Consider the following 144,179-nt stretch of genomic DNA (forward strand, 5'->3'; position numbering starts at 1 on the left):
ATGTTCAGTGTCAGGTAAACAGGTTACAGTGTGTAAAAAGTTAACAAAGCTATTTGTTGCAATATTTATATGACACTAATAAAAATGCCATCATGAGAATATTTCTGGCTCACAGAAATAAATACGGCATTTGCCCCTTAATGTACTGCAAATTTGTGTTGGTAAACATCAATAGCTCTTGATGTATCACATCTCCACTTATCTGTGTGATCAATGAAAGTGCATGACTTTTTGTGTGTTTGAGGCTCCAGAGAGGACACATGTGTTTGAGACTTTGATTTTGAGTTTCCTTCTCGAGCCACAATGCCTTGACAGAAACAGAAAGTACAGAAAATATTTGCCTTTCTTTTTCAATTTGCTGTTAAAAGACATAGACATGATATTAGATATTGGTCACTGATATTGCTACAGGAAAATAAGATTTATGACTAATGATTTTATAACATGTCTACAGTGTGAGGAGTTTTTCTATAGAAACTTTGCACACAAAAAATAAGGCTAATATCTATATCTACATATTTGGGGCTCAATGTGAACTATGAGTTGGAGGGCAATGATTTACCATTAACAATGTGGCAATAATGCTTAATTAATTTTTAAGAAAAATATATGAAATATTTTTTTGTTATATTGCAATAACAGTGAATACAAGACAAGCTATTTTTACAGTTTCTATTTGTGGATTCTCCTGGTACCTGCCCAGTATGTTTTAAAATGTAAACCATATTTAAATATTCACAAAAACATTAGGAATATTATTTTTATTTTACATGATTTGGGGCCCTTTTAAAACATTTACCAGTTATTTGTCATTCTTTTGAGCTCTACATTACTTTATAGACCGTAGTTGATTTAAATTAGAAACTATAATTACATAGAACGCCATTCCCGAGTATCTAGAAAAGCAGCATATCTTCAGTGTACAGCCTACACAACCCGCAAGAACAAGAACAAGTTTGTTCCCTTCACATGACACGTCACACATTGCGTCATGTTACAAGGCATCAGAACAGAAGCCTCAACTTTCCTTTGCTCTCAGACACACATCTGTTACACAATACTGAATTAAATGTAGCACTAGCATAAACAGCAAAGTATAACTATAACAACATAATAAAAAGATTATACAAACATAGCACCACAAAGTAAAAAAAATTAGTATAAATTGAACCTAGAATAAAATCTTTAAACAGGGACATAAGTAAATAACATGATGGCTGAAAGGTAAGACATTACAACATGGGGTTTTGCAAAAGATAATATTAGAAGTCAAAAAAAAACCAAAAAACAAAAAAAAAACTAGCAAGTAGCAAGTGTTCATTTGTTCAGAAACATCTCTAATATTAACTACAAATATAATCAGTATATTAAATAGTATTTTATGTGTGAGTATGTTAACCCTTTTTTAAACCCATCCTTTGGTAACCCAGCATCCATTTTACTAATCATCCAATAATGTAATGTGTAATAAATGCTTCATTACATCAAATGTGCTGTAACAATACATTTATGTGAGTGCCAGTGGCATTGACGAGAAATCTAGGACCAAGTGTTCTAGGACCCTCAGACAATCTCAGAAGATGGCCTCAGACCTCATGGAACTGGAACTCATTCATACTCACTCAGTCATGTTTAACAGAATGCTACACAATGGATGCTTTGCATCAGTGAAATTGTGTGCTCCTTTTTCCCAAAAATAACCTTTTCCTATTTTGGTAATTGTACTTATTCTTATTAGTATTATTTTAATTATATATTTTGTGTTGTTAAGGGAAAAATATATACTTATTGCTAAGAAAAATGTTTTTAAACCCTGGATACCTAAGTCCTTTGAATATTGTATATCTAGAAACATACTAGGCACACAATTTTCTGAGATCCTTGTGAAGATTGTTTTCAAAAAGCGAAATCTACAGCATATTTTCTGGTGATAGTCCGTAATGAATGTGTAGATGTGACGTAAACAGGGGGCGGGGCCGTAGTGTATTTATATGAGGGGCATGCGCTCCCGCCCCCCCCGCCAGTGGAGTTTGACTACCAGCTTCTGCACCACATAGGGCAGACAGGAATACAAACACAAGTAAGTCCAGAACTGTTTCATAGTCATCGTTGGTTTTAAACTGAGGTCTCTGTCGTTGTGACCGTGCTCGGGTGCTGTTCTCTTTGTAAAAGTAAAGGTTTAAAGCGCTGATAGAGATAGATAGAGAGTATGGCTCGGCTCCATGTCCGCTTCACCCTCCGGTCTGAATGCATACGTGGACTTCACTGAGAACTGAGACCGTCAACGGGCTTCGACCATCAAACTCAGAGGCCATAGTAGGCTCGCATTGCCTACGTTTAAAAATATCGAAGGGACTCTGTCGGTAAGGAGGCCGTAGGTGACCAATACTCGCCGATTAAAAGTTTCTCGTTAATCCCGGCTGTGAATAGCGAGGTCGCTAGCAGTGCGGCTAACATTGCTGGACCTACGTGTCAGCACCGCGCATGCGCAAGTCAAAGTTTCGAGGTAGCTCGCTAGCGTGCTGCTCACAGAAAATCGACTTTTGTTCTAATAGCAGCTCTAATTTCACATTGTGTTGGGTCCCCTCTCTACCACGCTTCGCCATAATTTGTAAATTAACGTGGACTCCTTCCTCCGAGGAGCTGGAGTATGAATGTCGTGGTTGGCTAGCGGTAGTCAGCGCTAGCTCGTTAGGAGTTGACGTAGCACTCGGACATTCGGCCACGTCCCAATCGGCTCCGTGCCCCCTATATGGTGCACGAAAACTGGATCTTTTTCACGATGATACTAATTAAATGTTGTTTATTTGTCATATAGTTTATGAAAAAGCATTCGATTGTCGTGTAGTTAGACTTAAATAGCAGCATTTTAGGAGCACAACCGTTTGTTCGCCACTCTCTCAGTGCACTATGAAGGGGTCAGGGAGGTATTTGAGGCCCGTTCTCAGGCAGTAGGGAAACTTTTTTTTATATAGTTTTCTTTCGGTGCCGCTTCTTGTACCATATGTTTGTCTTTGTGAAAGAGTTTCACATTTTTGAAAATATATTTATTTTTACTTTTAAGGCCCAAACTCCTATTTGACGTTAAACCAATCCCTGTTTTATCACCTCCCTTCTGCGCATTTACAGGTCGGCCACGTTAGCTCGGGGAGGGCCAACTCACCACTAACAGCACACAAACATAACTCTCTATTTGAATACTCTTACCCTAGAAATGGAGGGTATTATATTCTATACTTGCGTGATTGTGTTTTGTGGCCGTTTACCTCACAGCTTTCTTTTCAGTGGCACTACAGAGCGCCACGTAAGCCAACAAATCTGCTTAGTATTACAGTTCTGTGCATAACTCAGAGACCATCCTCAGTTGTTTATTTTCCACACAAAGACTTGAAAATTTTCGTTTGTTTGCATTTGTTACGTTTGTTTTCAGGAGAAATGTTGGATAGGCGGTTGAATAACTAATTTATAAAAGGGTGTGAAATTTAAAAGAAAATATTTTGGACTGGGCAAAGTGTAGAGGAAATTGAACTCTTTTAACCACGCAAGACCTGGTGGACCACCAAAATTACCTTTGTCAAAAAATATTAATTATGATTTATTAATAAATGAAACATTTACGCTACAGACTTGGTTTAAACAGATGCACAGGGTTTTGTACATCCTTCAAATGAAGATTGCCAACAGATTCTATAGAGAAAAGGCAGTTAAAACAGTGGAGAGAAAAAAAAAACTGAAACTGAGTTTGTTTCCATGCAAAAGTCTTTACTGCTTTCAGATCAACTGAAAGCATGTTTTGCATAAAGAATGGGAACACTAATTATATGTGTATTTCAATTATTTTACTGATTGTATATGTTATATATTTCACAGCCTGAGGATTTATCTTATCTGTGTAGGATGTGCCATGTTGGTTTAGAGCCATAACTGTGACTGTACTACATTTTGAGATGGTAATTATTCTAACAACTGTGGACCATAAACATGTCCTTTGTCAGATTACATGGTTGTCAAATGAGGTTGTTATTTTCAAGTTAAAATGACATGCTATTTTTTATCAACTAATATTTTGTTCTTACCTTGTCTGTAAAGGTCATTATGTGTTCTTGACAAAGCTGATTAAGCCAGGCCCTTCCAAAGATAAATATGATCACAACAGGGTGATGATTAACATACAAGGGTAATTTGGTTCAGAACTTGATCACCTGTCTATGGCCTTTTCAACATTAGTCCCTTATTGGACCTGCTGAAAAACTACATGCTGGATGTTTAAAAGAAAAAAGTCCTTTAAAGTACATTTAGTTGAAATATAATGGACAGATGAATAGTCCCTGAATAACATTTTGCCCTGTAAATGTTTTGCCAATGACTATTTTTTTTTCTTTCCAGGCAAAAGCTGGCAGGCTGACAAGAACGAGCAGCTTTACAGGACGGATTATCTGGTAACTGACCATTTAGCTGGTAAGTATAGTGCTTGACGTACTGTCAGCATTTAAATTTGCTTTGTGAAAGCTTGCATATTTCTCAGTTTGCAATTAGAAAAGCAAGCTGTGAACAGACTGAATTTTTTTGTATTTAATAGATTTTGGTTTTAAGGACTACCATGGGTTCACACATTTGCACACAGCATGTTCTGTGGCTTCTTGCAGCTGGAGTTCTTAACTGAATACGGTCTTTCATCGCTTACATTTAGCACCACAACAAGGGATTGGTTTCCAGGAGCTTCACATGGACGCACCGGATATTAAAAACAAATTTGTAGCCATTCCTGACTGTGTTCCGAATGGCACAGTACAGGTTACACTATTTGTATATGGGGTGAAACAACTCGCCCAGGTCTGTGGTGCTTGAAAGTCTAGCTTTAAGAGAGAACAGAGGGAATAAGAGCTAGTGAAAGGGGAACAAAGTAATATTTTTACATTATTTAGCAAATTCATATACTTGAAGAATTATCAACTTTTGATAAGTTGATTTTGTGAGAAAAGCCTGAAAGGCTTGATGTGGCTCTGTGTGAGTGTTCAGAGTATCCTACTTGTGGGTTTGAGACTTCAGGAGGCCTGCAGAGGAAGAGGCCCCTGCAAGGGCGTTCTGAAAAGCAAGTTAAAACGACCCTGTTTCTTGACACGAATCTAAGCTTCAGCACCAGGACTGGCAGAGTGCACGAGAGCATATTTGTTGAAGGTTTTTTTTTTTTTCATGGCAAATGCCCTGCTTTGTGAACCTCGAGTCTGATGAGCTCCAGGGTTTTGAAGTCATGCGACTTATTACACAAGTTTCATATCTTTGCTGTCAATTTTCATAACCATTTAAATGGGGTGTGCTGTGTTAGATTTTTAAGCCAGTGCACCACGTTGTAGTTTGTACCCTTGTTTAAGTTACTACAGCCAAGAATATGCAACCTGATCCTATAACTCAATGTGCCAACAGGACATTTTGCAGAAGAGGCGTGTCTGTTTCTCATTATACAAACATGCTTTTAGAACAGCCTGGCCTGCTTACTTACGGTGTTCTAAGATGTTTGTTTAAACATGACATAGTAAAGGTGCTGCAGACATTCATTTGCTGCTCTTCCACCTACATTTACTGCAACAAATAAGGGTTAAGGGGAAAATCCTCTTAGCTTTAGAGCTAATTCAGCTAGCTCCTGGGCTTAGAATGAGCCCTTCCCAGTAGTGACAGACGGCCAGCCTTGTCCTTCATGTCAGGAGGGATTTGCACTCAGAACAGTTCTATTCTGTAATAATTAATATATATGTATATGTCTGTGTGTTTATTTTATATATTATTATATATATAATAAATATTATTATATATATTATAATTATTAGTGACATGATGGTTCAAGTTCCTACCCCTTCAGAAATAACATAGCTTTTGTTGTTTCTGATTAAACAGACTGTTTTAAAGCCTACCCCAACAGATTTTCAAATTTATGTTTATGTTTAGATTTATGTTTAATATCTCTAATCAGTGGAACCTATTATTCTTGTAGTGGCACACTCGGACTCCGTGTAAACGTGGGATTTCGGCCATGAGCTCAGTCGCTGTACTTACGCAAGAAAGCTTTAATGAGCACCGCAGTGGCCTTCTGCCAGAGCAGGTTGGAGGTGAGAAAAAGGACTGACTAAAATTCGACAGCTACATGATTTGTTTAAATACAATATGATTTATTAAATATATATTTTTTTAACTTGCAGCTGCTGTGGCAGGGTCCAGCGATGCAGTAGATGAGGACAACCTCCCCACCTATAAGGATGCCTTCCCCCCTCTGCCTGAGAAGGCTGTGTCACCTGAGGGGCCTCAGGAGACTGGAAATGCCTGGACATCCAAAATCAGGCCACTTAAATCCTCCATCATCACCCAGGTATGAGTGTGTTTGGCTTCAATCATTTCACTCATTTGTGAAAAGAGTTGAACAATGTATTAGTTACTAATGGCACATGCAGTGAATATGTTAAAGATAAAGAATATTGTTTTGACAGAGTTGCCTCAAATCAGTATAATTGAATTTTCCCATGTACATGAGAATGTATATATGAAGAATGTGTGTATATGGAAGATCATAAGTAAGTCAACATTTTTGAAGTGTTGACTCCACAGCAAAGCAGCATAGTGTTTCAAAAAGGGCATATTTCACAATGTTGCTTTCACAAGGTTGACACCTAACTGTATTTCTGCTTTGTGTGGAACTGAATGTATAAATGGTTGAAAACGTAATTAGATATTGAGACAGCCCGAGACCGTAATTAGTTTTCTTCTATTTTTCTCATTCGCAGAGTTTTTATTCAATATTTTAAGTACACACAAGATACATTTCCACGTATTGTGCGATGGTCTGCCTACTTTATGCCTCCAGCATCTTGCCATGAAAATGTTTCCCTTTTGACTTTCCTGTTTGCTATATCAACAACTAACCTCACAATACTACATTATTCTGCCAGGTTTTCCATGTGCCTCTGGAGGAGCGTAAGTACAAGGACATGAACCAGTTTGGAGAAGGAGATCAGGCTAAAGTCTGTGTTGACATCATGCATAAGACTGGAGCCCACCTGGAACTCTCCATGGCTAAGGACCAGGGCCTGTCCATTATGGTGTCTGGGAAACTGGATGCTGTAATGAAGGCCCGTAAGGAGATTGTGTCCCGACTGCAGACTCAGGTGAGGGTCTTTTATTTCTTTTGAAATGACATTGCAAGATTTGTCATCAAGTCTTACAGTACTGAATGCTTGGCATGTGCAGTTTAAGCTGAGGGGGCAGTTTGGGTAGTTTACCTGTAATTAGGCTCTAACCAAATATTTTATGTAAATCAGAGCAGGGTGTTGCCTCTGGAGATAAAGCGTTCTTATGAAATTTTAAAAAAGTACCTGCATCGTTGCCAACAGGGTCTTGCAAGGTCAGTGGTGTGAAAAATGTATTTTAACTGGCCTTCAACAAAGCTTTTGAAAAATGTGTTAATTCCGAAGCAACGTTGCAAATTCAGTCAGTAAGACTTTAAACTCACAAACTTGAAATGCACAATAATGTCAGGAATATCAGGTTTTAAGTTCTGGTTTGAAAGACATGGGGGAAGGGTGAAAAATGGTTGTAACTAGTTCAGATTGTGAGGAATGCACCATATTTACTATATGTGCACTGTTAATGTCTCTAGCTTTCCTTTTTTAAGATTTAAAATTTTTATTCATTATTGCTCGTGTCTTCCCAGGCTTCAGCTACTGTGGCTATCCCCAAGGAACATCATCGCTTTGTCATCGGCAAAAATGGGGAAAAGCTGCAGGAGCTTGAGCTCAAGACTGCCACAAAGATCCAGATCCCAAGACCCGATGACCCCAGCAATCACATCAAGATCTCCGGCACTAAGGAGGGCCTGGAGAAGGCCAAGCATGAGATCCTGCTCATCTCTGCTGAGCAGGTAGAGAACTGTTTGAGTATTATTATTATTGTTATTATTATTTTTATTATTTTTGTACGTGTTAAATGTTTATAATTAGAGAAGCCTGTAGATTGTGTGTATTTATGTTGAAACAGTAAAAATATAACACATTGATCTTTGTTTCAGAAACTGTTCTTTGGTTTGGGTTTGGCTGTCTTTTGATTTGAACACTAATAACAAATTCATTGTAGGATAAACGTGCAGTGGAGAGAGTGAACATCGATAAAGTGTATCACCCCTTCATCACCGGAGCTTTCAACAAGCTGGTGGCGGACATGATGCAGGAGACAGGAGCCCGCATCAACGTCCCACCACCCAGTGTCAATAAAACAGAGATTGTTATCACTGGGGAGAAAGAGCAGGTTGCCCTGGCCGTGGCCAGGATCAAAAAGATTTTTGAAGAGAAGGTTGGTAGTGCTCAGATGTTTATAAATGAGCTCCCTGTCTGGGAATTCAGAACTGAGGTTAAAGTGAGCCCTCACTGTTAATTGTAATGCTAAAGTGTATGTCATTTGCTGTTAAAATATGCTGTCTAAATAAATGTGAAATATTTTATATATTAGTTGACCTGATTTTAATGGTAGGTCACAATTCTTGCATTGTCAGTTGGAGGAATTTAACTTTTGAAATCTGTTAAATTATTAGAAAATATTTTTGTGGGTTGTGACATGCTCTGTATAAAATTTTTGTTAGTGATACAAACAAAAGATCCTGACTTGGGACTTCTAAAATTGTTTATTTTTTTCTTTTTCAGAAGAGAAATGCCACCACTATTGCAGTGGAGGTAAAGAAATCTCAGCACAAGTATGTGATTGGGCCTAAGGGCAACACCCTGCAGGAGATTCTGGACAGGACTGGCGTCTCGGTCGAGATCCCACCCCCTGACAGCAGCTCAGAGACAGTCATTCTGCGCGGGGAGCCAGACCGGCTTGGCCAGGCGCTCACTGAAGTGTACGCCAAGGTAAACCACCCTTCCTCTGTACTGCTGACTTGGAGGGCTGAATTGAATTAAATTATCCTGTCTTATTCTCCATTTGAAAATCTGTTTAGTCAGGGTCAAGGCTCCACATTTTTCAGACAATGGATTTGTTTTGAATGTTTTTCTGTTCTGCTTTTACTGCCCTCAACTTTCAAAAGGCTCCTTGTAATTTTCAGCACCAAGTTTCTTTTGATTTGAGACTTTGGGTCTGCATTATAAACTTTTACTTGCGCACAAACTCTTGTTGATTATGTAAATTGCTTGCTTAAATTTAAGAGCTTACTGTAAGATTAAGCTCAGTGCATGCATCAGCCATAACATTATGACCACCTCCTTGATTCTACAATCCCTGTCTGTTTTATGTGCTCCACTGATCACTACAAACTGTGACCACTCTACATACAGTGCACCTTTATGATCAGTGGAGCTGACAATGGACAGTGTGTGTGGAAACGGGTCATAATGTTATGGCTGATTTGGTCATACCAGACATACTACTTCAGGCTTTTTTATCTCCATGTATGAATGAAAGTGCTCATCATATTATTAAAAGAATATTGTTGTAGATTGATTTTGTCATTTGCCCTGATGTTCCAGATGGCCTTTTATTCTTGCTTGTAATCTGTTTTATGAACGTTACTCCTGTTCATGACTATTTCTTTATTTACTAGGCTAATAGCTACACTGTGTCCTCGGTCTCAGCTCCTTCTTGGCTTCATCGCTTTATTATTGGCAAGAAGGGACAAAACCTGGCTAAGATCACTCAGCAAATGCCCAAGGTAAGCCAGACACATACTACTTATTTTAAGTGCTTTGCTTACTTTGATTTTATTTATTTTTACAAGAGAATGAATGATTGTGTATTCTTAGTTTCAAACACACTTGTGCAATTTGCTTCATGTACAGGTACACATCGAGTTTACTGAGGGAGAGGATAAGATAACTCTTGAAGGACCTACCAAAGATGTGCAGATGGTGCAGAGTCAGATTGAAGCCATTGTCACTGACCTGGTAAACATTGATATTAGTGGCTTGGTGCTTTGGGAGAAAATGGATTACATGTTTGTCTATTTTTCTGTGAATGCTGTTTTAATTACTCAGCCTTCACCTCTAAAACGAATTTTTCTTTTTGTAGGTTAGCCGTATGGATTATGCAGAAATCAGTGTGGATCCCAAGTTTCACAGGCATTTGATTGGAAAAGGCGGTGCCAACAGTTAGTATCATATATTTGAACAGTCACTGTTAAAGACTTTTATTAACTTGCTTTACTTGGTGGTTAAAATCTTGGTCATTGTCTATTCCAGTCAATCGTATTAAGGACCAGTACAAAGTCTCTGTTCGCATTCCACCTGACAATGAAAAAAGCAACCTAATCCGTATTGAGGGCGATCCCCAGGGAGTGCAGGAAGCCAAGAAGGAGCTGCTGGAGCTGGCGTCACGCATGGTAAGGAGAGGCAACATGTGGGTGTTTTTTTTCCCTCCCCACCCTCCGATTAATTTATGGAGCCTTCATTTTCTTAAGTCATATGTTTATTAATACTTGCTAAATTTAATTTATATTTCTACAAATTTTCAATCATGTCTTGCTTGGATTCAGAGGGTATTTTACCCACTATACAATAAGCTCAAGAGGACCACAATGAAATCTTCGGGGCTCTGAAATGAGGTTGCTTGGCAACAGGTGACTCAGGTCCTTTTATAATGCTTACTGTGTTCTGCAGGAGAATGAGCGTACAAAGGACATGATCATCGAACAACGTTTTCACAGAGCCATCATTGGGCAAAAAGGGGAGAAAATTAAGGAGATTCGGGATAAGTTTCCTGAAGTAAGTCCCAGTAATAATTGATCTGCATGTGATTGTGAGGTGGTATATTTGTGTAAATAAGTTATATCCAAAACCTTCACCTTTTGATTATAGGTCATCATTAATTTTCCTGACCCTGCACAAAAGAGCGACATTGTACAACTGCGTGGACCCCGGACAGAAGTGGAAAAATGCACAAAATTCATGCAGAAGATGGTGGCTGAAATGGTAATCAAATAATATCAATTTTAGCTAGTGGTTTGTATTCATTGTATGACCAGTGTGTTTTCTGAATATTTGTAATCTGCCCTCATTAAAAACATTTTTTGCCATTTTCTTAGGTGGAAAACAGTTTTTCTGTTTCAGTTCCCATCTTCAAGCAATTCCACAAGAACATTATTGGTAAAGGAGGAGCAAATATTAAGAAAGTGAGTGTAGAGGTTTTCAGAGACAGTCAACACGTTAAAATGACCTTCCTTGTTGATAACAACATCGCAACAATAACATGTTTCGCTTTGTTAGGGAGTTTGAAAAACATTTTTTCTTAAATCCTTTTGTTTATTTATTTTTATTTAAGATTCGTGAAGAGACTAACACTAAGATTGACTTGCCTGCCGAGAACAGCAACTCTGAGATGATCATCATTACTGGGAAGAAGGCAAACTGTGAGGCAGCAAGAAACAGGATTTTGGCTATTCAGAAAGAGCTTGTATGTAGTTCCTATAACCTGTCTGCTTTTAATTAATCCTATAGACATTGACAATCTGTAGCATGAGTGATAATTGGTTACATTATTATTAAAGAAATATTTTCTCTTCTTTCTCTTTAGGCAAACATTACAGAGGTGGAAGTTTCTATCCCCTCAAAACTGCACAACTCTCTGATTGGCTCCAAAGGGCGCTTTGTGCGTTCCATCATGGAGGAGTGCGGTGGGGTGCACATTCATTTCCCCACTGAGGGATCTGGGATTGATGCTGTGACAATCAGAGGCCCAGCTGAGGAGGTGGAAAAGGCCAAGAAGCAGCTGCTCTCATTGGCTGAAGAGAAGGTAGGTCACTACAATTTTCATTCTCTCTTGCTTACGGTCACAAATTTCTGATATTTGTTAAGATTAGTCACCAATGCTTTCTTCATTTTACTTTCATCTTCCAGATGATGCTTCTAACACCATTCAACTTGCTTTTTGGTTATATTATTAAACGTTCTTTGGTATATCATTTTGTTTTTTGTAGCAAACTAAAAGCCACACAGCTGAACTCCGTGCTAAGCCTGAGTATCACAAATTCCTCATTGGAAAAGGAGGTGGAAACATCCGGAAGGTGCGTGACAGCACTGGTGCCAGGATCATTTTCCCCACAGCTGAGGATAAGGACCAGGAGCTGATCACAGTCATTGGTACAGAGGAGGCTGTGGCGGAAGCACAAAAAGAGCTGGAAGCGCTCATAAAGAGCTTGGTAAGATCTTACTAAAGTATCTACAGGAGTACAGCATGCTTGTTTTATAGCTTACATGTTTTTGCTAGGTTGTTTGCTTTGTTTTTGCATTGTTAAACCCAGGCGTACACTGCATTTTAAATCTTATTGAGTGAAAATGGTGATTTGAATCACATTGTGTACTTTTAATTAATCATACCCTGTACAGAAAACACCTGAAATGCAATCATCTAGTTCTATTGGAACTTGTTTGGGACCATTAATTGAGCATAGATTAATCCTTCTGCTGCAATTGGAAAAAATACATTGAAAATACATTATTATTGAAAATTCATTATTGATTCTGAAGGGGATTGATGGTAGAATAAATAAGTGGCTTTGTTTTCTAGCTCTGAAAGAGTAGTCTGTTGTATTCATTCTGTTTAGACTTTAGCTAGCTATAGTACAGAGCTGATGAAAGTATCTGAGTATGAAAACAGATATTTGGATCCTGTTTCACTTGTTAGCTCAGATGCAGTCACAGCATTAGTAGATATTCACACTGTTTGCTGCAATTCTTAAGTGCAGAGTTGCCATGGTGAGTGTGTCAAAGCTCACCATGAGGTTTTTTTTTTGTGTGTGATCTTGGTGTCAATTGAAATTTGTAATTATAAAACATACATAAGATCTTTGTTTTCTGACATTTCAGGATAACATTGTGGAGGATTTCATGAATGTAGATCCCAAACACCACCGTTACTTTGTGGCACGGCGTGGCCAGGTTTTGAGGGACATAGCTGATGAATATGGAGGTGTCATGGTTAGCTTTCCCCGCACTGGCTCTCAGAGTGATAAGGTCACACTCAAAGGAGCTAAGGACTGTGTGGAAGCGGCCAAAAAACGCATGCTGGAGATTATTGAAGACTTGGTAAGCTACATTCAATTACCCTGTTCCCCTCTGCATCATTCCTTTGTTTCTTTACAATTACTTTTTTTAAATGTGCCCTTTCTAACAGCTGTATTTCTGTTAAATAAGTACAATTGATTAATCTACGAAGGACTGGCACCCCCTCCAGGGTGTGTTCCCACCTTGCGCTCAGTGGTTCCAGGCAGGCTCCAGACCCACCGTGACTCTGAACTGGATAAGTGGTTACAGACGAATGAATGAATTAATGTATGTTTACATCTTTTCCTACAGGATGCACAGGTGACTATGGAGTGTGTGATTCCCCAGAAATTCCACCGTTCCATTATGGGACCGAAAGGAGCACGCATTCAGCAAATCACCAGAGATCACAATGTGCAGATAAAGTTCCCAGAGAGAGAGGACCAGCAAGGTAATTGCCTTAAAGCACACACCGCTGTGCATATCATACGTGTTTGTATAAATATATAAAATAAAATAAAATTTTACGGTGCTTGAAATAATGACAGCTTGCATGTGCAGTTCAGTTTAATGTTTTAGTGCACATGACATTGCTGTATTAGTGTTCATCACATTTAAGCTTAAGTTGTCTACACAATTGTGAAAGTTTGTTGTGGAATACAGGTGACCTTTACGCAATCCAAGAGATACTTCATGACCTGCATGACTTTAAATTTTAAATATATCTGTTTTAGCTCCTCCAGCTGAAGCCCAAGTTCAGGAGAATGGGGAAGCTAATGGTGAGGTAAAGGAGATAGCTGATCCTGCAGTTCCAAAGAAATCTGATGTGATTGTGCTTTCTGGGCGCAAGGAGAGATGTGAGGCTGCTGTGGAAGCGCTGAAGGTACCACTAAACTTTTGGTTCTCCATTAAAACACTTAACAACAGTTAATTTAGGCAGAAGATCATGTATTTTTGCTTTGTTTAGGCTTTGGTTCCAGTAACTATTGAAGTGGAAGTGCCTTTTGAGCTTCATCGCTACATCATTGGGCAAAAAGGAAGTGGTATCCGCAAAATGATGGATGAATTTGAGGTCAGTCCTGAGCTGCATAAATAAGTCACTAGGGCTCTTCTCTTTCCCCCAGAAACTGAGGCGGAATCTTGGAGAAGAGATGTAAATAATGAGCTGTATCAAACAGCAGACATGTGAATCTTAAACCTTACCCTACAATAGACATTTAAAGCAGTAAAAATGTAATATACATTTCTGAACAATTTTTAATTTTTAAATTTTTCATGGTAAACCTCATTTCATTTGGCTGTAGGGGTGGTACCAAAATGTTAATTTAAAAAAAATGGAATGGAAGCAGGCATCTTTGTTGAAGTGTGTTTCTGTTTTGGCCTTCTTTACATTCAAAATTAACTATATGTTATCTTGGACTTGACAAATGTGGTCTTAACTTTAGACATAGTCACTGATTTTTAACCAAATGAGAATATGGATTGTGTGAATGACATTTAAGGGTTTTTCTTTTCTAGGTCAATATTCAAGTGCCTGCTCCTGAGCTCCAGTCCGACATAATTTCCATTACAGGCCTTGCTACTCATCTGGACCGTGCTAAAGGAGGTCTTCTTGACCGCGTCAAAGAGCTGCAGGCTGAACAGGAAGATCGGGTATGTGTAACAGCTCAAATGTGTAATGGTCCTACACACTCACCCCACAACTCCCAATTCAGTTATATACCTAAATTCTCAACAGGCTCTCAGGAGCTTCAAGCTGACCATCACTGTGGATCCCAAGTATCACCCCAAGATCATCGGTCGCAAGGGTGCTATAATCACCCAGATCCGTACAGAACATGACGTCAACATCCAGTTCCCAGAAAAGACTGATGAGAATCAGGTGATTTGTCTGTTAGGGTGGGAATTTTGAAGTGCTTGGGTAATTGTAAACCCTCAAGTTCCTTTCTGATTCTTGTGTTTTTTTAATATTTATGATGATTGTGTTCAGGACCAGATCACCATAATGGGCTATGAGCAAAATGCTCTGGCAGCACGTAGTGCTATTCAAGCTATTGTGAATGAACTGGAGGAGATGATTTCGGAAGACATTACTCTGGACAGCAGAGTTCATGCTCGCATCATTGGTGCTCGAGGCAAGGGTATCCGCAAGATCATGGAGGAGTTTCAAGTAAGTACAAGTTCAGCATCCACCCCCCCCTCTTTATATCTGTATACCCTTTTATCTGTGGGTCTGTGGTTGATGCTTTTTAATTCAGGGAAATCAATGGAAGGCCAACTATTTATTTATTTATTTGAAAATGATATATGTGCGCACTCATTCATGCTACTTTATTTTAAGGTTGATCTGAGGTTCCCTCCAAGTGGAGCTGCAGATCCCAACTTGGTGACTGTGACTGGCCGTCCAGAGATGGTGGATGAAGCTATCGATCACCTCCTCAACTTGGAAGAGGAATACGTAAGTGACATATGTTGTTTATATGCTGCTTAAAATACATATTAGCCAAGATGCGTTAACCCTTTTCCCACCCTGGACTCATTCTTTCCAGATGTCAGATGTGGTGGAAAATGACTCAAAGATGGCATATATTAAACCCTCTGGTACTGCTGCAGCCGGCACGGATGAGCACCGTGGCCCATCCAAAGGCTTTGTGGTGAGGGAGGCGCCATGGACTACCAGCAATGAGAAGGTGAGTCCAATCTAGACCCAATGCACAGAATATTGATCTTGACTTGAAGTTGTGTGCTAAGACTGCTATGCACATAAATTTTCCTCACATTTTATCTATGCCTAATTTTTGTAGGCCCCAGATATGAGTAGCTCTGAGGACTTCCCTAGCTTTGGTGCACCTGTGGCTGCTGCAAAGGCTTCACCGTGGGGACCCAAGCGTTTCTGAATTTGGTCTGTGTTTAATGGTTGTTTAATCCTCTCAATCCCCTGCTCTCCTTCACTAAATCAATTGGATGTGAACTGAAGTTTGACACCCCCACCCCCAACAAAACAATTTCCCAACACAATAAAAAAACCCTCAACAAATGGGTATGAAGGCCTATGTTTCCTCTTCCAGTTCCAGAAAACAGTCAGTGGTTTTGAGCATGAACGCAGACATTTTGTTTTCTACTTGGTTTGGTGTCTTTAACCTGGTCTGCCTTTGACGTTTCACCCATCTGTTTGAAAACATTGTCTGATTCAACATGTTTGCTTTCAGGCAATCACATAAAATAGAAACACTTGGTAGAGTTTCAGGTCTGTAACCACACAGGTTCAGTAACTCAATACAAAACCATTGACTGAACACAAGTGTTCTCGGTTGATCAAGCTGCTCTGTTTCTTAGTTGCCTTTGCAGTGGGGTGGAGAAAAAAATATATACTGTATACCTCTAAAAGATACTTCTGATGGAAGTCACTTGCCCAAAGGAAATGGGTAACCTTTTTTATTTTAAATTACATGTCTTCTTCCCTAAAGGTAACTGTGTGTGATCATGTTGCAATCATTTCAGTGGTCTTCCCATGTCCTGTCTCTTCTCTCTGTAACTTGTGGCACTGGGCAAGAAATCAGTGTTGAGCACAGCCTTAGAAACTTTGAAGTTATTAAGGAAGGGACTTGTTCACTACAAAAAAGTAACCAAACTGCCAGTTTACTTTGGAAGTCCCAAGGATATATGTAGATTCCCCCCTGTTAAATCAATAGTCCAAAAGTCTTCAGCCCACACTAAAAGGCTTATAACTTGCGTTCTCTTCCATTTTTGATCTAGGAAATTCATTTATTGAAAAACTTGATCATGTTTGTAAGGGAAAGAGCATACCGTTGTGCCAATTAAATGTCAAATGTCGTGTTGCTCATCCTTGCTACTGGGTCAGTGTTTTAGCCCCCTTTTTTTGTCTTCCAGTTGCTATGCAGGTTGGTCTGAAACCATAGCAATGGCCCTAATGATAGCCTTATTAAAATTATGCAAACGTACAAGAGAAAATATGGATAACACTGGAAATTATTGTCCAAAAAAAGTCAATAAAAATGGAAAACCTGTTTCTTGCCTTGTTTATCTTTTAATTTATTTAAATCCATATTCTTTTGGTTGTGGTCCTGGTGAGTTAGAAAATATTCCCAAACCTGTGAATTAAGAGATTAACTTAAATTTAGGTCAGCAGTCAGGCCCTGGCCCTCCTGAATGAAAGAATGCTACTTGGGATCAGCTTATATACTGTTAATTGTAAATGCTAATGTGACACTTGTGGACTGCAAATGAAAGAACTAGAGGCTGACGAACACAAACAGAAGCAACAGATGAGCTACTGCCTCAGACTTTATACAAAGTCTACTAGCAATGTGGGTGTCTTTTGTTGACACTGTTTAAAAACTACAGTAGTACTGCTCTGATTCGCTTATACCAACACACAAACTAACTTATGTACTGACAATTATCCATTACCCAAATAATGCATGCCCTGAAGTGGTCCTGGCCACTGCAGAACAGGGTGAAAGGTGGAAAATTTAGGCTATGTATGGACTACAATGTAATTGTAGAAATACAAAGTGCTCCTGTAAGGGCAGTGGCACTAAGAATAGTGTAGAAACAAGCAGAGATGTCATTCTCTCATACACTGTTATCAGAAGTATTGGGATGCCTTCATGTTTAGCCTACAGGAGTATTTGACACCATTTATAAATCCATAGGCATTAATAGGTAGTTCAACCTTTTGGAGCAATAATGGCTTCCATTCTTCTGGTAAGGTGTTTTATATAAGATGGTGGAGTGTGTATGTGGGGAATTTAAGTGTTTGTCCACACTCTTTAAAGTCAAGTTGTATTTCCCTAAAGGTACATATTCTTCCCCAGAATGAGGTGAATATTTGTTTTCATTACTGATGTGTAAAATGAAACAACAGGGTCCTTGAAATTAAATGGGTTGTATGAAATCAACATTTCAAGTAGAGTATGGTACAATTTTTTTTTTTTCCCTAAATGAAGGCACTGTCACAGTAACAGTTTTTACCAGAGGGCCTAGCTTTCAAATTCCATTTTAGATCATTTCAAAGGTGTGTGATGGAGTTAAGGGCTCTGTAGAGGCCAGTCAAGTTCTTTCTGCATGACACTGATTAGGGGTCATGAACATTCAAGGTTTATTGATGTCCAAACACTACTGTAGCACTTCTGAGGGATTGGACCAGATGAGCTAACCTCAATTGCTCTCAAATATCATTGTGGGCCCATGAACCTAAAAAAAGAAAAAAAACAAAATAATCAGTGTGGCCTTTGTAAACTTTTGACACCTGTTGTGCAAAGGCTTATTGTTCAGATGAATTCAGATGAATTAAGTTACTGTGCTTTATAAATACTCTGATGTTCCAAATCTTGTGTTAGACATGGGCATCTACAGACTCCACTAAGCAACTATCTAAAGATCACAAACCAAAACTGATACCCACTATAGGCAGGAGAAGACTATAAGAAGATGGCCTGTAGAACTGTGAGAACTGAATGTATAACTGAAAGATGGTGGTGCATTGATCATTGCCTTGGTGCTGAACGGCTGCCAGTGGAATGGAATTGACCTGCAAAAAAAATCAATCACAGTGAAAGGTGTAAGCTTTCCTGCAACAGTGCCGTTCTCTAATATTGATCAGTTATTTTTTTAAGTTCACATTTTAATTATTTATTTATAACATTATATGTCATATATAACGCAACGCAGGAGTAAAAGCTTGTTGGCCCGTACGGGGATCGAACCCGCGACCTTGGCGTTATTAGCACCACGCTCTAACCAACTGAGCTAACCGGCCATACGAGTAAGCGGTATCCATAGGTTTAACACTGCACTCCCTCTCAGAGACACATATACTGTACTTACATTATATTGCCAATATACGCGCGTCCCACCATTGTGAACTTGTTGGATCCTCTTTCAAAACCACGAGCAAATACGTACTCGCCCGCAAACGCCTCCACTGACCTGGAAAACTGCGTAAGGTCTCTATGGAAACCTCCGTTAATTTGGTCAAGAACCGCGGCAGACTCTGAAAGTATTCCTGCGAAATGTGTACGCGCAGAGGTAAATCCGCTTTCGGTGTCCATTCCACCTTAAACACTGATCACAAACAGAGTAACTACCCAGTCTTGTGATTGGGCAAATCAGTGAGGCCTTTTGACTGGACCAGGTCTAGATTTCGTATTGGTCGATAGATTTGCCGTCAAATCAAAGCCATAAAATAAATCCAGATATAAACTCGTTTAAATTCGTTAACAGTCAACTAAATGGCTGAATATTTCTTCTTTGAAATTACAATGTTCCAAAGACAGCCTTAAATATGCAAATCTGTCTCATCAGACTTTGAAATATTACCACCTTTGAATTTGTAGAACTGAATTTATTTGCACTGAAATTATGCATCTGAATATTTTGCTTTGCAAAAATGCCTCTGAATATAAGTGCTATTGAATTGAACTCGTGAATTGTGGTTTTATTCAAGGTTAAACAATATAGATAAAATAATTAAGTTTAAAAAATCAAACAATATATTTCGAAGTTGCTCGAATTCGATAGGTCAAATTCAGATTCAGAAAATACGAGTTAAAAAGTTAAAATTCAGATACACATCCGGGATACAAAGGATGAGCAATCGATTCATTAGGATTTTCTCTTTCACCTTAAATGGTGCAGTAGTAGCATTCTGCCGCTAGATGGCGAAATACGAACACAACTTCCATACCGTGTATAAACTACACGTTTAGCTTCCTTCCGCGGATATTATCTCTTTATTTTCAAAGTGTATCAAAAATCTGAAAGACTTACTGAGGACACAATGTAACAGACCACTGATATCCTGAAGATGAAGAAATGTTACTGTGGAATTTTTTTTGTAATTGCCCTGTGAACATGTGATATGACAGAATGTGGAAACATGAACTGTGGGTGTACAGACGTGTGAAAATTAGGACACCACATGAAAGCCTTTGTCTTTTTGAACACATTTAAACATATGGGCATTTGACTTTCATTTGAACACCACTGAGAGATGGCGCTTATACAAATAAAACTGAAGAAATTACTTATAAACAAAGGTTGTACAATGTAATTGGCTTTGGCAGAGAGGATTTGGCAAATTTTTCACATACTCAGCCCCACTACTCATCCCACAAATGCATGCAAATTCACAAGTTCAATTCAAGAGCAGTTATATTCAGATGCATAATTGCGAAGCAAAATATTCAGAGGTGGAAATCTGAAGACTTAAATTCAAAAGCAACAATATTCAGATGCATAATTTCAATGAAAAAGAAAATCAGTTCTACAAATTAAAAAGGTGGTAATCATTCAAAGTCTGATGAGACAGATTTGCTTCCATAATTCCATTACAAATTGATTTGAGACAAATCCTGAGATTAGATTAGGTTGTCTTTATGGTTCATATCATCAATGCAATTTGATCTCTGTCTGTCTGTAACATGTACAAATCTGTCGCTGATATCGCTGTCTGATGATTATAGCAAATGCACATGTTCAGGTGAAAAGATGTGTAAAATATGATCTTTTCAAATTAGAGTCTGTGGTCCTAGATTGAAACTATAGATCGGGGTGTTTTTCGAACGGTTGCCACATAGTTGGGGTCATACGTTTGTGTGGAGTGTGTTAACATTAACACAATTTTTCAGAGGCCCATCCTAATCTCCGGGAAAGATAAAAAATATTCGCAGAGGACCACAGTGCCAACGCTTACCACCTGCTGTTGAAGGTAAGCTTATGTAGCGCTCTGCTGCAGCGCGCGCAGTTAACGCACAAATTCAAATTTAAAAACTAACAGAAACCCAACGGTTCAGCGCCGTTCAAGTTTATTTAAACAGGGAGCTGAAGAAAACAGTATTGTACTAGTTTTTACTTGGAAAATAACCTACCTGGCTGTCAACATATCAGTAAATTATCAAGGTATATATTATAACATTTTTCAGCTAATATGTAACAACACAGTTAGCTAAATGTGGACTAAAAAGTTTAGCGTCAGTTATTTCATTGTCTAGTACAAATTAACTGTACATAAATGTAGCGATAACATTCTGTCAAACTACACTCTACTGTAAACCACACTAAATCACTGTTATTTTCGTTCGTATGCTTGACTCTTGGATGTTGCCTTTATTAGATAACTGCTCCAGTGTGTTGGTCATGATTCAGGATGCCCAACCTCTAGGCCACAAAATTACACCAGTTGGCGTGATGGTGGCGCTGTGGAGAAAGCGGGAAACTTTGAGGTCCCTGTTTCATACCTCGTATGATGCAGAGATAAAAACAAAATTCTTCTGATTCATTGTTTGGTTTATTATTCATAACTGGAGCAATGACATCTCTAGTCATGAAACACACAGTGAGGGACCTGGAAGTTTCAGTAGCAGACCGTTACAGTGATTGTGGCTAAATCAGCGTGATTTTTCACACTGATTTAGCGTGATTTTTCTCTATGACGCACAGGGACAGTAACGCAATGGTAGAGGAAAACTGATCTGAATGCAGATTTACAGATATCGAATATAAATTATATCTGCTAGAGATAATGAGCCTTGTGCTCATGAGTCTTAAAGAATTGGCGTTAGTGTCAGTGTATGGCTCGTTGGTCTAGGGGTATGATTCTCGCTTTGGGTGCGAGAGGTCCCGGGTTCAAATCCCGGACGAGCCCGTAGCTTTTAAATCTCTTTTCAAGAGAAAGTACCCTAGGCAAAAGGGCGCAGTGGTCTTTTACTTTTTATGACGAAATTCATCGTATTATAGGTTCATTTGTATTATAGGTTCCACAGCGAAATACGTTCAGCTCTGCGGATGTATATTTCTGAAATATCACGACATGAGGTACAACAACGACTTGTCTGAAAAATTAAATGTTAAAAATAGACAAGGGTAATACACAGAGGTGTAATTTAAATGGGTACTCTACTTATAACAGCTTGATAACAGTCAGAATATAGAGTTGTTTTCGCTCGTCTTCAGCAGTCCGCTCAGAGCTGAAAACATGCGTTGGTGGTATAGTGGTTAGCATAGCTGCCTTCCAAGCAGTTGACCCGGGTTCGATTCCCGGCCAACGCAGTTTCGTTTTTCAGTTAAAATAAGCACGGACAAACTAACTTTACAAACTCTGTTTCTATTTGGAAAATGTGCAAATTTAAACCAACATACAGTTTTTTAAATGTCCAAAAATCTCCAGACATATGATTAATCCCTGAAAAGTAGTAGAGGGAACAGCAGTATATTTAACTTCTTGTACATATTGAATGTTTTAAACATATATAGATTTTTGACAAAAAAAAGCAGGAATGTGTAGCCCAAATTTTCTTATTAATGTGAAATATTAGAAGGATAATATATAAAGGATATGAAGAAAAAAAACCCTTTATCATATCAGTGCATTTGAATATGAATTTAGCAATCTGGAGCACATACCAACCCACAACCTAAAACAAGGCAACCCTTTTCATTTTGTTATAGGGTGTCAAAAAACGTGGGATGAAATTAGATATTTTGATTTTGGTAAGCTTCTAAAATCATATGCTGAGAATCTGGAATTGTACTTCCAATCAGAGTGCTGGATCCATGCAAATGAGAGAATGCAAATACATAGTTAAACGTAGTAATACAGATGATGAGTGTAGACAAATAACCATAGCACATTGTTTTTAAAGGAACTGGTGCTCAAACTGGTTCTGAAAAGGGTTGTGGATGTGAATAGAGCTTTGGTGCTTGATTCTTGTGGTAATTTGATCAAAGCATGCCACAGATGTTTCAGTAAGGTTCCTGAGAACTGTGATAACTTATGGAAAGTTAAGTTAAAGTTGGGTACATTAAAATTAAAAGAAGTGGCATTTCCGAGTTCAGATTTGGCTGGACATCTTTGGTGTTAAAATTTTGACGCACTTGCTCAAAAAAGAAGTTCTGGTGTGTTGGTCTGTTTACCTGAATCATTTTCTTTCTGTACATCGCTGAAAGTTAGTGAATGGAAAGAGAGTGATATTGCTCCATATAAGTATGGAGTGATATGAGTTTGCAAGGCATAAGATTACTCACAAGGTAGATATCTCGCTAGGCACTGAGCTTATGTGCAAGTTTACAGAGACACTTTTTTGTGAAATGAACAAACATACATTTTATGTTATTTTTACAGTTTCTAAAATATTTTATTTTTTTTTCAAACTGACATTTGAATACTAACTTTCAAAACTTTTGACACAAAACTAATTTCATAAGTTAAAATATATAAATCCTTCAATGGGTATATGGCGCACAGTTAAAGGCAATGTTTATGATTTTAATTAAAAAAAAAAACACTTATATAAAATTCAGAAGGTGTTTCCTAATCATTTTTGTTTGCATGCTGAACACAGGCCTGATGTGTTTACAAAGCCCAAGTGTCAGGGGAAAAAAAAACACCCACAAAGGCTCACTCTACTCACGACAGGGAAATGGTGTCTAAAGTTGTTTAGATGGTTGGGAGGCCTTGAAACCATCAAAACATGAAAAAGGATGATGATTGCTCTGTTCGTGCTCCATAGGTGGGTAATACTGAATTATTTTTGCTGTTTCAGCATACTTAAAATGGATCGGGTGCCAAATTTGGGAGACTACTATCTACATTAAAGTAAACACAGACTGAAACTGTTACAAATCCAAACATTTCAAGTTACAAATGAGTTTCTGTAATTCAAATAGTGAATAAACGGTTACAGACAATTTAAACTTAAGCCATGCATGAACAATAGTCGTTTCTTTTCCTGAAACATATTGTTCCACCTTCTGAACGTAAACAACGAGAGAACAGCAGTACCCCAGAATTGTTAATTGTTGCTTTTAATTCTGCATGGGAAAATGTAACATTGTGGAATGTTCTTTCACGTGTTTCTTGTAATTACATATTTCTACCAGGAAGTTCGCCAAAATTCCCCAAACCGGCAAAACATCCTTAGTGCAATTGAGTTTATAATATGTTTCTTTAACCCCTGATGCTGGAAATTCACTAATCTAAATTTACATCTAAATTGTCCTTAGTTCAATCACTACTGCTTGCTTCTATTAGTGTTGAGTTACACATGCAGTGAGTCATAAATATTGTAGTTTTTCCTTGATGGTGAAATTAATGTCTTTTATAGTGCAGTCTTGTAAATCTGTGCTAAAAACAAATGAATTCTAAAACTCTGAGCCATCTAATGCAACAGCTATTTCAACAGGAATGTTATGCATAATATATTATATACTGTAATACACAATATATTACAGTATATATTGTTTATCTAGGGCATTGTGACGTGGAAGATGCCATTTAGCTGTAGTGTTTATGTAGGAAGAATACCACAACAGTGTGTCGAAGAAAAAAAAAATAAAACAACACAAAAAAAGCAAACAAACTCTGGACAGCAAGCTCCAGTGCAGTCTTGAAGGTGTTCAGTGTTCACGTACACCTACAAAGTCTTCATATTTCTTTCTTTCACTCTCTCTCTCTCTCTCTCTCTCTCTCTCTCTCTCTCTCTCACAGGAGCTTAGAGGCATAATCATGGTACAATTAAGATAATTTCAGAACGACAGCTGGTGGGTAGAGAAGTAATTTTCACGCCTCCTAATCGAGGAGGCCTGTCAGATTAAGATAGAGAGATGATTTGAGGGAAATTGTCTTGGCCAGCTCTTTGGAGTGAGGCCCAGGTGGCCGCAGGTATCTGCTCGTCCGTGTCTTCTGCCGCCCTGGAGGAAATTTGGTTTTGATTTGCCACACTGGAGAGATGACTGGAATGCCAGACTTCCTCTTTACTTGTCTCTTGAGGGGGGATTTTTCAATTTATTATCAACTTTTACTTGCCTGCTACAGCTGCTGCACTGGACGAAAACTCTAGGGTTATCCCCACACTCACATCTCTTTTTCTCCCCCTTTCTTTCATCCTGAGACTCATTCATTTATTTGCCCAATGCATACATAATATACAATTGCGTATTCAAAGTTTTTAGGTGAAAAATTCACATTCTGCTATGTTATGGTGTCCAGTCAGCTGGAAGGCGATAGATAAAATATTTCAAACCTAAATAAGTCACAGAAACTTGGAGGCCAGTTATTTTTGCTGGAAAGAAATCCTTAAGAGGGTTTTGAGACTTAACGTATGCAAACGATCTGTACCTTTTACTCATCAGCTTGGTGATCTTACTTTGTGAGCTAATTCTAATTAGAGCATTCAAATCCTAGCAGTTTTATGTCTGCAATAATCATGTGCAAATAAAAACAAATAAATGATGCATAATTTTACTGTAAATGTGAGTGTGTGTGTGTTGCCCTGTGAAGGACTGGCGCCCCCTCCAGGGTGTATTCCTTGCGCCCAATGATTCCAGGTAGACTCTGGACCCACCGCGACCCTGAACTGGATAAGCACTTACAGATAATGAATGAATGAATATTTTTACTATACACATTTAGTTATTTCATAATTGGTATGAGACACTCTTTAGTTATATCTCAAGAAAAAAAAAAAAAAAAAAAAAAAAAAAAAAAAAAATATATATATATATATATATATATATATATATATATATATATATATATATATATATATATATATATATATATATTACTGTCCTACGCTCACATATAATGTAGGTTTAATATGACGTGTCTGACCAAAATATTTCTGCAGTATCAACTTTTGTCCACTAGATGGCACTAGACCACCAGTATGCTTTGTTTCTTCACGTTAATCATTTAGAAAAATGACACTCAGAGTCTTTCTTTTCTAATATTCTTTTATGTGAGCTATGTAAATTATGCGAGTGTGTGGGGACTCAGAGGAGAATATCATATTATGGGCGTGTATGTGTTATTTACGTCTGTAAATGTTAATTTAAAATTTAAATGTAAAGGTCCAAAGCAGTAAATGAGATGACAGCTGGGCAGCATGACGCAACACAAACCACAAGTAAGCAACACAAAGACTTGTATCAAAATGAACACCTGATAATTAATGACCAAGCTAGTGTATGTTTGGCACTAATTAAAGCTTATACCATAAAATGAATCTGTCCAAATCATCCTTACTGTGGCTTTCAAAAAGCATCACTGACCTCAAACATATTTTAAAATGTCCCAGTTTTCATATTTATATCAGATGCATTTTCCATGTAATGTGCTTTGAATTTAGGATGTGAAGGCAGGGTGGTCATGCGCTTAAGATTGGCATTACCAGTCAGTGTCGAGCATAACTGTCATATTTCTTACAGGTGTATGGACAAAGCTCAATCATACAAGAGAGACGAGCTATTCAAGAAATGATTCACTCTTGAGGGTATGAATTTGAAAATACAAAGTGCTCTGACTGAGCCTAGGAAGAAGGCTTAATCATTTTAAATGCCACTGAAATTAAAAGGCCCTGAACAATAATTATCCTGCTTGCCGTTGCCCAACCACGCTCAACATGACTTAACCTTCGGTTACAGAGGGCAGATGGATGGGTGCAGCCAATCATAGTGGCTGATGCTCCTACTCTGTTCTCTCCTTCCACCTTAATTGATACTCTGCGTTGCTTTCATTTCAGTCCTCCTGGGTCTAAACTTTCAGAATGCAAAACCTGACAGTGATATTTCAATCTCAGTAGTGCCAGCACGTTAAACCTCTCACTTTCATACATTCTGTTCTTGTTATTTGCTTATGAGAATGTGAGTCACAATGAAAGTTTATTTTCCCAAGAGGGGCATTATCATTAAAAGGACTGTTCCATGCTAATCACAGCATGTTTGTCTTTGGTTTGTAATGTTCTTTAAGACCCGCTATCTGCATTTCGATGTGTTTACCATGCTGATGCCTGTAGATACATTTTATGCAGCACACAAGTCTCAAACAACCTTTGAGCATTATGTATACACGTTTGTGTGTAAAAAGATGGCAGGTTTTGTCTGTTAGTAGGTGTTTTCTGTCTGTGTTTTGGACTGGTGGGCTCTGCTCCACTGAGCTGTGACACAAGAACATGATTCAGATCCAAGGGGTGCAATGACACTGAAACACTCTTGTGTTCTCACATGTATCTTGTCCTTCTACCTGTTTCTGAGAAAACACATTCAAACTAACCAGATACAATATAAATAAAGAAAACCTGACATGCATCATGAATCTTATTTGCCATTTTGTTATTGGAATTCTCTATTCCAGCATAAATCATACATTAATTAGCTGTAAACTCCTTCATTTTTCAAACAAAATTAACGTATAAATAATAAAAATGAAACTGAAATAAACTGAAAGCATGTGTACTGTGACACATTATATATTTAAACTTCCAAGCTAATGTGCAAAACAAATCAGTACAAAAGTTATGTTTTACCTTTTAGTGGATGAAATAAATGGAAAAATAGAATAAAAACAGCATTAAAATGTAAGTGTTTTGGTGTTAGGGCAGCACAGTTGTATAACAGGTGTTCCTGTCACACAGCGTTAGGATCCTGGGGTTGTGGGTTAAGTTCCTAATTTGCTCTCTGTCTATGAGTGGTCTCCCCATGTCTGCGTGGGTTTCCTCAAACACATGGTGATATGTGAACTGGCTGTGCAAAAGTGTCCATAGGTGTGAGCGACTGTGTAAATATGACTTGTGCCTAGGGGTTCCAGGTACACTCTGTTCCCTCTGCAACACTGAATAGGATGAAGTGGTCACAGAAAAGAAATGAATGAATTCATGATTGATATTCATATCTGGAGGCTTTAAACTTAACGGTCCGTTCTGAACTGTCCCTTGCCTGTATCTCAAGGAATCAGGGTAGTAGGCCTCTGCTGAACTCACATCTTTGCAGCCCTCACTAAAGGCTTGAGTAAGGGTACAACGAAGGTTCTTGTGAACACTATTTTGTTTAGCAATATGAGAACAACTTACCCAGTCAAAAACATGTGCTTTTTTTGCAGTGTAAATGCCAAAACCTTGACACATTTGACCCTAAATAAAAAAATGTAAATAAAAATGACAAAAGATCAGTATCAGATATTAACCAAGTATATATTACAGTTGACAAAAACTTGTTTGCTCAGTTTAAATGATCGATTAGCGTGGGACAATGATTCTGATTACAAACAAAAGGTCCAAGGTGTACTGTATTGACCCAATACAACCAGGTATTGACAATGGGCACCTACTGTGTAGAAACAGGCTGTACAGTGGCCAAAGTCATGCCCTTTACTCATGCCTTTCAGCTTGAATGACAAGTGAAAGAGTGGCCATTTTAGTTGTGTTCACTCGCTTGCTCGGAGATAGCGCATATAACTTGCAACGCTCCACAGTTCTGCTCTAAGATCCATGGTAAACGGATGTGAAATGGTTGGAGAAAAGGGGATTTGGTGAGATGGACCAGCACAATGACGTTGTCTAGAATACAGCCCCTCAAGTCGCCTGACTTTGGTGAAAAGCCCCTTCAGTATTTCCTGTCAAACAGAGCAATTTTTTCTTTACTTCTCCTTAAGTGTCTAGACAGTGCTTTTCTTGCTTCGTTGGTTCTCTTGGACAGAGACCAAATCTCCACTCTTGGAGGTGATAAGAGCTGTTTTATCAGGGCGTCAGAGGGGAGAACCAAGCCCTGGCGAGTGTCACTCAGGTGGGATCTGTGGGGATGCGAGGGGCCCCTCCCCTCCCTCTTCAATGGGAGAGTAACCTTGGCCAATGCTCACAAAGACTACGCCGCAGCGAGTACAATACGCATTACTGAAGTAACCTATGTGAAGCCATCCTTCAACATTTTAACATCCTAGGTTACACATGACCAGATGATTTTTTTTATTCTCTTGCCATTTATTATATTTTAGTATATGCTATATATACACTAAACCTTAAACATTATTAGACATCCACCTCCGCCTTACTTTATAAACTGTAGCCAGTGATGTATGTTTAAATCCACCAGCTTATGGGTTGCTACCTAACATTTAAATAATACAGAGAATAATGCTAATATGAATACAAGTGTTGTTATTAGTGTTGCTCAGTAAGATGCTGAAGTCAGGTTTTTGTACTAGAGACTATGCTTTTCATTTGTATTATCTAGACATTGCCTTTATGTATCTTTTATTTCTTGTTTGAGAGTTGTTCTCACTGTTACCAGTTCACGTCATAGAGTGCGTGTTTGTTCTGATACATGCTTTGTTTTATTCATCAAGTTACGATTGTTTATTGTGTGGAAATTACTCCTGAGCACAGTCTGACAGTAAAAGTGAAAAAAGGTAACTACACAAAATAGAAAACTTAGAAAGTTTTTGTATTTTGTAAAGCAGTTCTACAAACAATGGCTGGCAGTGACAAAGCAGCTCTCTCCTCTTAGCCATTACAATGAAGTACATCAGAGATTGAGGTCATCCTTTGAGGTCCGGCAGCACCTATATTCCCTTGGTACAGGGCACTAGGGTGATACATCACGCATTCAGGCAATTCACGGCTTTATGTCCATCTTCACGGGATATTGTCCGTCTTGAAAAAGTCTCTGGTCCCTGAAGTAAAAATCAATCCACGAATTGTGCAGTGTCCCTTGTTTGAAGTCTATTGTGGCTTTATTCCCAAGCCAGGTAACACAAGAATGGCCCCTTTCTTCTGGGCATAGTTGATCCACAATATTGGCTACTGGGTCCTTAATTCCTTTCTGTACTAGGTAGCTCTCCAGCTCCAAGTAATTCAGGCTCCTTTCTCTTCATTTTGAATGGAGAGCTTGGCGTCATGAAACGAAAAGGATTCAATAGATGGGGATGATTTATTCAAGGGAAAGCAACAAGAGTTTAGTATGAGATGCATAGCGTTATTCTGTCTTGAAGGACACACGTTCGCGTTCTGCTGCACAATAGGAACAGATTCTATAGCAGCTTCAATATATTCAATTTGTTTTTTTTTCACTCTTGTCTGTCTTTCATTCACAAATGATTTGATAAGAGACATTGCTGAAAGAGCAAAGTTTACTAAAGGAATTTTATGCAAGAAGCAAAACGGGGCATGTCATTAATATTGCACAATAGTGTCCCGTTATTTATTTATTTATTTATATATGTATTTTGTGCTTTGAGTTTTCTAGAATTTAGAAATGGTTGTTTTTCTGGCTTGAAGTCTCAGTGGAAACTGTCAGACTTGGATTAGGGGTTGCATCTGGCAGACATGTGTCCTTTTTGCTCTTGTATTGGTAGGTTTTTTTTATCAGGATGAAATATATTTTTTATCTCAGTTCATTCAGAATGACAGTTCTTCAAAATCACTGCACACCAAGGGATATTCATTACTTTTTGTAGACCCGCCTGGGTAACCCGTCAAGTTTTCATCTCCTCTCATCTCTCATCTATTTCACTCTCCCAGAAAGCCCATTTTTCCTGCCACTTTTCCCTGCTTTACTTTGCTATGACCTTCTGGCGTAAATTGCTTGGCTTGTGTTATTCACAGTTTGAGATTTAACTGGAACAATATTTCTTCGTTGGATTTCCTACACTCTTAGGTACCCAATAACTCGTACTGATAAAACCCAGCACATACAGTCTGGCTCCGTTCCGTGCTTTCTGCTGGCCAACATTTTTGGCTGAATCATGATTCGGTTGGGTTTATTTTAAACAACTGAATTTAGAGTTGGTATCAATTAGATAAGGTTGAAAATACTTTAAGGTTCGCTAGACTAATCCATGAGATGACAACGACAATAGTGTAGCTATCTGTGATTAGTCGTAAAGATTTATTTAACATGCGCATAGAAGTGCAGTGTGACTGTGCTTAAAATGTTCATGAATCCATGATTTTCTGAGCACAGTTTAAATTTTGTGGTGACATGAATGCTGTCAACAGATGTAATAATTTGTTTGGATACGTGCATTAAGTCCTCAAGAATACTTATCATTAGTTCTCTTCTCCCTTTGCCTTTAACACCATGCACACTCTTTGTTGCTGTGACACGTATAGGTCTCTCTGTAGTTAAGCTTTAAGAGCTCTCTAAAAATCCTTATTTGAGTCTCCATTGAAAAGAATGAGCGCACCTGCAAGCATTAAGCTAATTCGCGATATGAAATTGTGGGTTCTACTGAACCTCCTACCTCACCTCAGATCACTCAGGAAACGGAGCCCATTCTCCTGTTTTTACCAAAGCACAAGGGAGACAAAAGACGCTGCTCTTAATTTGCAGGTAAGTCTTTCTCCAGTGTTACTATAGCCCACATTTAACTGACAGAGTGACTCGTAGCTTTTGCCAGGGCTCATTTTGGGATATAATGGCGTCTGGAGCTCTCTCCGAGTCCATTGTGGAGAACAGGGAGACATTGTGATCATTTAGAGAAAACCCCGAAAATGTCCCAGAGGGCTTTAATCTTTCTTCATTATTTCTCCATTATGGATAAATGCTCTCTGAAGGCCTCTCTCCGGTTATAAATGAAACACTTTGACTCTTTCTCCATTCCTCATTCTCCTGCCTCTGCACCTTTCGCCCCCTGCTTTCATCTTTTACACTGCCACGACTGCATAAGAGGGCTGGCCGTGTGTATTCCACTTGCAGATAAAAGGATAATTGAGTTGATAAACACAGAGGTCGCAGCGAGTTAAGTGTTAAGGGAGTAAAGAGTAGCTTTGTCTTGCTACAAGGATGTACTATACCACATTACATTGGACCAGTTTTGTTGGTTACTTAATGCTGCTAGCTGATGTATACCTGACAGGAAATACAACCATTTGGATCAATAGGATCACAAGACTATTCCTCCACTGACCTTGCCTTTCTAGATTCTATCTGCACCGCTTTTGATCGTTTAGAGAAGTTTGCTGGCTACTTTTATGTATAAGGAACAGTTTGTTCGTATGGGTTTTGTTTGTAACTTATTACTTTAATCTTAATTGTGATTTGGCAGGGTAATATGTAAAACAGAAATATAAAAAAGAAGAAAAAACTAAATATCTTGTGATTTGTCCTGCATTCTCTACATGTTAACACTCTTAGCACAACCTACATGATTGAGATGTATGATGCTTCTTACTCTCTTTGACACTTCTATTAATCTGTGAAAATCTCTGACTTCTTTTACTGGGTAATAATATTAAGCCCTTGAATTTTATGAGACCTGATCATGTAGTGCTTATATTCTTAAAATTTTTTCCAGTTTATTTTTAACATCAGAAATAATAATAAATAAGCAGTAGGCATCATTTAGTAATTCACAAAACTGCACAATATAGGTTCACATTTGCAATAAAAGATGTTGTATAACCCCAGTAAATCTCATTGCAAATGCAGCAGGTGTCAGAATAGTAGAACCCGATAACCCTCACCTCCCCTGGCCCAGAAGTAGTGTGTAGGTGGAAGCAAGCATTCATGCATTGTTGTTACAGTTCCAGATGTGCGAACATTCAGCGAAGACCATAGTTATTTTTTAAATCCACAAGCGGCAAAGAAAGAATTCATCTTTTAATGTCACAGCCAAACTCACCAACTGCGAAGAAACCCTTTCTGTTAGCTTATGGTTAAAGGAATAATCAGGTCCTTTTTGATGTCCTCTGACTCATGCTCTCTATATTCTAATCCTGATTTCTCTCATTCTCTGCTTGGGTAGATGAGGACAGGGCAGGAACACTGCGAGAGCATTCTGTCCATTCCTCCGCTTCCTTTGCGACTGATTATGGTGGGGTATGAGGAGCAGAATAGAACCTGTTCGTGCTTAGTACTCTGCCCACAGAGACCAGGAGAGCTGAAGGAGGGGGAGAAAAGGGAGGAAAATGTAAGTGTATTTCAAATATCTTGATGGAACTCCCTCTTTTTTTCTTCTTTGCACCAGCATGTATTTGTCCATGAGGGTGGCCAGCTGCTCTGGTTCGATAAATCCACAATGGGGGCTATTTGAATTAACGGGAGGTCTGTTCACTCAAGAGCAGCGCTTGCTGCTAGACCTGAGTGCATTTCATACACTGATTTAATAGAGTTTCCCCCTTTCCACTGCCTTTAGGAACACATTGCGGGCCAGTCATGGGGGGCAGATTCCAATAACAAAACACCATTTTGAATTTTTATGTTCTGCTTAGTTAAATGTTTACTGTCACTACACCATGTCAGATTATTAGCAGACTGGACAACTCAGGACAAAGAAGTATCCTAGTTAAGAAAAATGAGCTTGCTAATATTTATTACAAATGGGCAAGGGTAGCAAGTAACTCTGCTTCTCCATATGGTCCAGTTTAGTGAGCTAGCTAAGAACATATGAACATTTTTCATGTACTTTCAGGAGAAGTTGTGCAGAATTGGCCTACAGGACCAGTTGTGCAGAAGTCTTTTCAAGTATTTAAGCCATTCCTAACAGTTAAATAAGATAGAGTTTAGAGGCTAGAGTGTCTCTTTGTGTCATATCAGAATTCATCTGGGTATGAGAATTATGCCTCGCTCAGCAGTATTATCTCACTTAGCCCAACAATGTTGGATTGACTGTTTATTTATCTGTCAGGAATTTGAAGATACAAACCAGTCACAAGGAACCAGAATGAAAGTCTGTGTAACATAATAGCAAATCAAGCTCTCCTCGTCTGTAAAGAGAAAGAATGTGTATAACATGGGAGATAAAAATGAATAAAGGAAAAAAAAATAAACCAGAATGAAATGTGAAGATATGAGGCAAGAAGGGAGGGTGCATGGAAGGGAAGAGAAAGATGGAAAGAGAGAGAGAGCGAGAGAGAGAGAGAGAGGAAGGCAGAAAAAAGAAACAGTTTTTTGGATTAAGCATGCATTGAAAAAAGAGAAGAATCTAAATTCTCGGGTCCTAATCTCTCGCTCGGAGCGGCGCACCGCTAAGCCCTGGTTTGGATGACAGGTCCCCCACCTGGACAAGCTTGGACAATGTCTCTGCAATGTCTCGTTTCTGTGGGAACAGTGCGCCACAGACGGCTAATCACGTCCGGAACCAAAGGCACCTGCCCTATCTGCCTCTACATTTGGTGGGGAATCTTTAAAGAGGCTAAACCTCACTTTCATGCTTGTCTTTTATTCACGGTAAGTGCTTATCGAAAGCGAGCTGTTGCCACTGCCCCGTGTTCCCTCCCACAAGCTTGGAGAATGCTTGACGTAAGTACCAGCCAATCTGGGTAAATACGAATCTCTCCTTACTGTCACTGTTGGCATATTATGTCCCCGAGGGAACATTCTTTTCATAATATCATAAGCTGCTTAGCGGTGTGCTTCTATTTAAGGCATACATATTAATAGCTATAAGGAAATCATATTTGAACTGTTCCTTGCAATCAGTGTCTTTAGGATTGCTGTTATACTTTGTATAAGAAGGTGCTAATAACTTACAGGCACTTAGACTGGGCAGTCTAATCCATTTGTACGATAAAGACTTTCCTCAGCGTGAGTGGATGCCAGATCACAGGACAAGGTGCTTCTGAGGGTTAGTCCTGCACATCATCTACCAGCTCTGTGCTCCTTTCTGCCGTTTTTCCCCTCCTCCTCTTTTTGCCTCCCAGAATTCTGGCAACATGCTGAAGAATAAGACATTAATCTACTTAGACACCCAGTGAGTGTTTGACCATTGAGTGGTCACAAAGTGTTGTAACCAGCAGAATGACCCACTCCCCCATTCACCTTTTTATTTTGATACTGAATACGAAATGTGACCGTTGAACACTTCTGCTGTTGGCTTGGACACCCATTGAGTGCTTCACCAGCAGCCACTAACTCTTATGATTAGCAAATTTCCCACCCCCTACATATCTCAGGAAACAAATCCCTCAGTCCTAAATCGTCATTTTCCTCTAATAGGCTACATATTTTACCCAGCGTTATTCAGTCTTTTCAGATTTTCTTTCGGTATATATGGAAATGCTTTACTGCGTATGGTATGTTTTTGCTCACTTAATATTTTTTATGTCTGCACTTTGTACTTAGAACATCTACAAAATGAAATGTTTTGATATATCATGGGTGCAAATATTCTATTTAACATCAAAAACATGGTTTAGAGCAGATGCAAATATTCTGTGAGATTCAACAATTAGAGAACCTTCATGAGCAATTATGCCACATCAAGTTAATTAACACATTTTCAGATTTTTCTTTTTACCCAGCTCCATAATCCAAAAATGACATACACAAATATTATAGCAACCATTGCCAAAGCAAAGAGACTGACTCAGAACAAAAGAAGTAGTAAGGCACATGTTTGTCTTGTTTTTGATTATAATGACATAATTATTGCGGTAATTCACCCACAGCAATTAAAGCTAGAGGGATGGTTCCTGATGTTGTGTGGAGTACAAGCCTTTGGTTCCTTCACAGAAGGGATTTGTGGCACCTACTATCACCTAGTCTGTTGCTTAAATATTAACATTCAATTTAATGTATGGAGAAATCTTATCACTGAGATGTTGCAGTATACTTGTCTGTCAGTCTAAGTGAGTCATCAGCCAAGTCTTTTTCTATGGTTAGGTTTTGAGGACTCTGTTGAGGGATGTGGAACACTGCTAAACCTTTTTAAAAATGTAAACATATAAAAAAAATATTAAAACCTGCTCTTAAAATTTACAATATCCTGTCATCTTCATTCTCTCTTTTAAAATTTTTTTATTCATCTTTTTCAAGTCCGCAAAGTTTGCAGTCCTTAATTACAACATCCAGGAGTGGGATACTTGCATCACTACAATGTTGATGTTGTGAGTATAAGTCACAATTGATCACGTTTCAAAATCTATGCAGTTTTTGCATTCATTCTGCTTGTCTGAAAACACACCATTGTTACTTGTTTAATGTAAAATGCACTTCCCATAGCAATTGGTCAAGAAAAAGTCTAAGTGATGAATGTGTGAATGCCGATTTGCAAAAAGTTGTAAAAGATTAAGATTTAGGATTCACAAAATTATGATTGCACATACAGGAATCATTTTCTCTTGATAGAAAATCAGTATGTTTGGTCCCCTATTTAACAGCTACATATGCTACATGAACACAGTAATGCATCATTACATGTCAGAGCTGTCCTTTTTTTGTTGTTATACTACAGTCATGTCAGGGGGGAAATTTAGAAGTGTGTTTTGCTGTTTTTGGGATGTAGCTGTTAGCTAACAAAGAAGGTACATTCTGTTTAATATAGAACCAGAAAGTATACTTGAGCACAAAACCATGGATTATCTTTTATGTTTTCCAACTAGGTCAGCTACCTTGTTTCCCTTTGTGGGTGTTTCAGACAAAAGTCTGCAAAAGGCTAGTTAAAATCTTCCAATAGTATTTAACTACGCTTCTATGGAGTGGTAACTGTCTTTTTTTAGTATCTGCAGTATTCATCGGTCAATGTTTGATTAAAGAACCAAGGACCCTGCTAAGCTCACACAGATATAAGCATATATATTCTACATTGGCTCAAGAGCAACATGTGTTTGTACATTGGTCGCATGTAGTAAATTACCTTAACTTAAAAATTTTTAAAAGCTTGCTTATACTTGTTGCTGTAGTTGTACTTTTTAAAGAAGCTTTTCAATAATTCTTCCTTCAATCTTCCATTTTGTGGCTTATAATGCTGTGAAATGCTTGTGATTGGAAACCTATCTATTATCAAGGGAATTTTCTGTACATGCTTTACATTTGATAAAATTGAACCTCTTCTCACAGTTTTAGGCTACATTATATTTACTTTAATGAAAGCTGACTTACATAATGTGGTAGCTTCATGTTTATGCCCTCTAGTGTTGTGTTTGTGTATATTCCCCATTCGCTCAATCTGTAAGTGTATATACATGTAAGAGACATGTTACCAGGCAAAGTAGCACACAATTTTTAGGTAGTATACCACCATCTAAAATCTCCAAAATCTCCATTTAAATTTTTTTCCATACAAAGATGTCGTTTAAAATAAATGATGCTGACAGAGCTAAATTTTATTTTCCAAAAACAATACTTTGTAACTTGCTTTCTTTTTTATTTTTATGTTTTTGTAAATATATGTCCCTTCAAAACATGTGCCTTTTTGTTTATTTGTTAAATTATATTAAGTAAATAAAAAAAATGAATACAATTTTGGACACTCCCCCCCAATAAAGAAGTCGTTTAATTTTAAATTAAATTCCTGTGCCTTTATAAGCAAGATTGTTTATTATCTATTCCTTGAATTCATTTTAAAATTATTTAGAACTATTTTATTTATTGCTTTTTAAGAAATGGACATTTTGGTACTTTAGCTAATATCACTGGCCCGAAGTCACTTTGAGATCACCACATACTTCAGATGATTTAAGTAATCAGTACATTGTCTACAATATTTTATTTATTTAGTAATTTAACACACAGGTGCTCAATGTAACAGATTATTATGGAAATTCTAATTTCAAGTCATTTTTGTAGCCTTTTTACAATTTTTATTTCTATTATTATGGTGACTGAAATTGAAAGCTTTTGCTGCTGCAGTTGTGTGGTGGCTCTGCCCTGGTCTCCACCAGGGGGCGCTGAATCACAGTGTTAGGAGTCCATGAGCAGGCAGGAGAAAGTGCAGCCGGAGCAGGGCCACGGTTCTCTGAGCCTAGATGAGTGCCTCAATTGTGAGGATATGTTCCTCTAAGCCTCTGGTTGACAGCAACACAGTACTCTTATTTAAAGCAATTTCAAACATGTCTTGTCTGACAAGTTTTAAATCCTACTTAACACCCCGTAACAGCCACGAGTTTACTGTCAGAATTAAAGAGGAGAATTCTCAGAGGGGGAGAAATTATCACTTTCATTTTGTTCGCCTCTGTTCTGCAGAAGGGACATGGCAGGGATGTTTACCTAGGGATGAATACATTATTACCAATTTGCAACACAATGCCTTTCAGCTCTGTAAAAGGGCCGCTGAAAAGTTTACCTTATATTTTAATTGCTGACATTACGGAGGAGGGAATAAAAGGGGTGCTGGGGTTTGCTGTGGATGACTGGATGGTGGGTCTTATGGGGCAAAGCAGACGTCTCCAGAGATCAAACCCTTCAGCTGGCTTTAACAGAGGACTACACGAACACCATTGGTAATGGATGTAAACCTGCATGCGTATTATCATGCCCTATTTCTCCCTGCTTTGTGGATGTAACAAAAGTACGGAGGAACTGTGGGGTTCCTTTGTGCACTTGTGCAGTCTTGCATATACTAGACTTTATTTTGTCTTCTTTAAAAGAAGACACACAATTCGGCGAATTCAAACTGAGGCTGTAGCTCGGAAATGGTTTTATGGAGATGCAGAAAAATTGCAAAGAAATATTAAATTCTGTTTTTAAACTCTTTCCATTCACGTTAAACACTTTTTAACTAAGTACTAACTTTTTAAAACTGCAATCTCAAGCAGTTAATAGGTAAAATACTATTTTTAAAAAAAGTTTATGTAATAGCTATACATGTTGAAACATCTTTTGCCCCAGCTGAGTATGATTGTCTGCTTCCTCCATTCCGTGGGGCTGCACACTGATTCCTTCCTCGCCCTCTTTTTTATCTACCCCAAGAAGCAAAAACAAATCACCAAATGTAACAATCTTCCCCCTGTCCTGGTCGCTCTGGCATGTGAGGAGGTGCACAGATAAGAAGCCTGGTACGTGTCAGTGCTGTGTGAAAGACACTCGTTATCAGCTCATACCCCTGACTCCTGCTTAGTCTAGTCAGCCACAGAAATATGTCGGGAAATCTGATAGGGAGAAATCGGCCCATCTCAACATCAGTGTGAGCGCATGCCTTGCTGGCTGATGTTTACTCTGCCCTGGCCCTCTGTTCTGGGTGGAAATATGTCAATAGCCGTTGCTCGGGCCAGATCGTGCACACAGGCGGGACCTCTTCTGGTGACCTCACATCACTCAGACAACTCATCAGTGCTCTGAGAGGACCAATAATGGGCACAGCTCTGGAACGTAAACTGTTTTCCAGCAAACGTCAAACAACTACCGTGCTGTGTGTGAACATGTGCATGTTTTCCATCATTTTTAGAGTTTGTTATGTTGGTAAAACTTTACAAAAAGCGAATATTAATTTATGGCAATAAAGACATATCAACATCAACATTCATCATTAAACAAAGGTTAACTTGTTGTTGATGCCTCCGATTTTTTGTTTAAAATGATATTACGTAAAATAAAACCTTAATTAACAGTGTGAAATATTTTAAATCTATACAGTACTTAAGTTAATGATGCTTAATACTTTCTAAACTACCATTAATAAATCTTATTAAAATAGTTGTCAGTGTCATTACCAAATAATTACTTAACAGTAAGTAATGCATAATACTGCTTTAAATAAAATTAATATATTCTTACTGTAAATTAACATTTCCTTGTTATATACATATGGTATAGGTGCTGTAACATATGATAATATTTTATAATATTTTTATATTTGCTACAGATTCAACAGCTCCAGCATGAAATATTTTTACCAACTCAGGTGAAAACGGTGTGTGTGTGTGCAGTTTTGCAGTGTGCCCGATATGCAGATTTTATTGTAACAGACCAAGTGTCTAGTTCTAACAGATGCTGAACCATACAAGCTTTCTGACCTATATACAGCAAATATTCATCCAAAGATTATCACTAGTTAAATGAAAGTATGTCAAACATAGTATTATTTTTTTAAATGGATGAAGTAAAATCAGAATTATATATTTGAAATGTATTTTATATATATGTCACTCATGGTCCAAATTATGTCTGTGCAAAAATGTCCATATACTTCCAGATGGTATAGTGTTCTGCGATTGTATTTATCTGAGGGCTTAGTTTTTGGGCTGATACTACTTTACAGGTGAGGGTGAGTAGAGTAACTTAAATCTATCTGAATTAAAAGGACCGTTACTTAAAATAAAGTAATTACTCAAGTGACAATATTGTCCCAATAAAAGTATGAGTGTAAATGACTCAGCTCAAAAAGTACTTAAGGGCTGAGTAACATATAGAAGTGTATTTCTGCATAAGAGGTGAAGCCACTAATATGAACTTTTTGCATACTTTTGGTACAAATACAATTATTACTTTTAATATGCAAAACGTTATCCATCCTCATATTTCACTTATGCTGCCGCTATGGCAACATGTGAACATGAACAGTAATAACTTTCACTTGTTTAGCTTCATGAATTCTTCTTACATTTTCATCTGCATTAATCTGTGCCTCACTGTTTTTTTTATAGAGTCGGTTAATTTTGTCTAAACACTTAAAGATACATTAGATGGTGAAAGTGCAATGTGTTGGACTTTTTGTTCGATGGCTAGACAGCGACAGGTTTACTTTTCTGCATTTCTGTGAGTGTATTTGATAAAAGGTTGATTATTGGTTAGCAGCTGTCTAAGTGGACTGGGAGGCTGGCTCACGCAGCAGGGTGGCGGTAGCTCTGTAATTAGTCCTGTGGGGAGCAACGCTGCCTATAGACTTCTCACACAGAGAGCCATGGCCTTGCTGCTTCGCCCTGTTCCTCCACATCAGCACTCAGTCTGTGTACACAGAGAGCGGCAGAGAGCTCCTGCGAAGGGTCAAACACACAGCACACATGCAGAGTGCTGCTTTACACAGCAGTACACTTCCAGGGGATGAATGGACCTGTTAACTATATGCTGAAAGAACCGTGTGGTTCGTAGGTGAAGTGACGTGTTGCTTAAAGATGACCCAGATCCTGTCCTTTTGTACTCTTTTGAGATCCTGAAAAGACACATTCAGTGTCAGAATGGCCTTACTCAGAAATGGGAATTTTTAGTGAATAGTACAAAGACTTTGACTTACTTGACCTAAGCCACAGGCTTTTGAGTGGTGCATAGGCCATCAGAAAATGTCCTCCTTCTTGATCTTGGGACTTTCAAAGCTGTTAAAAGTGTTGTGAGTTGCAGGCTTGCTACTTGGTGTACAGTGAGATCTTTTTCATTCCTTCATTTGCTTCTAGAAAAATACACTGAAATGCTCTAACATAAGTAATTTAAAAGTTTATGCCATCACAACTTTCAGGAATATTTCAGGTATGTTTTTTAAATTCTGGTAAAAATGAACAATAATTATTATTTCAAGAGGCTTTTTGGATAATATACTAAAATGATATACTGTTGTTGCACTAATATAAATGCAAACGCCTCATTCAAACTAAAAGGTGAACTAAATGGTTGAGTCTGTAATGCACTGCAGTACAGTTTGGTGTATGTAAATGTGTCAACCAATATTTGACACATAATCAAAGGGACTGCTCAAGGCAACCAGAGCTTTTGGATTAATAGCATTATTTACAAAGCTATAGCTGCATACTGCAAATGTGTTTTAGTTAACGGCTACGTTCACTATTTGTTCCCTTTGCGGTAATTGCCTTTTGAAGTGAGGTGCTTTCACTCATTTGGCCTGAAACAGAAAACTGATCAGAGAACATATAATAGACTTAAGTTAAATGTGCCTCTGTGCCTTAAGTCTACCCTGAACATTATATGACTTTGGAGTCAGTGATGTTCCTAGGCTTTGATGAGCTTTAATTCAGCATGTTTTCAAATCCATATTGGTATAGTGCACAAAATATAGTCTGTCTCTCTCTCTCTCTCTCTCTCTCTCTCTCTCTCTCTCTCTCTCTCTCTCTGTGTGTGTGTGTGATAAACAAGGTTTTTGGTTGTATTTTTCTTGATATTTTTCTTTCACACAACTTAAAGGGTATTACTTTCTATTTGTTTATGTTTATTGTTTATTGTAATGTAAAGAAATGTTAAGATTGTAAAGACACAATATTAATATGGCTCATATCAGTATAGACAGGAAGCAGATGTCCTATTTATTTAATAGCTCTAAATCTAATTCACAGAAATGTATTACATGAAATGGTAAAAAATGTAACCTATAGGTTTTTATTTTTTTATTTATTCACAGTGACCATCCAAAACATGACCTCCTTGTTTCTACAAAAACTGTCAATTTTATCAGTTCTACTCAACATATATGTGCATTTTGTACTTTAACAGACAATAGAGCATTGCTGTGTTTGATCCAGCTGTACCTGTGCAATACACACTGACTCGCCAGCATCAGTGTGACTACAGTTCCACCACCCAAAAAAATTCACCTACACTATGTTGGTTTTGTGATCTTTTTTTCCAGAAACAAAAAACGCACATATATGATAAATAGGGCTCTGTGAAGGACTGGCGCCCCCTCCAGGATATATTCTTTCCTTGCGCCCAATTATTCTGGTTAGGCCCCGAAGACCCTGAATTGGATAAGCGGTTACAGACAATGAATGAATGAATGTTAAGTTGGGCTGTTAGAATGGACAGTTAATGTAAGAACAATTAGGTCATTTTAATGTTAAGGCTGATATTAATTTTATAAGACAAAAAGAACACAAAGAAAGCCTACTTTATCTGAATTAACCTCATAGTTATTACATTTAAAACTAACTGGAACACTAAGCAGTATGGGTTCACTGACCAGCTTGAAATAAAATGAAATTAAATAAAATGTCAGAATTAAAACAAATATTTAACCAATGTGACACCCAGGTTACTATTACCATCATTGTTACAGGCACAATAAATCCACATAATTTACCTAAAATCCGCATTTTTAAAAATTTGTTTCCTAAACATTCAGCTAGATGGTGTTATGCAGTTTAACCTCTCTCTGTCCTTCATTCCTTTGCCTCAGCAGTGCGTTTGATTTTGCAACTGTGGGAGGTCTCTCACCAGGCTCGACAAGGCCGGACATTTGTTGCTACCCATTTTCACCATCAACAGCAACTTTGTCTCGTTTGTCAGGCGAACATTGCCTCGTGGCGTGTAGATGGGGGTATTTGTAGGTGAAATAAAGCCGATGGTATCCTGGCCAAATGAGGGAAGATTCACGCGGAATAATGAAGGCTGAACCCATTTCTTTATGTCTGATGCGCATCTGAAAGCCTGTGTAAATACTTTTTCTGAACTGGAGGCCTTATCTGTAGATATACATATCCCCCTGCAACCACTGGCCCCACATGAGGGCCAACCTTATCTGCTACATCGCTTTTAGTCTTTACAAGTCTCCTTTTCCTGTTCTCAAGAAAGATAGAAACATGTCCCACCTCATCTAACGCTTTACCTTTTTTCCCTGTCTGACCCTGTGGTTGATGGGGATAGTTACATTTGTCAGCATTTTTAAAAATTTCCATGTACATTTCTGAAATTTCAGTGAACAGATGAATCAGGTGCGGTGCTAATTGTTTGCCTCAAAGCCATCAGCTTTGGCAATAAATATGTTTTGCTTGTGTGAGTCTCAGTTAAAGTTTGTGTGTACATCTATTGATGGACTGGACTCTTAAGTTCAATTCAATGTTATTTTAGAACTAGTGAGTGTAGCAAGCTTTGATAGTGAGTTTGAATCTGACAGCGTTTTCACATATTGAAAGTGATTAAATTAAATATCTTTAAACATCATTTTATATGTTCGTCCACATGTCCATTCACTGTGTTTAAAACCCTTTCTTCTTTTTCAAGTTACATTACAGAGTTTATCAGCTAGATGTTGTTTAATACTTTGTAATGCTCTTTCATTGTTTTCTAAAAGGCTATTATGTGCTTAACACTTTAGTAGTATATTTCAGATGTAGACTGAAGAGTTGAGTTAAACACTCTTAATAAAATCTAATTAATAGGTATGTGACCTTAGTGAAAACTGTAGATAATTATGAATATTCATTTACATATTTAAAAGGATCAGAAGAGGAATGAATGCAACACATTTGTCTAAGGTTTAATACCAGATGGGTCTACTGGTCATACAGGGGGGTGGTCTCATGTGGCATGGGCCTAGCCAGTGGGTAATCAGCAGATCCTTCACATAGGTTACTTGTTGTTTTATTGCCTTTTATATTCCAATTTTATCTCACATAATGTTGATTGGGGGCGGCACGGTAGTGGTAGTGTCGCAGTCACAAGCTCCAGGGGCCTGGAGGTTGTGGGTTCGCTCCGGGTGACTGTCTGTGAGGAGTTGGTGTGTTCTCCTCGTGTCCGCGTGGGTTTCCTCCGGGTGCTCCGGTTTCCTCCCACAGTCCAAAAACACACGTTGCAGGTGGATTGGCGACTCGAAAGTGTCCGTAGGTGTGAGTGAATGTGTGTGTGTCTGTGTTGCCCTGTGAAGGACTGGCGCCCCCTCCAGGGTGTATTCCCGCCTTGCTCCCAATGATTCCAGGTAGGCTCTGGTCCCACCGTGACCCTGAACTGGATAAGCGGTTACAGATAATTGATGAATGATAATGTTGATTGGACATTGGTGACAATGCCAGGTTTGAGTTGTCATTGGTACGAAAGCCTGTATATAAAGCGTGTAGTTTGTTGTTTTATAAAATGCTGTCATTTTGTGCCGTCACAGTGAAGTTAAGATTGTTTTTACGTGTACCTGTTGTTGTCTTGGGTGTTTGTCCAGTTGTTATTGGCCCAGCGTACCTAGAGAAGTATTTAAACTGACTTATGTATTCTCCTGAACCATAAATATCATGTGTTGAACTTTGTAACTTGTATTGTGTAAAACTTCTCTATGACACTAGTCTTTTGTTTAAGTCAGGTAGGGATGAAGTAGATGATAAAAAATTGTGATCATAGGATATGCATATAGTAATTTTAATAGGATGATGGAGTGGTTTTAAAATATATTAAAATTATGAGAAGTATTGAAATAATTTTGAGGATATCAATATAATTGTGAATATCATCATATCGCCCACTTTTAGCATCAGCCCTAACCTTTTATATCACAGTGTGTTTTGCTAAGGTATACAGTAGGCCCTTCCACACCATGTGTTTTATTCCACAGGCCCTAAGCTGACACACTTTCCAGGAACAATGTCTCCTCAGGCTGGCTTATTTAATGATAAACTGTGTTTCTGTCTCAGCCCCGCTTGTTGTGATGTATGCTGGGAACACAGGGAGCAGAGCAGCAGGGACTGGCTTGTGTTTATTAGCGGGGCTTTGCGGCCCATTCACCAGCTTTGCCCCGCTGTTACAGGAGCCTGGGGCAGCGGAATAGAGACAGGGTCAAGGCTTTGGTGAAATGGTGATCTAGTAGGTGAGTGACCTTGACTCTCTTTGGCACACTCACAGCTCTGTGTGTGTGTGTGTGTGTGTGTGTGTGTGTGTGTGTGAGTATGTGTGGCCCTTTGGCCCACAGTCGGCGCCTGCACAGACAATCACCTTGGCAGGAGGAGAGAAATATCATTTGTAAGCATCGTAGTGGAATCCGTCAGCCACTGGCTTGTTGCCACGGAAACTGCTGTAGTTTTGAGTGGACGTTTTTTTAAAAAAAATTTTTTATTCACTTTAGGCCTTGGCTGCCAAGTTGAATCATCTCAGTGTTTCAAACAGTTCAGCGATTCAGCTGAAAATACACTGATTCCATGGTTTAGGAGCAGTCCAATCCTTTTTTGTGGGCTGTGTACAGCAGTCGCCTATTGTGGTTTTCTTGTCACTGTGGATGAACTATATCCTCCAGTTCATGTCGAGGAATCTTATGGGAGAGCATTCAGTAATATCTTTTTTCATTTTCTTGCGTACGTCCAACACGAAATTTGGCCTTCGTTTGGAAGCACAAGTTTTGTATCTTCTCCCAAATAATCTATTTTTCTTTCCTGCTGTCAGAGAAATCGAGGAATGGTTGCAGAAATAAAAAAAGAAGGGAAGAAAAGAGCAGAAGAAAGGTCAACAGGATGTGAAGCTTCTATTATCAGTAATCTTCTCCTGGCTTCCACAAGCAGCTTGTTTCTAAGCTGCTACCTAGCCAAGCATGAAGGGAGTATAATTTTAGCCAATCTCCTGGTAGCTTGGGTGTACAGAAAGCCATTGTAGGCCAGCAAAATGGCCACAATAGACTCACTGCCCCCCCTGATAAAGATCTGCATAGGTAATGCCAGGACAGCAATAAATGCAGTTTTTGCTTCCTCGCATTCAGCGTGCACTCACTTACAGCCCTGACCACTGTTTGTCCCCTTGGCTTTGAAAGTGATGGATAGCATTTTTGTGGCTTATAATTGCAAGGGCCAGGGCATGTGCGGAAATTGATTAATTTCCTGGGCGAATAATGCATTACCCCGGACACTTCTTTACTGTTTATCAGGCCATGCAGCCAAAGGCTTTGTTTGCTCTCTTCAACTTTCCCCAACTCTTCCCTATCTGTGGCTTTTTAAGGGGTTTCTTGCCTGAAAAGGCTTCAGTCATTTTGTTACCATCAGTTGTGCTGTAACTTTGGTATCAAAGCCAGAGGGGAGGGCAACTAGCAAAGATGAGTACTGGTCATTGTATCTGAACACATAAAATAACACAGATAAAAATTCACTTTACAAAATCATCTTGTGCAAGGGCCTGTGTGTTTTTCTTTACAAGTGCTTTTGAAACATTTAAGTTGCCTAATGGCACTTTTCCTGCAGTTATTTATACTTTTTTTTTTCGACTCTGTAGCTCATAATCCTCCTGTTTGGTGCATCCTCTCCTCCTTTACATTGTTTTCTGGGGCTTACACTGTGTCCCTCTCTACCAGACTAATGTGTCACAGTCAGTGTTTTTGCCTCCAACCTATTGTTTTGATACACATTTAATCCCCCCTTTGTAACCAAGGACTTAAACATCTGCTTTTTGCGTGCATCTTTTTTCAGGCATGTTTACTGTTCATGGCTAGGTTTGGATTTCTCACACTAATGCATGTCACAGACCCATTAACATAATAGAACTGTACAGCATTTGAGCAGCATCTTTTTCAAAGAAACAAAGACATCTGACAATTGCCTTTGCTGTTTGTGAACAGGCTAGTAATGTCTGGAACGAAATCTGTGTATTGTCTGATTTAAGGTGCTGCGCTTTCAGGACCTTTGAATGTAGCCACAATACACATTCCCATCTCCTGTCCAATCTTCCACAGAGCAGATGCCTCAACTTGAAGTGGCAAAGCTGATGAGGGACTGTGAGCAAGAGATCAAAACAAGTTTTGAACGGGGAAAAAATGTGTCATAATTTTCACAAAGGAGAAATGAGACCATGGCAGACAAACATCTGGTGTGTTCATCAGCAGCCATTTGTCAACAGTGTGATAAGTGACTAAGGGGAGTGACACGTGCTTGTCTTTTGATTTTAGGTAGGTGATGTAGGTACTGTGTTTATGCATTATGAGCCATGAATGGGGAAAGATATGGTAGTTCATCCTCGTGTAAACGTTTATGTCCTCCAGTCTGCGTCTTTCTTCGACTGAAGTATATATTTCTCATCAGTAAAAGAAGCCTCAATAGCCAAATGCATTTTTTTCTTGCTTGAATGTATCCTGCTGAGAACAGTTGCATATTATCTGTTGTACTGTGTACAAACAGCAACCTAGTGCATAAAGATTGAGATCAAGACATGCATAAATAATAAAATGCACATTTCAGTCATTTCAACAACAACACAAAAAAAACTATTTTTGGAATTCTAGGATTAATTCATCTGTCATTGCAGTATAATGGTGAATGCAAAGGGAGAGAAAAGAAATGAATGAAAGACATTTGAGCTGGAGAGACAGTGGTATTGCACCTGTGTAATTTTTGTTTAACTTTTCCACAGCGAGTGCTCACATTTTTGTGCGAGAATGCCCCCGCAGGTTGTCTGAGACGGAAGAATGTGGTGGTAGCTCGGAGTAAGAAACAGCAATTGCCACTTAATTAACCTCTCACCACCTCCTGCTCACAACAATTTTCCCTGTGACTCATCTTAATAGTTTTATGACCTTGCCGTCAATAAGACTGAGACGGACTGAATTGAGGTATGATTTAATTAAAGGAGTGCATATGTTTAAGAAATGTAACCACACTGCTATGAAAACAGAGGGGTGTGGAGAGCAAAGCGTGACCTCACCATTAAATATGGAACATGAAAGTGTGAAAGCAAGCATAAGTAACTCATACTTCAGGGCTATTGGGCTGGGTTGCATCGGAGTGGAGTTGTGGCTTCGTCTTTAAGTCTGCAATTTCTGTGTTGCAAAAGTAGTGCTTGTTTCATCCACCATATGGTGCTAGTGTCCCTCCACCACCTTTATCTTACCAGTTTTCACTTTCACACACTCTGCAGTTTGTTCTTCCAATTTGCAAGCAGGTTTAATGACTGGGATAACTTGTGCTTGTGCAGAATATGTAAAATATGTAGTCTGAATGGGGTTACTTGACATATTTACCTAGAGCCGGTCCAGTCTTCCCTGGGGCCCTCAGCAAAATGTTAAGGGGCACTCCTACCTGAACTCTGTGAGCCAAAATTGGAACTTTTTTGACAGTTGCTCCTGACACTCCACTAGTATTCTCCCTCCATTTTTGGCTTAAGAATAAACAGCCATATACAGAACAAAATGAGGTGTAAACAAACAATATTTATTAATATATATATATATACACATATATATACAGCTGCAGCACTTAAGGCTTAAGGTGGAATAGCATGGCTGTTTATTTTACCTTTTGCAGCTTTGTGTCACCTTAAATGATGCAGTAGTTGTTGTTTTTTTTTTTTCTTTCCTCAGTGACTTTTAACTACTTCACTGTTTGTGTAATGAAAACATCAAATATGTCGGTATTAGTGTGATTGTCTGAATTTCAGCAGCATTTAAGGTGGAACTGAAACTTCGAAGGGCTCATCAAAGTTCTTGTAAATAACTAGGTCATTTTTTTAATGTGGAATGGAAGAGTAAGGAACTTTTAGAGTGTACTGGATTGGGGAAGTTTAAATGAGTTCTAGAGAGTATAAAAACAATAAATTTTCACTTTTCTGCTTCAAAGTTGATACTGTGATAGTTGATACTGTGGAGGTCGTGGAGAGCAGGTGCGCAGTGCAAGCCACCTCTAAATATATTCCCATGGCTATGTTCATAGACTATTATTTATTAACAGTCCAACCTCAAGAAGAACAGTCACAGGTTTACCTGACTGCTGCTCCCACTGCTCAGTTTTGTGGAGTCTTTTTTTTCTCTCTGTTTTATATCCTGAAGAATATTTTCGCTTCTGATGATAACGCTCCCTAACATGACGCGAGTAGGAGACGAGGGGGCCTTCATTAATTTGCGGGGCCCTACGCAGATTGTGTAGTTAGTGTATTGGGCGGTCCGGCTCTGTATTTACCTTAAAAATTGAATGCTTGCTCTTGATTGATGAAATAGAGGCAGACCTTGGTTATATTAAATTCAAATCAGTACAGTTCAATTTAACATTGTCATTATACTCAGTATATAGGTGCACAGCAAACACTCAATAAACTCTCAGGCCACTTCTCTGGCGCAGTGACTGAGACAATAGTGCGAATACATTGCATAGGTAGGTGCATATGTACAGAACGTGTGCATGAACGTGTAATGAACAGTTCAGGTTACAGCTGTAATATAATGTTGTCATAGAAGATTAAAATTGAAGTTAATAATTTCTGATCAATATAGGTAAAATCACCCACACTTTTTAAACTGTTATGGCTTTACACGTTTATATAATATAACGATGTTGGAAATCACAGCTTGGCCATAGTCAGCACTTCAATATATGAACATCCAGTCATGGCAAACAAAGCTTTTTCCTGACTCTCTTTCATCGCTGTATGAATGTGCCCCTGCACTTTAAGACTTAATTTTCTTCAGATCAAATATGTAAGATCAACAATGAGAGAGCATATGCATCTTAAGTATGTCAGACTCTTTGCACAGAACCTCAAACAATAGCGAAGAGAATATGCAGTCACCTGCGATGGCCTTGGCCACTGCTAAGCACTCCTACCATTTTCAAACCACTACTCGGTGTGAATGAAATGACTTCATAATAGTAGGGGTGTTCCTGGGTTTGTACACTGATATGATAATCCGTTTTTCATACAATGGTGATAATGATCATTATTATTGCTGCCGGTTGGGGGGGCAAGGAAGTAGTTTGGAATAGAGTCTTTACTCTATAATCCCCCTGCCTTGAAAGGTTAAAGACGGATTTGAATATTATGATCTACCCTTCTCTGTTGCAAGGAAATAATAGAGCCAGGACTAAATATGTATTTCACTTTGCTGTAAAATGTTTTATGTTAAAATACCAGTCAATCTCTGACCACATTTTCTGAAACATCTGACCATGACAGTTGTGGAAAGAGGTAGCTGCTATTTTTCAGTCAAACTGCTTATGCTTCTTAAGTGTACTCAGCAATAGAGATGATCTCAGATAGGTCTAATGATTAAGTGATCCCTGGATTAGCCAGAGTGGCTGGACTTAATAACATAATGGATGCTTCATGAAAACAAACACATGCACAAACCATATGTTTGGCTAGTGGGGCATTTGTAGCTGCAAGGATAGCAACTGCAAGCTGTCATTTCATCCCTTTAGTCAGATCATGTGACTCAGGTGACCCCGTTCTTGAATGCAGACACTAGGGCACATGGATATATGTTAATAATGTTCTAGAAAGCTGTAAATAAACCTTTGGTCATTGTTGTAGCTGTCTGGTTCAGCTGTAAGTCAGATTCAGATTCTGCTCTTGTTCTAAACTTATAAATCTAGTACTTGTGAGATTACAAGGCGGAACAGGTTTCCTTCCAAGAGCTGGAACACTGGCCAAGTTACCAGTGGACAGAGGCTTATTAATGGCTTCATATGGCTGTTTAATACTCTAAATCCTGCCGAATGGAGTTTGGATGGATTTGGAGGGGTGTCAGGCCAATCTTCAGGTTCATAAACACTGCTGCGATCACTGTGCAGTGGATGTAGTAGAGAGAAGGAGAGATGGCACAATGAAATAGGCCTACCTGTGACAGTTCAAGTGAGCCATTCTGCAGCCGAGAGGGGTTTAAGTGGACTTAAGTGAGATTAAATCCTTGTATGATTCACACTTTGTGAACACTGCGGCAAATTGGAAGCAGAGCTCAGTGACCCAGTTCCACTCACCTGTCCTACATGAAACACTCTCTTCAGATAACGACGTGGAAAAGACTAACAAAGATGATATTTTCAGTACATACGGGCACCAGCTTGTCACGGCTCTGATGTTAAATGATTGGAATTTCTGCTCTTTAAAATAAACTCACCTTATACAGATAAACAAGCAAACACAAAAGATATGAAAGTTTTGTTATGACACATTGGTGTAATTCCATTGAGACAGGAATGTGCAGATATTTGTCAATAAATCACAAGGAATTTTCCACATGGAGCTTTTTAAATGAGAAGAATAAAGCAACAGAACAATGAACAAAACAGTATATTGTGAAGAAATAGTCAAGGTCCTTTAACTTGTTCAGCATACATTCGAAACTCACAGTTGATCTGAAAGAGTGTTAAGATTAATAACAAAGTATTAAACTGAATATTCTAAATTCTAAACTGCATATAATGGCTAGGGCCTGATATATTGCAGGGACTTGCTCTTATGTGTCCTTACTTCAGTTCCCCGCTTTATTAACATAAGTTTGAGACATATTAGTAGATTAAAACATTGGCAAATAGTTGATAATAATTTTTGACCGATAATGTTTTTTAACAATCAAAAGATAAACCAGCAGTTTGAGGTTAAACAGCTTGTTCAAGCTAAACAGCAAAGGCCAGCGATGGCAATGCCCTGTCCACCATGTCTTTCAGAAGCATCACCATCAGAGGGCCATGAGCTCCAGAAAGGCTGGCGGGGATGGAGATGAAGGAAGCAGAGGAGTTTTTTTTTTTTTTTTTTTCACTGCTCCCCTCTCGTCACCTTGAGATTACTTTTTCGTTACACATGAGGCCCGTAGTGAAACAGCCTCCTGAAGCATTAAATAAAGTTGAGCTGTGTAGCGGCGCTCACCACACCTCACCAGTCAGCCAGCTAATGACTCCTGTGGAGAGACAGGTTGAGTGTACTTGCATTCAGTCCTCGTCAGGTCACTGAGAGAGCAGGCTTACACACATCTTAATGGAGTCACACAATTACACTCAAAAACACATTTACATAAACATATATACATATACAAGTTTACATTGTTACACTGTCAGACCTATGTCCCATATTTAATGTACATTAATGTAATAGTATTATAACCAACATGTATTCCATTTGGATGAATGTATGTATATATATTACATTTTAATCCTAAATATAAACTTAACCCGAAACTTTATCTTGTAACGTATTTTTAAAGTAAAAATCCTCTGTTGTTGGTTAACCCTGTTTGTTTTTGATTGTCTTACAAAGTTAAGATATTTTTCCTCGAAAATATACTAAAGCAAACACTAACAGACATGCCCTGGTCTTACTCGAGACACACTATTACATTGTTTTAATATTAAGGGTATACAAATGTGTTCTCTGAGCAATGCCATAGAATAACCATTTTGGTTCCTTAAAGAACCATGAATGTTTGAAAACATAAGTATGAAGAACCCATACACATACTCACACACACATATACCTCAATAAAGGAAGGAAGAAATAAATAAAGAATTACTACAATATTACACTTAATATCTGCAGGAGTTGATGTGTGGCAATTAAGAACAAGATTATCAAAGATTAAATGCACTGTAAGCAAGGCAATGAGTTGAACTGGTTTCATAATGGTGGGCTGTTATGCTAAAACGTGTAATATTGAACCCCTGACAAGCCCATGGTCCAGTGATTGATATGAAATGCATCATTTCAAACATGATTAAGAGGGGTGGCCATTTTCTTGTCTAAAAACTCATGTCGGATTTCCTAAATCTTCCTCCTCATATTCGGCAGCTCATTCAAGCAGAGATTATAACACTTATACATATTAATAGCAGATTTACTCACAGATTTTTGACACCGTATGCAGACGTGCCGTGGCTGAATGGGGTTATGACTGCTGCAAGGTTGTCAATTATTTTCCATTTTTTCCCTTCAGGTAGAAATTTCCAGCCTTGCTATACACCCCACACTTGGCTGTGTTCTAGTGGGGGGTAAGATACGTTTTTTTCCCCTAATATGTCTCTTAAGATTAATAGAAAAGCACCTTTTAAAGAGGATGGGGATGAATATATATCTCAGCTAGAGTTTTGGGCCTCCGTACTGCCTTTGGTAATATGACTGTTGAAAACACAGTGCCTTGAGTTTTATTAAGTTCAGGGAAAATGCAGTCTAGGTTTTCTGCAGGGGAACATTTCCAGTCATTTAGTTATTTGTAATGTAGTATTTTAAAGATGGTAGTAAATAAAACATTAGTATTTCTTTAAGAAGTTATATAAATAGTGTTTGTTGTGTATATAGCTTATTATTTTTTCTATAAAAATGTATCGCTAGTAGAATAAGATGAGCTACAACAGCCATACATGAGCCTATGATAAGAGTGCTAATGCAAAGTGTGGGTTAGAGAGGTATAAAACCCTCCAGCATTGGGTTGTGGATCAACAGAACTGCTTTACATCCAATACTGCTGGGTTAAAATGGATTCAATAATGATTAGTGATACAGAGCCGTCAATCCAGTATCAGTGCTCATTATGGCTGAATACAATCTAAATTTCAGAGGAATCTTTCAACATGCACTGTAATGCCGTCTCTTAAGGGTGAAGGATAGTACTCTCTACAGATTCCCTATTTGATTTCAGAAGTTGTCGTCTACAGACTTTTGGACATATAGTGTAAGTACAGATATCTAGGCATAGGTACTCAGAATTAAAACCTGTGTCTACAGCCGGAGCTAAACTCTGCCTGGTGTGGATATCCAAGTGTGCAAAAGCTCTGTGCAAAAGCCTCTTCATTTGTCTGAGTTTACAGAAGGACTGTTTAATTTTTAGACAGCTTGACTGCAATATTCAGATTTAACAGGCGAGCCTGTAATGGAGCCCGCGGATGTATTCAGTCATGCGCTCCCCTAACGCAGTCCAGTATATCCACCTCCATTTGTGTGCTCCTCTTTTCCTTTGTGAGTAAGAGTGGGCGGGGAGGGGAGGAGAAGAAAAGAAACAAACTCATTTATCCCACAGAATGTGTGTTGAGGCCCACAACAACTCCAGAAATCACAAGTTAAGTGGCATAATGAGATTTAGATTTCCTTTTTTTTGTGGCAAAGCATTACCGGGCCTCAAGCAGTCTCTTCCCCAAATCTACCCAAGCACACTGGGCATTGATGGGAGTGAGTTTGTGTCAGAGAGAGTGAGAGATGGGGGAGAGAGAGAGTGGGAGATTGGAGAGAGAGAGAGAGAGAGAGAGAGAGAGAGAGAGAGAGAAATGAAAGACTGGGAGGGGGGCAGTTAATGCTAGCTTTTGCCAGCTTTTTTTAAAACATGATTTACATTCTCAATGTAATGTATTAAAACGTTGACAGGGCAAAAGGGATTCACAAGATGCTGCATTAGAAACTCAATTTCTATGATGAATTGCCTGAGGCCACTGAATCACAAACTGTTCTTTCCCCCACCTTCACGACTCCCTCCCAGAGCTTGCAAGTTTTTTTTTTTAGTCCAAATCTTCTTAAACCTCTCTCTTAATCTGATCGGCTGAATATGAGAGGGTGAAAGGATTTCTGGACTAAAAAAGCATTCATTTTTTTTTTGCCTTGTTGTGCTTCATATTTCCAAATGCTGGGTCAGTAATATTCAAAAAATGCTTAGCGCCCATGCAGGCTCGCCTCCCCATCGCTTCTGTGAAGAGCTCACTGATGGTCCATTCTTTACTGCTCCTGCTATAAGCCATTGGCTTTGAGCTACTTTTAAATGCACTAAACCCCAAGAATAGACATATTCTTCAGCAAGCAGTGTTTAGGCAGTGTGTGTAGTTAGTGATGTGTTATTTTCACATTCTAAAATTATATAGAATGTTTCAGCATCATGATTTAATTGGTCTGAATCTTATCACATTTGTTACCCAAAAGATCATTTAGTCATGCATTTTCACAATGGGAACAAAATAAATATTTTAAGTGTTTTCTTTTTTTTCTGTTTGTGTGTTTTTTTTGTTTGTTTTTATTTAATTTAATAAACAGTTTCCAAATTGCTGACAGTAGAGTGTTTTAGACAAAATACTATTACAATTGCAGACATTTGTGTGTGTGTGTGTGTGTGTGTGTGTGTGTGTGAGAGAGAGAGAGAGAGAGAGAGAGAGAGAGAGAGAGAGAGAGAGAGAGAGGAATGGCTAATTCTCTCCACCATCTCAGTGCCAGCAGTAGTAATGAGAGAGTTCTGGCAGAATGGATTTCTTCAGCCAAAAGGGCTTACTTGGCCTGCTCTGAACAGTCCAGCTTAGTTGTGTATGATTAGGAACTGAACAATTGCTTAGCAAAGCTTGCAGAGATGGATTTTTTTTTGCAGGTTGATGCAGAAGAATGCAGTATGGGCCTGACCCAAGTTCAAGGAAATTTGTGAAATCAAATATCTTTTGCTTGTTAAAATGATGAAATGTGTCATTTCAATCACATACTACTGCTTTAACTTTTTTCTTTCAACACTTCTGGGTACAACTGTCACAGTAGCTACTTTATGTTTCCAGACATATTTCTCACCACACACTGGAACTTTATGACACTCAGGTGCTCTGACACATCATTTTGAAATGCTTTTATCCTGAAGTGATTCATTATATTAGGCATTAATGAGTGTCCTCATATGACCATGTCTAGTAACAGATGATTAGTTTTATTGTAAATGCCACCTATTCTGTACAGGAACATCAAGCTATTAAAGCTTTCATAAAAATTACTTAACTTAAATATACACCACACCTTCACCTTCACTCAGGATGCACAGATCAATTAAATTCCAGTTAGTACCCACCTCTATCTGCCACACACCTGCATTTCAAGCTTACCTGGAAACCCACACCCTACAAGTTGACAGGACTGGTTGCTTAGGTTTATGAATATTAGAAATCTAGAAGTTTCTAGAAGCTTCTGCTCATTTGCAACACTACTTATTTCACTCATGATATTTCTACTAGCGTATAAACAACACCACAGGGACATGTTAAAGGAACAAAAAGCTTGATTTTCACTGGAGTGGTCTTTAAAATGATTCATTGTGATTAATCACCATTTCTATGTTGTTAATCAGGACTGAGCACATTAGTCCTAACTGCTAGAAAACTGATGAAGTAAGGTTCATCAAAAATATTTCAGGGATTCAGTCACATTTATTTTAATCACCTGTATGCAGGGGTCATTTGAAACTGGGCATGACCATTACATGTTTGCTTTACATCCAGTCAATATTTTTTAGCCTTTTTTTTCTTGTTCATCCAGCTTTTGTTTTTTTTTTGTGTGATTTATCCACAAGCACTCTCCTGTTTAGTCTGCCGAAGGCACCAAATGATATTGCTTTAAAAGCTATTTAAACAATTTAAACAAGTGGGCTACCATTGGGTGTTCTGTTATAGCAATGTACTGCGCAACATGGGCTTTAGCCTAAAATGAAACAGAGGGTTCAAATGTTCAAACAAGAAAAAATATGTTAATGGCCTTTTGGCATTAATAACTTATCACAGGAATTTATGAACTATGACAGCCCTAGAAAATAAATCAATGCATCTTCTACAACTTAAACAAAAAACTTTCTACAAAATTAGCAGCAAGGACCCTAGTGTAAACAAAAAAAGCACACAAAAATAAACAGAACAATTTTCCCCTCTTTTAGAAGAATTACTTTGCTTTTCTGTGTCATTTACAGTTGTTGTTTTTTAAATCAATCTCTTCAGTCTTTCATTAATTGATTATTTTCTGAAGCGCTTTACATTTTGTCTGCAAAGCAATGTGAGCTGCCACTTGTATAAAATGTTGTGTATAAATATTGCAGCTCCTTTTAGATCCACTGGATTCCCCTTTTCAAATGCTCTAGAAATCATGATGCACTTAATCCGTTGTGTTACATTAGGACTTTTGAAGAAATCCAAACTGCTGAAAGTTATTATTAAGGAGTGTGAATGTATATACACGCTGTAGAGTACTGCACTGCAACAACTCCTGAAGAAGCTCTGCTTACATAGCAACATATTCTGTTTTGTAGTCCAGCTTACGTCTCTGTAAAGTATTTTTAAATATAAAAAAAATCCCATTTACTTCTGACCTTTTAGTCTGTAACATACTCTAAGGTTTGGAAAAGAGAACTGAATATGTCTCATTCTAATATTCATCGCTCACTGCATCTGTCTTAAACATGAAATCATAATATTGGGGATAAGAAAAAAGAAAGAGCATCTAGACAGGAAGCATAAACAGTGAATCAATCCCTGACGATGAATACAATAAATAACAGCAGAGCAAGTGTATTCTCTCCCCCACAGAGACTCAGATCATTGTTCTTTTGGTTTGGCCTCTGCTTGATATGGATGATGACGCCATCCAGCACGATTGCTCCTCTTCCTTCATTGTTCATAGCGTACAATGCCATGATTTTACTCCTGGTTTACACTGGCTAAATGTGGTGTGAACATGTCACGAATGCTCTTAAGCAAGCTCAGCTGGGCCCTTTGTTTGAGGGCTTGATGATGAGTGGGGAAGGCTTGGAGCTGTCAGCCCAATACAGAAGCCATTTCTTTGGAGCCTCGTCACTGATGTGGATTCAAGAGGTGGGGGGGTGGGGGGATTTAGTTCACTACTGTTCCCATTTTTGCAAAAATAAAAAAAAGCCCCCGCATTAAAGGGAATCCAAATATTCTAGCATTACCAGAGGATGATAATGTAAAATCAACTTAATATTGCCACAATACGATGTGTGACAGTTTTGCCATAATGCACGTCTGCAGGATTAGGCATTCATTAAACAGGTTTGCCATGCAAAGCCACTGTCAGATATTTGTCTGCAAAAAGAGAGAGGATAAAAAGGAAACAACCCAAAGAGCCCCTTTACAATTAGCACCCCATGCCTCATTATAGTGACCAACTTAATCTTTAAGCATGTGAGTTCCTGGCTTTGGATTTCAGGCTGAGATTTTGAGCTCCCTTTTGTCTGAACCAAACAAAAAGATTGGCAAAGACAAAAGCTCAAATGAACAAACACTCAAATGTGTCTAAAAAGAAATTGGCATAGTTTGTATCAGACAGGATATTGTCCTGTATCCAATCTGTGCCTGAAACAATAATATGATGAATATTTATTCTTGGTACAGCGATGCAGATGAGATGAATCCTCACAATCCTTTGAGAATCAGGACCAGCACATCCACCTTATACAAAATCTTCTCATATTTTACCAGTTTCTCCCCTCTTCGTTTACATAGTTGTTAATTGAAGAACTGATATATTGGTTTTAGTACCTCACCCTTTCATTGTTATATAAGCCTGTGGAATGTATCAGTGTTTTAGCCACACTGTAAGAACTTCATACAACACTGGGGAATGTAATTATATAAGGAATGTTATATTACTAAAGGCCTGAATGTGATGCATTTAAAAGGTGTTTGATGATGTGGGGTCATAGAGTTGAGGGCCATTAAATGCAGGTTTATAATTCATTCCCATCTAAAGCCTTGGTGAGTGCTCTTATATGAATGTAGTGGTCTTTTTTAAAATAGAACCAGAGACATGTATAGAACCTTTCTGCAGCATTGTATTTGTGGTATTCCAAAAAGTAAGAAATGCTGAATACAAGTGTTGAAAGGTGGATAAAGTACCTCAGTTGAGTCTGTTGCTGAAGTACATTTAAAATCCAAGACCTTCTTTAAAATCCTCAGGCCTTGACACTTTTTTTTCCTAGTTCTCAAAGTTAGTGATAGAGGGTTTCTATTCTTCAGGGGGAAAAAAACCTTGCTCAGAGCCCAAATATGCACTCAGGCATTTCAGAGGTCCCTCTTGTGATACGTAGAATAATGGAGTGTAATATAATATATTTGTGTACTCTGTTTATGAACCTATGTATTTTACTCTATGTATGTAGAATGATGATTTTTAATTACCACTGAAATGTTGAACTTTTTCATATAAATTTTGTGTCAAAAATTTGCTGTTTATAATCCCATGCATGTACATTATATCTGCCTTTAAAGTGTTATGGGAACAATATTTGGGAATATGTATATGTGATAATAACTGGAAAACAGTTTGGAGGGCATATTTCCTAAATTATAGGAAATATATTATATTATATTATATTATATTATATATATATATATATATATATATATATATATATATATATATATATATATATATATATAAGAAATGTCTTTTTTTTCTCTATAAAGTAGTAGGTGTGAGTTTGAAGAACGATATTTTGTTCAGATTGTCCTTGATTGCATGAATTATTTTTAAATCAACAGCAAACATTATTTTAAATAATTATTTATTAACCGCTAAAACTAGGTATTAGATGATAACCTCAAATAATACGGACTGCCACGAGGAGAGAGTTGGAAAAAGTGAAACCAACACATTCACAAAGAATATCACACTAACTGGAATAATGTTATTTGATTTTATTCCAATGTTGGGCGTTATTTCTTGTTTGTTTGTTTATTTCTTAGCAAATAAACACTTACTGCTCAAATAAATAGCTTTTTAGATCTCATAATCTCAGATGCCTAAAACTTTTGCACAGTACTATATGTGTGTGTGTGTGTATATATATTTATATTTATTTATTTTTGAAATTCTAACAGATTTGATTTTTACATTTTGCCCTTTAACAGTACAAATTTCATCTTCATCTTAGCCATCTACCGCTTGTGATGTGAAGGCAGCATTACTTATATGTACATTTTATTTGCCATAACGTTCTCTTGCCTAAATGCCACTGTTACCTCCTACCGTTTATTTTGGTAGTGTTTTAGGACAAGGCTAGATTAATCTCATCTGTCCTGATGTTCAGTGAAAACCCTGCCACATATGGCTGCAGCCTGAGTGGTATCAGTGAAAAAAATGCTTTTGTCCAGGACCCCTCAGTCCTATAAATGTGTTTGGTTGCAGAATTCCCTGCCTTTGGAAGTGTTTTATTTGTCATTCTTTTGGGAATGATAAAAAGATTGGTCTCGGGAGAATGTTTTGTTGCTGTCATAAAGGGAAGGCCATGCTGCCATTATTATTTTTTTCCTAGTGGCAATCTGTACGTTTTGAGCCCACTTTAATCTGTTAGGCAGCTGGTCATGTGGGACTTGGCCTTGCCCTTTCGTCACCTTGTCGAGAGTCCCAGTGGTAAATATGAGACAACGTCACCGCTTCTCAAGCTAGGGGTGTCCAGCACCATTCCAGCATACTAATGGTCTTTTGATGCGCTTAAGCCTTTAGGGGAATGGACTGGATCATTGACTGATTGAGATCTGCTTTGTTTACTTACAGATTTGGCATTTGGGACAGATGTTAAGGCCTTAAATGTGCAAATCTCTGTGTCTTATGTACATTTTCACTCTGCTCCTTGAAAGTTGGTTTAGTGTCATTATGAGTTGATATTGTCGTGTGTTCTGATTTGATTTGATTTTTTTTTTTTTGCATTTATTCTACAATTCAAAGCACTTTTAATCTTGATTGTAAAGGAATTGAACACCACTTGTTTCTTTCGTTTTAGATCCAGTGTTTAAATAATCAGTGTAGTCAGCTGTCAGCCCCAATGGTCTCAGTATGAATAGCTCCTCTGGGACCCCCAGGGTCATTAGCTCTAATGCCATTTTCAGCCATGAAAGCCCTCTCTCAACTCCCTCCATCCATGCATGTCATTGCAAAATCAAAAAGCACATAAGGTTTCTTCAAAACCTAAAGCTTTCACAGGCGCTCTCCAAAATGCTAATAGATTACAAGGGTGTTTGTCAATTATCAATTGTTTCTACCTGTCTTAAACCCCCTAGTGTCATCAGGTCAGAGTCCTGTCAGTGGAAGTGTAATGATAATGACCCGATGAGTGAAAAAGGGTAGCACGTGCACACAGCGTCGGTAGGGGTGAAACACTATAGCCAGACTAAGCTATGAGACCAGTGATGAAGACAAGGGGTGGACAGGTCGTATGGCCATGCTCATCGTAAATGGTACTGTTATTGATTTTTAAGCTTCCTCAAGGGGAACGAACAAATGGTGTCGGCTTGGCAAAAGTTGTTTCTGTCAGATGACTGTGTATGTGTGGGTGTGTGTTTTGGAGACTTATTCCCTTGAATGCTATGAAAAAGGAGCTTGACAGAGTCGTTTGTGGCCTTAATTACATCTGAGCGAAAATGGCCATCTTGTGGATGTGTTAATGAGCCCTTAGGGAAAAGCCCCCCTTTACCAGGCCTTTACTAAGCTCCACAAGTACTCCCCATGTTTTTTTTTTTTTTTTATCTTTTGGAATGTTTACACGTTTGTGTATGTGATGCTTGGACAAAAGGCCAGGTTTTTAGATCAGTAAAACACTGAATTACCCCCAGTGGACTACCACAGAGCAGGTATGATTTGGGCGGTGGCTCATTGTTAACATTGCAGTGATACTGACCAGGCGGTGGTGTGATAATGTGTGTTGCACTTGTAGGTGTGGGTTAAACACAGCAGTGCCACTGTAGTTTTTAAACCCCCACTGTCACTTCTGGACTGAGAAAAGTCCACCAACCAAATATATCTAACCAACAGCGTCCTCTGTCCACTGATGAATAACAAGAGGACAACCAACAGAAACTGTGAAACAAGAGATGAGATCCTGTCTCTGGTTTTGCATCTACAAGGAGAACTAACAAGATAGGTGTGTCTGATAGTGTGCACAGTGTGTGGACACGGTGTTTAAAAGCTCCAGCAGCACACTGCTGTGTCTGATCCACTCATACCAGCAAAGCACACACTAACACACCACAACCATTTCAGTGTCACTGCAGCGCTGAGCATGATGCACCACCAAAACCATACCTATTGTTTGTGGGCCCCCCTGACAATTGAAAAACAGTGAAAGGGGGCTAAAAAGTATGCAGAGCAACAGATGGACTAGTGTCTGTAATTGTAGAGCAACAGTGTGCTCCTGTATAGTCAGTGGATGGACAAAGGGTGTAACAAATGTCATTTCAGTGTTATGGCTGACATGTGTATACTCTTTTAAAGCCTGTATTGTTGCATTCTTTGGAGATTAACTAGACAAAATTTAAGGTATCATTCTCAGAATTCTTCATTCAAAGCCTCTTCTCAACTGAGCAGCACTTAATAGATGGTGCAAAGGTTTAGTTGGAGAAATGTAGCAGCACTTACCAGTGTCAAATCTTTCTTCACACTTGCACATACTGTGACCATTTCGCATTGACCTTAAGGTTATCTTAGGGTAGGCTTACAGTGATGCCTTAACTCACTGGCTGTTCTTAACTGGCTACTGGGACCACTACTCTGCGCTAGGATCTCGGTTTCATAAAGATTTGATTTTATCAGGGAAATCTGAAAAGCTGTACTCACAATAACTGGCTTTTCATTCTATCTGTAGTTATTCCACTGTTTTTATCCTCAAGGTAGTCTAACCAATGATTTCATAGTTTCATCTGAAGCACCATAGTCATATTTTCCTCAAGGAAAATGATGATTCTATGCACATATATATAGTAGTGTGGGCGACACTATTTAAAATGATAATGGACGTTGCTTGTATTCTGGCAATGGAGGCTGGTCTTAGATGACCATTTAAGACTTGAAGAGTTACAGAAATAATCTGTATTTCTTTTTTAGACATGAAATCAGGAGCTATGCTATTGTGGACAAAGCTGTTATGCTCTTAGGCTCCTTGTAGGTTAATGCTGAATGTTTTTTTTTTTCTTTTTTTTTTTCATATTACCATCCCTCCACTTGACCATTGTGTGATGAGATTTCAATTTAGTACATTGACTCACAAAAATGTCCACATGCATGCAAATAAAAAGGGACTTGACGAACAAAAGCTCTCTTAAGAAAACGCAATTGTGTGTGGAAGTATAGGACATGTCTATGAAACATTTAAAGGAAAAAAATATTACCATTTGAAATGGTCTCAGCTGTTGACTGCTAATTAGATGTCCTTGGGAGAACGAGGGTATGTTTTTTATTGTCGACAATAGGCTCTTTCAATGTATTTCTGTGGCCTTGCTATTTAGGCCTTCTTCCCCAGACTATTCAAGGCAACCAATGGTCTCCTTTTAGACTATGGGATATTTGGCATTTTCAGTTTGTTCTTTCTTAGTCACTGTCATGTTAACCCTATGTTGGATGTTTGATTGGTGGGATCTTTTTCTATGGTTTTTATTTCACTTGTCTGCCCTCCTGTATCTGGCCAACTGCTATTGTATCTAAAGATAAAATTATAAGTTCATATATTTTATAAGATACAAATGCATTTGTTGCCTCTCAAGATTAAATCCAAGATTAGGTATTCAAGGTAGGTATGTGAGGAACTGATATTTGCTTCCATTCTGAACATCTGCTTGGCTAACATACCCATTTACTCCTGATATATACACCTTATATATATATATATATATATATATATATATATATATATATATATATATATATATATATATATATATGTATATATATAAGTCAGATTTAAGTACTAACCTCTTTGCAGACCCACATTTGAATGGATTTGTAGCATTTAATGTAAGAAAAAAAAATCTTTTGAATACTCATTTAAGACCATTCAGCAAGAGGCTGGGTATAATTCATGTCAGTGGCTTCTGGAAAAACGATGTTTTATTTGCGTGGGGGTAAAAAAAGGTTAATGAAGCTCCTATTCCAGGTGGAGTTAAGTAATTTCTGCACTATTGATGTTTCGATTACTGTGAGCAGCTGCCGTAGTCTACAAGCCATGATCAATAGTGAGGCATAATCCTGACACAGTGGAGACCTAAGTGTTAATTAAGGAATGAGGTTTGTGAAAGAAAGCATCTCATGACACCTAAGAGTGGTTAACAGTGGGTCTGCCGTCAGGTGTTTACAGTCATTGAAGCCTTAGGCCTGTACAGAATGGAATGCGTACAGAGCAGGCCAAGATGGTCATTGCCAATGTCCCGCTTCTTTGCTTCTTAAATATTACTTTACTTCAAAGAAGTATTAATATATCTGGACCTATACATGTTGATTATGAGGTTTGTGGTGTTCAGGGCATGACACTGCTCCCATCCCAAGCTTATTAACCCCTTTTAATCTATTTAGCGTGGTTATGAGGTAGACAGCCTTAGAAGGACCTAATATAACCTTGATCTTAAAGGGAAAAGGATAGGATTTACTAACTGTAATCTGAGTTTTAAAGAAAAAAGATGTACACCTGACAGATATTGCTTCATTGCATCCCTCACCTCTTGATCCAGTCAAAGGTATTTATTATATTTTTAATTGGTAAATAAATACATTAACGGCAGATAAATATTAAGTGTGTGGCTTATACAAAATTGATAAAAATCGCCTTTGAAATCTACAACAGAAAAAAAATCAGTGAGATTTGGTCATCACTGGTATGAAAAAATATTATGTGATGTGGTTTGTTTTGCATCATGTGTGTTTACTGCCCTGTTCTACTGATTTTGTTTATACCATATGTAATTTATATTTTGTTTTTAACTTTATTAGTCATTGTGTAAACCCCCTTGGTTACTGGTGCAGCGAGTGATGACAGGATGTTTTTGTATTCATAAATCTTTGTAAAAGCCAAGAAATGTATAATTTTTAAAAAATCAGCAGAATCAGATTTGTAAAATCAAAACATACAAAGCTGTGCAAAAATCAGAACCTACCCTTTATGTGTAAAATTCCCCTCCCCTTCCCAGTTAAAAAAGAGAAAACTTTTAAATACATAGAAAATTACACAGGAGCCTACCAATAAATATAATGTTTCAATATTTATTGGACGATCCCTTCTTATTGGCAGACGTGATTCCAGTACTTTTTTCTCAGTCCCAGCTTCTTGGGTGCTACACGTCCTTTCGAACCCATAGTGATGAGGTGTCTTCAGGTTGGATGGAGAAAAATCAAGAACACCTGCAAATTTTTACACATCCCAAGATGAAAACATTAAGTACTGGAGACGAATTTTGGGGTCTACATCTTAAATACTTGTTAAATGTCCTGTTTTCTCTGTATTTCTATAAATATATATTTTTTTAAAAACTGAAGTTTGGCAAAGTCCTGTTTTAAACAGTATGCCCATGAAAGCTCTTTGTTCTCTTTTAGCTAAAAGGAAAAGTACTGGGGGTTTGATGTTCCTTCCTTTTGTGTGTTCTTTTTATTTCTCTTTTTTTTTTATTATGGTTCGTATATTTACTTTTCTGTTTTGTCTTCTGCCATGCAACTTCACTTGCTAGAGTCTGTCTTAACGAGATAATAATATCAAACACTTAATACCTGCTTATTATAGAGAGGGGGGGGGGGGTGGCACAGTGCTCAACAGGTAGTGTACCCTGCCACTCAGCTCCAGGGCCCTGGGTTCTGGTTAATGTCTGTGAGGAGTTTGGTGTGTTCTCCATGTTTCTATGTGGGTTTCCTCCAAGTGTGCTGATTTCCTCCCATTGTTCAAAAACACATGCTGGTAGGGGGATTGGCTATGTAAAGTGTCCATATGTGTGAGTGTGAAAGAGATGTGATGCTGTGTAATGGACTGGTGAAGTGGTTACAGAAAATGAATGAATGAATGAAAATTTGTATAAACACACTAAATCTGTTGAACATCTGTAAGTGGCAGTATTTCTGCTTTTACCTTATTCCTCTTACTCTGTCTATAGTTGATCTTGTTCAACACAACTGCTTAATGCTGGAAACATATGGTTAGTTTATTGACATCTGTAGTGAAATGTAATAAACTATTCAGCAAGATGTCTTCATAATATATTTCATTCTGCTTTGTAAGAATGTACTTTGACAGATGTTTGCGCTTAAGATGCGACATACTTAAGTCACAGTGCAAACTTTTCATGTTCCTACATATAGGTAAATTTGGTCCAAAAGATGCTGAGAGGCAGATAGCTGAAGAAAGTGGCTGATCAGCAAGTTGTGTTCGATAGAGGAGGTTAGAGGGGGCTGACTCCCACCTCTCCATTCTAACCTAAACTGTCCGTCTGCCCTATCTCCATACCTTGTATACACATATTTATGCCAGGAAACAGCAGCCTAAGCACAAATTGGAATTTAAAAAGGCTTTAAGGCCTCAGAATCTTCCATTCCTCACATTGCCTTGAATTTCCATGCTATAGAAAGAGCATGGATGGGGAAAAAAAAGTCAAATGTTTATCTTGCTTGCGCAAATACTGGCTTTATTTCTCTGTTTATTTGAAATCTTATCATCCATTCGGACACTCCTAGGCCATTTTAAAAATAACCTCTTATTTCGTTCATATCACATGGTAAGTGAATTTCTCCAGTGCTCACCTACCAGTTTGTTCATCTGAACTAAATATCTTTCATTTCTTAATCTACTCTCACACCTGCTCGGAAGTCAAGTGACTGAACAGGGAGAAAATACCATTTCAGTTGTATAATGCTACATGCATGAGTCATTTCTTTGCAGCCAATTTGCATAATACCTATTTAAAACAGTGCACTGACCTCATGTTTTCATTGCTCCAACTTCATTTAGTTGCAATTGCCATTGTTTGCAAAAGCAGCTTCATCAAATGAATCCACCAGTGTAATGTTATGTTGTATGGGATTGGTTTACTGGACTGAGAGTAAACCTAGCCCTGGATCACATGCTATTTTAAAAGGAGATTTTCCATTGGTAGGAAATTATATTCCAAGTCTAGGCTTCAATCCTGTCCAGTAAATTAACCCTATAGTTGGACACTCCTAAAAAGAAACCAATTACAATATAAACCACAGATTTTACAATATAATTAATTTATGTAAATAGTTTTCTGTGGATTGATCCTTAGATTAGGTTCTTTTTATGACAGATTTATGGGCTAACATATTCAGAATCCATGGATCAGTCACTCCTGTTCTATTCCTACTTATATCCACACGTAAAGTTGGCCAGTATACAAAATTAAACACAGATGTTTCCTTCATTCGGGTTTTTAATATTGTATAATCGTATTTTGAATATTCATTCAGTGAAAAGCTCACGGACGTAGGTGGACGTGATAGAGGTGCTAGATTTGGGGTTTGGACAAAAGCACTTTTATTATGACCCAGTTGTTCAAAGCTTGAACACAGATGATATTGCAAATGATAGTGAATAGAAAAATCCGAAGTTGATTTATAGGCTATGGTCCCCCTACCTTGTGCTTGCAATTATATCTTAATTAAATCCCATGCTGGGTGCAGAAAGATAACTGTATTTGTTTCTCTGTGGCTCTGGTGTAAAAAGCAGGGGGTGGTGGGGGGGCCTTGACACAGCAGTTTCTCCCGTGCCCGTGTGGAGCCAGGCCCTTTCTCTGAACCCGTTAGAGCGCTGAGTGGGTTAACACACTGCCGAGGCCCCTGGGAGATGAAAAAGCATAAATTAAAGCGCTCCCTCAAGGAGGAGAGGGGGTGCAGGCTAACGGAGGCATTATCAGCGGCGGGCGAGAGGCGAGAGAGCTCAGTTTCATCCCACTTTTTCCTTTGTTAACACAAAGCGGGTCACCTCCATAGGAAGGTGAACATAATAAAGGAAGGAGGGGGGCCCCTCAGAACCTCAGACAATGGCGGACTGGCGATAAACTCTCGCCTCTGTTCCGCCCCTCTATTCATTATTTTAAACTTGTGTTGCTGTTCACACAAGGACTGGAACAACAGCAGCAGCCTCGGTGGCTGTTTCAGGAGAAACGGATCCATGTATATGTTTGTGGATAAAGAAAGGGGTGTGGGGGTGGGGGAGGCTGGGCACACGCACAAGAGTGTGCACAAACAACACACGCATGCACATGCTCACTTGAGAAATGTTTTAATTATGTACAAAAGAAAGTGCTTAATAAAAGAGGGAATTAAGGCAAACGCTCTGAGCAATCGCGGGAATTCGGCCAAAAGGAAATGAGTTGATCGCCGCACGCTCGCTCCCTTTTTCTCCCTACCGTCTCTCTTTCACACCCTCCTTCCCTTTTCCTCTCTCTCTCTCTCTCTCTCTCTCTCTCTCTCTCTCTCTCCCCCCCCCCAAAATAAAAAAAAGCGCCTGCAACTTCAAGCAGTTTTTTAATCAGCTAAAAAACATATGTGGCTTTGCAGCTAAGACAGCTTGGCCAGCCACTGATAAATGCCTATCACTAATTTGCATACGGTAAAAGCTACCCTTTAATCAGAACCTCTAATCCCTGACGGTATTAATGATTTTTTTTTTCTTTTCCTCGTATAGTATCATGTTTGCTAATTCCAAAGTGATCAGCTTCTTGTATGCGTCTCCTTTTTTGTGCTGGCATAATGGTCGAGTTGAGAACTTCTGTTATCCTACTTTGGCACATAATTAGTACTACAAAGGGGGACAAATCGCTGTGAATGGGTCTCACAAAGAGGAGTTCTGTTTTTTTTCCCTTCTCCTTCTCTTTCTTGCACAGTCCTCGTTAACAGTTGTGTCACTTTTTGTGAGAAAAAAGAGGGACTGGTGAAAACACTGGCAAGTCAGAGGCCTACTGCAGTGGCAGCGTGTTTCGGAGAGAAGCAAGGAGAGAGAGAGAGAGAGAGAGAGAGAAAGAGAACGAGAGAGTGAAAAATATCAAAATTTACCATGTAATTAAAACGTCTATCACAGAGCTCCTGGTTTAGGGGCCGCGTACGTCTTTTCGAAATGGCACTCTAGGCTATAAAACACTCCATTTAATTTGACTGCTAAGCACCTTGCAAAGTGCTTCAATTCCAGCCTTCTCTCTGTTTATGTAATATAAATACCCTTCTGCTTTCCTGTTAGGAAAAAAAGCCGGAAGGGGGAGGGTGTTCATACTTATTTATATTTGTGTGTTGGGGGAGCTTAGCAAAGAAATCAAGCATTTAAAAAAATAGGTGTCACTTCTGCTCTGATTACTTATTGTCAGGAGATATGTCTTCTTTTCAATCCTGAACTTAAAAAAAAGAGTGAAAAGCAAGAAAGAGAGAAAGGGGTGGGGATAGTGGTAAAGGGTTTGGTGCGGTGTTAGTGGTATGTGTAAGCACAAGAGGGAAGAAATAGCCATTAAAAAAATGGCGTGTCAGCTAGGTATACACACAGGCTGATTTATACAATTCATTTGGGCCATTACTTTTCATTAAAGATCAAATGAAATGGGTACTTACTTCCTAAGAGGCCTTTGGGGGGCTGAATTGCTGAGAAGAAAGAAGATTAAACTTTACATTCAGCCCCAAATTTAATTCAGAAGTAATCAATCGCATAATGGGCCAGCAACTGTAGCCTGGGTGATTGAAATGAAATTACCATATTTTTAATCTTAATTTTCCACACTGTTTATCTGACACTGTCAATATAAAATACAAACAGATAATGAAATAGCATTATATTGACACTACAATCATCTCTCGAGCAGCCCTCTGTGATTAAACCGCTGGAATGTTTGATTACATTTTGTTGGCTGACATTACAAATGACACGGATGCTTCGCCGAGACTTGCTGCTGGCTGGAAAATGAGTCTATCCATCAAGGGCTCCTGGCAGCTTCTGCCTTCCAGTCGATCGCTACTGCCAACGGTCTGGGCACCCTTCTGTCAAGCCGTTTAGCACGCTAGAGGAGGGGCTGGGGAGAGGGGGGCAGTGGAGAGAATGGGGGTGTTAGAGAAAGGAGTGATTCACGACTCCCTTGCTCTGCTAATGATACAAAGCGAAACAGTCAGGGGAGAGAGAGAGAGAGAGAGAGGGAGAAGAGAGAGAAGATGTGCTAATACTCCAGACTGCAGTCCAAAGTGATTATACAGGTGGGCCCTGAAAACATGAAGGCCCAAAGGGCTAGGGTTGAAGATGGAGATGCTGACCTACTCTTTTGCTTTTCCTGTCTATGCAAGATTGTATAACACACGTTAAAAAAGTCAGAACTGGGTAGGAACTGTATGGCACCAACAGCAAAGCTGACGTCTCTCTTAGTGTCATAAAGCACAAGGTCAGTACCGGTGGTCCTTTGAATGGGACTGCATGCTTATTCAGAGGCAAGGACAAAAGCCATCTGTAACTGTATCTTCAGAGCTGATTCATTTAGCCTTGTTTGGCCCTGTACCCTGCACATTTACTTGTTTACCATTTTGCATCTCACTGTGTGTGGCAAGGTTTCACTTATGCAGTTTTCTGAGAAATTAAAAAATAAATAAATAAAAGGAGCGGCCTTAGTGATGTGGTCGATATGGGATTTAGATGTCAGATCAGAGTCAATAACAGCACTTTGGCTTAATGAGCAAAGCCACGTTCCCTAATTTGTGTAGAAGTCCTCGCATAGTTTAGATATAATTGTAAGTATGGAAAATAGATCTGAGAGATAATAAGAATTTACTTCACATATAGTTCTGGCTAATACATAAAAGTAAACAAAAAGTTAGCTCAAATAATCTGAGAATATTTAATGCAAGACACATAAGAACACAGACCCGCACTGTTCTTATATCACAAGACTTGTTTTTACTCTTCACATTATTTACTCTTCACATTATGTGGAAATGTTGATGAATGGTCTAAAATTACATTGAATAAATTCTTGTTAATTATACACGACTGTTGTTATGATTAAGCAAATAAGTATATTAAAAAAATGTTGTTATAACAACTTAATGCATTGATCAAATTAATTGATTGATTTACAAGAACTTAAAATGAACACTGATGTTTTAAGAATATGAGAGACTGCCCTATTAATCCAGACATGCTTTGGTTTTTGTTTCTTTATTGAAACTGAAAATGGTTTGTATTAAAATAATGAAAGCTTTGTGACAAAGCCATTTTTTAGGTCTAAACGTCAAAATTTCTTAAATTATCTGCTGAAAATTGACTTGACAATTTGGTTAAAAAAACATTAGTAAAAAGTGCTCATATTTGTATAAAAATAAATATAAATATTTATATATAAATGCATTTTATTTTAATAATTATAGTGTTTAATTATACATTATTTGCAGAAAATCTTACAGAAACTGCAGCAGTTCCTACTAAGAGCTAACATTCTTCTGACTAGTTTTAGCATTAGCTCATCTTCAGAATTAGCTTCATTTGCTAAATTCTCTTCCTTATTCCTTCCTATTTCACTAAATTATTTCACATGGTTTGAAATCATGGTTTTCCAAATACATTTTTTGCACAATGTAAGTGTATATTTTGACAGTTCAAAAACACGATAACATAAGTTAATCTACACTGAGAATCTAGTAAACTAAGATTTAAATGATATTTAAAATGTCCTCCTCTAAATGTTTCTAAAATGTTCTTTATACTAGTAAAGTTTTTATATTTGAGCACTTGTGACTCAAGCATTTGAGACTTTCTGAAAGTCTTGAGTATTTGAGAATTCCTGAAAAATCTCTCTATTTTTGCTATGCCCTTACATTGCAGCATGGAGGTGTGACTTTTTCAGAACGATGCAAATGGACAATTTTCACATAAAATGTTTGATGTAAATAACTTAGATGTGTAAGATTACTCAGACGAATGAAGGGGTTTGTGTTACATTTGATCAAATAAACTGGAAATGTTGGGTCATAGATCTTCCCCTTTATATTCACAGATATCTTTTGCTGTTTTCTACAGTTCTAAATGCACTAAAGGCAGAGGAGTGGCTGAGATTTCTTGAGTTTGTACAAGAGGCTGACCAAACAAGGGCAGAGTATTGTCGTCCAAAGCATACAAAAGTGCAGTACTGGCCTTAAGTGGGTTTGCGTTAAAGAGCTCAGCTTAGGCTGAGGGCCAAACGCCACGGTCTGTATAGAATCAGAGGCATCAGCAGGCCCGAAGGTCACTCTGATAAGACCAGGGCTTTCCAACCCAAGAGGTGCTTTGTGTTATGACCTTGCTGTTCCTGAATGTCAGGGCTCAGATGGGCCAGCTTGTCCTCTGGAGCACGGAGGTGGTCAGAGAAAATCAGCATGTACAATGTTTATCATTATAAATAAATAGTGGAAGAATTATAGACACTGGATTGGTAAACACTCCATTCAAAGCAATTGAATTGGCTCAGCTTGACCAACTTGGCCCACATGCATCTCAGAATACACATTAATACTTGTTATGGATGTATCTGTAATAATTTAATGATATAGGCATACATTTAAGATTCTAGTTATATTGTAGACAAATCATATCATTGTAACGTGATGTTTTATGTTGTGAATTGTATTAGCACATTTACAGCTGATATATGGTCTGAACTTTTGAACAGCTTTATAGTTTTGAGTTCACCATTCTAATGAAGTCATCTCTGAACAGAGGTAAAAATCCTTTCCAGGAATTTAATCCAGCTGCCTCACTTTCTGATAATCTCAGAATAGCCTCTGAGGTGTCAGGGTAGTTGAAAGCTTTCTGGACCTGAATTTGCCCATCTGTGTTCCTACAGATATGTTGTTTTGATCACTGCTTACACTGAAACAGACATATATTTCATTGCACTGGCAAATGCAGATACTGACATACACTTAATATTGCAGCGGCATCTGTGCCTTCAAAGAGATCTTCACACTAACAAACCGAACACTCACCATTTTATCCTCATATTTTCTGAAATCTTGAATCCTGGTTATACAACTTATTTGGGAAAGAGTGTCAGTATTAAATATAATATAGCATTAAAATGAGAAGAAAATAATAATAATTGTTTTATGAAAATTGTCATTGCTTAATAAATTCCAAAAGCAGGCTTTGATGTGTTTGCTTCGTTTCTAAAACTACGGAAACATTAATTTTATCCGGAAATATAGTAAGGCTAGCAACAGTAGAGCATGACATCAGGAAATAGAACAACAGCAGAAAACTTGGCAAGTTTTCAGCTTAATAATACATGAATTCTTAACTTAAAATAGAGTTAAAGCTGAACACAAAATACAAAAAGAAAGACATTTTCAGTTCAGATGTGACAAAGATCAATCAGCCTCCTCAGAACAGGTTAAAAATGTCAAATACTTGAATACAAAACTCTTACTGCACTTGGCGTGCTTACAGTTAAAGCCTGCCACATAGAAACACATGTTCTGAAGGGCAAGGAAAAGACACTGGGAAACTTTTTTCATCTTCTCCTGAAGTGCACAGACAGTTATATGACAATGAATAAATGAAGGAATGAAGGGATAAAGTCTTGCGCAAAAGAATTGGAACAGAAATGCAGGGGAAAGACTTTCACAGTTTGACTTGATCTACATTTATGTCCACATGGTGGTTTAATCTCAGATCACTCCATAGTGATACTATACAAGTAAAGAAATTACTGAAGCTGGATCTTAATAGTACATTATATATTTTTAATATAGCATCATTTATATTTATTCACATGTGGGAATTTGAAATCTAGTGCTAGCTGCATGTGTATTGTAGTTTAATGACTTGTACTTCACTATATAGGAAGTGAGTAACTATTTGTGTTTCAGCCAGAGACAAGTACGCTGTGTGACGGCAGAGTTTTCCAAAAATATAGGTTAACCTTTGTCTACATGAGTAAAAAAATCGTTTTCAAAAATCTCCACATTGGAGAAAGTTATCAAAGACCTCAATTTCCAGTGACCTTAATCTAGGGTGACCAGATCTGAGATGGTGAAAAAGAGGGGGGGGGGGGCACTACTGATGTGCAGACTAACTAATGAAATGTTTACAGATTATCGACCAATAACGGTAGCTCTAAAGTCAGACCGTCCAATCAGAAGATTTCAGGCTACTTCACCACTCCCCCTTCTCACTCAAGTGAACAAACGGAGTAGGGGAGGGCAGGACTAGTTTGTGAACGAAACGCTTCTCGAAGTTCTATGTAAGCTCTAGAAAAACAAAATCCTGCCCGGACATTTTTTTAAGTCTAAAAAAGAGGACATGTCTGGGTAAAAGAGGACGTCTGGTCACCCTACTTAATCGCTGTTTTCCTCTGGACAGGAGGCCAAAACCCAGACAAAAACAGGTCTTTAATATTTCACATCACTTCTGTCATTTGAAAGCCACTGTAAGACAATTTCTTTATATTTATAAAAGCTTTGTAGATACTGGTTAGACTGCAGTTATTACTTAATACTGTATTGGAGCAAGTTAAAATACAACCAAACAATGTTGTTGAGATATACCTGCTTTAAAAAGAAACACAGGTGCAGTATTTGTTTGTCTTGGGCTACGGCTATGAGGGTTGGGCTCCAGGTTGGGGAATTCTTCAATCCTCTGGGCTTGACCTAGCATGGTCAGATGCCAGCCTCTGTTGTAGGCTCTTCAATTGTCCATTCTCTGTTGGCCATGTGCTTGCTGCCTCTCTCATGTCAGCTGTAAGGTGTTAGTGTGAGCTGTGCAGGACCTGGCCTGACTCACCCGCTTCTGATCTGCTGGACCCAAAGCAGACAAAGTGACAAACACCTCCCTCCTGCCCGCAGGGGGGGTGGATATTAGGAAACCATGAGAGGCCTGGGGTCTTAAAGGGTAAAATAAATGAAAAATAAGTCGCAAAGTCAGAGCGGCTGGGAGCCTTTTCTTCCGGAGCCTGGCTGCACAATAGGAGAGCCTGATGGGGCGATAAGAGATGCAGCAGCCCAGTAAAAATCCAATTCCTGAAGAGCAGGGAGGCTGGTGGAGACAGAGAAGCATCTTCCCTCCCGGTTGGTGTGTGGAAGATCCTATCATAATCACAGTCACATTGTGTCAACCCTGAAAACAGATCACAAACCAAAACATATTGACCTGAAGGAAAGGAAGGGAGCATTTGCAGAAGTGTTCAAAAAGCATACACAAACAGTGACCAAATGAATGCAGTCTTATAGCAATACCCTTTCTGAGCATATGGTATTAAACAAATTCACGTGTATTTAGCTTTGACTTTCATCAGTAGATTTATTTTTTATTATTTACCTCCCACAAAAAATGAAATAAATAAAATAAAATAAATAATAACTTCAGTCTGGCTCAGTTAAAAAGTTTAGATGAAAATAATATTTTCAGACCAGCAGCTACATGCTGTGTCAAGATGTGCCTTGTTTCCCTTCATCATATCTTCTGTGCAAGCTTATTTTTTGTGGCCTTGCTTATTTCCCAGAACATCTTGCATCTCGGACCATAAGTGGCAGCCTGTGTTTGGTGGAAAATTGAAAACATTGTCTGAAGTTTTAAATCAGTATTTGAGTTTTCTATTGCGACAGTGTGTACACAAGCTTTAAAGATATATATATAAAAGGGTTTAGCTTACCCTTGCCTCCCACTGAAACTATACAAAGCACCATGCTGCATGCCCTAACTTGGATGATGAAGCAGAATCTTGCTCACTCAGGATCAGGAAAGATCTTTGCCATTGCAGGGTTCCTCTTACTGTGAAAGGAAAAGAAAGATGGAATGAAAGCGAGAGATAGAGATACAGAGAGAGACTGCCACCCCTCTCCTCCTTCCTCATTGTATCGGGGCGTAACACTATTTCGCTTCAAAAAATACAGCCACTCATTCCAATTGAGTTGTTGTTGTTGCAGAGGGCTGCCATCACTATTGGCTTTCAGTGCGGCCGCGCGGGGTTATCAAAGAGTGAAGGAGAAATTGCCTGGGCTCTGCCACGGCCCTGATTGCACTATCGGAGCCGTCAGGGAGGCCCTCTATAAAGGCGGAGGGCACTGGGGAGTGCGAGGTGGCGTCTGGCACGGCCCTCCTGATAAATCAGAATGGCGTGTGTTTGGCGTGTGTTTGGCAGCGGCCCGGGCAGTGCCAGGCTGCCGCAGTTCAGGGCCCTGGCTCCTGGCAAACAGCACAGAGCCGCAAATGCACGCACACACACACACACACACACATATGACTCGACCCCCCAGACCCAGTGCACCGCCCTCACTGCCCTCCTAAAGGTTTTTTTTTTTTTTTTTTTGGGGGGGGTTTTCACCACTCTCCCCCTCTCTCTATCTCTCTCCCTCTCTCTACTCTCTCTATTCCCCTCTTACTTTCATTGCTTGCTTTCCAGCTCCCTGCCATGGCACAGGTTTTTTTTCATACCAGTCCAAATTATTCCGCCTCCCTGAATTTTATTCTGCATATTTTTCAAAACTTAATCTATTAAATTAGACAGGCAGTCTGCTGCATGAATTTGTGCTTTTGGCTGTTTTGTGAAGCCTTTTTTTTCTGGTTTTGATCATAATATTTGCCTTCCCTTTTGTTGGGCTGACTCTTTGCATATTTGACTGTTGCCAGAGATTTTTAAAATATGTTAATTCATAACAAAAATACATGTAAAATTACACAATTCTTTAGTATGAATCTTCCAGGTTTATTATCTCTAAACCACCTTTAAAAATTCGGGTATTTTGGGGGTGCTCATGTGCCTGGGTTGTCTTATACTGTATTGGATAAACAGATGTGGTAATGCAGTTCAGTTTGAAGTATTTATTTGTGTTCAGGAAGTTTATTGTACCATTATTAAATGTTTAATTAAAAGCATATATTCTAATTAAATGCAACTTTAAAACTCTAACATTTAACCAGCCTGGGGAGGAAATTATGCTGCCGTTAAAATAAGCCATAAATTTGAAAACACTCGGACACGAATTGGATGCCCAGCTTTATTAGTTCCAGTAAAAATGTTGATTTGTAGGCCTCTCAAGTGTTGGCTTGATAAAGCTGGACCAGTATCAATACCAGGCTCTGAGTGACAAACCTCTGCCTGTCTTCTGCCCTCCCTTCCCTCATCCTGTCATCTTCCCAAGTTCCCGTACTCTGCCTCACTAATATAGACATGTCCGGGTATATGTGAGAAATTCTTCACTTAAATGAAATTAAAAGATCACGCTATTCACAAAGGCACTTTGAGAGACTCGTTTTTAATGATTCTCACCGTAATCCACCTTAGGTGCTTTGAGCAGACACAGATGCTCTTTAATGCAGACAGGAGATTGCCATAAGTGTTCAATTACATGGTTAAAGCCATCAAGGCCTGGGCCATAGCCTCCCCCCAAGTTAAGTTCAAGTCCTGATTAATTTCTGATTAACACACATATTTGCTTCAACCATCTAATTCCTCCTGCCATTTGGAGTATCAAATGGAGTGTGGTTTGTCTTCTGTCAGGACCTTCTCAACTTCTTTAATTAGATTGACATTAAATGTACTGGTACATATCATTAGTGGCCTATTGACATAAAAGATGCATTGGGACCAGGATCATTTCCGGAAATCTTGTAGAGAGGTCTTCACCTCATCATTGTGCTGAATCTCAAGATATCTTTTCATTGCTTTAATTCCAATAAATGCAGATATATATATGCATTAGCTGTAAACATCTTGCCCACATAGGTCAGGGACATATTTAACACAGGGTTATTCATTTAAATATTTAATATTGACAGCATTTTGTTATAATTACAGAGATTTATTTTGAATGGTTAAAGTCATGATCATGAAGGTAGAAATAGTCCACACAAACTATGTGCTAATTGATTCAGAATTCTTATTATTTTTTGACTTACCACTAATGACTCTAGGCTAGTTCCTTCTACTGGAAGGAAGAATATCAGTATCTCCTTTGAGAAATTCTTTGAAGATCCTTTGGGACCATTCCTCAACACCTCGTACGTTATCCATGTCACTGACAATTTCATCTGTACATTTATTCCACTTTCCTTTCCCAGCGTCTGAGATTTTCACAGTGGCCGTAGAGTGCCTGTGCCACCAGAGCTTTGCTGGTTCAGTAGGTTTCTGAGCAAACGTCACCTACAAATACTCCTGGAAAAAAAAGCTGACGGGCTGCTTATAGTTACAGTATGCATTGGTGGTTTACTCATACAAAGAGGCGATGCTGGGATTCATTGTGTAGGGAGACTTACAGTTAGCTGTGGAACAAATTGCAGCGATGTTCCGTAGTCGGCTCTCCCTCGTTGCGGCACGGTTTTTATTCCCTCCATCCTGGAGTGGCAAAACGTGAAATGGAGGACGCTGGCATCCTCCCAATGAAGTGAATATTAAAGAGATTGTACTATGCTGTGTGAATGGAATTGTGCTCTTTGTCAGGTTTTTTAGCGCAGAAAGGTTTCTCTCTAATGATGCCTGATGTAATTCAGCTGGGAGATTGCTACCAGGCTCCACTTAGGCGTCAACTTCAGACCCCCACATTCATCAAAGAGGCTACATTTCTGTTTTATGTTTGAACTGCAAAGAAGGTTTTGTTATAATGGTGTATGACTAACACGTCATGAAGCCGTGGTTGTCATAGCTGTTCCTCTTAAATGGGATAATCTAAGTGTGTGATAATCGTAGTTGACAGCTGCTAACAGAAACGCGCTGCATACTGGGGTCTGTTTGTCTGGGTTATCTCATTTAAGGCCCATATCGAAACGTTACACTGATACATGTCTCACACACACACATACACACACACACACACACATGCACACACACACGCACACACACAAGCACAGTCTAAAATATATTTTTGTCACATTCCTTCAGCACAGTCTCTGTGCCTGAACAGTGATATTAAAATCAAGCTGTTGGTAAACCTGACTTTTTTAAAGAACAGAATCCAAACAGAATTTGTGAAGAATCCATTTTATACTTATTTCAGATGATAAACCAAGATGTTTGTGTAACAATTTAGCTTCTTCAGGCATTGGCTAGCTTGAATACTGGTGATGCAGCATAATTGGCCTCTCTCTCTGTCTCTCTCTCTCTCTCTCTCTCTCTCTCTCTCTCTCTCTCTCTCTCTCACTCTCTGGGTGTTTTGGGTGGTCTCTCCACTATCAATCAGCAGGATACTAGACAATGCAGGCATCTCTTAGCTGGCATTAATTATCTGAATAGTTAGCATTCGCCTTGCAGTCTTGTGGCGTTGTGTTAGCAGCAGTTCTCAAATAGGCAGTAGCTGGCCTCACATGTCTTGGGGAATGCACTTGCATATGTCACGCTCTCAAGCTGGTGACATAGTGGGATTGGGGAGGCTTAGCTACCTAACAGGAGGGCCTGAGCAAACCTTTTTAGCATTGAAGCTATGATAAAGGCAGATATTTCTTATTGTCTGGTATTCATGTTCAGAACATTTAACAATGACCAGGTAGTTTTCACCCATTCACAAAAATCTACCAGCAATAATAAATTGTCTACTTTTCACATTCCCACGCAAGAAGTATCACAGCCTGTAGCATTAACCAAACCTCTGTAGTAGCTAATGTGCCTGCTTTTTTCTAGAACCCTGAACAGGCTGCTGTGATGGCTGGCTGCTGAAATATGGCTTTAATACCAGTGGCAATTCAAGCAATAATCAGATAATGGTGATGACTATATTAAAAAAACTGATTTAATGGAAGAAATAATTTTCATATGAGTGCTTGGTGAGTCCAGTGCAAATTTCTCTGTCTGCACCTGTTCAATATTCACCCATATCTTTTCCCTAAATACATGCCCAAAGCTTCTCTCAAAGCACCCAAACCCCACTCAGGCAGTTATTCAAGAAGTACAGACGTGTTGCTTTGGTTTAGGAAACACTAAGTTCACTAAGCATGGGCAAAAAAGGTATCAAGGACCAAAGACTTTGAACTAAGTAGCAGTCAGACTTGATTCTGTAGTGTGATGGAGCACCATCTAATACCGTTGGGATAATAGATTTATAGTCCATAATTGCCAGTCCATCACAGGGTGAAACAAACTACTTCCACCTATGGGCACTTTTGAGTAGCAAATCCACCTACCAATTTGAACATGGCTGAATGTGATCAAATCCATACAGAAATGTTCCCACATGTAGTAAAACCTTCTCAGAATAGTATCTATAGTTACTATAGCAAAGGGAACAAAGAGCCTGTTAAAACATATATCATGGTCATCTGTGTTAAGTTAAAATCTGGACATTAGATTATTCACAGAAACATTCCTTTGAAGGCAATGTTCACTGCTTTAATGATAAAAACAATAATAAACTCGCCATTTGCTAGCTCTCCAGTCTGTGTGTTCAAAACTGGTCTAATGTATTTACGAACCACCGGTGTCTGTAAATGGGCAAAACAACAAAGGCATTTTGAGTTTTTAGACAATGGATAGACTTCCAAACTTTGAAATGCATGAACCAAGATGGGATGTTGCTCTATTGCTGCTCCATAAGTCAGCAATATTGAATTGTATTTGCTGTTTTGGGATAACTACATGAAAATAAACACAGACTGAGCAGTGAATAAAAGCATTACAGACAAGTAAAACAAGTAGTTTTTTTCCCTCAAATATGCCGTTCCACCTAAAAATACACAGAGCTTCTGAATATAAAAAAAACCCAGAGAGAACAGCTTTGTCCACAATTGTAGTCATTCACTTTAAGTCTTATTTTGAAGACTGAAATTAACATCTAAACATAAAACAAGATTATTTTATATTAATTACATGTTTAATCATCTTCAGATTTATTCCTAGCTCTGAGTGCTTTGGAGTTGCATGGAGGTGACCCCACTGAGACATGACAGCAGACATTATACACAGATCTAACCATAAGTGCTTAATTACTTTTTCAGCTCAACTGTAATTGATCAAAGCAGCAGTCGATCATCTATATTGATGCTGATATGAAATGCAGAGTGTATAGGTCTCTAGAGGGACCTATCTCTCCTGGAAATCTTCTCCCAATCAGAATACAGCCTGTTTGTCTCCAGGATCCATATATCCCTGCAGCGCACAACCTGTTTGTCCCTCTGTCCAAATAATGCAGCAACAAGTTTTGCTCAGGGACCAGAGACCCCCCCTCCCCACACACACACACACACAACACCCTCCATGTTTCTGCCCCACCCACATTAGAAACATGTCACTGACCATGACCCCTTCAGTGGCCCCTACGCTTAAGGGCCAAGGGACTAGATGCTCACTGCACGTGTGCTGTGTGTGTGTGTGTGTTTGTGTGCACAATCTTTTGTTTGAGTGGGGATGCGGGGGCCACAGATGCCGTCCCCCAGAGACCCAGCTGAGGTTAATGATCTGAGCAGTCGAGCACGAATAAATAAATCACTTCCAGTCAGGAATGGGTATAAATCTTCGCTCGCTCATGCACCCATTTACGGCAGCAAGCACCACCAGTTGCTAATGATTGCATTTTTTTTCTATTCTTTTTCAGGAGCGTGTGGTGGTGGTGTTGGGGGGGTGGATGAAGGGGGCTAGCACAGATGAGTGCTCTCTCTCTTTCTCTCTCTTTCTCTTCCCCTCACAGCCAGACAGTGTTGTGTTTTGCCAAGGGATATTAGCGCTGTATAATGTGCGTGTGTTTGTGCATGGGGTGGGGTATGTGTGCACAAGTGTGTAGAAGGGTATTGTAAGTGACAGTGGTGTCTCATTTGGCTTCACTTGATGGCTGCAGACCTTTGCTGAAAATCAAACATGAAAGAGAATGAGAGGACATAGTGCAAGCCTCTAAATGCTGAAGCGCAGCATTGGCATGCCTCTACTGCTTCCATTCAGTTTAAAAATCTAAATCTTTAACATATGTATTTTTTTATTTCCAAATATATTTTATTAAGGACAGGTTCAAATCATGTGATATACCAATAAAGCATTATTTCTCCTTCCATTTTTCTATCTTTAAAGAGCGATCATTACAACCCTACAGCCTCCAACCCCCAGGAAGTGCATAAAAACTAAAGGATGAAAAGTACGGGAATGAAAAAATAAAAATTAAAAAGGAAAAAATAAAACTGAATAAGAATAAGTGAAAACGAATGTTTAGTATTATCTCTATTAAGCACATATTACATTAAAGGTTTATGACAGAAATTTTAAAGCATTGCTGTTATTATTATTATTATTATTATTATTATTATTATTATTTTCAATGGAAAAGGAAAGCAGTGTTCCTTCAAAATGTCCTGATTTCCAGTTATTACTACATTTGAATAGTCCCACTTGATTATCTGCAGATTTCAAATGACCAAAAATTTGTCTTTTAAACTCTCATCTGATTCTTAGCAGCCCTAGGTTCAGAGCATGGATTAAATCCAGGATGAGGGTTAGGATATTGTTAGAAGAACAATCAGGTGAATATAATATATATGCTTTTGTAATTTAAATAGAAAACAAGCAAGTGTTTTCTTACATCACACCAGATTTATTTTCTTGAGCTACTGCATACAAATGTTAAGGGTAAATAATTTTACCTTCATGTGTTACGTTTATCTGTTTCCGGCTTATAGCTTCAGAGTAAAAAAAAAACATACTATCGCTGTTATTTTCTATGGTAAGTGTTTAAAAACCTACTCACTTGTCCCTATACTTGGGGACAGTTGTAACAGAGCTGTGGTACACTTTTAATGTCCTCTTGGCATATAGAGTAATAACAGAAGTGCAGTATAACTGTTTATCCAGTGTTATACACCGATCAACCATGACACTATAACCTCCAACTTGTTTCTATGCTCACTGTCCATTCTGGAATTTTTAAAGCCCTCAGCGTCACTGCCGGACTGCGAATAGTCTATCAACCAAAAGCATCCAGCAAACAGCGTCCTGCTGAAGACCGACACAAACTGTGCAGCAACAGATGAGCTACCGTTTCTGACTTTACATCTACAAGGTGGACCAATGAGGTACACGTGTTTAACAGCGTGGATAGTGAGTGAATATAATGTTTAAAAACTGCAACAGCAGTGCTGTGTCTGATCCACTCATATCAGTGCAGTACATACTAACACACCACCACCATGTAAGTGTCACTGAGAGTGTTACAAGCACGTACCTGGTCCTGTGGGGGTCCTGACCACTGAAAAACAAACAGACAAATTAAAGTATACAGAGCAACAAATAGACTATATAATTATAAACTAAAATATATTCAGAGAATGGACAGTGAGTGACAACAAATATACAAAATGATGTCATTCATTCATTCATTACCTGTAACCGCTTATCCAATTCAGGGTCACGGTGGGATCAGAGCCTACCTGGAATCATTGGGCGCAAGGCGGGAATATACCCTGGAGGGGGCAAAATAATGTCATTAAAAAATACAAAAGACTACACTTTAACAATAAAAAACGACACTGTTGAGCTGTTTGAATCGGAATATTGTTAGATGTATTTCATTAATAATTTTGACATTGCAGGAATAGATTTAGGAACACGTCAGCTTTGTTTATCATCTCTGAATTTTACAAAAAACGTAAAATCTTGAAATTATACATGTCAGGATCGAGGGGCGGATTGAGGAAGGCGGACGCATTCGCTAAAACACGGGTTCTTTTAATTAAACAGCGGCAACAAGACAAACAGAGATGAACCTAGACATATTAAGCTAAACAACAAGACAGAGAACTGGAATATAACGAAAAGGAGAATAACACTAAACGACAGGACCTCACGGAGAACACGACAAAACAAACGAGAAAGGAGAAACTGTGGAGACAGACGGACAGACTTGAAAACACGACTGACTAAACATGACAAACGAGAATGTGAATCAAAATGTACGACAAACAGGACGTGACACAATAGGGCTTAAATACAGAGACAAACGAGACACACCTGGACAGATAACAAGGAGGACGGGTTAACAGATGACAGACGAGGAGGCGGGACAAAGGCGGAGACTAGAACATAAACAAAACAGAGCCATGTGCAAATAAAGCACATGGCAGGGACAACAGACTGACAGGACGAAGGCGTGACAGATGCCCCCCCCAAGACGCGCAACTCCCGGGCGCGTACTCCTAAACCCCCCAGGAGCTGGCACAGGAGAGGGCACGGAAAACAAGACAGGACCACAAACCAATGGGTGACAGGACTCAGGACAGGATGGGAACAGACACAGGAGCTGGGGACACGACAGGACCGAATATACTAGACGGGACATGGGACATGACAGGAGACTGACAAAGGGGGGCCACAAGAGACGAGAACGGACTGGACAGGACAGGAGTGGACACATGGGAATTGACGGGAGACTGGACTGGAGACAAGACAGGGGACTGAACGTGGGACGGATACGGAGACTGGACACATTTGGGGACAGAAGACTGGACATGAACAGGGGACTGGAATGGAGACGGGACTGATGACAGGACCGGGTGCTGGGACTGGACGGGAGCAGAGACTGGTGACAAGACACTGGACAGGATAGGAACATTAGACTGGACAGGGGTATGTGACTGGACAGAAGACAGGACAGGTGACATGACACTAGACGGATACGGAGACTGGACATGAGACAGGACAGAGGGTTGAAACGGGGACTGGACAGGACTAATAGGGGACTGGACATGAGACTGGACAGGGGTCTGAAACAGAGACTGGACAGGACTAACAGGGGACTGGACATGAGACTGGACAGGAGACGGGACAGGTGACTGAACGCGGGATGGATACCGTGACTTGACATGTTTGGGGACAGTGGACTGGACAGGAGACGAGACAGAGGGTTGAAACAAGGACTGGACAGGAGACGGGACATAGGGTTGAAATGGGGCCTGGACAGGACTAACAGGGGACTGGACATGTTTGGGGACCAAAGACTGGACATGGGCAGGAGACAGGACAGGGGACTGGAATGGAGACAGGACCGAGGGTTGAAACGGGGACTGGAGAGGAGACGAGACTTGAGACTGGACAGGGGGTTGAAACATAGACTGGACAGGGCTGACAGGGAACTGGACAGGACTCACAGGAAACTGGACTGGACTAGGTAGGGGAACAGGGACCAAGACATTCAGGGGGACAGACACAAACACAGTGACAGGGACCGGGACAGACACAAAGGCAAAAACGGGTACAGGGACAAGGACAGAGACGGGAACCAGGACAGGGACAGACAATGGAACCAAAGTAACAGGGGGGTGCCCAGGACTGGCTAATGTCTGTGTGGCAGTCTGAGGAACCAGCCTGGGCACAGTTCTGGGGATCGGCCCTGAAGTCCTTCGGGCCGACCTACGGACATGGACAGGGGAGGCCGTAGCCACAGTCACGGGGACAGGAGCGGCCGTAGCCACAGTCACGGGTACAGGAGAGGCCGTAGCCACAGTCACGGGTACAGGAGAGGCCGTAGCCACAGTCACGGGTACAGGAGAGGCCGTAGCCACAGTCACGGGTACAGGAGAGGCCGTAGCCACAGTCACGGGGACAGGAGAGGCCGTAGCCACAGTCACGGGGACAGGAGAGGCCGTAGCCACAGTCACGGGGACAGGAGCGGCGGGAGCCGCCATAGTCACGGGGACAGGAGCGGCGGGAGCCGCCATAGTCACGGGGACAGGAGCGGCGGGAGCCGCCATAGTCACGGGGACAGGAGCGGCGGGAGCCGCCATCACAGACACTGGAGCGGCGGGTGCCGCCATCACGGGGACTGGAGCGGCGGGTGCCGCCATCACGGGGACTGGAGCGGCGGGTGCCGCCATAGTCACGGGGACAGGAGCGGCGGGAGCCGCCATAGTCACGGGGACAGGAGCGGCGGGAGCCGCCATAGTCACGGGGACAGGAGCGGCGGGAGCCGCCATAGTCACGGGGACAGGAGCGGCGGGAGCCGCCATAGTCACGGGGACAGGAGCGGCGGGTGCCGTCGTCACGGACACTGGAGCGGCGGGTGCCGCCGTCACGGACACTGGAGCGGCGGGTGCCGCCATCACCGGGACAGGAGCGGCGGGTGCCGCCATCACGGACACTGGAGCGGCGGGTGCCGCCATCACGGACACTGGAGCGGCGGGTGCCGCCATCACGGACACTGGAGCGGCGGGTGCCGCCATCACGGACACTGGAGCGGCGGGTGCCGCCATCACGGACACTGGAGCGGCGGGTGCCGCCATCACGGACACTGGAGCGGCGGGTGCCGCCATCACGGACACTGGAGCGGCGGGTGCCGCCATCACCGAGACAGGAGCGGCGGGTGCCGCCATCACGGACACTGGAGCGGCGGGTGCCGCCATCACTGAGACAGGAGAACCTGCAACGTCCTCCTCGGAGGCAGGGGAACCTGCAGCGACGTCGTCCTCGGAGGCAGGGGAGCCTGCAGCGACGTCGTCCTCGGAGGCAGGGGAGCCTGCAGCGACGTCGTCCTCGGAGGCAGGGGAGCCTGCAGCGACGTCGTCCTCGGAGGCAGGGGAGCCTGCAGCGACGTCGTCCTCGGAGGCAGGGGAGCCTGCAGCGACGTCGTCCTCGGAGGCAGGGGAGCCTGCAACGACGTCGTCCTCGGAGGCAGGGGAACCTGCAGCGACGTCCATGAAGACTGAAGAACGTGCGACGACGTCCACGGAGGCAGATGAATCTGCGACGTCGTCCACGAAGACTGGAGAGGCGCGTGTCGCGCTCACGAAGATAGGCGCGGCTGGAGGTGCCGCGCTCTCGAGGACAGGCGCAGCTGGAGGCGCCGCGTTAACTAAGACAGGCGCGGCAGGAGGCGCCGCGTTAACGAAGACAGGCGCGGCAGGAGGCGCCGCGTTAACGAAGACAGGCGCGGCAGGAGGAGCCGCGTTAACGAAGACAGGCGCGGCAGGAGGAGCCGCGTTAACGAAGACAGGCGCGGCAGGAGGAGCCGCGCTCTCGAGGACAGGAGTTCGTGCTGCTCGCCGGGCTCGCGCTGGAGCTGTAAAGGGTTTAGGGGGTTTCACAGGCGCACCCATCAGATCACCTCGAGGTGCGCCCCTGTTAGCCTCAGACCTCGGAGTTACGGAGGTGAGGCTAACAGCCCCTACCCTTAACGCCCCCCCAAAAATTTCCCCGGACCTGAGGGGGTAATCCTCCAGCGAGGGGGGAACTCCAGCACGCTTCTTCCGCCGGCTCCTACGACTCGCGCTGGAGCAATCACTCGACTCATGAATTGACTCATGAATCGATTCCTCCCGAAGGCGTTGAGCCACTGTGGCATGCATTTGTCGGAGCCGGCTATTCCACATCGCAGCCCTGTCGAACATAGAGTCTGTGCTAGCTGCGTCCTGGTGGTCGTACATTCTGTCAGGATCGAGGGGCGGATTGAGGAAGGCGGACGCATTCGCTAAAACACGGGTTCTTTTAATTAAACAGCGGCAACAAGACAAACAGAGATGAACCTAGACATATTAAGCTAAACAACAAGACAGAGAACTGGAATATAACGAAAAGGAGAATAACACTAAACGACAGGACCTCACGGAGAACACGACAAAACAAACGAGAAAGGAGAAACTGTGGAGACAGACGGACAGACTTGAAAACACGACTGACTAAACATGACAAACGAGAATGTGAATCAAAATGTACGACAAACAGGACGTGACACAATAGGGCTTAAATACAGAGACAAACGAGACACACCTGGACAGATAACAAGGAGGACGGGTTAACAGATGACAGACGAGGAGGCGGGACAAAGGCGGAGACTAGAACATAAACAAAACAGAGCCATGTGCAAATAAAGCACATGGCAGGGACAACAGACTGACAGGACGAAGGCGTGACAATACAATAGCTGTTTTGGAGAGAAGGCAGTTATGCATTTTACACTGAAGTAGGCAATGAGATGTATCCTAAGTGAAATGATGTATAAAGAAAGAATGAAGTGTAAGTAGGATATATAGGTACTATATATAGTACATAGAGGGTGGTTGAAGCTAACAAAGCAAAAAAAAAAAAAAAAAAAAAGAAACATTTTATTTTTTATATGAAATAAAAATGTAAGAGACCCTAACATATTAATGATGTAACAATAGTGAGGCCTCTAAATACATTGCATATATTATCAAGACACTTTTAATGAACTGCATGTTTATAATCCACTGTCATTTCATTATCTGTAACCGCTTATCCAGTTCAGGGTCGCGGTGGGTCCAGAGCCTACCTGGAATCATTGGGCGCAAGGCAGGATCACACCCTGGTGCCGCCCTATAATCCACTGAATTATATATATATATATATGTTTTTTTTAATGTACTTGTAGAATCCATGCTATATATGTAGATGTTATCCTGAGAAGTCATTGAACACAGGTACAGTATGCTCTCAACATAATCAACAATTCGCTATCAACATTATCTGATTGAACTTTAATTGTAACATGTTCAGGTTAGGATCAGTAGTTAGAATCAATGTTATAGACAGGTTCAACTTCAGCCAGGTACAAACAACGTACAAAAGTAATTTTTCTTCTCAAACATACCGGAACTTCTGAATATAAACAAACCACAGAGAACGTAATTTCCCCAGAACCACTGATGCAGCCTTTAATGCAAATAACACATTAAGTATACATCATGTAAAAATTAATCTACATAATTTTAATAATGTATAAATAATATATCTTCACTACCACAACTTCACTGATATGTTACTAAAAATCTGTAGAATTTATTAATCGTCTACAAAAGGCCTGCGCAAAATAATGTGTTACTAGGATTTTTATATATTGCAACTGTCCTGCTGTTATATCAGTACCATTCAGACTTTCTGAGACTATAATATACAGATGATTTGTAAGGAGTGAGAGAATGAATAGATAAACTGAGCTGATGCTGGGCTGTTGAGAAAAGGCAAACACTGCAGAATACCCAGCGATTAGCCGCCAATTACTCCTGGCCATTGCCCTAATTGTAATTAGTGTGTCCAATTGATTAGTAGTAATAATCAATAGGCACACTCATGAGCAATTAGTAGTGGATCTGAAGGCAGAAGAAAGGGCCTTTTAGCAGCAGGAACAAGCCGCATGAATAGAGACAAATGCAAAGAAACGAGAGCAAGCTTGTCTTTATTTTGCTGTTGCATCATTCATGTTTAATCAGCAGGAAGAAACAAAAACACTTGGGTTTATTTGTTCTTTGTAGAGCTATATTGGCAGGTGCAGTTAAATCACCGCTAAATCAGCCGCAACAGATGCATCATGCCAGCTGTTATCTTGAAAGTTAGACTAAAAATAAAGATGATTCTTTTGTTTGAAAAAGAAAGCATTTTCAGAAAACAGCATTACAGTTTTTGTCTTTTTTTTTAATTAAGCACATTTTTTATGGCTACACGTAACATATAACATGAGTTGCTTTGATTATTAGGATAAACATTATTTGGTGCCCAAATACTCTTGTATTAAGCTGTGCAAAAGTTAGAGACCTCCTTTCATATTGTTTAATTTTCAGTACAGGAATGTTTCTAGGGTAATTCACCTGCCCAAAGAAGCAGAAAGTCAATATGTTAAAAGTTATATAGCTCTCAAAAGCAAATTGCGACTCCAGGAACAGGTGGACCACCAAAAAGCCAAAGTCTTTAAAGAAAACAAAGAAAGTCAGCTCCACGTTTGCTGCAGGTATTTCATTCTCTGCTTCTCTGCCATGGAGAGAAAACAACTCAACAGTATGGGTCTGAAAGGACGTGTAACTCACTATTTACAAATAAAAACAAACAAACAAACAAAATCACTGCTATGTTTGGAAATCTGAGAACAGAAAATGAACCAACTTCTAAGACTGACATTTTGAAGTGTGGAGAAATATCTACTGGGTCTAGAGGGTCTATTGGAAAACTGAAAGCCTCCCACACTGAACGAATGGAAGCTGTATGTTAATTTTAACTAGAGGCAGGTAGTGTCGCAGTCACACAGCTCCAGGGGCCTGGAGGTTGTGGGTTCGATTCCCGCTCCGGGTGACTGTGAGGAGTTGGTGTGTTCTCCCCGTGTCCGCATGGGTTTCCTCCGGGTGCTCCGGTTTCCTCCCACAGTCCAAAAACACACGTTGCAGGTGGATTGGCGACTCGAAAGTGTCCGTAGGTGTGAGTGAATGTGTGTGTGTCTGTGTTGCCCTGTGAAGGTAGGCTCTGGACCCCCCGCGACCCTAAATTGGATAAGCGGTTACAGATAATTGATGGATGGATGATTCATTTAGAACCTTGTCTTTGATGTTTGTTGATGATTACTGTAGGCCCTGTACTATTTGAAGTGTTAAACTTTCAGAGTTAAACTGTGTGGGTTAAATAAGAAGTGGACTTATATCTAAGCGGTGTCTACACATTTACAGCTCATCTCCCTAACACGTTTAGAACAGTCCTTTCTCCAGTTCAGGCTATTGGAAAATGTGTTTGTGCCTCTAATAGCTTGTGCCATTTCAGCTGTGTGAGAGCAAGTCTGTGGTCAAATGATTCACTGCTTCTGCCCACTCTTCACACCAGGGGTTCGCTCACAAATCCAGCACACACAAAAAGAAAAGATGGATTGAAGGGTGGGGGGAGAAAAGGACAAAGTCTCCATGGGTCTCACATTTCAAGGCGAGAGAAAAGTCAGAATACAATATGGTCTCAGATCCAATCTGAACTATATTAAGCTTGGAAGGTGAGGAAAACAATGTGAATAAATAAAGTCATTACCAAGGCTTAGAACAGAGGGGCCTGTTTTTTCCCTCTTTTATCCCGCAGTGACAAAAAAAGAAAGCGGGGGGAGAGGGAGAGCGAGAGAAGGGAGGAATAACAAAAAAAGAGAAAGAAATGCACAGAGGCTTTTCTTCTCTTTAAAATGCTGCATTAGGTCTTTTCCGCCAGTCAGTTTTGATAGTTCAAAGCTGGCAGTTCAATAAATAGCTGGAACCGGCACATCTCTGTTCTTGCAAAAAGAAATCAATGTTAATCCTATTACCGGCAGTTATCACCTAGCCCAGAAACGGTGGCAAGTAAGGGAAAAAAAAGAAAAAAACTGAGATGTCAAAGCGGGAAGGGGAGAGAGAGGGAGGGTGAGAGAGAGAGAGAGAGCGAGAGAGAGAGAGAGAGAGAGTCACCCTTCATTCACTTTCAAACACAGTTTTGATAATTTACTTCTGTAGAGGAAGAGGGAGGCGGGCGCAGAATGAAGGAGAGGTAGGGGTGGGGGCACAAGTACTGATGTGTGTGTGTGTGTGTGTGTGTGTGTGTAAAGGGGGGTCCAGGCCGACCAATGTATTCGCACATAATGCCAGGATCAGACCTTGCTGCTGTAAGCAAGATGTTTAAGGCACAAAAACGTTGCTTTTTTTCTTCCTCCCAGCATTCACTAGGCTTAGCAGCAGTGTCCCTCCACAGCCCTGATGTTTGACCTGCAGCTGGGTTCAGGGGCAGGCATGGTCAGACTGTGGCCATGGGCTGGCCAAATGGATGGCAAAACCACTCTTCATAATATACTTCTTTTTGAGGCTGATATGTTGCAGCACGTACGTTGAATTTTGCAGTGCAGTTTACTGACTTGGTAGTAAGAGCTTGAAAGCACATGGCTGTTGGAATGTGCAGGTTATGGGTGCTTAGTTTCTGGCCAGAGATATGTTTAGTCATGTGATAAATACATGATCGTGTGTAACATATAAAATACATTGTAGAAGTGGAATAAAAAAGATTGGTCACTGAAGCCTGCTATTAAATCATGTGCATTCTTTTTTTCTGGTCTTTTATTTTTAAAGTTTATGTTTTAATTTTATTGGTTATATTTGTTTCTTGTTTACAAAAGTTCAAATACAATATTAGTATGTTTAACTGTTTACCACTGGTCACTGAGAAAACCTCAAAAGACCTTCTCTATTCATCAAAAAACATGGTTTAGATGGAACTTTCATATTCAATTAATCCCTAACAAATCTATGAATATGGACTTATTTCCATTTACAAGCTACTTCCACCACTTGCAAAGCTCAAAAGCTCCATCCCACAATTTGATGGGATTGGTTCCTTAGGTTTATGACATAGAAGATGCTGGCTGTCTGAATTCTTGAGGACATGCTCCGCAGAAATGCTCAGCCCTGGCATTGACTGGTTCATTCTTGATACGTTTTCTAGTATCACTAGTAACAACGCAGCACAAGCACATGGGTAAAAACAAAAAAGATTTTAACTGGAGGAGGAATTTTATTGTGTTTAAAGAGTCAAAACGGGATGTAATGGAACATGGATTATCTTTAATGAAAATTGTTCGTACGATTTAGAACACAGATTTATCCATGTATGTGTGTTACTCTAGACTCTAGGGACTCTGTTTTTTTGTTGTCAAGAAATGTCTTTCAGAATAATAAAATCCATAATATACTTAAGTGGATATACCTCAAGACATTATACACAGAAACCTTTTTACTTCAGTAATTCTTCCATAAGGCTCACTGATGTTTGGACAGCAGGTAATTATTGGCTTATGACTACCTTTATAGCCCCTTCAAACCACTTCTACACATTCTTCCTAAAACATGTATGTCATACTGATGGAAAAGACACTAGAGGTCTGAAGACATTAAACAGCTGAACCCGGGCTTATTGAACGAGTTTCACTCTTTTTGTCTTCATCACTACAAGGTTACTGCAAAGAGGCCTCCTTTAATGAGACTTTTCTTTTGCTAACTCAACTTGTGTCTGTAATCGGGATACTGTAGCCTCCTCTTGAAGGTGATTAATAGGGAACAGATTAGAATGCGGAGTGCATATTGATGAACAAGCCATCTATTAACACTCTGCATCTTGAATAGTGCTGACCAGTCACGGCGGAGCACTTCCAGACGCTAGCCTCTATTGATTCCCCCTCAACACGCGTACACAAAGAAAGAGGGAGAGCGAGACAGAAAGGGAGAAGAAGGGGGAAGAAACAAAACACAGACACAGTGGTGTTTAGAAGTGCATTTCTCCGGCGAACAGCGTAGCGGCGTAGATTAGAGCTAATCATTGTCAGCAGGAAGCAGAAGTGGGCCTTCTCGCTGACGGATTAGCCCTGCTGCTGTTGTTGTTCCTATTGTTACTGTCGGGAAAATATAATTACTGCCGAATCTCATCAAAGCCTGCTCAGCCTTCTCAAAGTTGCTGCCCTTTTTTTTTGCATCCAAAAAAGATGGGGTGAGGGGGTGGGGTTTGTGTGTTGCAGGGAGGAGGTGGGGAGAAGAATGATATAACCTGAATTTGACTTCATGGAAACAAAGTTGGGAACAGTTGAATGCTGACAACCCCATGCATTCTCTGTTTGATTTCTGTATACTATTGTTTCCTGGTTTTTGTGGACTGAAAAAAAGAAAAGCATCCTGCTATGAAAGAGAGAGAGAGAGAGAGAGAGAGAGAGAGAGAAAAAAACAGCAGTCTTGCTGACACAAGTTTTCACCTTGACTTGACAGACTGTATATATATTTATTTCCTCGCCACATGGACGCAGGTGACCCCATTCCTTTTTGGCCCATTTGATATTCCTGCAATAAATTAGATGGCAATGGAGGTGCTTTAACATGTAAAATAGCGGTGACATGCTAAATAATGAGCTGTGCTGGAATTACGCAGTGCCGGCTGTGGGACTCTGGGGTATTTCCCAGGCCTAGAAGCGGCCTGCGCGAGTCCGAAGGGGGCAAGAGGACCTGGAGTATGGGGGAAGGGCGCTGAATATGGAAATGGCATTAATATACCCACGCCCAAAGCTAGATTACAGTGTGTCAACCCCGATGGCCCAGGCGCGCTGTGTTTGGGTCTGCCAACAAAGTAAAGAGGGGGAATTATTTATCGTCGAAATTGCTCTCCTTTTTATTGCTCCCCGGTGGACGTCCAGGCCCATTTTGTTAGTATTATTCTTCCGCTTTGGTTCCATTTATTCTCTTCCAGATAAAGTGCCCATCAAGATGAGAGGGAGGAGGGAAAAAAAAAACGCATGCTTTATATTGAAGGACTTGCCACGGACAGCAGTGTTGATGCTGCGTTTGGATCCGTCATCCATCAGTGGTCATGATGTGCGTGTGTGATTTTTTTTTTTCCCCACCTCTATTGTTGACGTGTTTACAGCGTCTGGTTTTAGATGGTCACAAACATGATCGTAACACGAGTTTATGATCCCACGGCTCTTTGACCCGCAAGATCAGTTGGGTGATTATGGGTAGCAGTTGTCCTTCAGATGACACACTGCTGTTCTGATTTAATCAGCCATCACATGAACAGCCTTAAATGAGAACTCGGTTTGGGAAGTTTGTCCCAAGTGAGGGCTTTTATGAGATCTAATGACCACCTTAGAGTGGGAATTAGCACCAAAATCATAGTTCATAACTAAACTACATATTCAAAGTTTAGTTTTGCTATAGTACTCATGCTAATAATGATAATGATGTTTTGAATTTACATAATGATGAAGGAATCTAAAGTTTGTTGACAGTGATGATGATGATGATGAAGGCCTAGAAGTATGTAGAGATGTTCTGAGGTATATATAGTCCTTAATACTGCAGCCAGACTGGCTATATAATGGGAAACGATCAGAGAGTGAGAGAGAGAGAGAGAGAGAGAGAGAGAGAGAGAGAGAGAGAGAGAGAGAGAGAGATTGATGGAAAGGACACGGCTGGAGGATTTGTTTTTCCTACCGCTGCTGTTAAAGCAGGTAAAAAAAATCACTTTGTTCTCCTTTCTCCCCTCCTTTGCAGTTTTCCCCCTGACTTTCATGTCGGCTGCAGACAGCTGTAGTATAATGCTTGATATGTTTTATGTACGCGCAGCAGGATTACATTTTTAATGGCTCCATTGGTACTTGTCTGGGGTCGTAAAAAGTGTAGCAATAATGCGAGAAAAGGTTATTGCGCATGCATCTGTGTTCTCACTCTCAGGGAAAATCATCAAACATTTGGATGGTGAGAGGTTCACTCGTACCCTCCTCCTTCACCAAAAACCCCACCCATTGAGTTCTTCCAAAGAGGTGATTACATGTGAATTCTTGTCTTTCTCAGATGGATGAAATAAATAAATATAGTATATAGCATTCAGTAAATATCACGAGGGAGGTGGATAAAAAAAAATAGAAAAAGAAACAGAAAAGAAAAGCAATCGGTAGTGCTGAGGGCGGCCTGTTGGCCTGTATGAAGAGCGGGGTATGTTCAGGACCAGTTTGAATTACGGCTGCTGATTGTTAGGCAACATTATGCACACTGTTTGAGCCTAAATAACCCTGTGAGCGCATCATAAACTGTCCCTCTGGTGCATCAGTGGGGCGAGAGGGAGGCTCCCCCCTCATAAACAACTCTGTCATTTTAAGTAAGAGTGGGCCTGCTTACCCGGCACCTTTCGCTCGGCAAGCCGCACCTAATTTAGCAGCTTTTAAATCTTTCGCCGCTGTTGTCGCAAGAAACGCACGGTTGCAAATGTCTTTTATTGAATGCTGACTCTGTAGTATTACAGGCTTGCAGATATGCCTGGTGTAATATGTCCCCAGCTTTATCTTGTAATGGTAAAAGTGTATTAATTTTAGTGGACTTGTGGAGGGTGTGTGTGTGTGTGAGAGAGAGAGAGTGAAGGGGGTAGGATTGACACTATTTGGGATTGGAGGTGCTTTCCACAGTGCTCAGACGCATTTTCCACGCGAGGACTTGGAGAGCGCCATGAAAGCTGAACGAGGGGAAAGGCACTTTTGGATTTCTTTGCTACTTTAAGCGGCGATTTATCAGCTCTGATCTGGAGAAAATGCGAGTCTTGGTAATAACCGCTCGCTTACAAAAAAAAGTGCACCCAAAAGTGAAGCTTTATTAAAAAAAAAAAAAAAAAAAGCTTGGCGAGAGGCCATATTACCTGTAGAGAAGGTTTCCATGTCAAAAGTACTTGTATCATACAGGTCTAATGAGGAGAAAGCTGAATTTATTATATTTCCTCCTCTACTTCTTTGCACAATGAGTGAACTTGACTCGGGCTTCGAGAGCCTACATGAGTTTAACACACAATCGAAGAGTTATGTTACACTGGGAAGGGTTAAAACGCTCCTCTTATAATATGATTTATTTGCTGTAGGCAGAGTGGAAGGGGAAAAGTACAAGAATGGCTCCCACAGCAGGCTCTCTTTACAGTTCCCCTGTCTTGTTAGCCCCCAACACAAGTGCCCTAGTCCTCTCACTCTACTTAAGAGCGTTTAATAAGGTGTGCATGTGTATGTGTGTGTGTGCGTGCAGGAACTCTGGCTCTGAGATAAATGTGGAGGAGTCCTGCAATAGACGGCTTTTCCCCCCGGCGGCTGCAGGAGCAGCAGTGTCCGCGTTTTTTGCGCAGTGTGTGTGTGTATAGCGTTTGGAGAGTGTACGTAGCCCTGGGCGGTTTTATCACGCCAAGGGCCCGGACCACCGGAGGCTCCTCTGATGGAGGAAAATCACCGGGCACAAACAGCCACAATGCCTCCCCTTCTTCTCATCTCTCTCTTCCCTCTGTCACCACCTCTATTTTTCCCTTCTCTCTCTCTCTCTCTCTCTCTCTCTCTCTCTCTCTCTCTCTTTCCTTCTCACCCACTTCCCACTCTCCTGTCCCCTATGTTTATCAGGTTTTTGGGGGCACTGTATTTTGATGTCAATAAGCAATTTTTCTTGCCTGGTCTCCAGCCTGACCCCTTTAATCCATCAATATATTATTAGAGATAAAGTTTTGTGGACGCCTGCTGCAGTCACAAGATAAATGACATCTCTGAAGTCACGCATTAAAGACTAGATTAAGGCCCTGTGACTGTGTCTTCAGTACTCATCTGCGCGCCTCTGTCCAACCTATCACACTAAGTGACAAGAAAGAAATATAATGAACTGAGGCAGAAAAAGCAAAGAGATATTCCTTACACACACACACTCTGTCTCTCTCTCTCTCTCCCTCTCTCTCTCTCTCTCTCTCTCTCTCTCTCTCACACACACACACACACACACACACACTGCACGTCTGTCTTCAGCTGGGATTAGGGTGCATTAGAGGAGAGCTGAAGAAGAGGGGAGAGATGGAGTGAGAAAGAGAGAGAGAGAATGAGGGAGAGGGGGCACAGACTCCATTTGGGCATTCTGTGTTTGTCATGGGAAAAAAAGCAGTATGGGGGGTATTTTATTCAACCTTCTGTCAGTCAGATTTAAATAAACCACAGATTTGTTGAAAGAAAAGAAAAGAGATCAAATTAGATTCTTTAAGGCTCATAGATGCATCTTCTCATCACATCATCAGATGGAATTTATTTATGTATATAGAGAAAGAGAGCAAGAGAGAGAGAGAGAGAGAGTCTGTTTTGCCAGAAATCAAAGCCATTGCTTTGAACCTTACACTGGTTTTATAACACTGAGGCTTTTGATACTGCTAAATAATCTCCATAGATAATGACTTGAACTGAAAAATGAACTGTTTTGTATTGTTAATGTGCAAATGTGCAAATTATGCACCAATGTCCTGTTCTGTATACCTTTTGACTGTGTAATACCGCACATATATAATGCGTAATCCGATAACAGTGTTTAAATTTTATGGCTCCTTAATGGGAAAAATGCAGAAATGTATGAACTGATGATTTTTTGTTTCTTGTATGTCATTCTTGCATATTGCAGAGGCCAATATATGACGATTTCTCTTTGAATGATATCCCGGCTAATACTGCATATAGAGCTAAAGATTCCTGACGGCACTACTTTTACACAGGTAACCTTGCAACTGGCCCCCTTTAAACCTTATAGTAATAGCAGGGATTACTAAAATGAAATGACAGCATTATGGGGCGGACTCCTGACTAGCAGAGAGGATATTAGAAGGCCTATCTGGTCGCACTTGGTGTTAAGTGGGACTGAGTGCTCATTAAGTTTGCTGGGGCTGTAAGTCCGTGTCTGCTCGGCCTGGGACTGATACGCCTTGCTCTTCAGGCCACAACGAATCCACAGGGGTAGGGGGATGATTTTTTATTTTTTTTTTTCTGTTGCCTTCGTCCAGGGCTCAAAACCTGTGTTATCAGGTTCTGTCGGTAATTCTGGTGCTGAGGTGACACTATGTTAAGGCGGCGTACGCAAAAAGATGGGGGGAATTTGAATTTCCCATTAAGTTCCTGCTTGCCGCATGTGTTCCCATGTGGAACGGAGGTGGTGAAGCCGCCACTCAGACACTGGAGGAGGATGTACAGCCCTGGTGTCATGGCCGCTTTGTACTCACGTCACTTGTATATCAACTTCTGTTACGCAGCCTGCCTTCACGAGCAGTGCCTTCTAACCCAGGTGGCACCTGGCTCCCTTCATATGGCAGGCTGTTTATGCTGTTTATAAGGGTCCTCAAACATTTTAACGGTAAGAGACCTGTGTGTGAGTCCACACTTCAATCTCTCTCATAACTATGTAAGTTGCTATTCGTTTGAAAGTAGTTGTCACATACATTCTAGCAGTACCTTTAGTACGTGTTAAGATTTATAATAAAAGAGTAAACTTTAGTTTTATTATAATTATAAACCTAAACAGTAATGGAATAAGGCACATGATGAAGTTACACTTTGTAGTGTGAAGGGTTGGTCTCCTTAGTAGTTCCTACATTCCTAATATAGTAATTACAGGAATAATGATGGAAACAATTTGAATAGTACAGTTAATATATGTGTCTGTCTTACTGCGTTATGTTTATAATCATCTTACTTCCAGCAGCACAAATAGTTTCTGATCACATGCAAAAAAAGACACTTGCAGGTTGTGATTCAGCTTTTTAGGAACACCTTATTTAAAGAATGTAAGGGCTATGTGACATGTGCCTAAGCTTTTACATACAGTATGTAATTAAAAACATTTATTCATTCAATATTTCCTGTAACCGCTTGTCCAGTTCAGGTTGGCTGTGGGTCCCGAGCCTACCTGGAGGGGGCGCCAGTCCTTCGCAGGGTGACACACACTCACAACAAACAGCTTATGACATATTCTCTGTATTAAGCTGTGACACTGTGTGGATGTTACTGTCAATAAAGTTATGGAAATTTGTTTTAAAGCATGATTGTATAATACGGAATAAAAGAAATCAAGCCTATAGCAAGGCCATAGATTTTGCTTTGGTTTGTTTCTGTGAGAGAGAGACAGATGTTTTATTTTGTGATATTTTGTAACCTGCGTAATTCAGAGCAAACAGACTTGTTTTATCCTTCTTACACAAAGCACAGTGGAAATTATTTCTTGGACAAGCACATTGATCAGTGCTCATTCTCCAGATAGTCCCCTACTGTTTAGGCTAGACTGACTAAACGTCTCGATACGGAACGCCTGGGAGGCGCGATCGGAATTATCCACTCCAAAATTGTCGCTCAAATATCGGTAGGGACAGTTCTTTCCATCCAACCTGCCATCTATAGGCAAACATATGCCCATGGCCTATAGAACACTATGTATATGTTCAATGAGATTGATTCTTTCAGATTATAGTCATAGTATTTTATTTTACATATTTTAGAAAATTAAACACTGAGGGACAGATTAAAACATCCTATCCTTTGTCTGTGAGTGAAGGTAAAGAGACTTTTGGTTCAGTATTGCTGAATTTATTTGCAGTAATTCCACAACAGAATATAAAGTTTCACTTTTTATCTGCTTGATTGACTGCTGGAGCCATCATAATAGTCACTCGAGGGGTTAAATAGCCATACTGCATACTAGATAGCTTATCATACTGGCTAATATTAAACAAGCTACTGCATTGTTTTGCTGGCGCACACTCAAAAACGTGTACACTTTACACAATTTAGTTTATATGTCAGCAGATATATTATTAATCTATACTGCTTGTGAACGATGCTGCATTATGTTACAAATGTTTAGTTAGGTTCAATGATTCATATTAACACAGTGTTTGTTATTATTACTGACATAAGCAAGAAATAGACAAAGATGGCTTTTTAAAAGTATAATTTATCTACTTTCGTAGATAGCGTTAACATAAAACACCTGCCTTTTCATATTGTATTCTGTCAATAATTTATCAACAAGGACTGAAATCTTTATTAAACATGAAATATTCTGATTTATTTGGATTTGTTATAGTAAACCTTTTAGTGTCCTCAAAAACGGCATTTCTGTAGACTCTTTAGCAAACCTCTCTGCGGGTTTTTCTGACACGGGAAAGGACTCCTGAAGAGCCCCGAAATGGTTCTGCCTGGAGACTTTTTAAAGAATGTTTGCAATAAACCCAAAATGAAATGAAGAGTGAAAGCATTCTGTGCATGGCTGTGGAAAGGGGTCTGTTTTGCAGATCCCCAGAACTCAATTAAAGTCCATTCAGCCCTGGCCGGGGTGGGAGGGGGCAAATAGCACCACAGTAGAGGAACTGGTGGACTGACTCCATCAAAGCCAAAGAGAAATGTTCATTCACTGGGCGAGACAAAAAGTTCAAGGTTAAGGATGATCAGCACAGTTAACATGTCGACTTGCAGTATGTTTCCATTATGATATTGAAGATTTGGAGGAAATTGAGGCACACACTCATTTTGTAAAATAGTCTTTTAGATTTCTGTAGATTGTTATCAACTTGGATATAATAGTGGACAATTATAAGCATCTTGGCTTATTCTTTGCAGACATCACCAGCCATTTAATTTTACTGGGTCTCTGGTTATTACATTTTGAAAATTCATCCTTTCTTGTTTGGATTGATAGAGATTTTTCTTCATTGAGCACCAGCAAAAAAATAATTATGAACCTACTTGTGAATTCTGTGTTTAACTATCTCTCATTTTTGATTATGTACCTGCTTGGGTACATATATTTTAACTCACATTTACCTATGTAATCACATATGTACATAATTACAAATCTAAAAGCTGGTGAATACACTTTATGAAAAAAGAAACTGGAGTTCAAAAACATGAAGGAAATTCATTAACTACAACAAAATATAAAACAAAGGAATAATTGCACAAGCAGTTGTACCAAATTTCACTAATGTGGCACTATAATATTGTAATAATGTCAATGTCCAAAGAAAAACATCTATCTCCAACATAGTAATTTTGCAGGAGAAGGAAAAACCTTCTTAATTTTTAGTGTAAGTCAATGTAAAAAGATTTTATTCTAAGTTATGGAACCCATTCATAACTCATATCAGATATATATGATATCAGAGAACCAGGTCAAACAGAATGATGTTTCTGGCTATAGCGTTTACATTGCTAAATGTCAGTTTGGTGGAAACAAGATGCTAAGTCATAAAGGTTTTTACACATTTACATGTTTATGTTTTACCCTTTGCAAATTCAGAAGCATGAATTTAATCTGAGATAATTCCATGTATAATACAGCATATCATTCTACTTTACTACATAATGTGAACACAGCAGCTTTGCAATGTGTGAAAAATTGATGAATGGACCAATAGAAATGCTCCAAAATTACTTAACCCTAAAACCAAAGGAGGTTTTTTTTGTTTTTGTTTACAATTTATAATATTAATGTATTATTAATTTTTAACTGATTTCTGCTCAGGGCGGCACAGTGGTGCAGCAGGTAATGTCTCAGTCACACAGCTCCAGGGACCTGGAGGTTGTGGGTTCGAGTCCCGCTCCAGGTGACTGTCTGTGAGGAGTTGGTGTGTTCTCCCTGTGTCCGCTTGGGTTTCCTCCGGGTGCTCCGGTTTCCTCCCACAGTCCAAAAACTCACGTTGGTAGGTGGATTGGTGACTCAAAAGTGTCTGTGAGTGTGTGTGTTGCCCTGTGGGACTGGTGCCCCCTCCAGGGTGTATTCCTGCCTTGTGCCCAATGATTCCAGGTAGGTTCTGGACCCACCATGACCCTGAACTGGATAAGCGCTTACAGATAATGGATGGATGGATGATTTATGCTCAAAGATATTGTTTCCCTCTGTATTGCATGCTAGATAGCTTATCACACTGGCTAATATTAAACAAGAGGCTTCATTGTTTTTGCTGGCACACACTCACCAAAGTTTACAGATAATAGTGACCTGCATTTGCCATGTGTTGTATGGGTATGGATTCAAAGAGATAGCCTAGCCTGCAGAAATTGTAGATATATTTGAATTATTCCTATTCCTAAGCTAAATTTCCCAATTAATGGCTTTCAGATGCTCACTGACAAAAACAGCTATAGAAAATATATTCCTCCAAAGTAAAGAAGATTAAATTATTTTACAACTGTTAAATACTTAATATTTTACCAATATATGCTATATAGGTTTTTAAAAATGTACAAACGTATTCCCAAAAAGCCAACTCTTTTTCTTGGTAAATTTGTAGATTGATCATTTTGTTTGGCCTATATGTCCAGTGGGTATAAGTATCTGAGGCTTGTGGAAGTGTGGATGTAGGTTCTTTCATCCTTGTCAGAGTAAATGGTACTCTGCCGTTTTTTTTCCCCTTAAGCTTTTTCACCTGGACTCAACTCAGTGCTGAAAATCCTTCTTTAATGATGGGCTCCAATATTGATAAGACATATGACTCCTCTCCAGATCTGCGGACTCAGGCAGAATTGGCTGCAAATTGTTCTCAGCACATGAAAAGCACTTCCGTACAGTGATAATCATGACTGAAGGCCGGAGGCCTGCATAACGATATACCTGGAGAAAAGGTCAGCTGAAAGGAGAAGAATGCAGACGAGGAGAATATTAAACTCAGCTATTGCAATATATTATCTGTTATTAGAAACTTATAGTGTTATCTGTTAATATTACCCTGCTGTGGCCTTGTAATTTAAAAACCACCCGTTTTTAAACCATATTATTAATCCCTGAGTGCATTTTAAATGTTTGTCCTGTTTATACTGACTTATCCAAATGAACTTTTTCATGGCTTTCAGTGGCCATTTGCACATGGCGCTATCCATATTTTCACAATGAGCTATCCATTTGCTGTCTGTAGGCTCATTAATGTGCACCGAGGCGCTCCATAGCCAACCACTCTTAATCAAAATGAGCGTTTTGTGCATTTTCAGCTCTTTTTTGCGTTTTATAAATGGAAGTGATGGCATTTTAATAGGTGGGTGTTTTCCGACATGAAGAGACAATTGCATATCATTGAGTATAAGGGGACGGACTAGAGACCCACTGAGTTATTTGTAACTTTGCCGCCCCCCACCTCCAAACCTACTCATTCTCTTCTCTTTTAGCTGATACAGGTAGTCCTGTGTTCCCCCTTCTCTGTATCCCCTTACTCGCTTTCTGCCGCCAGATGATGAATACGCAATGATCACTTAAAAGCACAGCGATGATAAACTAATGAATCAAGATCAGCATTAATCAAAGAGCATGCCCTTACAGAAAGACGAATGGAGATGCAAAAAGTTGCACCGCTAATGATGAAGTGCTAACAATCTGGTGGCGGACAAGGCAAGTGAGGGAAATTACACACCAGGGTTTCATACATCATCTGAGAAGACATTAATATTTCACTCTCTCTCTCTCTCTCTCTCTCTCTCTCTCTGTGACCACTACAACCCCCCCCCCCCTCCAGCACACTGCCTCCATTTAGAGACGTAATCAAAATTCATTACCAGCTCAGCCGTCCTGATTAAACATAACAGGGTCTCAGTTCTTCAGCACGAGCACTGCGTGGCACGCCAACTGTCAATCCCCCAGCCCCGCCCCTTGTCCCACCCATTCACCCCACCAGACCCTCACCCAAGGTTCAGGCTACTTGATTCACTAACAGGATTCTACCACCAGAGTGACCTTCATTATATGCAATTCCTATAAGATATTCAGTGCCCGCGTGGATTTAAATACACTGTGCTGATATTAAAGTACAAAACCATGGACTAGATCTCACCACTAAGTTTGACATTAAGCTCGACCTGGCTTTTTCTTACAGTGCTCTAGAAACAAGCAGGCTTTCCATTAAGACCTCATGAACTCTGTTCCGAGTTTGGAAATGGTGAGTCACGGCTATGTCCCAACACAGTTTTGGGAAATATGTGGTTTGCAGCCGTTCTTTTTTCTATAATGATGAACAAGGTTAAGTGTAATTGACATGCTATTTTGGGATTTTATGTAAGTGTTTTATAAATTTAGTTTGCTATTGATTTATTCTGAAATACCTTAGATATGGAAAATGACCTGAAGCACTATGTCTATGTAGACCATCATTTACAAATAAATGCACTGTAGTATTTTTGACAGATACAAATTCTAAATACACTGTTTCTTTTATAATATAATAATAATATAATATATAATTTGATCTTCCCCATTTATTTAATACTCCAGTTATATTAAGAACCTAAACTTATTTGATTATGAATGGCTTCCCTTAATGATGTTTTTACATATATTAGTATAGCATGTTACTAGTATTTTAGTTTTCTGCCATGAGATTGTATTACCACTATTGAAATATGATGAATTCAGGATATCAATATTGTAATAATTGTGTGAGTCATTTTGAAATGTTCACATTTTACATTTTTATAGCATTTTGGGGCTTACTGATTGGTTTTATACGAGCGACTAAGCTGAGGATTAACATAGTTGTATCATTTTACACATTTGTCTAATTGGCTTTGCACATTTAAACTTTTGAACAGCTTTTCTAAACTTGTAAACAGTCATTAAAACTAGAATTAAAGTCAAAATGTGGAAAGAGAGTCCTGCTGTCATGGTTATTTTAGCTTATAGATGACAGACAGGCTCACCAGATTTTTTATATTGTTCTAAGTCATGATGCCTGGATGTGAGTATGGGCGAGAGGGTACAGCCACGCCTGTCCCACACTGGGTGGGGTGTGGCCTGAGAGAGAGTAACTCTCCTCCATCGGCCTCTCAGGACCACCCTCCATTCTCCTCTCATCAGATCCCAGCTTCAAAGCACTCCTACATCCACTGTGCCAGCGCCTTCTTTTCTCTCTTCTTCAATCTCCCTCTTTATCTTTCTTTTGTCCCTTATTCACACTCCTATTCTCTTTTTCTGCCCTTTCAGTCGGCTTCTGTTTTTTCTTCTTTGTCCTTTCTCCTGTGTGCCCATACGTGTAGTTTCCTGTGAGAGCATGTGAAGAGGACTGAAAGGATATTATATTTTTTTGTATCTGTCATTTTCCTTCTATCTCCCACATGACTTCTTAATCCATCTGAATGCATAGAAGATAATGTTTTGGGCGAAATAACATAAGAGGAAAGATAGACTCCCAAGGACCAATATCTTTATTGCTTGGAGGATAAACGGATTATGTCAGCCGTTTTCTGCCGCTGACAGCTTTTCTTATTAACCGATTTTATTTTTAATCTGCCGAGGAAGAAATGCGGTTTTATGTCACAATAAAACGCTGGTCACATCTAATGCTGCCCTCAAACAAACAGATTCCTCAAAGCCTTGCTGAGAAATTTGAAATAACTTTAAAGAGGGGTTTTGGGGAAGAAGGGGGGAGAAAGTCTTTATCCACAAGCTTGTTCAACGGAGGAGTAAAAGATTTTTAAAGGCCCCCACAGTTGTATACTTCTTTTTTTGGGGGGGGCGTTATACTGTATTTTTTATTTATTCTTTTTTATTTATTTGTTCATTTTGCTGATCAGTGAGGAGAAAGAAAACCTCCATCATTGCAAAAGCTTTTGTGTGGTTCAGTTCTGTGTGTGTGTGTGTGTGTGTGTGTGTGTGTACACACCTACAAAAACAAGTAGCTTTAGCCATGCACCAGAACCATATGGATACTTTTAATGATGATAACAATATTGTTGATAATATAGACATAAGATCCAGTAGTGTGAAGGCTAACACTTCTAGCATGAGTCTGTCTGCGTTTTTGTCATTGTGCACATACCATTTTCAAATTTTTACCATTGGGTGAAAATATTGTGATGTATGAACCAATAGAAATTATCAAAATTATGTTGAATTTAGTCAAATAAAAAGAAAATTTAAACATAAGAATTATTTCTATTTCTGATAAAATGTATTATTTTTGAAATGCAGTGTGAGGTACTGACAGTGTTAGTATACTATCTTATATATATTAGCCACATAGCTGTGTATTAACGCAGAGGTATAGGAGTGTAAATTTGCTCATGTGTTTGGTGTGTGTGTGTGTGTGCAGTCAGGAGATGCTGGGGATCATCTCAAATGAAAGCATTTGGGCAGATTTATATGAAATGGTGTTGGCTGTATGCGTGGGGAGAGCTATCATTAACCCCAGGGCTTTCCCTGTCTGCTCTGCGCTCTCATTTCATGCTCCTGATCTGAGGGTGTGAATTAGCCATCGCCCCCGGCAACCCAACTTAGTTACCGGCTGGACAACATGAAAGAAATACACAGAGCTGCATAAAGAATCCTCTCAAAGCCTCCTCCCTCCCTTCCTGCTCCTTCCAGCTCCTTCTTATTCCACCCCCCAACCCACCAAACCCTTTAAAAAAAAAGCCCCCACCCAGGCCTGGGAGACCTGTCAGGTCGGTAATGTGAGCGCGCTGGGCTCACCTAGACCCTGGCCTGGCAGAAGTGGGTGAGAATGGGGTGATTTACATGGCCCTTTTCTCTCAAGCAGGGCTAAAGTTCTAAAGCAGCTATTGTCCTCTGCTACTGAGCAATAGGCTGAAGCTAAACGAACTCTATGACCCCACTTTAACACTATCATGTTTTAGGCCCAACATACAAACCTGGGCCTTTATAAGCGAGACATGCGGTCACAACCTGACCTCTCTGTGGGTCAGCTTGCTCTCAGGAAAACCTTTTGCAAATGACAGGACTGATTTCCTTTACCTTTTTCTGACAGGTAAGCAATTTTCCATGCACAGGAAGAGATATTTTGAGATTACTGTGTTGTAAATGCTTTAAATTTGCTTGGCTTTTAATTTGATTTCACTGGCTGGAATTTAAGATGTAAGTGTGGATAGATTTAAATTTGAGTTACAGTAATTTACTACCAAAGTGAACTAGTCATACGCAAACACTCTCTCTCTTTCTCTCTCTCTCTCTCTTTCTCTCTCTCTCTCTCTCTCTCTCTCTCACTCTCTCTCTCTCTCACTCTCTCTCTCTCTCTCTCTCTCTCTCTCTCTCTGTCTCTCTCACACACACACACACACTCACACGTTACCAAGTGATAAATGATGAAATAGGAGGCAAGTTGTCTTTTTTTCTCTCAGTTATGGCGTGACTGAGTGTGATCCCTTATGCTGGGTGAGTAAGCAGGCCGCTGGTGTGGTGATGGAGACAGACTCTTAAAGGTATCACACTTGCTCAATTCCACACTATCACTAGTCCTGCACTGGCCAATAATCAGAACATGCCATATTACCCCCTGGCTCAACCCTGCCACCTGCCCTTGCTCACTCTGAAGCCCAAAAGAAAGAAAAACATATGGCTGATTTGGTTCACATTCGTCTAACTTGCAATTTGCCGTTGGATATGAACGAACAGGGTTTGGCCAAAAATATAACTTATACGTCTACATTCTTACCCCATATGCTCTCGGTCACACAAAACTTATTAGGCGTCTGCTCCTTAGTATTCACACTGAAACTGCGAGGCTAAAATAGTTAACAAAGTGTCATCGTATAGTATCAGAAAGTAGCCACTGTTTTTATTGGAGATTAAATATCAGCTTGATATGGGTTGAGGAATTCATGTAATGATGTAGGTACGTCATTTACACAATAACTGGTAAGTTACTTTCCATCCCTCATTAGTTATTTGTCTGTTTTTCGTCACATGACAGTTTTCTTGTAGAGGTCATATTATAAAACATTTTTTGGGGACAAAGAATTCCTGTAGTGATCAAAAGAGATATTGTTATTAACCAATCAGCCATAATATTAAAACCACTGGCCTTGAAGGGAATATCATTAATGATCTAATTTCAATAGCATCTGTCAGAGGGGTGAGATATATAAGCAGCAAGTGAACAGTCAAATGCTACATTTGCCAACCATTATAAATCAGTATGGGTAAGAGTGTCTACTTAATGCATAAATAATGTAATTTGAAATAATATACACCTACACAAAGTGTTTAGCTATAAATGTATGTTAAAACCTTATAATGAAAATAAACCTTAATATATTATAAAAGGGTTGCTATCATACAAGTCAAAAGAACATGTTAAGTTCCAGATTTGTTCCTGAAGCACCCATCATTGCATTTATTTTGTTGTATTCCATCAGCAGTCCTCCTGATTTCACTTAAAGGATTACTGGTTAACCAAACAATGCAGTTCTTGAATTTAGAAGTGGGAAACATGTTAAAGCTTAAGGAGCTGAGTGACTTTGACAAATGCCCAAATTGTGATTGGCATAAAGTTATTTCAGAGGACCTCCAAAACAGTAGGTCTTGTCAGGTATTGCAGCGACGCCCAGGGTTCACTGATGTGTGAGGGGGCGAAGGCTGGTCTGTCTGGTCAGATCGCAGGGAAGAACTACTGGGTGTGTTCACTGTCCCTAGTGCACTAGTGTGTGTGTGTATGTGTGCTTACTGCCACAGATGGGTTAAATGTGAAAGACACATTCTTTTGTACACTGTACAGTGACAAAAAATTGCACATTTCACTTTACCTCTCAATGGTTTTAATGTCATACCTGATTGGTGTATAGTGTATTGGAGTTTTTATTGAGTACATCTGTTAACACTGAAAGTCTTTTATGCCTCCTGTCTATACATACCATCACAGCAGAGATTAGTATTTCATTCAATTGCCAGTGAAAGTCCTGGGGCTAACTAGGCTAACTATAAATTCTACATTTATCAACCAATAGTGTATACTCTCTCTCTCTCTCTCTCTCTCTCTCTCTCTCTCTCTCTCTCTCTCTCTCTCTCTCTCTCTCTCTCTCTCACACACACACACACACACACACACACACACACACACACACACACACACACACACACACACACACACATATATATATAAGAGAACAGGTTGCAGATTTGTTCTTGAAGCCCCCTTCGCTGCATTGATTTGTTGTATTGCATCAACAGCGCTCCTGATTTAACTTAATGAAGCATTGATTAACCAAACCATGCACTGGATGATATCTACACATAATGCAGGGCCTGCCAGAAACAAATACATCAATATATAACCAAGATCTATTGTTTGTATGTTATTTGTATTTATTCTAATTATAAGAAATAGTCTTTAAACTAAACTTTTACTGACAATATTAATAACGTTGAACTAAACCATTTAAAGCTTGACAACGGTATTTAGCACATAGAACATGCTGTGTGGTGATTTGAAGCCTGTGGGTCAACTATTGAGAAATGCTTCTCTGCCTCTAGATGGGCAATGAAAATGTATAAGGTAAAATCATATGTGTGTTTATGAATAGGAGAGTGGTGTTACCTTAAACTGTAAAAAAGATGGCCTTAATATTACGGCAAGCAGTTGAAGCAATATGTTAGTTTTTTTCCAACTAAGATAAATAATCTTAATGAATCAATTAAAGATTGAATGCATTTAACTAATTTAGAGCAATATCGAATAATATAGATCATTCTATAGATCATATAGAGCATGTTTCTACCTCATAAACTTAAGGATTAACCGTCAAACCAGTTGTACAACATAGTAACAGCAAAGTAGAAGATTGACTCTATTGCTTCCAAACACAGTGGTCTGGCCATACAGTGACGTCACATGAGACAGATGAGAGGAGCCTCATAACTCCAGTGCAAAACTACAGAAGCAAACTTTAAACATACAAATAAAATCTTGGCTGATTTACTGTGTATTGAGTGTGGGGGGAGAATTATGCTAAATTTACTTTACTTTAACACTATGTCATGCAGTGTTTTGGCCTTTAGTGGTTCTGTCTTCATACTTTGTTTTGATACCTTTTAGGATTTATGCTAGATTTTAGGTTTAAGGACTAAATTGGTGTGCATGTTTTTAGCTTTTCGCCAGAAGAGACAGCAGTCTACACACGTTTGTATGAGTGTGTGTGTGTGTATTCTGTTGTAAACTGAGTGTAGTAAGAGGCCTGTCTTAGGATTAGTGAGGAGTATTCAGCACTCCCTCTATCAGGATCAGCCATCCTTCTCTGTAGCGTCCCCTGACTTTCAGATGTTTGCATCTAATTTGTGTTTTTAATTGCGGAAGTTTGATTAAACCCAGCCCCAAGTGTTAAATGGCATTAGGCAGTGCCATATGTTTGGTGGCACTATGCAGATATCCATTTCCATAATCATTTTTTTTGCCTGTTTGAGGCAGTCATCTCTCCCTTTTTCCTCTGATGCTGTTATGATTGCATCTGCCCTAACTTAACCATTGCCTCGTGAGTTTTTACCAGCGCTCTCTTTCTGTGACCTTTAATCTAAGACTTACAGAATGCTCCCGACTATCATGGTTGTCAGTTCGGAAATTGTAATCTCCTCTGAAAAGTCTTTGCAAGTGGAGCTGGATTACTCCGAGATAATTAATCATATTCAGTCGCATGAAAACAAATTTTGTTTACATGTTTGGGATTACTCGCAATGAAGAAAAACGAGTGAAAATTCTGCACGGAGCTCTGTAAGCAAGGTAAGGCGTTTAGCTGCATGCAGCGATTGCAAGCGGGAGAAATGTTGGAGGAAAATAAAGTTCTCAATGCTCGTTGAGAACACCTCAGGGACTCAAAACTCACTTTGTATAGGAAACAATGGAAGCGGCCAGGTGAGCTTTCTTTGAGTGAACTGAGAAATAAAAAGAATCCTTTTAGGCTTTTTTTTTTTTTTGCATTCACTGTCTCTGGACTTTCATACAGAACCTTTTTTTCTTCTTCTTTGGCCAAATTGAGCTCTGGTTATGTTTTCTCTCTCATTGAAAAGAATGCATTCTTCTGAAAGAGAAGAAGGAGAAAAAAAAAACATTTCCCTTTTCAATTACCCCCAGCTCCTTCACCTTCTCCATCCTCCCCATGTCTGCTTTCCTCATAGAAGGAGAGAGAAGAGAGGAGGTGGAGGTGGGGGCTGGATGCCTTTCACTGGCATGGCGGCCCCCCTCCTCTGTCTAATTCTCCTCCTATCGTCCTGGCCGCCACTTTTATGCATGAAACACAGAAGTAGATTGAAAGCATTCAGTGGCCATTCAGGCGCTGAAGAAAAGAGATCCTCAGAGCTTTATTAGATATGAAGATCTACAATAAAAATCAATTTCTGGCCTCTTTATGCAGTTTAAATGACAAAGCTTCCACCCATTCAGCCGGCATTGTGTGGCGGAAAGTAATTTTGCAGCAGTGGGCGAGACAAGAGCCTGGTATACTTTCTGACCTGCGATTGCAGATTCTAATATGATACAGACCTACTGAGATAATGGCAGGCACTTAATATCATCTGTGGAGAGGAAGAAAAAGTTATCTGATATCTTTTGGGGGGTTAAACACTTCCATGGGCAGAATACTAAGCAGGTGGAGACGGACAGGGTTTCCTCTGAGCGTGGCCCTGCTATCCTCCAGAAAACACTGGGAAATGAGACCCTGCTGCAAAGTCAAGAGTCATGACCGATGTAGCAGCGATGGCCCAGAGTCCACAGCAAATCAGATAAAGGAGGATAAAACAAGCTATTTGCATACTGACTGCATACGGGCAATGAAAGTGTCCATTTATTTTAAATTTCATTTTGTGGCATTGTTCACTGTGAAATGTTTGACGCAGAAATAATAATAAAAAAGAGTACATGTTGAATTCCTTTTTCTTGTCTTTTGTAATATTAGAGTGTTCTTGGGCAAGCTTGCAGATTTGATGGAAGATTGTTTTCAACAAAAGCCTGTCAGTGTCTGATACTACCAACTGATAGGCGCTTGAGGAAGAATAGGCAAACTGTACAGCTTTAGTATAATTACACTGCACTCACATACATGCACATAGATAACACTGATAGGCTTCACATTATCAAGGATAGGATTTTTATTAGGTATTTTGCTGCTTACCATCTTGACCATCAAAAATCAAACCCGTCGACATTTATATTTACAATATTTACCATCAAACACAATACTCATTTGCAAATGCATTAGAATTGCATTATAAAATAAAAATACTGTGTTAGTGTGCAGTAAAATACAGTTACACTGAATAATAGAATATGTATTATGCAGTCTTCCGTTCTGGCAAAGGAAATAAAATAAATTAACTACATCTAAACTGAAGGAAATTAAAAAAGGAAGAATAAGATAAATAAATAAAAAGTATAAATAAAAAAATAAAAAGATAAAAGAATATATTACATACAAATAAGGTAGGATGTATTTAACATGTGCAATTAAGGCATAGATTAAGGCATCAGGTTTAAAAAGGCCTAGTGTGAGGAACAGTCTACAGTAAAGTGTCATGTGTATAGTGTTGAAGTTGCAGTCCAGTGTTGCGTGTGCATGTGCAGGTTGGAGCTAATCACACAGCTGGATGGCTAGTGCGTGTCAGTCATGGTCAGTCACAATTCTGATTGCCTGTGCATAAAAGCTGTTTCTTAGTCTTGTCCTTCTTGATTTCACACTCCTGCACAGTCTTACAGTCTGATGGTAGGACCGTGAAGAGGCTGTGCTGGGGCTGTACTGTGTCTTTAATGATTTTCCGTGTTCTTCTGATGACCCTACTGTGATCAATGTCTCTCAGTCACATGTCAAACCAGAACTCTCCAGTGCTACACATGCAAAGCCCTGTTCCCACACACCTGATTGATAATGACATTAAAATTCTAAAAGATATGGGTTAAAATTTAAATTATTTGTAGTTTAATTAATCATATTAGCTTGTTAGCTTTGGCTAGTGTGTTAGCATTAAAGGCAATGTTGATGATCCTGGGGAACTACTCTTCTCTTGTTTCTTTACGTTCAAAAGCTCATAATCTTTTAAGGTGGAAACTCATTTGTAACTTTAGTTGTAGTTTTCTATCACTTTGGTATATAGGTTACAATAAATTGATAATTGCAAGATATTATTGATCTTATAATAATTTCTTAAAGTTCCAGAAGTACCCTGACCTACTGAATTAAACATCTTAAAATACCTCCTGATGTCAAGCTTATATTGTTCCATCTACGCTGTTATTGTTCCTTTTTTATTAATACAATAAATAGCAGCATTTACTATGACAGCTGATCTTGGAAACCTTGGTGCACTTTACTGTAACATGAACTGTTATGGGTGTAGATAAGTATTAGTGTCAGGTAATATACTGATGTTGGCGTAGCACGCTTCCTATCTAATGACAAATGAAAATGAAACGACAGACTCAATATGTTTATATTTGCATATGACTGAATGGCCATTTGCCTGTTGGTTTTATAAATGGCGGTATGCAGTGGGGTCTCAGAGCTGTTGACACCGGGTAACAGTGAAGAGCATGTCTGGGTGAAACACATGTGCTGGAGAGGAAATCTTCCCCAGAAAGAGCTGGCAGTGCTTATCAGGTGTAAGAGCCTGGCTCTGTTAATAGCATAATTCGATAGGGGGAAAGCGGCCCGCTCCATAGTGCCACAGAGGTAATCTGAGTGAGTTTAACACGAAATTAAAGGCAAGACTGGGCTCATGTTAGTTTTAGGCACATCCAGAATAGGGTTTCAGCTGCCTGCCAGATAAGCACTTAAGACATGCTGTAAAAGTATATGCTGTCTTTTCTCTCCCAGCTTGTGCAAGATATCGTGCTACAATGAAAATCGTATTATCAGCTGTTAGTGTGAGAACTAGTCTTAGCGAATACTAAACATTTTGCTACACTCTGCTATTACTTTTTTTTTTTCAGACACCGATAGGCTCCAAACACTAGCCTACTGCCATTATTTCAAGTTGCAATACAATTGCAGCTATTCTTTCACAGGCTTTTTCATATTTTATTTCTTTGAGAAACTGTGACTAAATTGTTAAACTGCTACATCCCATGCGATAGACGTCCCATAAACGTTTCTGGTGTTATTTTCCTCAGTGTGGAGATAAAACGTTGAGGTGCTCTAATGAAATAAGACTTTGCTCCTGTTGCCGTCCCTCTCTGAAGGAGATGCGGCGATGAATTGACTTTGCGAAGCCCCATTTCCAAGGGCAGAGGAATAAATATCAGGCTCTGAATCCTCGCCACCACATCAGAGCACGTCGTGCCTGCTACTGAAAAGCGATTGTTTTATTTTAAAGTCCCTACACCAAGACAAGCTCTTATTTCAAATTAAACTTTCAAGGTCTTTGAGTCATTTATTTGTGTCAAAAGTGGGACAGGATGAAATTCAGGGTAACAGCAGTAAATCCACAGTGGACATAAAAGATGACAATGACTTTTTCACGGCATCTTCCACCACGACTCGATGTTGTTTGTTCACCAAGCAGGGATGAGAAATATCCAAGATGGCCTGATTCCATTCAGAGGCTTAAGACGTGGAACAAATGCTGCTCAGAGGGGGAGTGTTGAAGCGTCTTTGTTTTGGCATTTGCCCTTTTCAGGTACAAGTGAGACTACATCATGCGTCCTTGGGGATACAGTTCCTAATCCCACAGCTGACCACCAAACAAACAGGCACTGATTCACAGATAACCACTTTCTTGATGTTTCTTATAAAGACCAACGGTGGACTGACTTTGGCAAAAAAAAAAAATAATAATAAAAAAAAAAAGTCTCCCAACGCCCCAGAGACCCCATCACAGCGCTGACTGAAAACAAAGATGTTATTAGCTAGCTTAGTCACTATCTTCCTTCTGCACTACACCTCCCATGGCACCACTCTCTCCAATCAAGGCAGCTTATTTATGCCATTATTTATATATTTATTTATTTATTTATTATTGCCTTCCTTTTCTCTCCTTTTTCCAAGAAAAACACATCCTAAAAGGATTACGTTGTTCAAGAGAAGTGAAATAATTATCAATGCTTCTGCTGCTCTAATTTGCCATGCATTCTCTTTTTCTCCAATGCAAACCTTATTATTAACCGGCGTGTTTGAAATTTGAACGGAACACTGGATTTTATTCAGCAGATAATGTTTGTCTAACAGGCTAATGGCTCTAAAAGAAAGGAGAATGTTCTTTTCAGGGTTCACTCTCCACAGAGAATTAGCTACATGCAAAGGATGAGCACAGTAAAGTCATCTATCGTTTTAGACAAATAGAGCATGAAGAAACCTTACGATGAAAAGGTGGGTGAAAAAACGACAAAACAAAAGGCTCCTTTCACAAAGGGGTATTATCATGATCAATAAAGTACAGAAAGTGCCATGTTTGGCTGTTGGAAGCACGTGCAATTGCAAATAAAGCAAATCCTTCCTTTTAGTGTCTCGGACAAAGCAGACAGGATTGCTTTGAGGTGCTATATTCAGGTTCTTTCAGTTCCCGAACAAGGAAGAGGGTAGCACGGCAAATTCATTTAAAGGATTGCCAAGACATGATCGACACTTGTACAGACGGGAGGCATCGTGACAATAATCATTTACATAGACATTGTGCCAAGTACAAAACACACCTCCTGTCCTATTTTAAACACGTCTGTTTCTTTGAAATATGCAAACGCATTCAGAAATATTCAGCGTTTGTTTCTGATCTCACTGACAGACGAGAAGAAGCAGCAGCAGTACCAGAGCGCTGACTCATTTTAGGACCATGATAAACAAATTCTGAGATGCAACAGGGCGTTTTATTTTCTAAGATGAAACATTTTGCAATGCATTGCTACTAAACTGCTGCTGAACTCTTGACTCTTTGCCTGTACACTAGTTGCTATGCAAATGCCAGGCCATAGCTTAGAGGTTCACACAGTATGGGTTTAGGCGTAACATCATGGTCCAATGTGTTGTATGTGTCTGATGTTGACCGCAATTCAAATTCTCTGTTTCGGCTGCATCCCTGTGCAGAAGTGCAAAAATGAGGCCTTAGTGCTGCACTGAAAAACTCTGAGTGACTATGCATTCACTATCATTCTCTCCACTGCTAGCACCAGACGCTCTCTCTCTCTCTCTCTCTCTCTCTCTCTCTCTCTCTCTCTCTCTCTCACACACACACACACACATTCTCTCTCTCTCTCTCTTCTCTTTTTCAAAAATAAATCAAAGAGGGTATTAGGCGGCAGGGTTATCCCCGCCACTTTGCTGGAGGCTGCCGTTAATCTGTGCGTTTTGGAGAAACGAGGTTAGTTAAGCATTTTAATGGCCCTAGTCCTGTGGTAATTAGGCCTGGCCTGGAGGGAGCTCTGCTTGAGCCACTTGGGCCCTGAAATGGAGCCAGGGAACTAATGCCCTCGCGCACACACAATGGTCCTGAACTAATTCCCTGAGTAAACATTCTCTTCCCCTTCTTTCCATAGCACTTCCTCCTTAAAGTCCTCAAAGAGCCCTTTCCCTTTTTTTCTCTCCCCTTTTCCTCTTTTCGTTCGCGCTTTCTCTCCATCCGCCCTCCCTCTTATGACTGGTATTTTTGGAGAGTAGATTTTTCTGTGTGCCTTGTTGTTATTTTTCTCTCTCTACTGCCTTTTTATTTCTTTTTAAATCCCTGTTATTCATTTCATTTCTTTTTCTTTTTTTCCTGCCTTCTACCTATACCTCTCTCTTGTTTCTTATTTTCATCTAACTCTCCCCTGGCAATTTGATCATGCGCTTGCATTAACAGGTACTGCATCAGAGACAAAAGCCGAAATGGCCTGAACTGAGCAGGCTGAACCGGTTGCCCTGTGCTTATACTCTACTAGAGCACTTGAAGCTGAGACAGTGCTTCTTCTTTAAAGCACAAAAGTACCTCCCCCAACCTTCTCTCCTTCTCTCCCTCCCTGTTTTCTCTTCCTTCTTCTCTTATTCTCTCCTGTCGCAGTTAGGCACCACAGGGCCCTGTCTGCCATTGTTTCGCCACATTAAAAGGAAGACGTCACTCTCTCAAGTACTGTATATCTGCTTGAACTCACAGTAGTTGTACTCCAGATGATGAAACAAATAATGGCTCCAGTTATTAAACCACTCACAAATGAAAAGATACACAGACCTTGGTGTGATCCAGTCAGTGTGATTTGAATGGTATGTTCACTGTTATAAAGGGAATTTCAAGCATTTGGTTTGTAGACACTACCTTTATTAGAGCTTCTTTCCACTTGAAGACACTTGCTTCCAGTTTCTCAAAGAAAATGAAATGTTGGTGGTCTCTGACTTTTACACAGTACTGTATTATCTTCCCACGGGCCTCCTAAGTGTATAGCAGTAGCTAGGTTTCCATTCATTTTATCCAAGGCAAAGAACATAACTTTTATATTAGATGATATGATGACATAAAAGGCTTAGTGCTGGTTAATGTATATTTCCTGTGCCATTAGATTTATCAGAGTAGTTTGACTATGCTCTCCTGACAAACAATGCACAGAAGGGAACTGAAAAGCTGCTCAGTATGAAACATGTCTCTGTAGACTCTGTAGACTATTTTTCCCATTTTTACAAATGTTTAATTCATCATCATCATCATCATCATCATATTCTTTGCCGCTTAAACCATTTCTGGGTTGCATTACAAATGTTTAATTCCACACCTGAATTCAGTTGGATGGATTGAAACCAGACTTCTGTAACACCACTGTACAGTATAAGAAAACGAGTACTGCACAGACACATTTTTGTTCACTACAGGTGCAAGCAATGTAGGTGCACTGGTGACACTTTACAACATTCATGATATTTAAGACAGTAATAAGCCTTACTAAATGGTAAGGTAGTGTCATAATGAATCATTAAATAATGATAATAAACAAGAAATAGCATTAACTAGCATTCTATAAAGATTTTTAAGGCGGCGGTTGTGGGTTCGATTCCTGCTCCGGGTGACTGTCTGTGAGGAATTGGTGTGTTCTCCCCATGTCCGCGTGGGATTCCTCCGGGTGCTCTGGTTTCCTCCCACGGTCCAAAAACACACGTTGGTAGGTGGATTGGTGACTCAAAAGTGTCCGTAGGTGTGTGTGTGTGTCTGTGTTGCCCTGTGAAGGACTGGCGCGCCCTCCAGGGTGTATTCCCCGCCTTGCGCCCAATGATTCCAGGTAGGCTCTGGACCCACCGCGACCCTGAACTGGATAAGCGCTTACAGATAATGAATGAATGAATGAATGAGTGACCTAATAATTTAAACGTATTACAGTCTTATTACTTAAAACTCTTTTAAGCACTCTTAAATAATGTACCTTTATTGTAACATGTTATCAAGGCACCTTCAAAGGCACACAAGTGGTCTTAAGGACCACAACATCACTGTCTTGATTAGAAAGGAGTAGCTGGGTAAAATATCAGTGCTTTAAAATGAAAAAAATCTACATTTGAATAGAACATGGTAATTCCTTTAAGCAAAAGTTACCAAAGATGTAGCGCTGAGGGTATCAATACACTTACAATGGACGGTATCCACACAGTCATGTTTTTTCTGAGATTGCAGCTATACTATGTACACGGTATGTTTTATCACCCGTAGGTATGGTAACCATGCAAATGTTTGTGACATTCCAGTTGTGCTAACAGTGTGCTAATACTCTACCTGATTCAGGTCCGGAGTGTATGAGTTCATATCTTTTGTCCTGTTTCTTTGTTGTGTCTACAGTGTGCCATTATAGGTGGCTTCAGATCATCAGAGTTGCGCTGCTTTGAGTGACATGTTGGCCCTGAGGTGTGAGGACACTGAGCCGGCTCATCTTTCTCTCAGCTTATTCGGACTGGATTCTTTCTCAATGTCATCTTCATCTCTCTTTTCTCTCTGAACCAAATGCTGCCCTGGGCTAAAGTGTCAGGTACTGTGAGTATGTATGTGTGTGTGCTTGCTTGGGTATGTGTGTAAGGGTATGTGTTGGTGTTTGCAACTGTGATTTGGTGTTTGGTTCTGTGTGTGTGTGTGTGTGTGTGTGTGTGTGTGTGTGTGTGTGTGTGTGTGAATATTTCTGTGTTTAACACTCTAACATATGATGTCTTATTTTGCATGCAAGATCAGTCCATTCTGACACAAACCCCGCAAACTGCTCAAATTTGAATATTTGTTATCACCGATTCACAGTTTGTTGCTAAGGAAAGTCTCCTATTTTATGCTTTAATTGTCTGCAATTTGTCACTGGTGATTAATTAAGAAATATTAATGATGAATGTCAGGCAACGACAATGTTCTCAATTGCAGTACTCATTCACTGCATTTAAAGAAGCGCTTCTGATTGTCAGAGATATGCGTGAATATCCTGGAAGTCTATATTTCATTCATGGGTAAGTAGCACGTGAAACATTGCAGTGTTAGATATTATTTGAAGAACGTGTGGGGGTCTGTGCTTAGTGGCTATTGAATTTTTAGTTATCCATTTTCATCTGTTCCACTTTCTCTCTCTCTCTCTCTCTCTCTCTCTCTCTCTCTCTCTCTCTCATGCTCTCTCTCACGCTTTCTCTCTCTCTGATTGGGGCCTGCACTGAGCAGATCAGGATTAACACCATGACTCGATAAAGGGGTCAGAGGTGGCCAGTTATTTTATGTGTGTGTGGGTGTGTTTGTGTGTTGGAAATAGAGAGACTGTGAGAATCACAGTGCTTGGATAACAGCCAGAAGCGTTTTTGTGTCAGTGGGTGATGTGTAGTATCTGGTTGCTAGTGTGTGTGTGTGTGTGTGTGTGTGTGTGTTTTGTGCAGTAGTGTCCATGTTTATAGCACGTCTGTCTGTCTCACTATGGTTAGAGAGGGCCACTAGCACAACTGCTTGGTCAGATATGCTTGTGTGTGTGTGTGTGTGTGTGTGTGTGGGTGTGGGTGTGTGTGTGTGTCTGTGTAAGCATGTGTATGTGTGTTGGGTGTTGGACGAGGCTGGGAGGCGGAGGTGGAATTGATGGATAAGGTTAGCCGAGCTATCAGACAGGAACATCACAATCAAGCCGTCAGCTCAGTGCCCCCCTCTCCCTCACTCTCTCCCTCTCTTTGATAAACAGAGGAATAGGATTACAATTTGGACAGGTCCTGGGGCATCAGGGGAGAACCGGACGGCCTTTCAGTCGGCCAGCGCACCAAGCACGCAGAGAAAAGCTGAAAAAAAAAAAAAATAAATACAGGCCTCCCCCCATTTTGACCAGTCACACACACACCCTGGACTTCCTCAAGTGTTTACTGTATATCTGTGTGAGTGAGAGAGAGAGAGAGAGAGAGAGAGAAAGAAAGAGGGGGAGCAAGAGAAAGAGAGAGATGCAGAGTTTCACAATTACCTGGTCTCAGTTGGAATTATGAAATTTAGTTCTCTTCTTTTAGTTTCCGCGGCACTGGAGCTATGACTTTAACATAGCTGACAAGTAACCTCACATTTATCTCAGAACAGCCAGCACAGGTCAATCTGCTCACATCGATCCCTGCCCATAAACACACATCCACTAAAATCCGACATCCATGTGTTTTGGATGGATACCACAATGTCATAGTGTGTCTTAATAAATAAATAAATAAATAAATAAATAAATAAGACCAAAATGTAAAAAATGATATACACCAGCACACATCATCGACACGTCACCACCACATCAGTGTGCCTGCTCTGTGGTGGTCCTGATCTTTGAAGAACAGTATGCAGAGCAACAGATGGACTACAATCCGTAATAATACACCTACAAAGGGCACCTATATGGTAAGTAGAGCTGATAAAATGGACAGTGGGTCAAGCAAAGGATTTTAATGTTATGTCTGATCTGTTTATTTGCCGTTACTCCACCAAGAAGCTTTAAGATGAGTGTGTGATGGTTTATGCAGGCTAAATGAGTGCACAGCAAATTCACCCGTGTTACATCAACACTATTAATGTTAAATTAACACTGAGCGTGTTGACAAGTTTACATTTTTACACTAATGGTGTTGATTTAACATAAACTGCATAAACTAAAGAAGCTAATTTGTTTAGATTTATAAGAAATGTTGACAACCACATGTCCCTGTAGATCTCATAAAAATAAATAAATAAATAAACAAATAAATAAATACAAATTAAAGGTAGGTCTGCTGGACAGAATAAAGGTTGTAATACTGAAAAAAAATTGAGTGGTACTTTTTATGGAAAGCACTGTTTAGTGCCTTTCCCAGACACAATAAAAGATAAACACTGCCACATTCTTTTGCCTGGAAATAAAGAGAGAAGGGTTTGTAACTTTTGCACTGTATTACAGTAGAGTTCTACAGTGTGAGGAGGTGCAGAGAGATAAGGAATGTTGATAAGATGACGGCTATAGAATATGATAGAAGAATTTTAAATATCAAGCACATTTGGGATCTGTTTTTAATTAAGACCCAATCAATTAAGTCTGCAAAAGAGACCTTGAACTTCACGGCAGAGTTGCGTCTCAGATGAGAGATAATTGAATAAATGCTGTTTACCCCTTCCGAGAGTACGTCTTTGCTGAAGTAGTAATGATTAATAATTTGGTGTCGACACAAAAGGGCCTGTGTACACACAGCACAAAAGCAGCGCTGTTCTCCCCCTGGTCCTGTGGCTGGCCCACGCCGGTGAATTTGGAAAATAACGTCGGGAGAGCGGAGGGGCCAGCAGGCCAATTAAGACACATTAATTATAAAAAGGGGTGTCAAAATGGCCCTGTCTATTGCTTGGGTACTTTTCCGCTCTGTTATCTCATTATCTACTGTAAAGAGAAAACCCTCTCTGTGACCTACAGAGAGAGAGAGAAACTGGGAAAGAAAGGGTGAGAGTTATTCATCCTACTTCTTCTCTCACTCTTTGAGTTGGTATTCAGGTGAACGCTTGGCTGGGCAGAAATTACTGCTCAGCTCGCTCTCCTCGGCGGCTGTACCTGCTCGATTTGAAAGCGCCGGACAGACGGCAGCATGACCCGTTTTCCTCCCTCCTCTCATTTACATGTGCATATTCCATCTTTCATTCCCTCCCTCCCACCCTTTTTCTCTCTGTTGAGAATCGCCTGCGGAAACTTCCATTATCCTTCTACTGTTTCATTGCCCCTGAGTGGGACCTGCTCTCGCTTTTTCTGCCTCTCTTATTCTCCTTCTCTCAGTTTTACTCTCACTGCCGCAAGTCGGACGATAAGAGTGAGCCTGAGTGCTGACCTGTTGTACAGAAAAGACGAGGGAATGGTCACAGTGATCACTGTCAGTGTCTGATTTATGGCTGAAAAAATGGTTTTGTTAACGTTTGAATAAAACATAAAAGGATTGGGCACTTCATTTGGTTTCCTTTGTCTTGTTCTGAAAGTGCACACCTTTGTTGATGAATTACAGTTATGTTGGGAAAGAATATGCATGCCATTATCTTACATTACGCCTTTACAGTAGCATAGAAGCCAAACTGTGAAGGAGGGTTTCATTAAGGCTTTAATTTGGCCTCTAATTTGCCTTCAGTACAGTACTTAATTAATGCCTTTTCCATTAACCCTTAAATACTGTTATCCTCTCTGTGTTTTCAATTAGCTTTTAATTATCACTATATTATTAGCTTTAGGTAATCACTGGCATGTTGCATCTTTGTTCCTGAAGATTTTAAGTCTTGCTTGGCACTGGGAACTTGGAGCTCACTCTGTGGTGCACTCTCTCATCCTCTCCTCCCTCATTATATATATTTTTTTGTCCCTTGCAAATGGGATCAGAGCATTGTCATGGCAAAAAGCAGTACAACAAAGGGGACTTGAACCTGTCCAGCGAGAGCGGGCCATTAGACACAACAGGGAAATTCGGGACACGTAATTTAAAAACCTATCAGAAAGGATACGCTGTATCCAGTTCATGTCTTATTCTTCTGCCGGCTCCCTCCTCCCTCCACTCTCCAAGCGATGAGGGGCCAACTTGGGGCCAGTTGGGGGTCCCTCAGTGAGACCTGGAGAGGAAACAGGCTTGGCTCTGCCCTGCCAAAGTAATACAAGCCAAGACAAATGCCTCTTGCAGAAGGAGAGTTTGGCCCAATTGGATGGCTTCCCTCCTAGTATGTAATTCCCCGTGCATTTGGCACTACCAGGACTCGACTCAATCAGGTGTGGGAGGGCCTGGAGGAGGCCCGGCTCATTATAATGCCCAAGTACAGAGGGAATTCCTCTACAACAGAGAGGAGGAAGAGAGAGAGAGAAACGAGAGAAGTCAAGTTGGGGTTGGGGGGGTGTTGGTGTTGTGGGGAGAGCAAAGCTTTGCTTTCTTTGATGTGGGCATTCCCTCTTGGATGTTGGTACGGAAATAGATGGCAATAGATCAGTACAGTCATTCATCATATCTGCTCAGCTGGCCCAATCCTCCTTCACCTCTGCCACCATGGATTCAAAGACAGACACTCAATCAGGACTTACTGCTCATGCAGCTGCCTAAAGACAGGAGATACCATAGCAGCAAGTGATCCAAAATCATTGTCAACTAATATAACTGGCTTTAACTTGTGCAAGTGTTTGCATTCACTTCACATATTGGATTTGCTTCACACACTTCACACAGTTCACACAGTTCAAATATGTTTAAATGGGTAAAGTACCTTAAGACTGAGTGTTGGATTTTTAAACCTTTAAAAGGTCTCTTAAACAAACATGGTTCTTTGTGGAACCAGAAGAGTTTTTTTCTATGGCATGACTCAAAGAAACTTTTGTAACACCTTTATTTTTAAGAGGGCACAGAATAAAAATTGAATTCAAGAATAATTGTAGTCATTATTCCCAAATTATAAGTGGTGGAAGTATTTTTGAGCATATGTTTTTACATAATGCACTTTATCTAACAGCCAACTGAGAGAAACACTACTGAGTTAATATCAAACCAAAGTTTTTATTGAGATAAAAAGGTTTATTTAAAATTTTATATAACTCATTGACATTCGAAATAAAGAAATGTTGCCATGTTGTGTACCAGATGTTTTATGTCCAAAGGGCTGAGAAAGGAGCAAGGCCAAAACAATCCCTTACAATCGCCCTCAGACCATACCACTCCTGGCTGGCTCGCCATTCCCAGAGAGGCACAGACAGTGTGTCCGGCAGACGTAGGCCTAGACAGCCAGCTCTGCCCTTAACAAGAGACTGTTGGCTGCCCTGCCTTTGAGTGACTGGACTGGAATTGTTCTGCTGCTGTGTGTCCAGCAAGCAGGGTTCTGCCATGAGAAGCTGTGACATTTGCCTGCGTTGTTGTTTTTAATGGCCAGGGTTGAGGAGTGGTTACAGGGCCTTTTTTTTTTATTCAGCAAGCCGCATGCTCTTCAGATAAGCTGACGTGTATGCTTTAGGAGGCACCCCTTACCCGGGTGGATAAGACAAGGGCCTGAGATACGCTGAGCACAGCCGAGCTGGCTGGGGGTGATATATTGTTAGGTGAGTGTTGGGAGATTAGTGCACGAAGAGGCCTGCTGCCATTTGCGTTTTTATCTCACTGTGAAACTCGGCATCCGCTCACCTTTGTCTGACAGTGGCAAACACAGAGAGTAGGGAAAGGCTTGTGTGCATGTGTGTCTGTGTGTGTGCGTGTGTGTCCTGCCTTTGGAGTTGGCTATATAATTGTAAGTATGTCAAGTAAGGCAAGTATAAGTTTCTCAGCAGCACCTAGCGGAGTCAAGAGAGGTTCCACAACAGGTATCAGGAACAGAGGAAGGCGGGAGCAGAAAAAGAAGCAGAGAGAGAGAAAGGGGCAGTGAGAGGACGGTTCAAGAAGAGCAGGAAAGAAAGGGAGAAACATGGGAATAAAAAAGATAAACAGTTTGACCTTCTGATTTCGCCAATTTCCACTGGCTGCCGCTCCTCCTTGCCCCTCTCTTCTCCTCTCTTGCCCTCATCCCTGTGTGGGTCCAATCCTTTTTGGAGGGATAAATAGCGTTGCCATGCTTTAATAGCCCCAGTCCCAAACAGCCGGCCAGGAGAAATAAAAGGAACTTTCCCCATTTATCTCTGGGAGAAAGGAGTTCCTATTAGGGTCCCCATAGCCACAGGGTCTTTCCCTCCCAGCCTGCACAGCTTTGGAGATTGCCTGCTTGCTTTAAGATGCTATTGAGTGCTCACCAGGACAATTACACGGTAAGACCCCCCACCCCACCCCACCCTCCACACACACACAACATCTTCTAGAAACAACCCCCCCCCACACACACACACACACACAACCTCGTATTCCAGTAGCTCTATGGCAGAGTTGCAGTAGATGCTCCTCACGATAAGGCTAAATGTGTGTGTGTGTGTCCGTGTGTGTGTGAGGGAGGAAGGGAGGTACAACAGAGTGGGGGCAAAGTGATAATGGTGCACTGAATGGTTTGGAATAAAGTATCATGGCAAAGCGCCTGGAGTCAGACACTCAGGGTAGTAATGCAAATGGTTTTCACCCCACCTCTCCGTCTGGCATAATGATAGCCCTCCAAACAGTATGTATGATGAAACAGAGCGAGGGAGATATATAAATAAAAATAGCACACCTTCCCTGAAAATGACTTTATGTTGCCTTTGGGGATCTTCAGACACACCTTTGTACTTTCCCTGTAGGCTCTCTCTATTCCTCCCTCTCTCTCTCTGTATGACTTTTTTTTTTCATTTGATAAGGCACAAAGTAGATATTTTTCTGAGTAGCAATACAGCCTGGTGAAAAGAGAGAGTAGTGGGGTTTAAACAGGCCTAACCTCACGCATGCCATGTCAATCTCATTTCAGCTGGTTCAACAGATCAAGATGCTTATTTCTACGCAAAGAAAGAGAGAAATGAATAAAACGAGGACTTTCTCACATTGATCTTGGAGAGCCTTAAAATCTTTGCTGTGAAGGAAGAGGTTGTAGAAACTGCACTGATATATTTACTTGGCTATATTTTCTTGCTTTTTGCTTATGTTAAACACAGACCGTCCTGTTTCTTTGGGGCCAATGCTGACAAAATGTCATTCTACTCATTACTACTCCCAGCTCTTCCGTTTTTGCTGAATAGATCTTTTCCACCTGTCAGTGAGTTAGAACAGTAAAGAATGTCTCTCTCCACCGTGTCTGCACAGACTCAAACCATGTCCTCCAAAGAGAGTGACTCAACCTTCTGTCAATATGACAGAATCACAGCCAGTGAGCATTTACACAAGGAGCACAAAGTGATTCCCCCAATCACCATTCACAAAGAGAAGAGCAGGAAACACTGACTGAGATCCTGGATCTAACAGATGATTCTCTGCCCAGTTGGGAACAGGAGAGGAGTGAAAAATATGATACAATTGGCTCAGGAGGAGTGGCAGGAGAGGGTTGGCATATTGTGCCAGTCCTCTGAGAGGCCTGATGTTTTAGATACCTTTGGTGGGTTATTGAAATGACAGCATGAGACTCAAGACTTTCAGGCTTTCGAAAAAGGCCTAATGGGGTCTGGGAAGTAAAAGACATGTCTGTAAAGTTTACTTTATTGTTTGTAAATTGATTCAACACTTATTCACTGTGCTGGACAGGCGCCCTGCCCTGGGTGTGTTCCAGGTAGACTCTGGACCCTAATCCTGAAGTGGTTACAGAAGATGAATGAATGCAGGGATACTTATGGTATTTTAATAATACTTTCATAGCCAAATATGGTTGTCTCCCATTATTTATTTATCCTATAGAAGAAATGCCTCATGCTGCAGTTATATGTGGTAGATGGATGACAAAAAAGCAGTTATTCTGTTGAATTCAATGGAGAAGGGATATAAAATTCTCACAGCAGCTTCAACATTCAGCCAACTATTCTATCAAGTATTTTCTCCACTATAGCTGTACTGGTGGGATACAAACCCCAGTTTTAATTATTTATCTATGAGTATGTTTACTACCAAGCTTCGTAAATTTTTCAAAAGATGCCTGCAACACAATCCAAACAAATTAAGACAGATTACACTTTTTAGTCATTTGGTAAGTGAGGATACAAATTGTTGCAGTGAAATATTTGCTCATTCTTGCTTGATACAAGACTTCAGTGTTCAGTAGTCCCTGATTGCTACTGTGTGATTGTCCTCTTCGTGATGCACCATATAAGACAGTTCTTGACAGCAGGCAGGCCAGTCAAACATACTCATTCTGTCTATAAAAAAAGGTTAAGATATCCCCTTGATGGGATCCATTGAATTTTGCAAATTCCTGCAAGTATCTTTTGAAATCCGATAATGCTCTTCATAATCAGTTAATGATATTTTTTTATATGTAACCCTTCTGTTAAAATGGATACTGAAATGTGATCACTCTACATTCAGCTGCATGTTCAACAAGGTAATCACAAAGGTTGGTATTGTTAACTGAGTTTTCCTAATTGTGATGTGTCTATTTGCTAGTAGGGTCTAAATATAGAGCAGAAGAAATATATTTTATTTGAATCCAATTACCATATTACCATAAGTACCCTCACAGTCGCTTCAGAATTTCTCCTGGTCCTCTAAGCAGCCAAGGTAGCCACTTTCACTTGGTCTAAAATGGTCACCTCTTTTCCTTCTACAATGCCTTTGTAATAGGCTTCCCAGTGTCCTAATATCTTCACAAAGTTTCCTAAGGGTGCCTTTTAGCTGGGCGGCGCTAAGTGCTCTTTGCTGCCTGTGATAGGCCAGTGTGCTGAGCAGGTTTTGGTGATAGCAGCTCTCTGGTGGCGCGGCTTCTCTCCCAGGTCTCTCTCTGGCAGAAAGTGAAAGAAAGGGAATAAAAAAGAGGGGCTGGGAGAATAAGGAAAAGAGGCAGGAGGGAATTGACACAGAGCTTGGCTACACGCCAGAGTTGGCCTCCTCGCGTCTAATGTACGAGCGGGGATTTATTTAAACAGGGAGAAGAGAGGACAGCTTCACAGCGCCAGATTAATTCCGCTTTTTTATTCAGAAAATAAAAGAGACTTTGAATTATTAAGAGATAGCGGGATTAGGAGCCTCTCTTTCCAACCCCAATCTACACTCCTTTTAATTTCCACTTCATTAGAATTCTTTTTGAAGTATTTTAATGTGGACAAAGGGAGAGAAAGAGAGAGAAAGCAGAAAATATTAAATATCAGTTAAACTGTATTAGAAATAAGCCCAATCCTCCATTTTTTTCTCTTTCTCTCTCTTTTTCCTCGCTCTCTTTCTCTCTCTTTCTTTCTTTTTCCTTCTCCCTTGCTTCATTTTTTTTTTCCACAGTCACATTGATCCTACCCTCTTGCTTCTCAATTATCAACTTTTATTGTAGGTTCAGCCAAGTGCAGAAAGGCAGATTTTGAAATGAGACGGCTTCTATCTGTCTATTCATCCGCAGGGCTCCAGGGCCTATGTCAGGGATCCTCCTCATTTTTTATTATTTTTTTTTTTTCCTCACATTTTCTCCTCCCTGCTTAAACCCTCTCAGATCCATCAGCCTAGGCTGCATTGGGGTTGCAGGGTCAAAACAGTCCATGAAAATAGCCCTGTGGCCAAAGGTCAGGAGAGGCGACGCGTCCTGGCCATGATGTCTCTAATTGAGCAGTAGTGTTATTTTCCTTATCGTAACAGAAAGTAATTGTTGGTTATGGGAGGGGTTGGGGGGTGGGGTGTTTAGGGCTGAAATGTGACACGTCCAGGCAGCATCTGTTGAAAGATGACTGTTGATGCCCAGACAGTTTGATGGCACTGGGTTATTGTTATTTTTTTTCTTTCCGTTTCCTCCTTCTCCCCCCGTGCTCTTTCTTCTAAGCGGTTTTGGGATTGTTACTTTTCTTCACATGATTGGCGATATCAGTGGCGTGGGCTGCGTGCCCTCTCCAGCTCCCAGCAGCGGCTGAAATGTGATTGTGGTGGGGGATTCTCTCTCTCTCTCTTTCTCTCTCTCTCTCTCTCTCTCTCTCTCTCTCTCTCCCTTACTCTCTCTCTCTCTCTGTCAGGCGACCGCTTCCTAATCTCTGCCAGCGCTTTGTGTGGGGGGATTACTGCTAAAAGTGTTAGCGCATATTTACAACTTCTCCAGTAAACTCACAACAGCCACTCCTGCTGAAGGGGCCCAGCCGCCGCGGCTAAGCCACGTTTAGCATATGTAATCAAGCCTGGCTTTTTAAACAAGTGTATCTGAGCGACTATGTGTGTGTATTTAGCCTCACTAAAGGGAGAAAAGCTGTTTGACCTGGCAGTTTAAACACTGCATTTGAGAAGGCTGGATTACCTGTGTAAATTAGTGATGCATCTAGGTTTCATGCATTTGCTGCGTTTGTTTACAGAGAAAAGCGTACACACACCTTTCTCCTGGGAGGGCCTTGGGTTCCAAATTCGTTGCGAACCCACCTGGGATTTGCCCAGTCTGGTCTGTAATGCTCTTGTAGCTTGCGTGATTTATGGCCACATAACGTAAACCTGATGGAAAGTACTCGTGCAGCGTAAATGTACTTCAAAAATGCTTAATCAAACAGTCATTTGTAGCTGCGTTAAACATAATTAATTTTCAACTCTGTCATTTTCCATATTTTGTAAAAGATTAGGAACATACCTCTATGAACGTAGAAATAGCTCCTGACTCCATGTTTCTCTTCCTGTCACTGGTCATCATTGTGAATGAAGGCTTTTGTGAGCAGTTGAGCGCTTGGAGTCTATAATGTGATTTGTGGAGTGGATTGCTTGCTCTTTTAGGAGCATGGGCAAACAGCTGTGAAGAGCGGTCAGGCTGTTGGGTCCCTCTGTAGCATCTGCGGCTTATCAGCGCATCAGGACGCCAGTGTGTGATTTAGAGCCTGACGAGGTGGCCCTTGTGTCGGCCTGTTGTCATTGAAATAAAGCTGGGGGCCCTAGCCCTCTCCCCCACCCCCTCATCTGCCCAGAACAAGTGTATCTTCAGAAACACGCTGGCCTCTTATGGTAATGATGGCGTGTGTGTGAGTGTGCGTGTGCGAGTGTGTTTTGGGAATTTCCTCTGGGATTCAGGAGTCTGGTCCATTTTTTGTGATGTACATGTTGAAGAGCAGAAAGGCTAAGATGCTAACGTTAGGTGTTTTAGTTTTATTGAGGGATCCCTCAGAACTAGGCCATGGAAGTTCAGTGATGAATATTATCTTGATGTTAGTGTTAGGTGTACAGATAATATTTTAACTTTATATTTTAAAAACTTTATAGTTTAATACAGTTATTTTGTCAGGTAACTGTTGCGTAGTATTAAAAATGGCAGTAGGTTGTTTTCAGTTATGTGGGTCCAACGACGCACAAAATGCAGATGGAGGGCAGGAAGAGAAAGAGAATGGAGGAGAGACTGAGGCCAGAAGCCTGTGTTGTGTTAGTTCAGGCAGTATAATGAGAGAAATGTTCAAACAGAAAATCATAAATGTTTGTGGTGATCTTATGTTTTGAGAACTGATTTTTTACTGAACTGTACTATTAGCTACTTTCAAGGCAGAAGGGAACTGCAAAAACTCACAAAAGTATTGAGACATACAACCTGTTTTTAGTAGTTGGATCATCCTCCACTGACTATAATGTGGTTCTCTTTTATTGTTCTGTGGATTAACCGAGCAACAACAACAGTCAGCCCTGCAAGATTAATGTTATGGTTGTTTATTTAAGGTAATGTTAGGTTTTATGTCCATCACCAGTGGACACACACAGCACCCACAGAACTGAGCAAAATAAAATACTCAGTCTTCAAAGACCGCACAGTCAAATCAGCTTTCCAATTCCACCTTAAATGTTGTGGCTGTATACTGCAACATTTAAGGTGGAACGGGACATTGGCAAATTAAAAGCTGGCTCCAGCCTCACCCAGTTGTGAGAAGTGAGGATTGTGTGTTACACAGTTGTGTTGTTGCTGTGGCTGTGCACTGGTGATAGATTTTTAAATATCTACAAGAAAACAACAACATTAAAGAGAAATCTTCTGAACTGGTAGCTGCCTCAGTCTTGTCCTGAGCATGGGAGAGAGCTCCTACATGAACAGCATTTGGTATTTGATACATGTTCCTTGTGATTTATCAGAGAAAGGATTTTGAGTGACCGTAAATGACGTAAAACACAGGCTTTATTAGACTGTCTCATAGAGATCCCAGTGTATAAAATCTCTTCCTGCTATCCATCTATGGTTCATGCAGTGATGTGATGTTATTTGAAATCAACCTATTGTCTTTTAAAATTAAAATAAATAAATAAATACATACATAAATAAAGTATTAATGCATTATATTCATGATTGCTAACATAGAAATCACCATTGGCCAAACCAACACTCACATGTACTTTTGGATCCAATATTATACCCATGAACAGAACAAATCAATTCACATGCGTTTGTAGTGCTTTTACCTTGATGGATCTCATCAAGAATGCAGTGATGAATAAATCCTTCATTAATAAACTCTAAACAATTTTGTTTGTTTGTTTGTTTGTTTGTTTAAGGGTGGGACATTGGCGCAGCAGGTAGTGTCGCAGTCACAGAGCTCCAGGGACCTGTAGGTCTGTAGGACCTCCAGGGGTCTGTGTAGGTTTCCTCTGGGTGCTCCGGATTCCTCCCACGGTCCAAAAACACACATTGGTAGGTGAATTGGTGACTCAAATGTGTCCATATGTGTGAGTGCGTGAGTGTGTGAGTGAATGTGTAAGTGTGTGCTGCCGTGTGAAGGACTGGCGCCCCCTCCAGGGTGTTTTCCGCCTTGCACCCAGGGATTTCCGGGTAGGCTCCGGACCCACCACAACCATAAACTGGACAAGCGGTTAGAGAAAATAAATGAATTTATTTATTTATTTATTTTAAAATAAAATGACAATTGTCATTTTAAATATTACACAACTGTTGCCATAAAATAAAAAGTGGGAGAATGTTTGAATGTCTTCTCTCTCTCTCTCTTGCTCTCTCTCTCTCTCACACACACACACACACACACACACACACATACACATACACACAAAGCTTTAAAACTTTTGTACACCCAGTATATACAGTTCCCTATGAAAAAACACACATATATACCTGACCCTGAGAGTTGGAAGAGTGTTAGTATGTCTGAGTAAAATAAACCTGTTTACACCCTGTTGCCATTGGTAAAGTAAGTAAACACACCCTTGAGACATTAGCACAGACTTAAACCTGGTTGTAAAAGGCGGAGATAAACCTACGCACTACTGGTTCTGGGAAGATTCCCGAAACTTTCGTAAATCAAATTTTCTGTTCCTCCCTCAGATGCATATGCATGAGGGGGAGAAGCACATTTTGCACTTTTCCATGCAAAATGGGTCCGATTTGCGCTCGAAACTGCGGCAAACAGATTAGTACACTGGGTTGGGACCGTTCACCCAGGTAAAGCGGAAGGAAAATTTTCATCCCACGTCTTTGCACAAACTATTATGTCAGATGGTCTTATGGCATTTCTGAGATTTTATTTCATTCGTCACAAAAATGTTGGGCAAAAACTGACAACCATAGCCTGAGCCCTAAATGGGAAGTCATCCAGTATCTGATGCTAACAACAGCCTGCAGATGGGGGGGGGAAGTGTCATCTTTCTGACGAGAGAAATCTCAGGCACATAATCTGGTGCCATGTGCGTCCCCCAAAACAGATTTGTGTGTGGAGAAAAACAGGGCTCTTTAATGTCTTTTTTTTTTTTTTTGCTTGAAAGCTAATGTTACCTTTAAAGCCTACCAAATAATATAACACTGTTGTATTTCTTTTTGTGGCTACTTAGGGCCTGTTACCCTGGAAGTCCTCTAGAAGGTGCTGAGAGGAACACACAATTTATGAAGATGATGAGAGAAAGAGAGAGAATAAGACAGAGAACAATGTCAGTCTGTGTTGAAAAGAGAATACCTGATAAACATCATCTATTTAAACAAACCTAATGCTTGACTGCTTGTCGTGGGCTGCATTTCATACATAAAATATGTTCCGTCACTGATATTGGAGCTTATCGGCGGCGGGAGAGGCAGAGGCGGGCTGAGGGAGGCTGGGTGGGGAGCGCTGGGCTGTTTGTGCACGATGATTGAGGCCCCAGAGCTGGAGATGCACCACTGATAACATCAGTCTGTCTGTCTGTCAGCCTAGCAGGCAGGAGGTGAATGTGTGTGTGTGTGTGTGTATGTGTGTGTATACGTTTAGGTAAGGAAAGAGGATAGAGACATGGATGGAGACGGAGCAGAAAGAGGGAAATGTAAAAGAGAAACGGAGGTTCCACTGTAGTCGTACACCTGGCTGAAGAGAATATGGGAAGTCATGAGGTTGGTAAGGCTGTGTGTGTGTCCCCTGAGAGAGATAGAGGGTGGGGAAACTCCCTCGCTCATGCTGTCAAGCCTGATCAGGAGGATGGAAGACCCCCACAGTGGAGTGTACCCACAATTCAAGTCACCAAAGGCCGGCTCTGACAGCGAAGGCATCAGGTATGGGCCATACAGGGGTGCAAGGGTGGGGTTATGTAGGGCAAAGAACTTCCACCAGCCTATCTATTGCATACAGTTCACAAATATCCCTCACATATAGTCTAGGTATGAATTTGTTGTACTACCCATTCTATTGCAGAGCGACAGTTAACGTGACTTAAAGGCCTACTGGGTGTACCTGTATTGTAACCAATGTAAGTAAAATAAACTTGACCCTTGATTCTTTATGGTTGGTATGTGGTTTTTGGATTTTACTAGATATATTACTCATTACAAACGCCTATGAAACAAAAGCATGAAGTACAATACAATTTAAAATTGATTTTTAATTTATTTATTTTTACCTTGTTTACCCTGTTCAATTGTCAGGACCCCCAGGGAGCAGGTGTGATTTGGGTGGTGGATCATTTTTAGTGCTGCAGTGACATTGAGGTGGTGGTGATGTGTTTCTGTGTGTTTCGCTGAATCTGTCACAAGTGGATCTGACACAGCAGAGCTGTTGGAGTTTGTAAACAATGTCCACTCACTGTCCACTCTGTTAGCCATTTCTACTTTGTTGGTCCACTTTGTAGTTGTAAAGTCAGAAAAACGTAGCTCATCTGTTGCTGAAGTATTTGTTTGTTATCCTCTAAATCATCAGTGGACAAAATACGCTATTGGCTGGATATTTTAGATTGGTGGACTATTCTCAGTCCAGCAGTTACACTGAGGGTAAAAACTCCAGCAGTGTACATGTCATTGCCGCGCTGAGAATGATTCACCACCCAAATCATACCTGCTCTGTGATGGTCTTGTGGGGGCTTTGATGTTTGAAAGACAAGGTGAAAGGGGGCAAACAGTCTATGCCTAGCAACAGATGGATTAAAGTATAATTGTAGAACTACAAAGAGCTTGGAGAATGGACAAAGTGTGTAGAAACAAGGATGCCCACCAGTCAGACATAACATTATGAACAGCTGCTTGTTTCTACAATTAGTCAAGCAGTAAGTCATGACAACATCTTTTTGTCATTTATTTTAACTAATTAAGTTTTGTGATTTCAACAGGATTTTGTGCCTTTTCAGCCTTTCAACTCAACTTTTTATATACTCCAATGAAGAGGATATTTGGAAGAGTGGAATTAATTTTAAAGTATGAATTATAGCTATGGGTGGGGCTTTGGTTTGCTCAGGAACAGCTCCCAGCATGCCCTTTTTTTGCGGGCATTTTTTGGGGTTTACTTTGGGGATTTATTTCCATTGCCATGTGAGCGTTGGAGCAATATGGAATGTATACTTGTGTTTGGGCCAATTAGGTCTTTCTGTGTAGTGAGAACTGTGTTTTGTCCGAGGCCTCAACCTTAGGGGGAAACACAGCAGCTTTGATGAGGTTCGAGCTGAGTCTCTTTAAAAGCTACGTCTAAATAAAACAATAAATACAAAAAAAGCCAGAGCAATATTTACTTCCAAAGAGGGAGGAGTCTGGATGCAAATGTAGATTTAATAAATACAAGGTAAACACCAAAGAAAACAACTCACATGTACATGACAAATCTGGAAACAGCATGAACAAGCAACAACTGTTACACACAAGCAATGGCCGATAAGCCTGAGACAAAGGAACAGAGCTTTTAAAAATCCAGAGAACATTACAACCAATAGCTCAGGCTAAAGAAAACATGGAACCAGGATCAAAACAAAAGCAACTTGGCAAAATAAACACAAAGAAAGTCACAATGCTTCCTTTATATAATTCATATTAACCTGCTTACTGTGGAATATTTCATAACAGTGTAACAAATATTACTAACCTTTCACTCTTATATTACCCATGTCATAACATTTTTGTAATGTATTGAGAGCATCAGATGTATTTACATTTACAAAATACAATCAAGTTAGTCAGTGTCAACCCCAAAAAAAAAAAAAAAAAAAAAATAAACGTTCTTTGTATTTATGTCAGTTAAATAATTTGGAGAATTACAAACCAATGGATTTGTGTATAAAAATCCACACAAATTTTGTGCTCGTTGACCATAATGTAACTAGCAAAACTACCAAACAATGTCCCGAAGGCTTACCTTTATATAAATTGTGTGGCTCCATGCTGGGTCTTTCAGCAATGATGATGAATGTGACATACAGTTTACAGGTAGGGCGCTGAGAAGATTGGCAACTCTAGAAATACTGCTAACATGAGGTTAACTCACATGGTATCATCCAGAGCTAGCAGTGGATAATGGAGAGTGCATGAAAAATGGAGCAAGTGGAGCACCTCCAGCCTCATGTTTCTTAAGCAGGGAGGTAACATGCTTTTTTTCCCCTCCTCCGATCTTTATTCAAATGAAACATTGACATTCAGAGCAGATCGCTGCATGAGTACGAGTTTAAAAAGATGATATTTTTCATCAAGTTTTATCAACTACACCAAAAACAAAACTGGTACTTAACAAGAGCACTGAGGAAGACTGTTTGCTATAAAGCCAGACTTGGTGAAGGTGCTCTATATCTTTAACAGTCAATAAACTGATTTATATAAGAGGTCATACTGCATTCAGTACAATGTCAAGTGGTCTGGACCACAGAAAAGGAAGCGTAGAACTTCTAGAACTCCACATTTATGTTTACCTGAAAGATCAATTCTGAATGTAGAAAATGATGGAATAAACCAAGTGAATACAGTAACCTGCTCTCTCAGATGAACTGTCAGTGTGGTGGTACACACAAGGGTACATATTCAGTCCTATTAGTTGGGGCATATAAATGTACAATATTCTATATTCATATATTTTTAAGTGCCCCATTTCACCTCCAGGGCTTATATTTGCTATTGTATTTTACACAGTACAATAATGAAAGCTCATAAATGTACCTATAGGTAGCACAACTGGTGTTGTATCTTTAAAGTGACATTTATTAAAAATAAATAAATAAATGGGGGAGTAGGACCACACCCAAACTCCTCCCCTCAGCCCTACATATACCCTGCAAACTTACCTCATTTCTGTGTCTGACAAACTTGCTCCTACCTCCACCCTGTCTCCACCCCCCTATCCAAGGGTCTGTACTAGAAAAACACTGTTCGTACCTTTAGTGGCAATAATACAAGGTGAGCCAAAAGTCACAGGACACTCTTTTATCTGAAAACCCCAGCAAGTAATGCGTACCTATCTATTAGGCTATGTCCGTAATTTTGCCGCCATTTTGAAAGCTGCCATATTGGATCAAAGGCAAATTTTTCCAATAGGAAACTGGTCATGTAGCATATCAATGAAATAAAAGTGTGTCCTGTGACTTTTGACTCACCCTGTATACATGTACAATATCTCTTTTTTCTGAGAGTGTAGAATATTTGCAGTTCGCTTTACAGCTGCTTGTTAATAGATTTACATTAATATATGACTGTGGCCTTCTTCACAGATTAATCCAAAACTACTGCAATTAAATCACCCTTCTCCCTCTAGGTTTGTTATGACAAGATTTGCAGATGTTTTCCTTAACTTTTTGGAAGAAGTTGTGCTTGGAGACTACTATTACACTGTTACAGTAAGTTAGGGAACATATTCATGTTCTATATTAAATGTAGATATTTAAGTTGCATTGATTTCATACGTCTCATTTCATCTCTAGGATTTTTATTTTATTTTATTTTTTATTTTTTGCTTATATTATGAAATCGTGATGAACGCGTGTGCAGAGGTGAGTACAAGAATTTAAACACACACAAAATCCAGGCAATAAACCACAGTACACAGATCTTAATATGGCACTTCATATGAACAGAGATGTTAGACTCAGACAGAGGTTTAATAACATGACACCCAAACAGCCCACAGGTATGGGGATGTGGCTTAGGGGAACAAGGCAATACAAACACAAAACCGAACCAAAGTAAAACCCAAAACAAAACAAAGAAAACCCCTGATGTCTGATGTCTGACACAAATATTCACCTTTCCGTCTGGAGGAGAGAATGTGATATGACTTTAGGGAACACAGCAGGACTCTAAAACCACTGGTGTACCTTTTAAAGGTAAATTTTCATTTTCTGTCCCTTTAGTGAACAGTAATGTACCTTTATTTCTGAAAGTGTAAACCTTAAGGGACAGAGTGTTGGATCAGCCATTCTTGTGTATGCAATTAATTATGTAGGTTTGTTTATTTAAAAATGGATCTGATGGTTAAATCATCTGATGGGCTTTATACGAACCGGAATTAGGCATACCACAGGTTTTTAACATCAGTAGCACATCAGAGAAAAGTATCAATCTCTGAGAGACCCAATGTGATGGAATGGACTGAAATGGAAGCAAAAATTAATAAAGATAAAAATATAAAAGTTTAAACTTGGTTTATATGATTTAATTTGTCTGCACACTGTCAGAAAATGTGTCACTGCGGTACATATCTGTACTTTTAATTAGGGAACATAATTGTACCTTATTCTATAATAATTGTACATTTTAAATTTGTGCTGATTTCATACGCCCCATTTAATCTCCAGGACTTATACAATGCTCTTTTATTTTACACAGTTCTATAATGAAAGATTACAGATATCCCCTCTCCTTCTGGAGAAAAGAATGTAATGTACTTTTAAGGAACACAACTGTACTTTTAAACACTGTTGGACCTTTAAAGGTACATTTACACTGTTTGTACCTTTAGTGACCAATAATGTACCTCTACCGTACCTTTTTTTTCTGAGAGTGTAGTTATGGCCATATAAACAGCACAAAATATGTCCAAAAATAAAAACGTGATAAAAGATATTGTTCTTATCATATTGTTATTTGGGCAGATAATGTTCATTTATTTATCTATTTAAATTGATATATCTATTTAAATTGATATATTCTTTAATGGAAGAAAATGACAAAACTCACCTAAAATGTGTCTGTCAACATCTAAGAGCTTTGCTCACCTTAGCCCTTCACACAGACCTAGTATTGGCTCAGCAGAAATTCTCTTTGGGCAACATATATCTCACATAATGTTAAAAACCTGTCTAGTATTGTGTGGGGCTTAAGTAGAATTATGTAGGGCTTGGCGGAGTATTGTGATAATATTGTATCATGGGTCCTCTGGTCACTCCCACCCCAGAGCATCAGGCCCAGAACGACAGAGCACAGTGTACACATAGAAGGGAGTCATGCGTGGGTCAGGGAGGGCTAGTAATAAAGCTGGAGTATAATAGAGCTGGGTGCTGGAGAATAGAGAGAGGAGGTGCAAATGACGGTGACCTGTGCTCTCCCTGCCTTTCTCTACCCTCAGCTGGGCCTATTCGAAGCTCCTCTGCTCTTTATAGATGTGACCATGGCACTGGAGTCCAGCCACTGATGAATAGGCAGGCAGAGGGTGATAATAGACCCGGGCAGTGAAGGCCAAGGCTCAGGCAGCTGCAGAGATGACCTGCAGCTGGCTGAAGTGTTTTAGGCAGGCGGACATAACCTCAACGTAGCCTTGACCCCGCTACGAAGCAGAGAAGAGGCAGTGTGAGATGGTATGCGTGTGTGATTGCATGCATGTGTGTGCGCAAATGCATATGGCCATTCGTTCATTCGTTCATTCACGTGTTTATCTGTGCATTAATTTGTTCATTAGTTCATTCATCCTCTCACATTTGGCTCTTAATAATTTGCTGTATGTGCGTCAGTGTAAAGTGTATGTGGTACAAGAACGGACATTAATTCCATTCGTTCATTAAGCCCTTACGTACTTTATTCCATCCTATTTCTTTCCTTCCTTCCTTCCTTCCTTCCTTCCTTAATTGATTTAAATTCTGGGATTTTTTTAACCTTTATTTAGGGCAGCATGATGGCATGACAGTGATGTCTCTGCCTCACAGATCCGGGGCCTGGGGGTTTGAGGTTTAGCCCTCGTCTGTGCCAACTTGACTGTGTGAATTGGTTGATCCGCTGTGGCGGCCCCTCATGGGAGCAGCCGAAATTAGAACAACAACATAAACATATATTTTACGTGGTTTCTGTATTTCCATACAATTATTGAAATATCCCCGTCCAGACGAATACGAAAAAACGACTGCATTATCATTCCAGTGTAGTTGGGGGCAGTAGTACCTCTTAAAGTGTGGCAACAAAACACCACAACGCACGAGAGAAACACAAAAGTTTTAATCCCAAAAACCTATACTCCCTATGTAGTGCACTACACAAGTCATGAAATTACTGAATCTAGACCTTAATAGTGCATTATATATTCCGAATACAGCATTAATATTTATTCATATATGAGAATCTGAAATCTAGTGTTAGCTGACTGTACATTGTAGTTCAATGACTTATATATGCAGTGAGGAAATGTTTGAGGTTCAGCCAGAGACATCAGAGAAGCTGTGTGACATCAATGTTTCTGAAAATATCAGTTCTTTGTCCACAAGAGAGCAGTGACAATGACATTTCCGCCTTAAAAACCCCAGTTTTCAGTAACGTAAAATGCTGTTTTCATGTGGACGGGAGGCCAAAACCCAGACCAAAAAAAAAAACAACTCAATTTTTTCAAATAAACAGATGCTTATTGATGGGGCCTAAATTATATTAATTCAAACAGCATGGAATTACATCAGCTCTTACACTTTAACTTTTATATAATGAAACCTCAGGCCATTACAGAAACATCCTAACACTGAAATCTTGGCAGTTACTATAATAACATCGTAACTCCAGATAAGAAAAGAGTACAGAAGCATTTAAGTTGATAGTGTCCTAACACTGCCCTGTGATTGATTGGCACCCTGTCCAGTGTGTGTTTTTTCCCTTACACCCAATGATTCTGAGTAGGCTCCAGACGCACTATAGACTGGATCAAGATGAAATGGTTACAGAACATGAACGAATGAATGAATAAATGAAAATGTCCCAATGTGTCTTGGGTTAGTAGCACTTTACAAAAACGATTATAACTTGCCTAATGATGTTACACTTAGTTATTAAAAAAAAAAAAAATCAGTTTCTCTGAGATTGATGTTCTTTTCCTAGAAATGTGATTAAAAAATTCCAGACATTTCACACACCTTTCCCCCAGTCCCTCTCATTACGTCTGGTAATATTGATGAAAAATGTGGCAGCAAATGCAGTATTTTTTGGGAGGCTATAAGAAATATGAGTTGAATATTTGGCTGTTTATTAAGAGGAGTAACGTGCATACTGGGGCTGCTGTGTGCTCGAGGTGAAGTGACATTATTTCTTAATGTTTCCTAAATATGCCTTAAATTTAATTCAAGTTGTTAATACAGTGACGTGGTAAGTGACTTGATTTTGCTCTGGGTGGCTGTCTATGACTGTTGGTGTGTTCGCTTCGTGTCCTTCTGGGTCCAAAAACACACGCTGGTAGGTGGATTGGCAACTTAAAAGTGTCCATAGGTGTGTTCCTGCCTTGCACCCAATAATTACGGATAGGCTCCGGACCCACCGCAGCCCTGAACTCGATTACGGTTACAGACAATGAATGAATGATTGCATTGTTTAGTTTTTTTTTTTTTTTTTAGAATGAATGATCAATTAATGAATTCTCCCCAAATAGCTCCTAATATGAGCATGACACTATGAAATGATGGACTTCAGATTTATATGAGAAAGCTATTAAGAGAATACACTGACTTAACTTTCCCTTATTCAGGGTCAACTCTTACACAAACACTTAAGATCATTAATAATAAATATAAATTGTATTTTATATAAGTGTCGCAGTCACACAGCTCCAGAGACCTGGAGGTTGTGGGTTCTATTCCCGCTCCGGGTGACTGTCTGTGAGGAGTTGGTGTGTTCTCCCCGTGTCCGCGTGGGTTTCCTCCGGGTACTCTGGTTTCCTCCCACAGTCCAAAAACACACGTTGGTAGGTGGATTGGCGACTCAAAAGTGTCCGTAGGTGTGAGTGTGTGAGTGAATGTGTGAGTGTGTGTGTTGCCCTGTGAAGGACTGGCGCGCCCTCCAGGGTGTATTCCTGCCTTGCGCCCAATGATTCCAGGTAGGCTCTGGACCCACCGCGACCCTGAATTGGATAAGCGGTTACAGATAATGAATGAATGAATGAATGTATTTTATTTATTCACATATTTCTACATCCTAGGTTGTAATACACATTCACCATATTATCTGGTGTTACAGTGGGTATTACTGGTTTACCACAGACTCCTGAAGGACTCCTGAAACTCGGGAACCTAAAGGTTGGGAACCTCTGGCAAGGGGACAGTTGTCAAACAAACTGTCTTTAGAAAACACTGGACCCCAATGTTCTAGCAAGGTGATGTTTGTCTCGTGGGATTGCATTCTCATATTCCACAGGGTGTTACCCTTCCTTTGCTGAGGGGCAGTGCTGCCCTGTTCCTGAAGCTGGAGCTTCCCCTTGCCAGAGGTTCCTATCTTATAAGCTATCAAGGTTCAGGTGTCCCTGGACGTTTAGGGAGCTGGGTCTGTGGTAGCTCAAACAGACCAGTGGTATCACCTGTGACAGTCTGGTGGAGATTTACCCCATATTTCATACAAACCACAAAGGACATTAGGAAGTAGGTGGATAGCAAGCTTACCACACAAGGGTATGTATGTGCTTATACTTGCATGCTGCAGGATATATACTGATCTGTTTATTCATTTGCTGTGGCATTTGTTTATTTAAACATCCATTCATATACTGTATGGGAGATTATAAGACCCCTGTTCCTGTCTTTGTGTGTGTGTGTGTGTGTGTGTGTGTGGGTGGATGTGCATGTGTACACCTGCCATAATAGTAACCATTCATTCATTCATTCATTCATTTGTTTGTATTCTGTCCTCCATAACATATTTATTGTTTCTTTTTGCCTTTTTGCATTCATTTGTAATATTTGATATGTGAGAATATTACATTTTTTTCTCTTTCTCTCTCTTTTTCTTTAGTGTGTGTGTGTAAGCATTTAGGCGGCTGGTAGCAGGGGGTCTTCCACCTGGCCTGCATAAGGCAGACTGATACATAAACAGGATTATCAGCTGAGAGAAGGTGTGCATGAGGCAGGGCGCTGCAGAGCCGAAAAATTCCATTTGTCAGATCAGTGGCTTTCATGAATACTTAAAGAATGGAAAAATACACTGCTGCCTCTCATAGACTAATTACACTTGTAAAGACATGCAGGATATATGACTTGAATATACAAACACTTCATAGGAAAGAAGAAAAATGAAGGTTTTATTGGCACCGGCCTCACAAATAGTTATATACTTTCATACATGAAGTAACATCAGCCTCTTAAGGACGATTTTCTATACTCATGTACTAAAGCATTGCAGAATGAAGCATTATGGAAAGGCTCATACAGGTCCTACAACCTCATTGCCAGACAGTTCCATAAGCAGCTCCACTGCTGAATGAAAATGATGGATTGTTGCTAGTGCTTAGCCCTGGCGAGTGTTCAGAGCAGTTTCTTAAGGAATCTCTGAGGACAAGGGAGGACACAGACATGGGAAGCGCTCGATGAATTCATGAGATATCTTGCATTTGATGCTGAGGCCCAAACAAAATGAACCTCTTGGCCTTCTTTCTGCTATGAAATGTCATTCCATAGACCAGTTTGAGGGTGGTCTTTTTCTCTTTCTCTCTCTCTCTCTCTCTCTCTCTCTCTCTCAAATTCTGTATGACCCAACTTAAGCTGCTGACAATATGGGTCTATTTTACAGCCCTCTTCCAAAGAAAACAGACAGACCCACAACACATATACAGAGACAGAGAAAGGAGAAGAGAGACCTGTAGAGAGTCTACAATGCTACTCATGCTTGATGCATGGCTAGAGGACACTACAGATTATTCACCCAAATATAACTAGTTGTTATTTTAATATACATTTTAAAATTCTTTTTTTTTCATACAAAATAATGTGATTTCATCTAGTACATAACACTTTCTATAATTGTTTGGTGTTTTGTGTTACTTGTCCTATCGCCCACCACAGACATTGTCCTTTGCCCCTATCCCCCCCCCCCAGAGACAACATATTTTCTACACACTAAAGATATGAAAATGCATTATTGATATTAATGTTTTTCCACCATCAATCTCAACATCAGGTCAAAGAGGTTGCCACCTTTGCCTAACGTTAATAAGGTTTGCTTGGAGCAAAAAAAAAAAAAGTTTTGTGAGATTATGAGTGGTTTGACAAAGAAAAAATAAATAAAAAGATAGGAGAGCCGATTTTGTTCTTCAGCACAATGTCACCCAGTTATGATAAAGCCTTTTTTTGTAAGCATGAGAATTGACGTATGACTCGCTCAATACATCTCCATATGGTGCACAAACCTTGCAGTGACATTCATGCATTTACTTTGCTTTTTTGTCGTTGTTCCTACTTCAATAGGAACAGCTCACAGATGATTTAGATCAGATATGAAGCGAATGCAAACCGCCTGCTCAAAAAAAAAAAAAAAAATCAATGAACCTCCTAAGCTTAGGCACGTAATTATATTTGTGATTAGTATTGATCATGAACCGGTCGGTCCAAGGCCTCTATATCATAGTTAAAACAATTCTTGAATACAAACATCTTTGAATTCCTCTATTCAGAGTGAGTCCTTAATTAGCCCTCTTTTCTCTATTCTTAGAATTGGAATATGGTTTTGACCTTGTCTTAAACAAGTACTGTGCTGTGAGTGAAAATCATTTTATTTAACAAAAATTAACACAAAAATTAAGTAGTAGTATGAAAATAGCAATGAGAGGAATTTATTCATCACTGCATTTGTTATGACTTCTATCAAGAAAAAAGTGCTGCAAAAGCATGTGCATCGATGTGTTTTGTTCTTGGGGATAATATATTTGTGAATTGTTATTTTTTATGCTATGCAACAGTAGTATTTTAGGACATCTCATAGATGTCCATGTGTACACTCGTGGTTCCCAAAATCTGGTCTGTGTACCTCTGTTTGTGTGTGTGTGTGTGTTTCCCATGTCCTTCTACCTGGTTACTGCAGCTACTCTGCCAGAGGGGAAAGCGAGGGCTGAGATCACTTAGATGTGTGAGTGATCTATAGTTTTTACCGAGGCAGATTGTCCACGAGCTCGGAGAGATTAGTAGCATCTGGGGCTTTAAAGAACGTGGCAAATTGTGGCCTTTCTTTAGGGTGGGCGATAAGGCCTTAAATGAAGGGAGTCTCCTTATCAGCGCACTGCTAGCCATAAATCACACATGCCTGCTCCCTGCTGCTACCCCTGGTGGTTCCTATCTGCATGCTGAGCTCGGGGAGAGCCCGACCGACATTACCACACAACAAGAACACACACACACGCACACATCACTCCTCAACACACACCTAGGCAGCATAAGAACCAGAACAGTGTTTATATCCTTCAGTTTCTTGTTTTTTTTTTTCTCCTTGTCCCTGTTCTTTTTGCCTCACTTCTCTGCACGCTTGTGATCCTTCAAGTCTTCAAAGACGGGAGTCATTTTCCATTGGAGTGCGATCAAACTTTAATCCAGAGCAAAACACCAACACTTTAGTAGCGGTTCAAATGAATGGGATGAGAAAACAACATTTAATGGGATATTGTCCCTCTTTTGTCCTCCTTAAACTAAAAGGAAAATAAAGAGGATAGCATGAGCTTTAATGAGCTTGTGTAAGTGATTCACTTGTTTAATTATTTCTCTCTCTTTCTTCCCCCTCAGTAATTACAGTCAGCGTTCGCTCATAGTTTAGTTGTCTTTACGACTACTCGCGGGCCCTTTGAATTCTATTCATCATTTCTCTGGCGTTGTGTATGAGTGTACGTCCGCCGTGCGCACACACAAATCGCTTTTCCATTCTTA

General features: G+C 39.9%; 1 protein-coding gene, 2 long non-coding RNA genes and 2 other non-coding genes across 6 annotated transcripts; 4 read left to right on the forward strand and 1 right to left on the reverse strand.

The window, feature by feature from the left end:
• Positions 1-2,020: 2,020 nt before the first annotated feature.
• On the forward strand, positions 2,021-17,023 carry hdlbpa (high density lipoprotein binding protein a). 2 transcript variants are annotated; one of them, XM_066662947.1, is made up of 28 exons: positions 2,021-2,080; positions 4,387-4,458; positions 5,990-6,104; positions 6,195-6,361; positions 6,939-7,154; positions 7,700-7,906; positions 8,119-8,334; positions 8,682-8,888; positions 9,578-9,685; positions 9,813-9,917; positions 10,042-10,120; positions 10,212-10,351; positions 10,629-10,733; positions 10,827-10,940; positions 11,054-11,140; positions 11,290-11,421; positions 11,542-11,760; positions 11,945-12,166; positions 12,834-13,052; positions 13,323-13,461; positions 13,745-13,893; positions 13,978-14,082; positions 14,529-14,663; positions 14,749-14,892; positions 15,001-15,180; positions 15,352-15,468; positions 15,560-15,700; positions 15,815-17,023. In XM_066662947.1, exons 3-28 carry the CDS (start codon positions 6,029-6,031, stop codon positions 15,905-15,907), a joined length of 3,822 nt encoding a protein of 1,273 aa, XP_066519044.1. In that variant the 5' UTR covers positions 2,021-2,080; positions 4,387-4,458; positions 5,990-6,028; the 3' UTR covers positions 15,908-17,023. The 2 variants fall into 2 exon arrangements, with proteins under 2 accessions (XP_066519044.1, XP_066519046.1); XM_066662949.1 differs by lacking the exon at positions 2,021-2,080 and adding an exon at positions 2,214-2,363.
• A 170-nt stretch (positions 17,024-17,193) lies between these two features.
• Positions 17,194-19,083, reverse strand: LOC136690889 (uncharacterized). The gene is made up of 3 exons (XR_010801801.1): positions 18,861-19,083; positions 18,439-18,564; positions 17,194-18,227 (listed from the first exon to the last, which is right to left on the reverse strand). It is a non-coding gene; the product is annotated as an uncharacterized lncRNA (long non-coding RNA).
• Positions 19,084-20,816: 1,733 nt separating this feature from the next.
• On the forward strand, positions 20,817-117,953 carry LOC136690890 (uncharacterized). The gene is made up of 3 exons (XR_010801802.1): positions 20,817-20,933; positions 32,551-32,715; positions 117,775-117,953. It is a non-coding gene; the product is annotated as an uncharacterized lncRNA (long non-coding RNA).
• trnap-ugg (transfer RNA proline (anticodon UGG)) lies at positions 21,607-21,678 on the forward strand. Its single transcript has one exon. It is a non-coding gene; the product is annotated as a tRNA-Pro (tRNA).
• Positions 22,011-22,082, forward strand: trnag-ucc (transfer RNA glycine (anticodon UCC)). The gene has a single exon. It is a non-coding gene; the product is annotated as a tRNA-Gly (tRNA).
• Positions 117,954-144,179: the final 26,226 nt, after the last annotated feature.

Source organism: Hoplias malabaricus, chromosome 3, assembly GCF_029633855.1.
Source record: "Hoplias malabaricus isolate fHopMal1 chromosome 3, fHopMal1.hap1, whole genome shotgun sequence".
Taxonomy (NCBI): domain Eukaryota; kingdom Metazoa; phylum Chordata; class Actinopteri; order Characiformes; family Erythrinidae; genus Hoplias; species Hoplias malabaricus.

Bases quoted from the DNA above. Each gene is read 5' to 3' on its own strand.
- hdlbpa (XM_066662947.1), top strand. From the start codon at position 6,029: ATGAGCTCAGTCGCTGTACTTACGCAAGAAAGCTTTAATGAGCACCGC. The intron at 7,155-7,699 runs GTGAGGGTCTTT...GTGTCTTCCCAG, and splicing joins TGTCCCGACTGCAGACTCAG to GCTTCAGCTACTGTGGCTAT. The intron at 11,761-11,944 runs GTAGGTCACTAC...TGTTTTTTGTAG, and splicing joins TCTCATTGGCTGAAGAGAAG to CAAACTAAAAGCCACACAGC.